At 34.6% G+C, this 129,498-nt stretch overlaps 1 long non-coding RNA gene and 1 pseudogene across 1 annotated transcript; both read right to left on the bottom strand.

The window, feature by feature from the left end:
- Window positions 1-23,150: 23,150 nt before the first annotated feature.
- LOC114209822 (DDB1- and CUL4-associated factor 13 pseudogene) lies at window positions 23,151-24,484 on the bottom strand (annotated as a pseudogene).
- A 25,787-nt stretch (window positions 24,485-50,271) lies between these two features.
- LOC114209823 (uncharacterized) lies at window positions 50,272-109,051 on the bottom strand. Its single transcript, XR_003609422.1, has 3 exons — window positions 108,668-109,051; window positions 84,972-85,265; window positions 50,272-50,421 (listed from the first exon to the last, which is right to left on the bottom strand). It is a non-coding gene; the product is annotated as an uncharacterized LOC114209823 (long non-coding RNA).
- Window positions 109,052-129,498: the final 20,447 nt, after the last annotated feature.

The raw sequence follows: 129,498 nt of genomic DNA, 5'->3' as shown, positions 1-129,498 counted from the left end.
GAATTTTCAATATGGTGAGAAGGCAGGCAATAAACAAATGAAATGCATATGTGATATATAAGATAATAAAAATACATCAGTGTAAGGTACAGAGAATGTTAATATTAAAGAATATTTTTTTAAAAAACTTTAAGATATAATTCACATACCATATGATTCACACATTTAAAGAGCACAATTCAATTTTTTTGGTATATTTAGAGTGTTGTACAATCATTGGCATAGTCTAATTTTGGAATATTTTCATCCCCTCTAAGAGAAAGCTTATGCCATTAGCTGTCACTTTCCCATTGCCTCTCAGCTTCTAAACTTTAAGCAATCAATAGTATTCTTTCTTTTTCTGTCCTAGACACTTTTCCTATTCTGGAAACTTCGTGTAAATGGAATCATACTATATGTGATCTTTTGTACTGAGTTCTTTCATTTTAGTATAGTGTTTTCAGTATCAACCATGTTGTTGTACATAGTAGTATTTTTTAAATTGGCAAATAAAATTCCTATGTTTGGATATATCATACACATAAGGATTCATCAGCAGATAGACATTTTGATTGTTTCAACTTTTTGGCTATAATAAATAAAACTGCTAGGAACATCCATATATAAGCTTTTTTGTAGTTGCATCTTTCTATTTCTCCTGGATATCTAGGTTAAAAACAAATTGCACCATGTTGGGGTTCAACAGGCAAGGGAGACTGTTGCAAGACTACTGCACAAGAGGAGATAGATTCAACTCAGTTCTGCTGAAACAAAAGACAAGAGGATTTTTACATGTTGGAGTGAGCTAATGGAGGTTGGTCGATGTTGTTAGGCCTTCGGTGCTTGATAATTGTCTTTTATGAAAGTAAGATTCCTACGCTCTCCCAAGGATTGGGACATAGGAACACTATCTCCTTAGATGGTTACATTTCAAAGGAATGGCTCCCAGGTCCTTGAGAAAGATACTGCTGGGTTCTAAAACTGCAAGAAGCTGGTAGAAGATTTATATCTCAAAGGGGCAGAGAAAAAAATTTTTCAGGTCCAAATTTTCTAAAGCAAAGGCTCTAAGAAATGGGAGGTTAATGTCTCATAGTAAGGAAGAAATCTGTCTAAAGCTAAGGGGAACTTTAAGACTGTCTAGGTTATAAACCTAGGAGTGGCATTGCTGTGTCATATGATAACTCTAGGTTTTACTTTTTGATGAAGGGCCAAACTGTTTTCTTAAGCAGCTGCACCATTTTACATTCCAACCAAAAGTGAGGAAGAGATACACTTTCTTCACATCTTCACAAATAGTTGTCATTTCCTGTCCTATGATGATGATGATGGTGATGATGATGATGAAGTCATCCTGTTGGCGTAAATTGGTATCTTATTGTGGTTTTGTTTTGTATTTCCCTAAAGACTGATAATGCTTAGTTTTCATATGCTTATTGGCCATTTGTAAATCTTCTTTCAAGAAATATAATTCAGATCCTTTGCATATTTCTAAATTGCGTTATTTCAAAAATTTCACTCTCTTTTTCAAAACATTTTTCCTTTTTATTATTGATTTGTATGTATTCACATTATTTAATCCTATTAGCTTACATATTCTGGAGAATGCAGGTGACAGGTGAAAATAATAAATCCTCTCAGATCTCCTTTTCGTTTTGTCCCATGTTAATACTGGAAAAGGTGAAATAGAATTGCAAAGAATTATGCTTTCCATATCAAAATAGGGTACAAAATTCCTTACTATAATTACATCAGATGAATTGAAAGCAATTATATTTTACTAAAATGTAAAACTTATTTTTAAATGAAAAATCCTTGATGAAAGTATTTGAAGTCCTATCTTGGGACTCAGGATTCTTTTTTTCTTCACCTTTACCCCAACTCTCTTTAGTTATCACTAGTTGTTAACATTACACTGGTCCTAGAGCCCAGTCCTACCTAGCCCTTTGGAACTGATGTATATTGGCCCAGGTGCCTATAGTTTCAGCTTTGCATTGGTCACTGACTCTCAGATTGCTCCAGTCTCTACAAACAAAACTAGGTGCAGTCCTCACTCTGCCTGCACGGGCTCCTTGGGACCAGTATCCTGACCTCCTTCTCGGCCAGGCTGGTGGAGACGAAATTGAACACAAAGCAAATGTGTGTTAGATGGAAGCACTGAGGGAAAAAAGAGCACATAATTGCAGAATGGTCTGTAGTATTAAAATATAAACTTGTTTGTTTTTAACTTGGTTTCTTTTACATGTGGGCATTTTCATTATCAACTTTCAAGATCTTAGTAGCCCATAGACATCATCAGAAAACAACATGCATTGCCTAAGTAGTGTCCACATTTGGAATTAATAAAAATGTAAGTGCTTCTTGTTTTTAATAGCTTTTTTCCTACCTCCCATGTGGATTTACAATTTCCTCTGGTTAAGCGCTGTGAAAAATAAGAATTTAACTTCAGGTAAGTTTCCACAGCCTCACTAATTCTTGGAGAACTGTTAGAGAGACAATCTGCAGGATCTTTTTGCTTCCATGCTGGAAATATTGGGGGGAGATTTATTGAATAATGTCCCAGCCAAGAAATCCCACTCAGGGAAAGTTACAGAGATAAGTAAGCACAAGGAAATGCTTCATAGATGATTTATAAGATAAAATGAAGCTGTCTAATGGAATCTTTTACATAGTAGGGCCCAAAAAGAAAAGAAGGTATTTGCTCTAAAATACAAGATAAAATAATACAGTAACCTCTTTTTATGATAACAAATAATCACAAAAATCTACTCCTAGTTAGTGTTTAAGATTTAAAAAAAAGCAAGAAAAAAAGAGCAAAAATTGAGCTATTTATAGGACTGGTTAGCTCAGTTTGTTAAGATGTGGTATTAAGCAGGCCTAGACCATATAATTTAACCTTTATAAATAACTTTTAAAATTATTAATTCAAACCATTTCATTATAAAAATGAGAAAAGTGAGGTTTATAAAGGTCAAGTAAATTTTCCAAGAAGGGACTTAAGATTAGTACCCTCCTTTATATAAATTCTGTATTATTTTCTCTATTTCACATTGTTCCTACATGAGATTTTTTTTCCTATCCTTTTCTGCAGCACATAGATTTCCATGGCTCATATTTTTTGTATCATCCACATGATAGACCCTATATTTCATGCAATGCATCCATTGTTTAAAACAGTAAATATTTCAAAATAAGTATTTGCATTTCATCCCCATTTTATAGTCAAAGAAACTGAGTTTCAGAGGAATTATGCAGATTCTGTAAGATCCCAAAGTTGGTAAGTGACATGGCTAGGCTTCAAGTCCAACAGGATTGTATCAAACAAGTCCCTAGTCATTTTAGCAGACAGTGATGATTCTCTAGCTTTACTTCTGCTAAAGAACAAAGAGAGGGTGAAAAAATCCTACTCTCTTCAGACAATATTGATGGCATTGCTCAACAATAGGTATATTTATTGTATTATGTAGATAGGCAGAAACAAAGGATCAAACCAAGAAAAATCAGAAACCCAATCAAGGCAAAACAAAAACACAATCAGACACAGAAAGAATATGGGAGATAGAGAAATTGAGAGAAGGAGAAAGCATTTGAAATCTGAAGAATGATTCCCTTAAGTCCTTTTTTTTTTTTAAGATTTTATTTTATTTATTTGAGAGCGTGAGAGAGCACAAGTGGTGGGGAGAGGCAGAAGGAGGGGGAGAAGCAGATCCCCCCCCACCCCCAGCTGGGAGCTCCATGTGAATCTGGATCCCAGGACCCCAGGATCATGATCCACCCAAGCTGAAGGCAGATGCTTAACCGACTGAGCCACCCAGGCACCACCCCCACACTTAAGTCTTAAACTGACTCTTTTTTTTAATTTAATTTTATTATGTTATGTTAATAACCATACATTACATCATTAGTTTTTGATGTAGTGTTCCATGATTCATTGTTTGCATATAACACCCAGTGCTCCATTCAGTATGTGCCCTCTTTAATACCCATCACCAGGCTAACCATCCCCCCCACCCCTCCCCTCTAGAACCCTCAGTTTGTTTCTCAGAGTCCATAGTCTCTTATGGTTCATCTCCCCCTCTGATTCCCTCCCTTCATTTTTCCCTTCCTACTATCTTATTCTTTTCTTTTTTAACATATAATGTATTATTTGTTTCAGACGTACAGGTCTGTGATTCAACAGTCTTACACAATTCACAGCGCTCATCATAGCACATACCCTCCCCAATGTCTATCACCCAGCCACTCCATCCCTCCCACCCCCACCACTCCAGCCACCCTCAGTTTGTTTCCTAAGATTAAGAATTCCTTATATAGGGGCACCTGGGTGGCTCAGTCATTAGGCATCTGTCTTCGGCTCAGGTCATGATCCCAGGGTCCTGGGATCGAGCCCCGCATTGGACTCCCTGCTCCGCGGGAGGCCTGCTTCTCCCTCTCCCCCTGCTTGGGTTCCCTCTCCCACTGTATCTCTCTCTGTCAAATAAATAAATAAAATCTTTAAAAAAAAGAATTCCTCATGTCAGTGGGATCATATGATACATGTCTTTCTCTGATTGACTTATTTCGCTCAGCATAATACCCTCCAGTTCCATCCACGTCATTGCAAATGGCAAGATTTCATTCCTTTTGATGGCTGCATAATATTCCATTTTGTGTGTGTGTGTGTGTGTGTGTGTGTGTGTGTGTGTGTGTGTGTACATATATATATGTATATATACCACATCTTCTTTATCCATGACTCTTGATTATGCATAACTAAGAAGTGACTTACCAAGTCTGGAAGAAAAAAAAAGAAACCATCAGAAAGGAATAGGCCAAATAATTCCTTGAGTTCATACAGAGATGGGCATAATTTGTATTCCCTCCAGCTAGAGTTGAAGGATCATGTAATACACAGGGCATCTGATAGAGTTCTCAAGATATCACCTTAGATAGGGAGGTAAATTAACACTAGACTCAAGAGTGCTCTGGGTTCACCTTAAACAAGTAGAAAAACAAGTCTAGAAAGGATCTAACTCATTCCAAATAACTCAACTGCATACCAAAACAAAGAGCAATACTATTTAAAGGATTACAGTATAACACAGAAATCAACAATTTAATGTGCAAAATATAGAGCATACAATAAAAAATTATCAGGCTTGCAAAGAAATAAGAAAATATGATCAATAATCAAGATAAAAATCAACAAATATAAACATTCAGAAATAAATATTATTTGATAACCTACTGCATACTGAGTAATCTTTAGAACAGTGTGAAGCAATGAGAAAAGAGTGAACACGTTAATTAATTACCTCATAACATGGTTAAGTTTAATTCCACTGTGAAAGAATATATTTTATAATGATTATATCCAAAAAATAAATGAATCCTTATTTTCTAAAGCAGCAGCAACTAAAAAATATAGGTGAAAAACTAAATTATAGGAAACTGAAATAGTGTACAAAATAGGAAAAGTTCTAAAATATTATAATTTCTTCCATTATTAGAAGTATAAAGATATGTGCATGTGGATAAGCTGCTGGTAGACGTGAACAATAATACTTTATTTCAAGAAAATATTATGAGCGCAGTTGTTCTCAAGGTAGTGACAAGATTCAACTAACTTGTATATCTTATTATTCATTCTCCAACTTTCATAACAAAAATTTTTATCATCTATCTGTCTAGTTTATGTTGATAACATTAAAATGGTTAAAATGCAACCTGCCTTGGCAGTAGAGAATACAGAAGAAGATTAAGAGGTGCCATTGTGTAGGGGACAGTTTACTAGACTGCAGACTTGACTCAGTAGCTAACTTTTCTTCTATACATGGCCAGATAAGAAATAGTTTAGATTTTGTGTGCCATGTAGTCTCTGTTATAACTACTAAATTTGGCTGCTATAATATGAAAGCAGTAATAGATAAGGCATAAATAAATAGCCATGACTGTATGTTGCAATAAAATTTTATAAAAACAAATAGTGGTCTGGATTTGGCCCCTGGGCTACAGCTCTTTGATATCTGCTCTAAGCTATAACATTTGTAATATCTCTCAGTGTAATACATGAGAGAAAATCTTAAGAAATTGGCATTACATGTTTTCAGGAAAATTCTTAGGATGGGTGTAAACTTCTATTAGGATTAGTGTAACAGGTGAATAAAACAGATAGTTGTAGGAACCAAGGCCTGAATTAGACCAAAGCAGATCAAGAATTGAAAGCAAAAAGCAGGTAGACACACAAAAAGAAGAAAGGATAGTTTCCATGACTGGATGCAGGTGGGACCTGTGTGTGCCATATGGAGGTTAAGAGCCAAGGCTCTGGGGGTGCCTTGGTAGCTCAGTCAGTAAAGCATCTGACTTGATTTTTGGCTCAGGTCATGATCTCAGGGTCCTGGAATCTAGCCCCAAATGGGCTTGCGCTCAGTGGGGAGTCCACTTGAGATTCTCTCCCTCCCCTTCTGCTCCTCCCCCTGAATAGTGCGCTCTCTTGCTCTGTCTCCCTCTAAAATAAATAAATAAATCTTTAAAAAAAAGAACTAGGGCTTTGAAGCCGGTCAGTTGAGTGTAAATCCTGACTTTGTTCTTTAGTAACCAATGAAAAAAGAGGAGCAATAATCTTATGAAGGTTTCTCATCCTCCTTCAGCCTTTATTCACATAGTAAGATGGAAGAATACACTACTTAAAGGATTGTTGAGATAATTACATGAAATACATGCATTGCATTTAGCACTCTCCCTGAGATAGCCGGCATTTAAAAAATGTTGGCTGCTATTATAGGGTAAATTTTGCTATGAGAGATTAATTTTCGATTGTTATTTTTTTATGGACACTTTGGTGTGCTGTAGTTCAGATGGCATTTTAGGGGCGCCTGGGTGGCTCAGTTGCTTAGGCAACTGCCTTCACCTCGGGTCATGATCCCGGGGTCCTGGGATCGAGCTCTGCATCAGTGGGAAGTCTGCTTCTTCCTCTTCCTCTGCCTGCCGCTCTCCCTGCTTGTGCTCTCTCTCTCTCTCTCTCTCTCTCTGTCAAATAAATAAAAATAAAATCTTTTTTAAAAAAGATGGTATTTTAAAGTCTTAAACTGTGAGAAAACAAAATAGAGAAGTAGCAACTTGCCGTTAATCATGAGAACTGACAGTATTCCAAGACAGTGGCTACTGAGTCTAGTCTGGTCTAGTAACTGTCCCCAACTTGTTTGTTTTTATCAGTGAGGATTTAAGTACAGAAACTGAGGGTAAAATTTTGGAAAATTGTACTATGATTTGACAGATTAATAGCATGTCTTTGAATTTAATAACCAAAAAATAGGGCTTTTTTGTACTTTTTAAAAAAGTTTTATTTTACTGGTAATATATTTATTGCACATTATGGAACTATCAGGTTGAAGTGAAGGAAAAGAAAAAAAAAAAACCTCATTTATCACACAATGTGGGAAGCACTAGAGTTTTTCCTTGGCTATAGACCTGGACTTTCCAATGAAGTAAATGTTCCTTTATATTTTTTTTCTTGAGGATTTTATCTAATTCATTCCCAGTTTAGTTCATTTTATCAAAAACAGACTCTAATAAAATAAGAAGAATTTGGCTGTAGCCACGAGGAAATATGCTTATTTTTATCATCATTAGCTTTTATAAAACTGAATAAGAAAATATCATACTAAATGTTTTTATGTGCTATTAGTTGTTTGTGAATGTCTCCTCTGTCTAGCTGTAGCTAATCAAAAAAGTTAAATCTCGTCATTTAATAGGTAGCCTAAGTTACACAGGGCGACATTTAGCTTTAATGATTTCAATTTTCTTCCATCATTCCTTCTACTAAATTGTTCTAACTGTAATATTGTACTTTACGTGAGGAGCAAAATTATAGCATTCTATATAAGAAGTGTTTGTTCTGCTTTATCTTCTATGGATTTTTCAAAAGGAATACAATGTATTAACACATAGTCAAATAAATTCAACTTGCAAATGCTTTCTTTTCAGGATTCTAAGAATATTCTAGCTTCTAACATGGCGCCCTTCCTACTGAAATTTACAATCCAGCCTGAGGGGTTTAGTAGAAAGTTGTTTAACACTTGCTTCTGAGTGAGAGGAGTATCATGGCCCAATTTACAGGAAACAGCCAAAGCTAGTATTTATATCTTTTTTTCTTATTTTATTGTTTATGAAGTGCTTCGTGTATGGTCCCATTTGATTACCTGATCTTAAATTCCATTTCACAAAGGGAGGCAAAGGCAGTGATTGACTGGTGCAGGATCTCACAACTAGTAAAGGATTTGGAACTTGAATCTGTGTTTTCTAAACTCAGTCTCCTGTTTCTCTGTCGTTCAGCTTTACTCTGCCATCTAATTGCCTATGCCTTTGCCATAGAATTTCTTTGCCTGGCTGTGTTTACAGCCTGTTGATTTAAGGAAACTGTATCAAATCCCCCAGATATCAGCATGGAAAAAATCCAAACCCTTTCGAATGTTCACTGTTATTGAATATTCATTAATTGGAAACCACTACCAAAATATGCTGAGTTGTGTTAGGTTCTGAAATATAAAGAGGAGACAGAATTCAGATTCATGAGGGAAACCAAACTTCTGAAAATGTTGCAAGTAATTGGCATCCCTTAGACAGTGCCACCTTCCAGGTTTATCTGCATATAACCCCACAATCCCAGCATAATTGCATTCTCATAAAATGAAGCATCCTAAAATTATAGAAAAAAATTTCTGGCATTGGTGGGTAGGTTATAACTCTGTAGAAAATGCAATTGCCCTAGAGAAAACTTTTGATATGGAAAATAGCTCAGATTTATCCCAATGCCTCTTACAATTAGCTCTTTTACTAAATGGGCCTATTAATCTCAATATTTCCAGGATAATTGTTTGTGGCTCAGTGATAAATATCAAGGCACCATCTGCACATAAAATCTTTTTATATTCCTTTCCTCTTGTTAGTGTATCTTGATGGTAATGCTATTCACAAGGCTATGTATTTACTGGTAAAGAAATAGTACATGTTCCTTATTGAGCTCTCGGTGACTTTATATACACCAAACACATTTTCTAATTTTACCTTTTGTGGGGAACTGTTCTGCTCTGAAAATTAGTGAAAAGTAAGGATCTATGTAACCAGTGGACTTAAAGTAGCAACCCTGGTTCAGCTTGTCCTGGAGTTGTACTCATAGGGTAGATGGTACAGTTCAAGGAATTGTGTGGCAGAATACTAAAGATGTTCTCACCAGGAACTTGTTTATAAATGGTAAATCATATAGTATGTTTAAGTAATTGTGAAATGTGTGACACTGACAGAAGAAAAGAAAACTCACATAGGTAATGACTTCTTTTTGCTATGCCATTTATAAACAAACGGGAAATGTAACCATTGTGAAATTTCATCAAAATAACCCCAGTGTGGGACGCCTGGTGGCTCAGTTGGTTAAGCATCTGCCTTCGGCTCAGGTTGTGATCCCAGGGTGCTGGGATTGAGCCCCACATCGGGATCCCTGCTCAGCGGGGAGTCTTCTTCCCCCTCTCCCTTTGCCCCTCTCCCTGATCATGCTCTCTCTCTCTCTCAAATAAATAAAATCTTAAAAAAATACATCCAGCACATTTGTAACCATAATGTGCTTAATTCTTATTATAAAAGAAGAAAAATATATTTGTCAACAGTTTTTCTTAACTCTGAGCTCAAATGTGCAACCAACCTAATTCATATCCTTTTGTGGAGCAATGACTTTCAACATAGGGTTGAGGATGGCATATATCATAATAAATCATGTACACATTTGGTGAAGTGTCTTAATTTCCATTTCACAGAAAATGCGCAGATGCATTGATTGACTTGTTAAAGGTTATTTTTGAAATCTGTATTGACTTTTCTCTCTTACTTAAAAATTATTCCACAGATTTATAAAATGGGAGATAACATTTTTCACTATTCACATCTCCATTTCTTCATTCCTTTGTGTGGGTATTTACTAAGTGGGAACAGCTGGGCATTATCTTCATAAACTATTTCTTGTCATGTACTCCTAGGTTTCAGAATCATACAAGCATTAATTCATTCATTTATTTTTATTTTTATTTTTTTCTTTTTTTAAAGATTTTATTTATTTATTTGAGAAGAGAGAATGAGATAGAGAGAGAGCATGAGAGGGGAGAGGGTCAGAGGGAGAAGCAGACTCCCCGCTGAGCAGGGAGCCCGATGCGGGACTCGATCCCGGGACTCCAGGATCATGACCTGAGCCGAAGGCAGTCGCTTAACCAACTGAGCCACCCAGGCGCCCTCATTCATTTATTTTTAAAAAATATCCTGAGTGTATTCTGTACTATGTATCTTGATAAGCAGATTTACTTCTCTGTAAAATTCTCCCAAGACTGCGTGCTATAGATACAATAACTTCTCTTTCACAGATGAGAAAGAAGGACCAAAATTCTTAAGCCAATAGCCCAAAGACATGTATCCAGTAAATGAGAAAGAAGGAACTGGGAAAATAAACTTCTAAATTAAGATGAGGGTTCTTTCAGTTCTTTCCAGTTGAAAAGGGCAGAGATGGGTTAGAAGTGAATGCTTATGGTCTGAGACTATGGAGAAGAGTAGAAAAGAGAAATAACACTTATTGAATACTTTTATTTTTAGGTACTTTATATTTTTCTCTTTCTAAATTTTATCTATAAAGAACACTATAGATTATATACACTGAACAATATAGTCAGAGAGAGCAAATAATCCATCCAAGATCACACAGTTTATAAGGAGAGAGCAGCAAATCCATATTTCTGTTTTTAAGCTAAGGTTGTTATTCAGTATTTGGTGTTTCTCAAAAGTTAGTAGGCTGCTGTAACAACTACAGACCAGTTAAAGCACAGATTCCAGAGCAGTGACATCAGCATAATGGTGGAGCAGATTACTCCAAAGTCTTGTACTCACACAGAAACATCAGAAGAAAAAAAAAAAGAGAAAAAAACAGAAAATGTCAGAACCAACTTTGATGGAACCCTGGAAAACAGTTAAAAGTTTGTCACAACCAAGTGAATGCTGGATCAAAAAAAAGGCAACTTGAAAACATAAGGAAAGTTTTCTGGTGTTTTAATTTGCCCTTGCCTCACTCCTTCCCTGAAGCATCCCAGTCCTAAATCAGAGGCAGCCCTGTTCTCAGTGTGGGATGCTAAGTTTCAGGTACCAGAGTGAGGAGTGCAAATCTCATTTGCAGATTATTGAGTTTGCCTGTTCTGTGCTGTCTGGGGGTACCAGAAGGACTGTGCAAGTGTTCATATCTATTTTGCCTACATCAGAACTCAAGCCATAGAAGTGGTAAGTGTGGCTGGAAAACCCTGCAAGGTGAACTAACAAAACTGCAGATGCCTGGGGCAAGAGATTATGTATAAGACACACAATTGACCATCAAAAGCATAGGAGGAAAAGCTGGGTGAGATTACGTCAGAAGTTAGGACATTCAAAAACACTTGTGTATACAGGGTGTTTAGAAAGCCACGTACAGCAAACAAGAGAACACCAAAATATATAACACAAAAAATGACAGAATTGTAGGGGGAAATAGACCTACAATAATAGAGACTTCAGTATACCACTTTTAATAATAGAACATTTATATAAAAGATCAATAAGGAAATAGGGTGTAATATAATAATAATTTATAATATAATATAATATAATATAATATAATATAATATAATATAATCAGTAAGGAAATACTATAAACACACTAGACCTAACAATGTACAGAATGCTTCCCACAACAAGAGCGGAACTCCTTCTCAAGTGCACGTGAAACATTTCCAAGATAAATCATATGTCATACCACACACAAGCCTCAGTGAATTTATAAAGAAGGAAATCATACAAAGTATCCTCTCCAACAATAAAGGAATGGAGCTGGAAATCAAGAACAGAAGGAAAACTAGAGAATTCACAAATATGGGGAAATTAAACTACATTCTCTTAAACAACCAGTAGGTCAAAGAAGAAATCACAAGGGAAATTAGAAGATAGAGACAAATTAAAATGAAAACACAACATACCAAAACTAATGGGATGTAGTAAAGGCAGTGCTGAAGAGAAACTGGTAGCTATAAATGCCTGCATTAAAAAGAATCGCAAATCAATAACTAACTTTACATCTTTGGGAAATAGAAAAGATGGGGACACCTGGGTGGCTCAGTCGTTAAGCATCTGCCTTTGGCTCAGGTCATGGTCCCAGAGTCCTGCGATCGAGCCCCGCATCAGGCTCCCTGCGCAGTGGGAAGTCTGCTTCTCCTCTCCCTCTGCTGCTCCCCCTGTTTGTGTTCCCTCTCTCATTGTCTCTCTCTCTGTCAAATAAATAAGTAAAATCTTTAAAAAAAAAGGAAATAGAAATGTTGAACAAACTAAAACCAAACAGTAGCAGAAGAAAAGAAATAATATAGCCTAGAGAAGAATTAAAAAAAAAATAGGGAATAGAAAAACAATACCAAAAAACAATAAAACCAAAGTTGGTTTTTAAAAAAATCAACACAGAGAGAGAAAGGAAGAAAGGAAAAATTAATTTGCAAGTATTAAATAATCAGAAGCATGAAACAGGCTTCTGCAGGACTAAGTTTGATAAAATGTGTGTAGTTTATATAATGTGGGACCTGTATGCTTTCACACTTATATCCTTGGTGAATATCTTAGAAAAGATCACCATGAGCATCAGTGGAGGAGATGGACTATCTTAAATTGCAGAACCTTGGAAATTTAAGACCAAACTAACATTTCATTGTTTATCTTTGATCCATAAAATTATTTGGAGCAAGTAAAACAGTATCTTAGCATGGGTTGGATAGGGCATAATATTTTCTCTACTGAGTTCCCAGTGCCTTAATTTCAAACTTCTGAAGACATATGTTATGACCTTTAGAAGAGGATGTGAATTCCTTATGAAACTAGTAAAACTGAAGGGAAAATTGTTTAAATCTTTATCTTTATAGAACCTTTCCTCAATTACATGTGCAATATAAAATATATGTCTTCTAGGGTGCCTGGGTGGCCACAATCAGTTAAGTGTCTGCCTTCGGCTCAGGTCATGGTCCCAGGGTCCTGGGATCGAGCCCCTCATCGGGCTCCCTGCTCAGCGGGAAGCCTGCTTCTCCCTCTCCCACTCCCCCTGCTTGTGTTCCCTCTCTCGCTGTGTCTCTCTCTGTCAAATAAATAAATAAAATATTTTATTAAAAAAATAAATAAATAAAATAAAATATATGTCTTCTTAACCCATCCAGGCTCTCTAAAGTAACCTGTCTTTGTTTATCTATGATATTATTTATCTCTTTAAAATGTTTCTGTTAAAATCTTCATGATACCTCCTGAATCTGAAATTATTTATTTGTGTATCAACTGTGTATCTGATATATGTTTTCTCATTAAATGTAAACTGCTTGAGGATTTGGGCCTCTTCTACATCACCAGCTCCTGTAACAGGGTTTATAACATAGCAAGAGCTCAAGAAATATTTTTTAAATGAGTGCTAAAGGAAATTGTTATTATCCTCATCACCCTGAATACGGAGACTTTTCTTACCACAAACCTATTCCCTCATCCACACTTACTGACTTTTCTCTTTGTCCTCTTTCTGTTCTGCCTGTTCCAGGCTTTTTAGACACTTCCCATCTGATTTTTGTCACTAATCTTTTACCTCTTCTAGGTAGATGCTAGATATCCCAGTGACTACACTTTAAGCACCTACATGACCATACCACTGCTATGCTCATAATTATACCAATAGAGTATTCAAGGACTCCACTCTTCAACTCTATCCTCAGTTTCTGAACACACCAATTTCCTATCAACTCTGGCTCGCATGCACCAAAGTTCTCACTCTTTCTTAACTCCAGCAATAACGACAGCTCTAGTCCATAGTTCCTTGCACACCAGGAACTACGTTAAGCACTAAAATTCATTATCTCATATAATCTTCACAACACTCCTGTAATTTAGATGCCACTGTTACATTCACTATTATTTGCACGAGACAGGAACTTTGTCACAGGGTGCAGAGGGTCAGAGCTGGGATTCTAGTTGCTATTGCTCTGGCAGTAGATCCTGCCCTCCCTGCCACTGTTCTTCATGCTGCCCCTGTTTCCTGCTCAGAGAGGTGTTTGTATGCTTGCTCCCCAGGTATTTACAATGGATCTCTCAGCTTCAAGGCCCAATTCAAATGCCACATCCAACATGATGCTCTGAGTTATAATTAAATCCTTGTTTTTCTACATTTTCTTATCCTTTTTATACTTATATAGCAACCTTTGCATTTTTTGCTGTGCTATAGTCAGGCATATGGAAGCCTGCTTTTATAATCCCAAACATATTTTTATACTCATTCATGCCTGGCCTCCAAATGCATTCATTAAAAAATTTCTGAAATGTTTTTCTTAAGAATCTGAACAAGAAATGTAAACAACAACAAAACTCCCAAATATTTCCATTATATTTTTCTTGGTTGCATTTGTTAAAACAAAACAAAACAAAAAAATCAAAGATGCATATAATGAAATGTCAGAACTTAAGGAGAATAGCAAGAGGGAATTGTTCAACTCTACTTCTAATAGACTTAGCTGAATCCCAGGAAGGCAAAAAGGCAATTTGCAAGTTAAATCGCTAATAAACCCAAACCCAATTTTGTAATCAATTTTCCTGAGCTGATAAGCCACAGGTTCATGAGGGAACACTGACTATTTCCTAGAAGGCACCAGAGAACACCCGAGCTCCTGTCACTTCCTCCTCCAATTTATCTCCTCCTGCTTAAATAAGCTAGAATCAGTGAAACAGGTTTATCTTTTCCAAAAAGGAAAGAAGGGAGAGAGGGAGGGAGGGAGGAAGGAGAAAAAAGGGAAGGCTATTTGGAATATAAGGATCAACATCAGAAAAATGAGGGAAGAATTAACTTACATTTTAAAAATATTTCTTCTTTCTTAGCATAGTTCTTTTTTGAATATGTTAAATTCCAATAAATCACACAGCATGTTATAAACTTACAGCGGTTATCAAAATACATTAAACTTGGTCTCTACATGTGTGAACAGGTCTAAACAAGTATTTTCTAAAATGTGTTGTGTGGACTATCACTAATCCCAAGTGATAGTCACTGAAAAAAGATATCTCCAAGAAGAATCCATAATGGCATTTTATAATGTACACATGTTCTTGATGAAGGACATTAAGTATTTTAATAATTCTAGCAGTAAAGTACTTGTTTAATTCTGGCTGACCATGAATTTCTCAAATTAATTTGAGCAAGTTACCCCTCCCCTTAACATCTTTTTACATTTGAAAAGCACTTATGTAAAAGACTCTCTTTGCACCCCAGGTTATTGCTGCATGACCCATGGAGAAAAGCCTGTCACAGAGTATTTTAAATGAGTTTTATTAATGTTTGGGAAAAAGTCTGAGTATTAAAAATGTCATAGGACACCTCAAATAAAATTGTTATAAAATCCATACCTTGATTTTGCCCTACCTATTTAGGGTTATACTACTGGACAATAAACTTAAACATAGAATCTCTCATTTCAATGTTCAGATAAATTATTTGGCCTTCTATTAGTTGTAAAGAATGCCATCCTGGAGAAAAAAGACTATTTAATGATTTTTAAGTGTCATTTACCCCACCGGTGCCCAGAAAATATTGCATTGTCATGGTCCATATAATTGAGTTAAAGATTGCCTGTTAACTAGCTAATTCTTACCTGTGTAATCAGTGAGTACAGGGTTGGACCATTGCCCAAGAATTATTTGCACTATTTTCCTAGAAAGGGAGAGAGAGCATAAAAAGAGGTAGGGGTCTTTTTTGGTATATCTTAGGGTCACTCTCCTGTGAGTTTTGACACTGGGATATGAGAGTATAATCAGTTACATGCTGATGTTACCTAAGGAAAGAAATCCATCCCCATTTTGAGGGGAAAATGTCTGTATTAACATAATGTCATTCTTTTCTTAATGATAGATTATTTGCAGTACAGTAAAGATGTAGCTGTCTTTCTAGTTTGCTTAAACATTATCAGTATTAGGTGTTGAGCTTTATTCAAGGCCTTATCGGCATTTGATTTTCTGATATAGTATTTGATATATTGAATGCCCCTTCATTCCTGAGATAAATCTATTTAATCATGTTATTATGTTGCAATTATTTTGTGGAATTCAAATCAGTAGTATTTCATGAAGGATTTATATATCCGTACCAATAAATAAGATTTTTTGTGACTTTATACTCCTGTTCCACATTAAGTATATGCTTGTTGTACAATTAACATAGAAATGATTTTCCTTTCTTTTGATATCTGAAGGAGTTCCTCAGTTTAGATAATTTGCTGATAAAAATATCTACACCCAGATTCAATTTGGGAGATAATATTATAATATTTTATACACCTCTCAATTGGATATTGATAAATTTTACTATTCTTGGTCTTCTCTGATTAATTTTGGTTGCTTATATTTTTTTTAATAAGCTACTGCACAGAGATTTTTCAAAATAAGCAGAGTTGTGCAATACTCAGTCTTTGTTAGTATTCTTTATTTTTATCTCTTCTTGTTTTGGTTCAACTTTCCAAATTTGTATGTATATTTATTGCCATTTTGAAAAGAAATACATCTTGGGGCGCCTGGGTGGCTCAGTCATTAAGCATCTGCCTTCGGCTCAGGTCATGATCCCAGGGTCTCGGGTTCGAGCCCCACATCGGGCTCCCTGCTCAGCAGGAAGCCTGCTTCTCTCTCTCTCACTCCCCCTGCTTGTGTTCCCTCTCTTGCTGTGTCTCTCTCTGTCAAATAAATAAATAAAATCTTAAAAAGAAAAAAGAAATACATCTAGTATTTATTAAGTCTAGCTTTTTTTCTCATTTCCAGTTCATTCATATTGACCTTTTTCTTTATTATAACTCTTTGTGAAGATCTTCTTAAAATGAATGTATGGCTTTTTTTTTATTCATATAGTACTCCATGAATATGATGTTATGTGTTTGCTAACAAATGTATCTAGAATATACACTGTAGATTTTCATTACATGATTATCATCTTATTAGTTAATAAAGAATTGGCAACTTGAGTGTATATTTCTTCTTTAACCCAAGAATTATATAAACTATTATTTCTCAAATTAAAAAGTAATTTTGTCTTGCTTATTAAAACTTGCACATATTATCAATATCAATAAGCCTTTTAGAATTCTTATGTTGACATGTTAATTTGTCATTCTACTTCTTGTTTTTTTATGAATATATATGTATATATATATATACAAAAATATACATTATATTAAATGATTAGTATAATGTATGCCTGATGACTATAAAATATAAAATTATATGGATATTAACTTTATTTCAAACCTTAAATTTTTCCCATTTTACTGGTGGTTTTAGCCCATTTACAATTTTAGGATATGAAAACATTTTTGAAATTTAAATCACATTTCATTTTTTATATCTTTGTTCATTATAATTCATTATTATCCCTTTGTGCTTACTCAATTTTTAAAATTTCCCTAGAAATAAGGTATTTGTATAGTAGGCATTTTTAATAGGTTGTTTTACTTAGAAATTTTTGACAAATTATTATTATTATTTTTTAAAAGATTTTATTTATTTATTCATGAGAGACAGAGAGAGAGAGAGAGAGAGGCAGAGGAAGAAGCAGGCTCCCAAGGAGCAGGGAGCCCGATGTGGGACTCGATCCCAGGACCCTGGGATCATGACCTGAGCCTAAGGTGGATGCTTAACCATCTGAGCCACACAGGCACCCCAACAAATTATTTTGAAAAATGCTTCCTCATTATTTCTGTTAAAAAAGTACATATTGTTTTGTTCACAACATAAAATGAAAAATGTATATTTATTTTTCTCTACATCTTATATCACAGTTCTGTTTTCTGTAGTCTAAAATTTAAGATTAAAATTTTAGAAATACAATCAAACTTTGTAAATAGGTATAGTCATGAACAATGTGGTCTTAAAAATTAAATATTTATAATATATTTATATAAGGTTTATAATGTTAATAATCATAGGTATGTGTTTACATACCTGTGTGTGTTTCTGTATGTATGTGTGTTTCTAATACTACTGCTTATGGATTATTGACCTATCTTAATTTTTAAATTATAAATATGACTGATGTATAGTCTAAATTAGTTAATTGTGGTCAAATATAAATTAATGAATATAATGTTTTATATGTTTATATTTCAATAGTAATTAATTATAATTATGACTTAAACATAATCTTAATAGGTTATTTTAGTTTTTAAAATAGTTACATTTATAGAAAAAATCTGCAGTTTTCCCATCACAACATCACAAGAGTATTTTGCATGTCCATATGTCTAGTTAATTATTTTAGTTGCTATGAAGTATATTTCCTCTGTGGAATCGATGTAGCATTTTTATTTTAGTTAAGCCCTGGAAGTAGGTATAAAGGGTTTTAATGTACAATTTTAAAAATAATGTGAAATGGATATTCTTACATAGTCTTCCTGCATATGTGCAACTATTCTTTTTTTTTAAAGATTTTATTTATTTATTTATTTGAGAGAGAGAATGAGAGATAGCACAAGAGGGAAGAGGGTCAGAGAGAGAAGCAGACTCCCCGCTGAGCAGGGAGCCCGATGCGGGACTCGATCCTGGGACTCCAGGATCATGACCCAAGCCAAAGGCAGTCACTTAACCAACTGAGCCACCCAGGCGCCCCTGTGCAACTATTCTTGAGGCTAGAATAGAACTAATAGATTGCAGGGTGTGTGCATTTTTAATTTTCATAAAGTTACTAAATGGACCTTTGATTAGCTTTGCCCTTTTATATACCTGTCAGCAATATGAGAATACCCATATCTTCACATTCTAGCTAACTTAATAACATAAATCTTTTTTAAAACATTTTTAATCTAATAAAATATAAATTCAGAAAAAGACATGGTTGTAAATTGTTACTAATTAGGAGGAATTTTTAAACTCTTTTTACCATTTATCAAACTCCCAGCTCACTAGCCATTTCCAATACAGATAGACACTAACCTAATTCTAAAAGCATAAATTAGTATTCCCTATATTTTTACTTTATATAAATGGAATTACATAATATTAACCCCTCTGCTTGCTTCTTTTGCTCAATCTTATGTTTTTGAAATAATTTCCACTGTCTGGGAAGTTGTAGTTTATTTACTCTCACTACTTTGTAGTGTACCCACTGTGTTATGATGCCTCAGTATATTTACCTATTGCACCATTGATTGGCATTTGAGTAGTTTCCAGGTTAGGGTTGTTGTGAATAGTGCTGCAATGACCATTCTAGTTGCACACTATTTACACACACACACACATATACATATATATTTATATTTTTATCTTATACATTTATTTATGTTGAAAATATATCTAGTAATTAACTTGCTATGTCATAGGTATGAGTATATTTAACTGTAGTAGATACTGTCAAACACTTTTTCCAAAGTGGTTTTACAAATTTACTATTCATACACTAGGTAGAATAAATGTAGACTAGAGAAAGCAGAAGAACAGATCAGCAACCTGGAGGACAGAGTAATAGAAAGCAATCAAGCGAAACAGAAGAAAGAAAAAAACATAATAATGATAAATGAAAATAGACTAAGAGAACTCAATAACACCATCAAGGAGAATAACACTTCCATTATAGGGATCCCATAAGGAAAAGAGAGAGAAAGAGGGGCAAAACATTTACTTGAAGAAATGATAGCTAAAAACTTATTAAATCTGGGGAAGGAAACAGAAATCCATATCTAACAGGCACAGAGAGCCCCCAATAAAACTGACCCAAGGAAGTCCATACCAAGACACATAGAAATTAAAATGGCAAAAAGTAGGGAGAAAATGTAAAGCCACAAGAAAAAAGAAAAGAGTTACATACAAGAGAAACCCCATAAGGCTATCAGCTCATTTTTCAGCAGAAACTTTGCAGGGAGTGACATGATATTTTCAGAAAACTGAAATAAAAAAACAAAAACAAACAAACAAAAAACCTGTAACCAAGAATACTCTATCCAGCAAAGCTATTATTCAGAATAGAAGGAGAGATAAAATTTCCCAAACAAAACTTAAAAGAATTCATCACCACTAAACCAGCCCTACAAAAAAAAATGTTAGGGTGCTCTTTGAGTGGAAAGGAAAGACCATAATTAGGAATAAGAAAAGAAAGAGGAGCAAAAACAGTAAAATCAAGTATATCTATAAAAATGAGACAAGGGATTTACAAAATAAAAGGATGCAAAGTATGATACCACATACATAAAAGGTGGGGAGGAGATGAATAAAACTTTACTACTTTTAGAATGGGTTCAAATTTAAGTGACCATCAACTTAATATAAGCTGCTATATGTAGAAGGTTTTATATATAAACCTAATGGTAACCACAAATCAAAAAACCAGTAATAGATATGCAAAAAATACAAAAGAAAAGAATCTGAGTGTATCACTAAAGAAAGTCAGCAAACCATGAGAGAAGAGAGCAAGAGAAGAAAGGAACAAAGAACTACAAAACCAGCCATAAATTAAGTAACAAAATGTCAATAAGTACCTGCCTACTGAGAATTACCTTGAATGTAAATGGACTAACACTCTAATCAAAAGACATAGGGTGATGGAATGGATAAAAAAGCAAGACCCATCTATATGCTGCCTAGAAGTGATTCATTTTAGACCTAAAGACACGTGCAGATTGAAAGTAAAGGACTGGGAAAGCATTTATCATGTAAATGAAAGTGAAAAGAATGTCAGATAGCAGTACTTATATGAGACAAAACAGACTTTAAAACAAAGATGGGAATAATAGACAAAGGAAGGACACTATGGAATCATAAAGGGAACAATCCAACAAGAAGATATTACAGTTGTAAATGTTGTAAATATTTATGCACCCAACATGGGAGCATCCAAATATATAAAGTAACTAATAACAAACATAAAGGAAGTAATTGATAGTAATATAATGATAGTGGCGGACTATAACACCTCATTTAAAAAAATTACCATTCAATCGATTTCTTCACATCTTTGCCAACACTTGGTATTTTCTGTCTTTTAATTTGAGTATTATTGTGGGTGTGTAGTGACATCAAATAGTTTTGATATGCTTTTCCCTGATGACTACTAACATTCATCTTTACTTATGTTTAGTGGCCATTAGGAAAACTTTTGCCCATTTTTCTACTGAACTGTCTGATTTGTTCTTGTTTGTTTGCAGTTTTAAGAAAGAGTCCTTAGTAGGATGTAAGTAGAGCAAATAATTTCTCCTACTCCCCTGATTTTATTATATGTTTAAATGATAGCTTTCTTTCTCAATGGCTATACTAATTTGCATTTTAATTTGCATTTTCTTAGTTACTTCTTAGGAGAAATATTTTTACATTTATTGGCCATGTTATATTCTCTACAGTGAAATGTCTTGTAATGTCAGAGTGATTATCTTGAGTCATTGTCTTTTCCTTATTTATTTTCAGTAGTTTAAAAATTGTCCCTGGATATTAGGTTTCTTTTATATTTTTTCAGTTGCAAGCATTTTCCAGGTTATGCTTGTTATTTAACTTAGTTTAATTTGCATATAGCAAAGGTATAAATTCTTATTTTCCCACCTTTATTGAGATATATTTGACATATAACATTAAGGTATGCATTGTGATGATTTGACACATGAATATATTGCAAAAGGTTAGTTAAAATCTTTATCACCTCACATAATTACCTTTTTTAATGTGGTGACAACATCTAAAATCTAGTATCTTATTATATTCAAGTATAATAATACAGTATTGTTAGCTATAGTCACCCTACTATACATTAGATTCCCCAAACATTCATTTCATAACAGGAAATTGGTATCCTTCAACCAACATCATTCCATAATCCCTTACCACCAACACTTGGAAACCACCATTCAACTCTCGGTATCTATGAGTTTGACTTTTTTACATTCCACATATAAGTGAGATCATACAGTACTTGACTTTCTGTCTGACTTATTTCACCTGGTGTAATATGCCTTCAAGTTTCATCTATATTGTCACAAATGGCAGGATATCCTTCTTTTTTATGCCTGAATATTATGTCAATATATATGTGTGTATATATGTACATAATAATATATATAGTGCATATATAATATATGCAATATACATATATACACATATAATGTATATATAATTTTATATATACATGTATTACATATATATGTGTGTGTGTGTGTGTGTGTGTGTGTGTTTATATAATCACATTTTCTTCATTCATTCATCCATTGATGGGTACTTAGAATATTTCCATGTCTTGGCTATTATGATTAATGCTGTCATGAATATGGTGGTGTAGATAACCCATTAAGATAACAATTTTATTTCCTTTGGATATAGACAAAGAAGAGGATTACTGGATCATATAGTAACTCTATTTTTATTTTTTTTAGTAATGTTCATAATATTTCCCTTAGTGTCTGTAAAAATTTACATTCCCACCAATAATGTACAGGATTAGTTTTACTCTACATCTTCACCAACATTTCTTATCCATTCTTTTTGATAATAGTCATTTTTTTCACACAGAAGTATTTATGATTTACTGAGATTGAGAAATTAGCAGAAATGGATCAAAGTTACAATGTTGAGAAAAGGAGGTTTTATCATCTTAACTTGACTATAAATTATAATTTTTATAAAAGTTATATAAATGCAAGCTGATCATCTTTAAAGTCTCAAACAGCCAAATACAAATAAAGCACAGAAAATTAATTGAATAAAAAAGTTCTGACATAATTCTTCCACATTATATGTAATCATGGGAAAAATCATTGCAATAATTACCCAAAGTAATATTAAAGGTAACAAAAGAGATGTTTGGTCTTACATGTAAATTCAAATGTATAGTATATCTATAATAATAATCAAAGCAAAAGTGTATCTGCAACTTCTAACAGCAATAAACATGTTAGCTTGCAAATACTGTATTCTTCAATGAAATAAGAAAGCAGATCAAGGATAAAATGTTGGATAATCTTATCAACCAGATCACCTTTCAGGACAGTTTTTCAGGGTAGTGTTCTACACATGTAACTGAACTGTTTGTTATTATTCTAAAGCCTGTACTTTATTTGCAGAGTCTGCGCATCCAAATGTAACAAATAATTATTCATCAGGATTGGTAGGAATACCAAGTATTATTTCACAACTGCGACTATGTGTTTCTTCTTTGACACAATTGATACAGATCCAGGCTCGCTATGTTTGACACGATTCACCTCCTTTTGTCGGCGAGCTTCCTTCATGATGCGCTGTTCCTGGATCTGGCTGTAGATAGATTTTGGTAGATGCTGGTGACGAGCAATGCGTTTTATATGAGGATGATGTTGAAATTTCTCCTTCAACTTCTGGTTGTAATCTTTGGCTGCTTTTTCTCATGATGTAAGCCCACCCAATTTTTCAGAAGCATTAGCTTTCCATAGACAAATGTTCATTTCGTCAGATCCACACATAATATATTTGCTGTCAGAAGTCCATTTTACACAGATAATATGTTGCATTCTCTTTGTGTGATAGACTTCCCTGCTTCTACTTTGTCCACAGGAAAGATATGAATAGATTTATCAAAACTAGCAGACACAAACTCTTTCCCAGTGGGAGAATAATCTACATTAAGCACCGCAGATACATGATCCATATGTACCATTACAGGAGTGTCCAGTGCATGCATATCAAAAGTATACAAGTTGTAATCTTCATTTGCTGCAGTAAAAATGAAAGTTTCCATAGGGTTCCAACAAATTGTATTTGTTCTCATATCTAAGATGACCTTTTTCAGGGGAGTAGCTTGCCTCATATCATATAGTACTATATTCCTGTCAGAAGCACAACTTCCCAAGAGAAATGTCTCAATTGGGTTAAATTTAACACTACTTATACTGTCGAATCCCCAGGTCATTGAACATACAGGACTTGTCCTTTGTTCATCCCAAATGTCCACTTGCTGTCCACATGTGGCAAAAACAGCTTATTTCCAGTAATGATCAATTCCCATATACACTGTCTGTCCTAATATTGTATGCAGTGGTTCCTCCTCTTCTCCATAGCCTGGTCCATCCATTTTCCACTGCTTCACAGGTTTGTCATCACCAACAGTAAAAAAAGAAGTCCCACAAAAACAAGTACATATTCCTCGTACAAAACCTTCATGTGCTTGTATTGTATGGATACATTTTTGTTTAGTCAAGTTCCAAATTCTAACCTCTCCATCACATGCCCCAGATAGGACAGTAGCCAGGCTCTTTGGATGCTTTGCCAAGCAATTGACTCCATCTTGGTGACCATCCAGAGAAGCAAGGAATGGTTTTGCAAATACCCGTTCCAGTTTGGTAGCATTTGAAGCTCTTATGTATTCTCGTGGGACCTCAAAATGATGTAAGGTAGGATCATAGGTTCTTGGAACTCTTTGTAAGTCCAGCTTGGTTTCACCGACATAGTTGTCTGGGTTCCGGCTCACCATCTTCACCTTCATTTTGGTGGCTAGTTGTCCCAGACCCCCCAAGCCTTTCCTCAGAGTTTGGGTTACCCCCGCCTCCTTGATAATAGTCATTTTAACAGCTGTGAGGTAATACTTCATTTGGTTTGATTTGCTGTTTCCTGAAGATTAGTGATGTTGAGCATCTTTTCGTTTACCTGTGGGTCATTTTTATGACTTCTTTGAAAAAAAATCTATTCAGGTCCTCTGCTCATTTTCCAATTAGATTGTTTTTTGATATTGAATTGTATGAGTTATTTTATATTTTGGATATTTTCCCCTTGTCTGATGTATGATTTACAGATATTTTCTCCCATTCCATAGGTTGCCTTTTCATTTTGTTGTTTTCTTCTTTCTGCTAACCCTGGAGATGGTTTTTTCTTCTTTCTCTATCTCCTTGAGGTATAAAGTTAGGTTGTTTATTTGAGACCTTTTTTTTTTCTTCTTAATGACATTTATCACTATCAACTTTTCTCTTCCAGCTGCTTTTGCTGTATTCTGTAAGCTTGGTATGTTGTGTTTCCATTTTCATTTGCTTCAAGATGTTTTTTATTTCCCTTTTGAATTTTTCTTTGGACACATTGGTTATTCAGGAGCGTGTTGTTTAACTTTCATATATTTTTGAAATTTTCAGGCTTCCTCCTATTATTGATTTCTAGTTTCATACCATTATGGTCAGAAAAGATACTTGGTATGAATTCACTCATCTAAAATTTGATAAGGCTTGTTTATGACTTAAAATATGATATATTCTGAAGAATGCTCTGTGTGTACCTGAAAAGAATGTGTGTTCTGTTGCTGTTCAAAAGCATGCTCTGTGTATGTCTATTGGAACCATTTGGTCCAAAGTATAGTTTAAGTGCAATGTTATTGATGATTTCCTCATTTAATCTATCCATTATAGAAAGTGGAATGTTGAAGTCCCTGCTAGTATTATATTGTCTATTTCTTCCTTCAGATCACTTAATATTTGCTTGTATATTTTGGTGCTCCAGTATTGGGTATGTATGTATGTATGTATGTGTGTATATATATATATATATGTATATATATATATATATATTTATAATTGTATTGACATAAAGCCCACCCAAATATTTCATTATTTGTTTCAGTTATGGTATTTTAAATACAATGATTTTTGTAATGTAAAATGCCCTTTTAAAATATGGAGCTTAAGAAACCTTGACCTATAATTTAACCTCTTTGATATTATTTGAGTGCATCTTCTCCTCTCAATCATAAATGTCACTGCCTTTGTTCAAACTCTAGTAATATCCTTCCTGAATTATTGAAAATGACCATAATATAAAAGTTTCAGCCTTTTTGTTTGTTTGTTTAGATACAATTCAAATCCAGCTATACAGCTTCTTTGTTTAAATTTTTATTTCCCTTCTCACTGGATTTGGGATAAAATAGAAATTCCTTAGCAGAGCAGAAAGATTTTGGGATCTAACTTCGTTGTCTCTCCACTTTTTGTGTGTTAGCCTTCTCCCAGTCTACGCTTCCACATAACAGACTATCTTCAGTATCTCAAAGATACCATGCATTTTCATGTTATGTATGACTTAAACTTGAAAAAGTTCTGACATTTCCCCTCCCCCCACACACTTTTTTTCTTTATCTAGGTAATTGTGTTTTGTTTTTCTTTTTTCCCAAAACTTGTTTAGCCATAGCACTTACAATCCAAACTGCGGAGTTTGACATTAACAATTAAGTAAGGACAAAAGCATAAACCAGGACTTTCCCAAGAAAACCAGGTATATGGTGGCATTATTTCTATAAAGACTTACACCTTCTTTATGTTTACCCCTCATATAGTATCTTTTCCTTTGCCTTGTTTTGTGTAATTTGTTGTTCATATCCTCTAACAAGCGTCAGTCTCAACCAGAGTAAAATCTTACATGTGCACTGCTTAATCCAGATATTAACACATAATTAGTATTTGTCACGTTTTTAATATTAGATGGCTCTGGAAAATTCTTGGCATATGCTACCTTTATGTGAACTTCAAGCTTATTTTCTTATTCTTTGATTGATGCTACTTCTGTTCTACTTACCTGTTTATATCTTAGTTTATTAATCTTAAACTCTGTCACAGATGAATTTACAACACAGAAAGCCTACCAGGTTCTGTAGAGATATTTTTAAGAAACATAATATCTTCAGTTTGAAGTAAAAATATCTAAAATGGAAAATATTTTCCAAAATCCTGTGATAGAACCATTTTTAATTTATCTCAAAGAAATTTGGAACTGCCCTTGCTGGTATGAAATGTAAAATCCTTGGCTATGACCAGGGCATTTCACTATATTTGAGCATACATTAGGGTTTCAAATTCTCTAGTGATCAAAATGAAGAATAAGCAAAGACTGAAAGCAAAGCCTCTTTAATGAGGGAGATTTGAACTTAAATGTGTAGTTCTATTAAGATCTGTGTGCCTAGGAAAGATTAAGAAGGGTGCTTACCACTAAAAAGAGAAAATGTATATTCCCTGTCATTCAAGAAAATACCTTCACTAGACAATTAAGAAATGAATGATAGTGCCTGCCTTGTTCTCAATCAGTAAATTGCATTTTGGGTGTGAAAAGCACCTAATTGAACTAAATGTCCTATTTTAACCTCTTTTCTAACCAGATTTAGTAGAAATGCTCTAATAAGTTCAACTCCACTTGTCAACCTCACAGATTTCTGAGCACGTTTGTTCTTATTTTATAGAGTTGCATTGTTCTGAATTTGATGTCATTTGCTAACAGTACAAAAAAGACACACAGACTTGGAGGACATTTAGCAATCCATCAATTCCTTATAAATCATAGGAATAAAGCAGATAGAGCACAGTTATGAATGAATTCCAAACTTGGTAAAATTCCAAAAGCCTTATCTCCAAGTGAAGCAGTTAATATGTGAGGAATGGATTTGATCTCAGTTATGATTTACCTGGAAAATAACCTAGCCGTTTTAAAAGTTACATTATCACTTACCTGAATTTTTGTGCAGTCAGCAGTTATATGTGAGGTGGAGATGGTCAATTTTATTTTTTATTTATTTATTTATTTATTTATTTATTTATTTAATTTTTTTAGTTTTTTCTGGAGATGGTCAATTTTATACATATGAACTAAGACTTTACAGGGAGATAACATAGGCTGGAGCAACCTTTGTTGGTAGAGTAAGATTTCTCTAATTTGAAAAGAAATAATATATCAAGTCAAATAATGCGGATTTATTCATCTACAGGGAATATAATTTATGCTTAAGATCTAAGAAATATTTTCTCTAATATTCTGAAATTAAATAATACAAATCCTTATTTCATGATTGTTATATTTATAATGGCAGTAACCATTCAAATAAAGTATTAATTTCTAAGCCATTAAATCTCAAAGCCTATAAAAAGAAAGATAATTAGAAGAATAAATTTATTGTTTTCTTCCCATATTTCCTTTCATGACAATCATAATTCTTTCAAATTGGGCAATTCCAGGATATATGGAGTGGAGAGGTGAAAGAACTATCAGGCAGGAAACCTACCTATTTTGTGACTTCCATTTTCCAGCTTAAATCTTTGAACTTTAGCTTTCTCATATGTAATATGGGCTGCATGGCTCTAACATTTATTCTAGCTCAGGCATTCTGTGATTACAGGGCATTCTTGTTGCAATTTGCTTGGGCTATATTCCACTAATTCCAGAGTTTCTACGCCACCAACACATTATATTTTCCTGACGCTTTCTTCTCACAGGTTAATGTCTTTTTAGAATATAGGCTTAAAGATTCTTAGATCTCATTTTTATTTTTAATAGAGCTGATATAAGAAGTCCAGGGATGCTTAGAAGAAGTTACACTGAAAGAAATAGTTTCAATATATACAATCTCCTGAAACATACTGATAACTTAGTCTTGATACCACTTTGAGCACAAGCAGTCGAATTGTTTCCATGGAGTGGTTCATTACAACAGCAAATCAAAATGGCAAAATGGCAATAATCAAAATACAAGGATTTCTTTTGATCATCCAGATAAGATTTTGTGCAATATTATCATTAATAAATACTTACAGCACACTAGTTGTATTATGAAACCTAACATCTATAACCTTGGTATATGGGAGTATATATTAGAGCAGTGGTTAATAGATACAGAGTCCTTTCATCCCAAACGGGTCAGAATAATGTTCTTCACTCAGGAATTATCTCCTCAATTTCCATAACACCTTTGCAGGTTGGGAGAAAAATTTTTAATAAAATTGTGAAGAAAACTGTGTATATTCATGCATGGGAAAATAAATCCAGAGAATTAAATGATTTCCCAAAGATCTTATAGAAACTAAAAATGAATAACTGATATATATTGAGGGTTTTCTGTTTGTCAGAACCTCATTTAAGCCATTCACACACAGTATTTCACTTGCTACTGAAGACAGCCCTCATGTCAGATACTATTGTGTACATTATAAAAATGAGAAAATTGAGTCACAGACCATTTGTATAACTTGTGTAACTTAGATTGCACTGCAGGCAAGACTTCATCTTAGTGTTGTTTTAGTTTACCAAGTATTCTGCCATCCTAATGATAAGAAGTATTATCGTTTATCACTTTATATAACATTCTACTACAATATGATGTTTAATTTCTTAACTTCATATAATGTTTTCCTTATTCTTCCATCTATATTACTTCTCCTAATTTCCACATATCTTCCACCAACACTGGAGGCCTATATATTTATATCTTAACATGTTTCTGACTTGTAAGAATAGCAATTTTTCTTACAAGACCTAACACCCTAGATTTCTATGTAGCAGAAGGATTCCAAAATTTAAGTATTATAATCAGAGAGAACAAACAAAGCAATGACCAGGACTAGAAATTAAATATTAGCTGAACAGGGTGCCTGGGTGGCTCAGTCAGTTAAGTGTCTGCCTTTGGCTCAGGTCATGATCCCAGGGTCCTGGGATCAAGTCCCTCATCAGGCTGCCTTCTTGGCAGGGAGTCTGCTTCTCTCTCTGCCTCTCACCCTGCTCATGCTCTCTCTTTCACCCTCTTTCTCCCTCTCTTTCTCAAACAAATAAAATCTTTAAAAAAGAATATTAGCTAAACAACAGGTATCTAAACCTGAATAAAGGAGATAATGATGCTCTTTCCTGATGATCTTTCTCCAAATTCACCTCCTACCTCAAATATTTTTTCACATTACTATATGTTAATGTATATAACTTTATAATTATAAATCAAGATAAAAGGAGGCCAAGGAGAGAATGATGTGCAATTCTCTTTGTTTGTCAAATGGCCGTCTGTATTCTTACTAAGACAACAAATATTTATGTAAGACTGACATCCACAGCACAGGTCATACTATAGCTATCACTGAACTACCACTAAGCAGGAGTTTGATTAGAGAATAAATTATTCATGCTAAGGATCACTTTAATTCTTAGGTGGAGTGATAGATGTGTGTACACATTTTATTAATAGAATGTAAGATTACATATATGTTACATATATACCCTTGCATATATCAGATACTATATTTAGAAAAATATATTTATAAAAATGAATAATCCATGGGGCGCCTGGGTGGCTCAGTTGGTTAAGCGACTGCCTTCAGCTCAGGTCATGATCCTGGAGTCCCGGGATCGAGTCCCGCATCGGGCTCCCTGCTCAGCGAGGAGTCTGCTTCTCCCTCTGACCCTCTTCCCTCTCGTACTCTCTCTGTGTCTCATTCTTTCTCTCAAATAAATAAATAAAATCTTAAAAAAAAATGAATAATCCATTAAAGGCTGAGGCCAGACTATCATTTTATAAGTCACAATGGAGAAACCAAAACTGTCAAGTATCTGTAGATCCTTTAGATTGAAACCTAAGCATTTCTTACTAAGATACTCAGAAGAGTCAGAATGATTTGAATAAAGGGATTTCTTCTTTTTCCCTAACTTCCACTCATGAGTTGGCAACAATCCAATCCATGATGATCTCTCTTCACATCAGCTCTCTGTGACTAGAACGGGGAGGAACACTTGAAATACTGCTTGTCTTGAAAGAGCTCTCTTCTATGGAAAGAGACTACATGATTTTCCTCCATTTAAGACACTAAGCTCTACTTTCTCACCCTGTTGTCCTGGTCACAATCCATTAAACTCAAATCTGCAACTGACACAAAGATATTTACAGACCTGATATAAGGAAGTTCAGCAGGCTATGAGTTTTGTGTAAAGACTGTGCTCAGAACATTTCATGTTAAATAGTGACTCAAGTAGATCTTTACTCATGAAGAAATTTAAAATAAACAGTTTATGGGTAGTGGAAACAGAGAGAGGGTACCTATAGAAATGTCAGGGATCATATCAGAAAAATAAGTCAACAGCGAAGACTATATATACAGACAGGTACAAACAAAGAGAGGATAGGCCGTGAGTGGTCTATCATTGGAAAAGAGAAGTGGAAGCCCACTTTGTAGTGAACACTAAGAATATTGACTTGAGAGCTGCCGTAAAATCTTTAAAAATAAAATAAAATAAAAAATAAAATAAAATAACCCTTGATAGGGGTTCATGGATGGCTCAGTCAGTTAAGTGTCTGACTTCGGCTCAGGTCATGATCACAGGGTCCTGGGATTTAGGCCCAAGGCCCCCGTGAGGCCCCCATTGTTGGGCTTTCTGCTCAGTAGGGAGTCTGCTTTCCCTCTCCCTCCAACTCTCCCCCTCTACCCCTATGCCCCCCACTTGTGTGCATGCGCCCTCTCTCTCTCTCTCTCTCTATCTCTCTCTCTCAAATAAATAAATAAAATCTTAAAAAAATAAAATAAAATGACCCTTGATAAATTTCATATCATTAGATTTGGTTTATTTTTCTGCCTGACACGTTCATTTTGGATGCTAATATCCATTTGCTCCTTAATCAGGTGTGGGACATAGCTTTGTTTTGTTATTTTTTTATATTTTTATGTAATTCCTCCTGTATCTTATAGCTGTAACTAGATTATAAACTTCTTCCACTATGGCTCCTCATACAGTATTGTGTATCTGGCATATTTTTAAGATGCACTTACCAGTTAATAACATTGAATATATGACTTGCTTTTCTAAATTTTAAATACAGCTTGATATTTTAGGTAAAACTCAGGTGAAGTTTTATTTTATCATCTATTTATCATTTTACCAAAAGAAAGCCCAACCATGGTGCATTTGGATATGAGTTTGCACGTTAATAATAACATGCAATAATTTGTCAGATTGGTTAAAATGCATATCCAATTGGAAGATGGCCAGTTTTCATGTAGTCTCTAATTGATGTTGAGCCTTATCATAAACCAATTTCCTGATTAGACAAAATGACAGGTTTCTGACCAAAACTATATCTACAGTGCCACAAGATAACTTTGTTCAACTTTACCTCTTACCTCATTACTCCTGCCATCTGATCAGCATTAAGATGTCAATAATGCCAGAACTAATTGTTTCCATTTCCAAGGCTTCATGGACCCCACCTTCATCCTATGTTCAATTACTATTTGTCTGATCACTAAAAATATATAATTTGACATTCAAATTATTTCAAATCCATGGTAATGGAGAGAATATAGACTTGGCATAGCATATCTTTTTCTGATTTAAATAAAACTAAATTACTATTTAAATAGTTTTTAATATTTACAAACATGATTATTACATTCTATTGAAAACATTTTTATGATTTTTTAAAATTTATTTATTTGACAGAGAGACACAGCGAGAGAGGGAACACAAGCGGGAGGAGTGGGAGAGGGAGAAACAGGCTTCCTGCTGAGCAGGGAGCCTGATGCGTGGCTTGATCTCAGGGCCCTGGGATCATGACCTGAGCCAAAGGCAGATGCTTAATGACTGAGCCACCCAGGCACCCCTATTAAAAACATTATTGTTAAATTATTCAGTCATGTCTTCCATAATAACCTGTACTGACAGATAAACTACACTCAACTGCATTAAGGTCTTGGTCAGTCTAAACCTAGAATTCCCTGTAATTTCATCTTTGTCCCTCAGAGACAGTCCTGGGAACTCACAGAAATAGAGCGTTGAAGTATAGGATGGAAAGATTGTTAATACGATGTAATTTTATATAAAAGGATCTGGTTTACAGAGGTACATAACACTAAGTATGCCATTCTATTTAACATAAGACCTTGTCAAAATGCTATCATTTCTTCAGTTATAATATTTTAAAGGAAAAATACAAGTAAATCCTATATACTTATCAGGTTGTTTGTTGTTGTTACTGTTTGTATAAAATAAACTACTCTTAAGAAATTTTTATAATCAGGAATTTGCAACACTAAAGCCAGAAACACTATTTCACTGTATTAACAAAAACTTCAAAGGTATGGCCACCATCTTACTTCTGCCTTTCACATTTCATGGAGTGCTTCTAACTGGATATGTAAGTCTGGAAAGTGGATGTTCTGCTTCCAGACTCTACCCAGAAGAAAGATATCCAAATGTTTGCTAACTTCCAATCCACTAAAACCATCATATTTTCTTGAAAAGCCCTTAGTATAGGGTATAGTATATAGAAGGAAACCAATAATAACTTTTATCATTACAATGTAATAAAATGTAAAATGCCTAAAAAAATGAAGGGACAGAATTATACAGAAATGGAAATATTTTTACAATATGTGATGAACTGAGAAAAATTTGGAAAATACCATTGGTGAAACAAAACTTAATTTGAAAAAAAATGATACATGTATATGTTGTAGAAGTGTCAGACATTCAAACACTAAATTAACACTGATTATCTCTGGTAAATGAGGAGTGATAATAGATATCTTTAGTATTAGCTCATACATTACAAAAATACAAAATCCAACACAATATGTTAAATAAATATATACTTTTGTAGAGCCATCTTGAACAATTTGGTACACTATCCCCTGTGATACTACAGAATAAGAATCAGTTTGATTCTTTTCTTCTTCTTCCTTTTTTTTATTTCTTGGTGAGAATTTTTTAAATTAAGAAGGATTTAAGATGAAAACAGGAATGAAAAACTAAAAACAATTAGATACTGGACATCCCAGAAGACTGCTTTTAAAGTTCTTCCCCAAGATAATTTAGGCTTCGATTTAGAATCACAAATTTGATAGTGGTGATTTTTGACAATTGCTAAATTTAGAGTCCTACTTATATAGATCAAATTTATTCAAAAAAGGAAACTTATTATAATTTTGTCAATCTTCTCTGTAACTCAGATTGCTTTGTATACACAATTTATGCAATTTAGTATCTTGATGGTAGTTGTTGCAACAGCTTAGAGAGAAGTATGTTGATCAGGGAAAGATGTAATACAACCATTTTTCACCCATGCTAATTTTACTTTTTTCCCTTATACTTAATTTCCTCAGCTATCCAAAGAACAGAGGCTATGAAACTGTCATGTGTTCTTACATACATTGAACTTAAAAAATAATGTAAATTTGATAAATGGAATCCATATTTGGCTACCCTCAATATGACATGCTCATTGTATGATTCATTTAAAATGCTGCAATACTATTCACATTAGAGACATTTGCATTCATTTTGAAGTTATAATGGCTAATTTATTAGGTAATGCCATCCAGATATTTTAGAAAAACCTTTGTTAACTATGTTTTCATAAGACTTCCACTTTTATTTTTCCTTCTCAAAAGTTGACTTTTACTTGCCTTATTTTACAGTCTGGCTAAGCTTAAGTATGCCATTAAAATGTGATATATGGAACCTACATTACTAATGATAATGATGGTATCTTTCCTCATAGCTGTACTTGACTTTTTGTTGTTGTTTACCCACAATTTTAGTTCTTCTTACCCTTTATCATTGTTGGTATTACATGTTCTGAGTATCAAATAATGGGAAATTAAAAGTGAGGAAAAAGGAGGGGGGGAGCAGCCAGAGTCACTGGAGCCCTAAAAATTTCACTGAAAAGTAACAGACTCTTGAATTTTTGTGGGTTTTAATTTCTATCCTTTTGCCCCCAATTGTCCTCCCAATATGTCTTGAGTAATTGCAAATTCCTACTCAATAGGTCCAATCAGTGTAATATATTCGATGATATAGATTGGCATTATGTCCTGTTGAGGGGAAAGGCAAAGTCCCTGCTATCCAGATGTGACATAGGACTGAAAAGAGGATATTTTTCAAGATAGACTATGAACATATATTGCAGGCCTGGTCACTTGAAAGCAAATTGCTCCTGATAGTCTTTACTATCAATTATATGAGAAAATGAAAACATCTCCTAGATCAATGGCTGTATACCATTTACTAGGGGATTTCTTGATTTTTATTCAATAAAAAAGTTGTAATTCAAACAGTTGTAATTGGAGTCTGTAAATGAATTTTATGATAATCCATTGTCATTCTCCTAGATCCATTTATCTTTTGCCATGGTCAAAATATGAGTTGAAAGGGATGTGATAGGAATCACCACCCCTGCATATTCCAAGTGATTGATGGTGGCAGTAATCTGCAATTCTCTTAGTATGCAAGATTGTTTTTGGTCTACTATTTTCATAGGTAGAGGCAGTACTACTGGTTTCCATTTATCCTCTCCTAACATAGTAGTCCTCACTTCATGGGTCAGGGAAGTAATGTGAGGATTCTGCTAGTTGTTGGGTATGTCTATTTAAATTGTGCATTTTGGAGTTGGGGAAATAACCATAGGGTGATTTTACAGAATTGTGTGCTCACTGTGAGATATACCTCAGCTGAAACTCCACTGATCATCTGACCTCAAAACCTCCTACTCAAACTAGTGGACTACAGTGAAGTTTTGGGTCCCCATATATTTGAGTCCATTGAAAGACAATGTTTAGTTACCTTCTAAAATTATTTTTATTTTCCACAATCATATTGAGTAAGATTAGCAGTATACATATTTGGCAGTGTAGCTCTTCTTTTCTGAAGATGACTCAGCTTCATCCAAAAAAGTCAAGATCTGTTAACTGACTAAATTCTTGGACTTTGTAGATGGTCACCAACTCTATTTTAGTGGTTCAAGTCAGATTTCTATTCTCCAGACCTAGGGCTTTTCTTCTTATACAGATCGAATAAGACAACAATAAGATTTCCATCTATTTTAGTTGTAGAGACACTATGATCAACTAACCAATGGTAAAAATATCTTTTTAAATGATCTTTTGGCCCCACTCTCCATTATAGTAAATACTCCATTAGAGAAACCACACCCACTTTTTTTTTTTTCAATTAAGTGCTACCATTTGAGCCTTAATGGCTCAAGATTCCCATCATTTCCCTTGAGTTTATAGATCCCAGGTTGATAGCATTAATCTCCACTGTGATTCTGACCTATATAGAGAATAGGTCAAGAAAGTAAAAAGAAAAAAGAAAAGGAAGAAAACAAGCAAACAAGAAAGAAAGCAAGAAAGCTCTTGAAAAACTATGGAGTTCTGGGGTGCCTGAGTGGCTCAGTAGGGTAAGCATCTGACTCCAGCTCAGGTCATGATCACAGGGCCTTGAGATCAAGCCCCTTGTTGTGCTCTGTGCTCAGTGGGGAGTCTGCTTCTCCCTCTCCCTCCCCGCCCTGCTCTCTCTCTCAAATAAATAAAATCTTTAAAAAATATATAGAATTCCGCTTGAAATTTATTTGTCAAAGTTGTGGTTAAAAGAGTCTTCTTGATGGGGTGCCTGGGTGGCTCAGTCGTTAAGCGTCTGTCTTCAGCTCAGGTCATGATCCCAGGGTCCTGGGATCGAGCCCCGCATCTGGCTCCCTGCTCCACGGGAAGCCTACTTCTCCCTTTCCCACTCCCCCTGCTTGTGTTCCTTCTCTTCGCTGTCTCTCTGTCAAATAAATAAATAAAGTCTTTAAAAAAAAGAGTCTTCCTGAACCTACTGGAGTGTGTAAACATGTCTTACATGCTAAATCCACTCTATCATTTCAATCTCCAACACACCATGGAAATTCTGACACTTAAGATATATTTAGTATAAGTCACTATTGAATGCATGTTCCAATTAACCAGGAAGAAAACTATTAGGACCATCCTTAACCATGATCTGAAACATTGAATCTTGAATCTCTGCTTAGTGAACTCACATCAATAAGTTTGGTGTGATCCCATTCGAAATTCTTTTCCACATGGTCTCTTGATTGTTAAGATCTATTTCTACAATATTTTTTGGTTTCTGTCAATATAAATGGACAAAATAAAGTAATTATTTTAGTGTACATTACCTCTCCTCATGGGCAACACTTTGTGCACTACCCTGGGACATGAGTCTGGTTATAAGTCTAGAAGCAAGATTGTGGAGTAGGTCCTAAGGTGGATCAGACAGTACCATGCAAGACAGCTATTTCAGGGGAGCCCATTATAAGTTCTTCATGGAGGAAAAGATAACCTCTTAGGCAGGAGTAGAACTGTTTCATTTGGCAAAGATGGCTGGGTGGGAAAATAGAAATTCAGAGCCTCCAGCTTCATAAGAATCTGCTATATTCACAGGATCTAGGTAACTCCCAGAGAGTAAGTTATGCCCCCTTGGAAGCTGTATTAACAATTTCAGGCATCATAAATTTTATTTTCCGGAGAGTTATTAACAAGAAAAATACTGTTTTATTGACTTGGCAAGTTACTCATCAAAACTGCCTGAATTCAATCAAACTATTAGGTATTTCCCAAAAGTACTTGGACTCTGGATTTATATACTTATATAGTGGGTAAAATTAGTGAAAATTATTTTTTTTTGCTGTTACCGAGTCTATAACAAATGAAACTATCACTATATTTACTATAAGATGTCAGAACTAAGTCTTAAAGGAATAATAATTTAGTCAACAGTTTTTAAGGATAAAATGGATAATATAGAATAATAGACAAATTTCAAATTTTAAATATGCTTATCTTGAAAATATTGGAATAGGAAGTTTTAATTACATTGAAATTATGAGATGGTCCTCACCCATTTAATAGCTCCCTATCCCCCATGGATACACATGCTTCCTACCCTAAATAATTTCCCAAGAAGCCAATGTTTGTGTCTATCTATGGCAAAATTCTAGCCTATCACGGTCATCTCAGAAGTACAGAGGGGAAAACAATCAATAGAAAAGCCTCATAATAAATTCAAGAAAATATAATGCAAAATAACATTGAATTGCACATACTAAAATTTCCAATTTATATACTTAAACAAGTTCTATGATTTCATCTTTGTTGTCACTTCATGAAAAATGCTTTCTTCTTAATGTGACATCGAATTAGCCTCAATCACATAATCAAGACATTATCATGTCTTGCCGATGGTAGTTAAGGCACCATAAGGCTGTTCAGCAGCAGAGATTCAAGGTCATGGACCATAGCAATATCCCAGCAAATTTCATAATTCTCTTAAGTATCAGGGAGATTTCTTTTATAGTAAATCTTTCAGAACTTAAAAATTTATATTTCAGTTACTCTAAAAAGGTATATAATAGTATTCTTAGAGTTAATAAGCTTAGCCAAGAGACTTATTAAATAAACACTTTGAAAGTCTTTACTCCTTTTCCAAAGGAGCATATGAAAAAAGCTCTGTTGTTAAAGTTACACTTTAGACATTGTTCGTGAAGGAAGTTTTTTAAGAAACAAATGGCTGAGTAACTGTCCCTTAGCACTTCAATTGTGTTTTATTGTATTATATTTGATTGATTGATTGATTTAAAGATTTTATTGAGGGAGAGGGAGAGAGAGCTCAAGCGGGGGGAGGGACAGAGGGAGTAGAAGAGGGATAAGCAGACTCCTTGCTGAGTCGGGAGGCTGGCATGGGGCTCAATACCACAACACTGAGATCATGACCTGAGCCAAAATCAAGAGGCGGTTGCTTAATCAACTGAGCCACCCAGTGCCCTTTATTGTATTTTAAATCTTTCAATGTCAATTTTAATAAATAGGAAGAATTATCCCATTAAATAAGGTAAAATATTTTCAAGAGTGAATATAGTAAGGAAATGCATTTTTTTTTTTTTTAGAGTGAGGGAGAGAGGGATGGGGGAGGGGCAGAGAGAGTCCTAAACAGGCTGCATACCCGGCACCAAACACCGACCTGGATCTCACAACCATGAGATCATGACCTGAGCTGAAATCAAGAGTTGGATGCTTAACCAACTGAAACACCCAGGTGCCCCAGAAAATGCAATATTTAAGGCAATCTTGGGAGTCATTAGTAAGACATCAATTGTCTCTTTCTGAATTGGCAGAACGTGAGAATAGAGTCTTATTTCAAGAATTTAAAAATTAAATGGGCTGTTATTTGATTCAACCTCATCAATATTTTAGATGTAATGAACCATCTACTATTTCTCTTCTTTTTCTCTGTCCCACCAACTCTCTAGACCAGGGTTTGGCAAACTTTAGCCCACAGCCCAGCCACTTGCATTTCTAAGGAAAGTTTTATTGAAACATATTCACACCCATTTACTTATTTTCTATCTGCTTTAGTGCTGAAAGGGCAGAGTTAAGTGGTTCAACAGAGATCATATGATTTGTAAAGCCTAAAACATTTATTATCTGACCCTTTAAGAAAGTGTTGGATGATCTATGCTCTACATTCAAGATATACTGGGCTTTTATATTTGGACTATTGATCAATTACTAGAGTTTGTGACTACTGACTTCACGAGTCTTCCAAACCAAATGATCAACTGATAGTACATTCATTCAAAAACTATCTGGTCAGAGACATCTCAGCAATGCATCACAGCAAAGGATCCGTAGTCTCATCAATGAAATCATATGTGAGTTAAATGTGCTATATCTTTGACTTCATGAAAAATTTAAATATCTACACTAATTAGTTGCTAAGTTTTATTTATTGGTCACCTCATCACAAACTAAATAGTCTAGATTTTTCTTGAAAGTTTGAGAAGCTCAGGGCCCCTGGGTGGCTCAGATGGTTAAACATCTGCCTTCGGCTCACGTCATGATCCCAGGGTCCTGGGATCAAACCCCAGGTCTAGCTCTCCACTCAGTGGGGAGTCTGCTTGGGATTCTCTCTCTCTCCCTCTCTCCCTGCCTCTCCCATTGCTTGTGCTCTCTCTCTCAAATGAATAAATAAAATCTTTAAAAAAAGGAAGTTTAAGAAGCTTAATTATTTCCTATGTGGTCATATGCATGATTAATATTTATTGAGAAATCTCTTTTTATCCCATATAATTCAAAGCAACCAATGCACTGCCTTTAGATTTAGAAATTGGGTTTGCTTGATTTCTATTAATGAATATTTCTTATAATATTCACCGTGTCATTTTTCTTTCAAGGATCTTAGAATGTTTATATATTCATGTAGGTCTTTGTCATAATCTCACACTTTCTCTGTGTTGGTCAAGTTCTTCTGTTTTAACATATCATCAAGGATGCAGAAGTTTAAAGTTAAGATTAAGGTCAAATAATATGCAGTAGAGCTTAGGGCAGGACAAATTCAATTTTCCAAGATGGTAACATCTGTTTTGTCAATACAACTCTTATTCTTCCAAATGTGCATGTCAAGGTAAAATTTAGCATTTTAGAGAATAATTGAAATTGCCAAGAATATAGCATCATTTCTAAAATTTTACCAGCAGCTCATCATTTACTGTATGTTAAAATGTTTTGCAATCTTTATTTCCTGGAATTCAGTCACTGCTCATACACTAGTTTAAGGCAGATAGAATTTATGATATCACTTGCCTAAACACAAGTGGCAATTAATCACTAAACCAGCAGCCACTAACCTCCAGTCAGAAAATAAACTAAAAAAAGTAAAATAGGGACTGGGTGGCTGAGTTGGTTAAGCATCTTCCTTGGTCTTGGGTCATGATCCCAGGGTCCTGGAATAGAGCCCTCATCAGGTTCCTTGTTCAGCAGGGGGTCTGTTTCTCCCTCTCCCTCTGCCCCTCCTCCCTGCTTGTGTTCTCTCTTTCTCTCTCTCAAATACATACATACATACATACATACATACATACATCTTTTTTTAAAAAAAGTAAAATAATTCCAAGGTAGACTATTGAGTAACAGCATCAAAATAAATTTGCCTGATTCTAATTTTCTTAAGATGCGCATATCACTTACAGGTGGACATTTTCTTTCCCAGGACACAAACATGGAATAGTGCACGTATTGCATCCTTTTAAAGTTTGTTAAAATTCTAATTATGTTTAATAAAAGTATTTCATTGGATTAAGTCAAGATACAGCTTTTCTAATATGTCCTTACCAGGGTGTGGGATAGGAAAGTTGATATTTAGGATCCTGATTGTAAAAAATCAGCAGCAGCAATAATAGCATAATCTAAAAAGTTACTGTAAACTCTTTTCAATTTAGTGGAATTTTCAGTCAGACCAGGTCCTGTGAATATAAGTTCCATATGTTTACTACCTACTGTGCAAAATAAGTGGTTACTCTATAGAGTTACAAAACCTCTACTTTCAATTCCAGGAGGTCCTTTCTAATATTATGGACTTAATGAAAAATAGAAGTTTACTGTAACCCTTCATTTATATTTCACATTTCAGAGCTAAAAGTACATTGAGAAAACACAAAATTAAATTCTCTTATTTTTCAGGAGAAATTTAGTCTCATAAAATACTTTGTCTAAGTATCAGAGAATAGTGATATATGTATCCTCTAATAAAATATCCTTATAAGTCTCTATCCTACCCATTCTTATCTTATTTTGCTTCTCAATGATTTCCTTACCTCACCAGGTATTCAGAAACAAATATTTGTAAATATTTGCTGAAAATATAGTAGTTGCCCTTTTAAAGTTTACATTAGTCGGGAAGAAGAAATAAACAACAAACTATAAAAACAATAAATACATAAATTATGTAGTATGTAAAGATATGATAAATTCTACAGAAAAATTATAGGGTTAGAATGATGTGGTGTGGAATTTTAATAAAATAGTGATAGCTTCATTAACAAAATGACTTTTGAATACAGATTTGAAGGAGTTGAGAGAATTAACAGTGCAGATATCTATGCCACAATGCAGATGGCAGAGGGAGTCAGGGGAGGAATTTAGCTACTTGAGCATCAACAGGAGACCAGTATGGTTGGAGTAAACTAAAGAAAAAATCCAGAGAAGTTATGAAAATTCAGATAATGTGGAGTCCAGTAGGCCATTGTAAGAAGTTTGGCTATTATGCTGTAGGAATGGAAAACCATTGCATGAGTTTGAGCAGAGGAGTAAAATATCTGACTAATATATTCAAAGGCTCACTCTGGCTATGATATTGGGAATAGACTATAGACCACAGAAAGCAAATTATAAAGCAGGAAGACCTTTTAGGAGGTTATTGCAGTAGTGTAGGTAAGAGATGATGGTGACCAGGGCTGTAGAAATATTTAAAAGACTTTTAAAAAGATATATTGTTTAAGAGCAGATAGGGTCAAGAACAATTTATTCACTCATTCAGGTGATACCTCAGTCTTTATGGCCATAGGTTATTGGTCATGATGGTTAAGATTTGAATTCAAGAATCAGACATGCCTGAATTCACTGCCACTTAATGATTGCTAACTTTGGACAAGTTAATTGACTTCTCTAGATCTTAATTTCCCCATTCCTGAAATTGACATGCTACTAGATAAAAATTTATGAATTTATCTTTTCAATTCTGATCTCTCCTTCAAGTTCTATTTCTATATTTCTAAATGTCTTATTAACCTCTCAACTGATTATACCATGAAAGTTGAAGTTTGATGTGAATTTAAAAAAATCATATATTATAAAAACTAGAGTAAAAGATGGACAAGATATCTTAAGGGGGGGAAAATGGAAACATAAACAAATAATTGTTTAGTCCACAAGAAGGCAAGAAAGTATTATGATAAAAGACAAAATCCTACTTTCTTTGGCAATACAAGAGCTACAGATACAGATGGATAGTAGGATGATTATATTACCAGGGAAATAAAAGGATAGTGACAGGAAAGCTTGAAACACACTTTTCTCACTGTACAGTCGATGGCAAAACAATACTTGGTGAGGGAGGTAGTAAAGTGATCAAAGAAATGGAAGAAGAAACAAGATACTCGTATGATTGAGAACAAGGAAGAGATATGTCAAAAAAATGAGTAACTAAATGTATTGAGTGAGTCAGAAACATTAGTGAATAGAAAAAAAATCTTGTATTTAATGATTTTTCTAGACAATATTTTCTATTAAAAAAGTGGGAAAGAAGCCAACTGCATGAAAATATGTTAGGGGAGATGGGTTTATGTGTGTTCTGGGAGGGTGTTGTTTTAAGTTTTAGGATATAAATAGAAAATGGTGATTCCATTTTGAATTTTCATAGTGCCTTTTCAAAGCATTATCCCACCAGCTATATTTTTCTTCACAATAATCCCAAGAGGCCAGTAAAGCAAAGAGAGAAAAAATAAAAAACAGTGAGAAAAAAAGTACATATCTAGTAATACAGGGTTGATTAGTAGAAGAGTTGAACTAAATCTAAATGTCTGGAACCTTAGTCGAAAGTATTTATTACTAGATCCTACAGTTAATGGCCTTAAAGGGGGACAATATGTTACTCCAAAACATTTATCATTGCTTTAATAAGAATATAGAGATAAATATTTTCAGTGGCAAAATGAGCCCCATTCTAAATAATTTTCAGCCTTGGATTGGGACCACAGTGACTATATCTGACAAAATCCTGAGACAATAAAAACAACCTTCAGGATGGGTCTATTCAGGCTCCCCAAGGATTTATAACACATGTCAGAGAGCTGGGAAGTTCAAAGGGTCCCAAAGAAAGAAGTAAATGGACTAATGATGTAAAATACAGTGGCTAACTGAACATAAAAAAAAAAAAAAAGTAAACGAAGGAAACTGAAAACTACAAGGACAAACCAACCACCAGCATGGTTCTCAGTGGGGATTGTGGTAGTCAGGGTGTTCTCCAGAGAGGGGAAGATAGATGTTTACATAACACATTACGTTAACTCCACTCAAAGAAACCAAGTGTGCATGATGGGTTTAGGTGGGGAACAGTTTTTTTTTTTAGGAGGTCTCTAAACATTATCTCCATATAGAAGCTTATTTGCATAATAATGTAGGTAACACTTCCCCATGGGCAGAAGGACCTGTGCATTAAGTGAATAAACTTTTTTTAGATGTCAATTTATAATGTATTCTGAGTATTGTTTGCTGCCAGGAGTGGTGTAGGTGAATGTGTACAGGTTACCCAATCATTGCTTACCAGAATACTGATAAAGGGTATATAAAGATGGCAAGTTTATTACTCATCCTAGCATGAACAATTTACTAGTACCTGGAGGTAAAGTGTCAAAGTCTACCGAAACTATCTTGCCAAAATTGAAGTGGTAGAGCATTCCCTTGAAATCCTGCTAAACTCACTCATATTATTTATTTAATTTCAAGTAGGGGACAAAAGGAGAGAAATCCTAAGGCTAAACCAATTTCTGTGCAGAGTGAGGCTTCCACAAGTACAAATATGGTGAAAATTGCTATTAAAAGGGACTGGCACAGAATGGCTAAAATTAACAAGTCAGGAAACGACAGATGCTGGCAGGCATGCGGAGAAAGGGGAACTCTCTACACTGTTGGTGGGAATGCAAGCTGGTGCAACCACTCTGGAAAACATGGAGGTTCCTCAAACAGTTGAAATTAGAGCTACCATATGATCCAGCAATTGCACTACTGGGTATTTACCACAAAGATACAAATGTAGGGATCTGAAGGGGTACGTGCACCCCAATGTTTATAGCAGCAATGTCCACAATAGCCAAACTGTGGAAAGAGCCAAGATGTCCATCGACAGATGAATGGATAAAGATGATGTGGTATATATACACAATGGAATATTATGCAGCCATCAAAAGGAATGAGATCTTGCCATTTGCAATGACGTGGATGGAACTGGAGGGTGTTATGCTGAGTGAAATAAGTCAATCAGAGAAAGACATGTATTGTATGACCTCACTGATATGAGGAATTCTTAATCTCAGAAAACAAACTGAGGGTTGCTGGAGTGGTGGCGGGTGGGAGGGAGGGGGTGGCTGGGTGATAGACATGGGGGAGGGTATGTGCTATGGTGAACGCTGTGAATTGTGCAAGACTGTTGAATCACAGACCTGTACTTCTGAAACAAATAATGCAATATATGTTAAGAAAAAAAAAAGAAGATAGCAGGAGGGGAGGAATGAAGGGGAGTAAATCGGAGGGGGAGAAGAACCATGAGAGACGATGGACTCTGAAAAACAAACTGAGGGTTCTAGAGGGGAGGGGGGTAGGGGGATGGGTTAGCCTGGTGATGGGTATTAAAGAGGGCACGTTCTGCGTGGAGCACTGGGTGTTATGCACAAACAGTGAATCATGGAACACTACATCAAAAACTAATGATGTAATATATGGTGATTAACATAACAATAAAAAAATTTTAAAAAGGGACTGGCAAATGAAACTATCTTGCTAAAAATTAATAATAAACTTTAAGATGAAGAAATAAGATTAAAGTTTTGGAAATGCCAATTAGGCAAGCTTTGAAAGGAGTCCTCCCCTGCTTTTTTTTTTTTTTAAACTTAGAGATACCACATTCAGCTTCCAGTTTTATGCTTCCAGAGACTGCCTTTGGCTTAAAGGTATCATGGGAAACAAAGTCTGGTCAATTCAGGGAAGACTGGCCTACACTGTGCGAGCCTGGTGCTGCGTCAGTTTCCCTACCTTCATGATGTATTAGGGAGAACAACAATGCCAGGCAGGGACCAGTAAAGAAGTAACAAATGCCGAACAAAGCAGACCTGACTGTGTATTCTCATGGAGAATGTTGTAGTGAAACCTCTGTCAAATAAAAGACTCGGAGTGGTTATGTCATAACCATGTTTCTTGCATGGTGAGGGGTGATGGAACTTAAGTCTACTAACATTTATTAAGTGACCCCTATGGGTATGCCATTATTAAGGAGGTGAGATTGAATTCTAGCACCAAAGCAAGTAAACCAACAACCAAGTACAACCTACTTATCAAAATCTCAGTTTGGGTACTTCTTTCCACCAAACTGGATTTTCCTCAGAACTCCCCATCTCAATAAATATTTATGGCCCCTAGACAAAATCCAGGTGTCATTCTTGACATCCTGACAATGACATTAAACAATATTTACAGTTTGTAAAAATGGGTGGTTGCAATGAAATTCCCACCAAGTTACCTTAAAAAACTACTTAATGGAAAATTCCCAATAAGGTTCTTAAAAGGGTTGTGCTGTCCTATATCACTAAAAATTTTGCTATTATATATGTTGTATTCATAAAGATAATAAAATAGATGAAATTGTTCATTAAGGGGCTCTACTTTAATTGGAACAGATCTGAGATATCCAGAATGTCTTAAAGAAGACACAAAGCCCAGTCTTCTGGAGTTGAAGTCAGACTACCCTATTTCCTCAACTACATTTTTTTTGCATTGTTTCAAATACACATCTTCAAAATGGTAAGGGTGGGTTCATGACTTTGGTGAATGGCTATGTGAAACAGTCTAAATTCTTAAAGGAAAAGATAATTGGAAATGGCAACTGATATTCTAGTATTGAGCTTGAAGCATCTGTAAGTCGTATTTTCCCATTCATGTAATCTACTAAATTGACTGCTGTATCAGTGAGTAAAATAAAATTTGGTGCTGATGGTACTCCACTCGCTGCACTGTAAATTCTGTCAGGTCAGAGATATTGTCAGTTATGTTTATAGCTGTTTCCTGCAATAGTTGTACCCAAAGCATAACTTCAAAAAGAATGAAAGAACTCCCATCTCCAAATCATCACCCAGTGTTGTTTATCTTATCTACTAAATAATTGTTAGTCTTGATAAATATATGTATTTATCTTGTCCTGAAAGCAAACACTAGGTTTTCAACTGAGAGGCGGAGTTAGTATTACTTACAGCAATAATCAGATTGGTTCCCCACACCCCATTCTCCCCTTTCAGGGTTGTGTGGTGACAGCGAGATGTCACCCTGCACATATAAAAGGGATTTTTTTTTCACTGAAGAAAGGAACCCTGAAATTATGACTCTGGGAGCTTATATGGGAGCTAGACGGCTGCCACTCCTCTCCCTCTGTGAGTGAGAGAGAGACAGAGAGAGAAATTTGGCTTTCTAACGTCTTACCATTCTTTGGAATGGAAATGGCTCATCTGGGTTTCATTGCCCTTTGAAATATAAACATATAGCTCTAGGGAGATGAATCTCTAAAATCTCTCAGGTGGTTTCTCATTCTCTCAGCCTTGCTATTCAGTTACCTTTAACTTCTAAGGATTCTCTTTTAACTGAGATTCTTTCCTCAGAAAACCCAACCATGAAGAAACATGAAAACACTCATATTGCTTACCAGAAGTCTACAGATTTCTACTCTTCTACCCTGTCTTCACTACCATGCTGTCTTATTTTCTCACCTGGACTGCTGCAATAGCCTTCTCCCCATCTTCCCTCAGCCCATATTGATTTTTCCCCTACCCAACATCTGGAAAGTAATTTTGCAAATGCAAAATGGATTATATCATACTTTAAATGGAATGTAGGTTATGAACTCTCTGATTCAGTTTTTTGGTCTCACTTGCCCCTTTAGCTTGGTTCACCTACCTTGCTTCCCTGCTAGAATAATCACCACTTTCCCAAGGTCCTGATGCCATCATTGCTCATCTCAGCACCACTGTTGGTCTCAGCACCCCCTTGGGGTGAACACCAGTGTTCTGCATGGCCACCATCCTGGCCCTTGTTGAGAGGCACTGCACTACCAGCTCCCAGTCCTCCTATCAGATCCAGGGAAGCTTTGTCTTCTCTGAAGGCTGCATGGGGCAAGGTGGGGGGTTGGGGGGAGGCAGGTAGAGAGTCACTGACATGTGCAACAGATGTTAAATAAGATTCAGGATATCACATGAATCTGCAGATAAATTGATTATTTCTTATTCGAGAGAGAAGAGAATACTCCTCGACTCAGTGACTCCATACAGCCTCTTGGGAAAGGTCTTGTGTGACCAAGAAATTGGAGGTGTTTTCTTTCAAACCTGGGGCCAAATCACTTACATACGTCTTGTATTGACTTTTGTGGTTTTCTTCCCTTACTTATCATTTTTCTTTCCCCTTCTTTCGGATTGAAACCCAAAGGAGATATTGGCAGATAAACTTGTTTCAGACTCTAGGAAATTCAGACTATGACACACTGCTCATTAAAATATCTCATTATTTATCATTTTAATAAGAGAAAACACTGGGATCTTTCACATGGCCTTTATGGTCATGCAAGGCCTGGTGCTTGCTTCTCTTGAGACATTCTTTTCCTTGCTTTCGAAACTCTGTTTTGTTGTTGTTGTTATTGTTTTGTTTTTTTTGTTTTGTTTTGTTTTGTTTTTCACTTCATTCACTGTATTAAGATCTTTAAAACTCCAGGCTTCATATGCACCTGCCCTTTCCCCCCACTCTTACTCTTCCCCTTTGCACTGTAATTTATATTTATCTATCAGGTCTCAGATAAAATATTACTTCTTCATGGTTTCCCTTTTCTTACCAGATCTAGATGAAGTTTCTTTGATGTATGATTATATTTCCCTCTAAATATTTTTCAAAAATTTCCGCTCAATGTTAAATAATCTGTGATGCAAATATTTGTCGTTTAATATTTGACACCCAGTTCACTCCTCCCACTGTAAATTCTATGAAGGCAGAAATTATGTCTTTTTTTAAAATTTTTCCATTGTAAACGCAATGCTACACAGAGTCTGGCAAGTAGTATGCAATTCAATTAATATTTATTGAATAGGTGAACAAATAATTGGATAACTCAAAAAAGCCAAAAACACTTTCCTCACATTTTGAAAAGTGACATGGTTTGACCAGTTGTTTAATTACAAGAGTGCCTGATATACTGTAAAATAAAAAAGCACAAAGATTGACTTATTTCACTCAGCATAACACCCTCCAGTTCCATCCACGTCGTTGCAAATGGCAAGATCTCATTCCTTTTGATGGCTGCATAATATCCCATTGTGTATATATACCACCTCTTCTTTATCCATTCATCTGTCGATGGATAAAGTTCTTGGCTCTTTCCACAGTTTGGCTATTGTGGACATTGCTGCTATAAACATCAGGGTGCACGTACCCCTTTGGATCCCTACATTTGCATCTTTGTGGTAAATACCCAGTAGTGCAATTGCTGGATTGTATGGTAGTTCTATTTTCAACTTTTTGAGGAACCTCCATACTGTTTTCCAGAGTGGTTGCACCAGCTTGCATTCCCACCAACAGTGTAGGAGGGTTTCCCTTTCTCCGCATCCCCGCCAACATCTGTCATTTCCTGACTTGTTAATATTAGCCATTCTGACGGGTGTGAGGTGGTATCTCATTGAGGTTTTGATTTGGATTTCCCTGATGCCGAGTGATGTTGAGCACTTTTTCATGTGTCTGTTAGCCATTTGGATGTCTTCGGAAAAATGTCTGTTCATGTCTTCTGCCCATTTCTTTTTTTTTTAAGATTTTATTTATTTATTCATGAAAGACAGAGGGAGGGAGAGAGAGAGAGAAAGAGAGAAGCAGAGGGAGAAGCAGGCTCCCAAGGAGCAGGGAGCCCGATGTGGGACTCGATCCCAGGACCCTGGGATCATGACCTGAGCCGAAGGCAGACGCTTAACCATCTGAGCCACTCAGGCGCCCGTCTTCTGCCCATTTCTTGATTGGATTGTTTGTTCTTTGGGTGTTGAGTTTGATAAGTTCTTTATAGATTTTGGATACTAGCCCTTTATCTGATATGTCATTTGCAAATATTTTCTCCCATTCTGTCGGTTGTCTTTTGGTTTTGTGGACTGTTTCCCTTGCTGTGCAAAAGCTTTTTATCTTGATGAAATCCCAATAGTTCATTTTTGCCCTTGCTTACACGTATCATATGACCTCACTGATATGAGGAATTCTTAATCTCAGGAAACAAACAGGGTTGCTGGAGTGGTGGGGGATGGGAGGGATGGGGTGGCTGGGTGATAGACATTGGGGAGGGTATGTGCTATGGTGAGCGCTGTGAATTGTGCAAGGTCACAGATCTGTACCTCTGAAACAAATAATGCAATATATGTTAAGAAAAAAAAAAGAAGAAGAGAGCAGGAGGGGAAGAATAAAGGGGGGTAAATCGGAGGGGGAGATGAACCATGAGAGACGATGGACTCTGAAAAACAAACTGAGGGTTGTAGAGGGGAGGGGTGTGGGGGGATGGGTTAGCCTGGTGATGGGTATTAAAGAGGGCACGTTCTGCGTAGAGCACTGGGTGTTTTGCACAAACAATGAATCATGGAACACTACATCAAAAACTAATGGTGTAATGTATGGTGATTAACATAACAAAAAATTTTTAAAAAAGCACAAAGAAAGTAGAGCTTTGTAAGAATTGTGGTATAAATTGGAGAAAATGTCTGCTTAAAGGTCTGTTAATGCTTTAATAATAGAGCTTAATGGGGTAGTAGTCTATTTGTTTCACCATTTCTTAATTAGAAGATAAAGTTTTTTTTTCCAAACGCATTAAAGCAAGAATACATTTATGTATCTGAGCTGAACTTGTGAAAGAAACACACATATATATACATTTAAAATGTGTCTTGACTTTTTTTTCATATGCCAAATCCCAAATTTTTATTCATTCAATTATTGTGAAAAACATAGTGAGTATGCAACAGTTAGGAGTTAGGAAATAATTTTTTCAGGTTAGCAACAAATTTTGTTTGGATTTCAGTTGATTATCAAAAAGAAGAAAGAAAGACAAAATAAGCAACATTAGTGATTAGAGGTTTGGGAAATTGAACATTTAAGAAAAAAAGGTGATTACTTATACTCCAGATTTTGGCTTCTGTTTTCAACTTTGATTTTATTTTGATAGGCAAGTTTCTATCTTGTCTCAGACTCAGCATTTGGATGAGAATGCAGGCATTACTTGGCAGGGCAAATGTTGCTGTAGACAGGAAAATAAATAATTATCATAAAAGTATGTGATTCAATATACAATAGAAAAATAGTTTGGTAGGCAGACTATTAAGATTATCCCCCACGGCATTCACCTTTTTGTAAGCCTGTCTCTTGAATGTACACAAAAACTTAGAGTATGCTATCACCACCACGATTAGATGGGAAGGGGATTTTTCAGATGTAATTAATGTAGCAGATCATCGGACTTTGAGGAAAGAAAAAGGGGATGAGGATGTATCATGAATAGTAGATTGGGCCGGATTTAATCAGTCTTTTAAAAGCAGAGATTTTGTTTGTTTCTTTGTTTCTTCTCTTCCCATTTAGTCTAGAGGAAGAAAACAGTCATACTGCAGACTATATAGCGATGTGGCAACTAGAAGCTGAGAGAAGTCTCCAGTAAGTTAACAAGAAAGCAAAGATCTCAGTTATATAATCATAAGGAACTAAACTTGGCAGGTGCCTGGTTGGCTAAGTGGGTAGAGTGCATGACTCTTGATCTTGGAGGTGTGAGTTTGAGCCCCATGTTGGGTATGGAGATCACTAAAAGAATAAATAAACTTAAAAAAAAAAACACAAGAAGGAACTGAATTTAGCTAACAACTTTAAATGAATTTGTAAAATGACCTCAGCCCTGAGATGAAAACTGTGACCCCAGCTAACTTCTTGATTACAGCCTTGTGAGATCTGAAGGAAGAACCCAGCTAAGCAAACTCTAGACTCCTGACTATAGAAATTATGAGATAATAATTTAATGTTGTTTTAAGTTCCTAAGTTTATGGTAATTGTTACACATCAATTGAAAACTAATATAAGGAACACAATCCGTTTTATTTATTTTTTTAAATCTTTTTTCCCCACAAGCAAACAGAATATGTCAATTTTAAGAAATAGTGGCTGCTACCCTCAAGGAACTTATAGTTTAATTTAAAAAAAGTTTTTTTTTTAATTAATCAGGATTACACAAAGCCTTGCAGATTAACTTGATGAAGTCCTCCTTAACCACCTACATGATTAAACTGAATTGAACATTGAAAAGTTTAAGTATTTTATAGGAGAAGACAGTCCTCTGATATTATAGACAAATACAGAAATAAGAAATTAGTCCATCATTCTATCTTTCACTCCTTCTTCCCAAATGTCACACATTCTCAAAACCTGAATTCAGGATAAGTATGACTGGTGATGAATATGATGTTAACTATTCATCTTGGTCTATGACTAGGCTGCTGAGTATTGAGTTTTGAAACTTTGGATTATTCTTAAGGGGGGTGTGGGGGTTAGGGGTATAGCCGTACCTTAAAATATCACATGAGGACTCCCAGAAGGCCCACCCACAAGAAAAGGCCAACTTTTTCACTACTACTCAGCAAAAGGAAACCCACTTTCAACTCATTCATTCTCCTGCAAGCTGTTACATTAACTAGAGAATTATCTGTCAAAGAGTTGGTTCCCCCAGTATATGCCATTAATAGTAGTAGGAGTTTAATCATTGCTTCGTCATGTTAATTAGTACTGTTGAACATTCTTGAGGCCGTATTTTGCTGTCCCATCAGGCTATCTCAGATTTATTGCACATTTAATACAAAACATGGGACATACCATATACAGGCAGATCTTTTTTTTTTTTTTCATCTATTCATAATGTCTGACAGAAGTGGTTAAAGAAGTAAAAGGAAGGGGAGCATGGGTGGCCCAATTGGTTAAGCATCTGACTTCAGCTCAAGTTGTGATCTTAGGGTCCTAGGATGGAGCCCTGAGTTGGGCTCCCCACTCAGCAGGGAGTCTACTTGTCCCTCTCCCTCTTCCTCTGCCCCTGCCCCTGCTCATGCTCTCTCCGTCTTTCAAAATAAATAAATAAATAGATACTTTTTAAAAAGTAAAAGGAAAATTATATGGGGTTGTCATGTCCATAAGGGCCCTAATTTGAGTGAAACAGCACTCCCCCTCCCCTTTGTAATGAACTTTAAAGTAGATGGTTCACCTATGGAAAAGAGCAATACACAATTTTCTTATCAGATTCCATTTACCAGGGCTCAAGACTTGGCTAGTGAAAAGAATGTGGTCTGGATTTCAGGACACATGAGCTAGTCTCATTGGGAGCCCTGGAGAGAAAGAACACCAGGGGCACATCACAGAGGAGGTGATATTTGAATTTATTCCTGAAAGCTAAATAGAAATATGGATGAGAGAGATGGGGAAATCTGTGTATGTCTAGATAAAGAAAAAATATCCAAGCTTTAGGAGATTTGAAAGAGTTAATCACACTCCTGAACGTGGGGAAATGCAAGTAGTTGACTATGGCTAGAACAAAATTTTTTTTTTCGCCCTGGGATAATAGTAAGGTATGATGCAAAAGACATGTAGGAAAGGTATAGTTTGTGCAAATCTGTCATTTGTGATTTATATGTATCAGTGACCATCAGATGTTCTAGATAGTAATTCAGTAGGAGCTGATTTGTATGTAAAAGCAGAATCTCTCCTTGTGGGGAGGTGAAGGAACAGTAAGGAAAGAGAATTCTAAGTATTGGTTCCAACAATCAAAGTGGAAAGATACTTTTTAATGGAATGTAGTAATAGCCACACTAATTGTTCACACCTGAAATTATGATACAGAACATGAAAAAAGATGAACTATCCATGTATGGTATTAGTAGACTCAGTACCAGTGGCACTGGTAGAATAGAATATCATAATCTATATTAACAGCCATTAGAAAAATTATCACAACATAGAGGAAGAGAAACGTGCTTATTAAATTACAGATTTCTGCTTCACAAATCAGCCTTAGTGAATTAGAATTTGGGGGAATAATTTCAGGAAATCTTATTTTTCACTGTCACCTCAAATGATTTTTTATAATTGCAAACCATAGCTCTATACTGCACATTTTATGAAAGATGGAGAGTGTCATGTCTAACAGGTTTACTAGTATTTCCCCAAAGACTAACACATGTTATCTATTCAAACATATTTATTGAGGAAATTGGTGAAATCTGTATCTTCTTATCTAGATTATTTTCAAATTTGCAAAGTTAAGACTGGTAAGAGAAAATAATTTTTTTAAATTTTTTTTAAGATTTTATTTATTTATTTGAGAGAGAGAATGAGATAGAGAGAGAGCATGAGAGGGGGGAGGGTCCGAGGGAGAAGCAGACTCCCTGCTGAACAGGGAGTCCGATGCGGGACTCGATCCCGGGACTCCAGGATCATGACCTGAGCCAAAGGCAGTCGCTTAACCAACTGAGCCACTCAGGCACCCAAGAAAATAATTTTTTAATGATAGGAGTGTTTGATAAGTTTCTGAGAAAATCATTCTTTCATAGGTAGCCATTTCAAAGACCAATCTGGAGATATTAATAAAAAGTGAAAAATGGATATCCTTTGAATTACTCAATCCACTTACAAGAATGAAACCTAAATGAATAAGTATGAAAATATATAAACATAAGGGTGTCCATTGCATTACTGCCTATAATAGAAAAAAAATCAGTAATAACTTAGATTCCCACTAAGTGTATATTTGGGAAATGAATTATGAAGCATTTATACTTTTGAAACTTAGCAGCTCTTATGAGAGAAATAAATGTAGTCTGATGTAGATAGATAATAACAATATCTATTTTGTGAAAATATTAATTAACGCTGTATATATAACATAATACCATGTATAAAGTGCATTTTTAAAATGTATCTGATCTTTATACTCATAGAAAATACCTGGAAGCTTGCAAATAAAGTTGTCAGTAACAATGAGATAGGAAAAAACCTCAGTTTCCCATCCTGTGTTTGTTTGTTTTTTTTTTACTCTCACATTACTACCACATTCACAACACTTATGACACCAGATGTGTGGAGTTTTTCTCCCACCAAGTAATTCTCTGACAGTGGCTGAGTGTCCTGTAATTTAACTCAATCTAACACCATCTACCTGAAGATGGTGTCAGATTCCACAGGTTAAGGGATCAGTCCCATGAAATGACCTACTTCAGATGCCAATCACAAGTACTGTGTCCCAGGTTGCCCTTGCCTCCAACTTCTGTTCAACTTGACTACAAATTGGAGGTTCCCATAATTCCTTCCTCAGGTTCAATTATTTGCTAGAGTGGCTCACAAAACTTAGGGAAACACTTATGTATACCAGTTTATTAAAAGCTTTGTAAAGGATATAGATGAACATCCAAATGAATAAATACATAAGAAGAAGTCTGAGAGATTCCTGAGTGCAGGAGCTTCTGTGTCTGTGGAGTTGGGGTGCATCACCTTCCTAGTGTGATGCATTTACCAACCTGGAAGCTCTCCAAATATTATACACTTGGGATTTTATGGAGGTTTCCTCACTTAACCATAATCAATTATTTACTCCATTTCTAATGCCTCTCCCCTCTGTAGGGAAGTGGGAGGTGGGGCTGAAAATTCCAAGTTTCTAACAATGGCTTGGTCTTTCTGGTGACCAGCTCCCATCCAGAAGCCATCCAGGAGCCCACTCGGAGTTACTTCATTTGAACAAAAGACACTCCTATCACCCAGCAGATTCCAAGGAATTTAGGAGCTCTGTGTCAGGAACCAGGGTCAAACACCAGATATTAAAACATAAGATACACTTGGCACTCTCTTACCACTTAGGAAATTACAAAGGTTTCAAGGGATCTGTGCTAGAAACTGGGGGCAGAGACCAAGAAATGTATTTTCTATAATCTCAGTTATTTCTGTAAATGTGATTGGTAGGGGGCAAGTAAAGTATATACCTCTTACTCTTTAGAATTATTTAATTTTCCTATTTTCAACCACATACTGCTTGTATAATATCAAATTAATACAGATTTTTAGATGATCTAGACCCACATGTACAGGAATTCTAACATTTTATCCTTGATATCTTCTCAGACATGGACAGATAGTTATGATAAAAACAATTCAATAACTTAGAGAAAAAAGTTAGGTAAAAAACAGCATTTTCCCCATATGTGAATACATGTTGTAGTATAGAAATAAATGGATAAATATACAAAATATTAATTTTGGGTAATGGGATGTTGGTAATTTTCATTTATGTATATTTTGTTATATGTCGGAATCTATGGAAACAAATTAGGAAAAAGATATTTTCATTTTGTTTTAAATAATTGATTTATGTATGTTTTTAGAATACTCTTGTAAGTCAATCTAACCTGTTTTCATATAAAAAAAGTTCAGCTGCTGATCTATTTTATTTTTTTATTATGTTGTTAATCACCATGCATTACATCATTAGTTTTTGATGTAGTGTTCCATGATTCATTGTTTGCATATAACACCCCGTGCTCCATTCAATACGTGCCCTCTTTAATACCCATCACCAGGCTAACCCATTCCCCCACCGCCCTCCCCTCTAGAACCCTCAGTTTGTTTCTCAGAGTCCATAGTCTCTTATGGTTCGTCTCCCCCTCCAATTTCCGCCCCCTTCATTTTTCCCTTCCTACTATCTTCTTTTTTTTAACATATAATGTATTATTTGTTTCAGAGGTACAGGTCTGTGATTCAACAGTCTTGCACAATTCACAGCGCTCACCATAGCACATACCCTCCCCAATGTCTATCACCCAGCCATCCCATCCCTCCCACCGCCCACCACTCCAGCAACCCTCAGTTTGTTTCCTGAGATTAAGAATTCCTCATATCAGTGAAATCATATGATACATGCTGATCTATTTTAAAACTCTAGTTATAGTTAGATGAATATTAAATTTACATCAATTAACACTTAAGCTATTAATTGAAATCCACTTAAATTTACTTCAGTTATTTTTTAGAAATTGAATACAGTTCATATAATTTCTATCCTAAATTTAATGTGTTAACGAAAATGCATAGCATCTTCTATTACTCCTTTGATATTAGGTTAATTATTTGTCAATTAGATTTATTCATGTCATAATCATTAAAAGTTAATGTACTTCAATATTCTAAAAGGATTTTGTTTCAAGTCAATGCTAAAACACACAATTGATTCTCTCTGGTTTTTCCATCTTCCAGTGAGTCAAATAGCCAACTAGAGTGGAATCACCCTTAACTGCTATCATCTATCAGTAGTTAACCCACCCAAATTTTCCAAAACTATTGTTAGATTTCTGAATTAAAAGAGAACATCAGTGGCTAATCACTTATTGGTCAAACAGTCTTCTAATATTTTAGGAGAGGAAGAATCATAAAATATAGGAAACAAAATTAAAAAAATCATGTGTTATTGCCCATGTGACATAATTTTCATAGTGCTAACCCTTAGAATATTAAGTACACCATTAGCAATAGAGAGTAAGTATAGCTCATATTAATTCCAATAAATAAGCATTATTAGACTTATGTATATAGTTATTATATTTCTCTGTCAAAAATACCTATTCACAGACATAGTAAATGTTTTGTCATTTGAATATTTTACAGTAAAGGAAAATATCAGGTCAGTGTTTTAAATCTTCCAAATTATGAGGCTGTCTCCCTGCTTTAAAATCATATCACGAGGGGCGCCTGGGTGGCTCAGTCGTTAAGTGTCTGCCTTCAGCTCAGGTCATGATCCCAGGGTCCTGGGATTGAGCCCTGCCTCAGGCTCCCTGCTCCATGGGAAGCCTGCTTCTCCCTCTCCCACTCCCTTTGCTTGTGTTCCCTCTCTCACTGTGTCTCTCTCTGTCAAATAAATAAAATCTTAAAAAAAAAAGAAACCATATTACGTATCATTTAAATACAGAGATATGCAATTTTCAAGAACAAAGAGAAGACCAATGAAAGATTTTATCCTTTTTTTTTTTGTCTTTCAAGACATCATTTTAACAACCTAAAATTCTTTAATGAAGAATTGTTACTGCGCCACCCAGGCACCCCGCAACCTAAGATTCTTTAAAAGCCACTATACTCACCTCTGCAAAGAGGCAGAGGCTGGGATCCCACAGTCAAATTCTCAAAGCATGTTTGAGTAAATGCTTCAAAGGGTGGGGCATTCTGGCCTTATTCTGACTACCCCACTGGATATTCACTCATAGTTCTCTTACATCATACAAAGTATATGCAAGAATGACAACTCTCTAACCTCATTTGGTTACCAAGAAATAGATGAATATGTTCTCTCATGGAATCATTAAATATGAGGTCAAGACAATTTTTGGATAAATATAATTTTACAAGCAAAATTTGAAAACATATTTTTTCTTCCCTTTACACAATAGACATAATTTCTCTTTGTGGAAGACAGACATATTTTAGAAAGGTCATTAGGAAAGGAAAAATGGGGGCACCTGGGTGGCTCAGTTGGTTAAGCGACTGCCCTCAGCTCGGGTCATGATCCTGGAGTCCCCGGATCGAGTCCCACATCGGGCTTCCTGCTCAGCGGGGAGTCTGCTTCTCCCTCTGACCCTCTTCCCTCTCGTGCTCTCTATCTCTCATTCTCTCTCTTCTCAAATAAATAAATAAAATCTTAAAAAAAAAGGAAAGGAAAAATGGTTTTACTACCATGAATATGTTAAAAAAAACAAACAACTATTCATAATATGGTATCAGGAGGATCTTTCAACACCATAGAGAGTTGACTAAGGATCATCTAATGCTGTTAGATATATAGCATATTTTCTTTATTGATAAAATAAAAAATACTAAATTAATTCACATTATCTGTAAATATTTCAAATATATTTTGACTGTGCACATGAGCAAAAGGGGACAGACTGAGGCTACAAAGAGGTGTAGCTTTTGCTATCTGCCCTTAGAATGTGATGATTAAGGACAGGACATAGACAATAGAGTCCTATTATATGAATTCAGTTCTCATTTATTATCTGTGTGACCTTGGACAATTTATTTAACCTCCCTATCCCTAAATATCCTTACCTAAAGGGCTATTGGATGATTGTGAAGATTCAGTGAATTAATATATATAGTATACTTCACATAATAACTGGTAGTTAAAAGTACATAGAATGCTTGCTATTCAATTAACCTGTTTAGAAGTCTGAAGAAATATATGAAACGATTAGCAATGAATAATGATAGAATATACTAAGCATCAGTCAAGGGGTATGGATAGGCATTTATATGTGTTCCCAGGGGAATGAAATGGAGCTTCTCATACTATACGTTTACTATGAATTGCAGAATGGGTGGAATTTCATATAATGCATTTGTTTTCTATTGCTGTGTAACAAATTACCACAATCTTTGTGACTTAAAATATACCCAGTCGTTAGTTTCAAAATTCTGTAGGTTGGAAGTCTCTAACCTTTGTTCCCTGTCAGGATATCACAAGACTAAAATCGATTGGCTGGGTTGAGTTCTTGTCTGGGGGCCTGGAGAAAATTTCATTTCCCAGTTTATTCATACTTTGGGGAAAATTCAGGTCCTTGTAGTTGTAGGATTGAGGACCTAAGTGTTATGGGAAAAAGCATGGCCCATGCCCTTGAGAAAACTAGAAGAATACTATAGACATGCATGAAATAATTAGGAACAGTATAGAGTAAAAGCACATGAGAAGCTAAATATGGGCTAATAGGATATAATAATTTATGAATGCTGCGAAGAAGGAGCTGAGCTGGTTAAGATTCACCAGTGAGGGTCCCCAGGGTCTTGGGACTTAAATTGGGATCTTAAAGATGAGTAAGAGATAGCTCAATGATCAAGAATAAGCCAAAAATCCATGTAGAAAGTAGAAAATTAGTGGCACAAAACTAACACGTTACAGGGATGCCCGGGGGGCTCAGTTGGTTAAGCATCTGACTCGATTTTGGCTCAGGTCATGATCTCAGGGTCCTGAGATTGAGCCCCACATCAGACTCTGTGCTGGGTGTGGAGCCTGCTTAAGACTTTCTCTCTCTCTGCGCCTCACCCTGCCACACATTCTCTCTCTCTTTCTCTCTCTCTAAAAATAGAAAAAAAATGGGGCACCTGGGTAGATCAGTCAGTTAAGCATCTGCCTTCGACTCAGGTCATGATCACAGGGTCCCAGGATCAAGCCCTGTGTCAGGCTCCTTGCTCATCTGGGGTCTGCTTCTCCCTCTCCCTCTGTTCTTTCTCTCAAGTAAATAAATAAAATCTTAAGAAAAAACAAACAAACAAAACAAAACAAAAAAACCGCCTAACACATTACAGAGGATAATATAGTCTGTCTTAATATTAAATGTTTAAGTAAGCATTTTTCATGACTGCCGGATCCAAAAAACAGTGATAAGGCAGTGCCAACCTCAATATTAAAATATAATTCACCTGGATGTTTTTGACAACATTAATTTGGTATGTAGTACATATTAATTCTGTTTCTAGAATACCATGAGAAGTCCTTTCAACAGTTGAATAAAAGAAAGACAAATTTCCAAAAACTATAAAATGAATGTAAGAGCTATAACCATTCTTAGAATTTTATTTTTAGTATTCTTGTGAGCTTTCACCCAGACTGCTAGTTTATGTCCTGTAAAATCATATCTTCATGAAAGAATTTATTTTCAGGAAAACAGTTGTGGAAATACAGGTGACATTGTTCTCTTTGTAAAAATGTAGTGAAATAAAATTTATTCTGGGAATATTTGGAGATTATAAGTGTTTATTTGTTTTGGGAAAAAATTCAACAACAAAAAAGTATATATAAGAGTAAAAATTCAAGCAGGCTTTAAATTTCACGTAGCATAAGAGACTCTTAATCTCAGGAAATAAACTGAGGGTCTTGCTGGAGTGGAGTGAGGTGGTAGGGATGGGGTGGCTGAGTGATAGACATTGGGGAGGGTATGTGCTATGATGAGCGCTGTGAAGTGTGCAAGACTGTTGAATCACAGATCTGTACCTCTGAAACAAATAATACATTATGTTCATAAAATAAAAAAAAATTTTGCATAGCAGCATTTCATGGTTAAAAAAATGGCATGTAAACATTATAAAGTCTTTCAGTGGAAAATGATCTAATAAATCTAATAACTGTACAACTGAGTTGTTAAAATTTTAGAAACAAAATTAAAAGTACATGAGTTTCAGGGAAAATATACTTAAAATTTTTTTTAAATTATTGGATGTCAAAATTCTACATACCAAAATATCACTAAAGAAGTCATAACAGTCATTGAATACTTTTATTTATAGATAAGGCTAAAAACTGTGAAGATTAGGAATATAGAAAAATATAAATGTTAAAAATCTTGATAATGTAGATATTTGAATAGTTGGGAGGGAGAAGGAAGAAATATGAGGGAAATGTAACGATTCTGGTTTCCTCATTACATATAATTGAGGTCTGAAGATATTTCTATGTTAAAAATCTAGCCTTAGTACTTTATACACATAAAGATTTAGAAGTAACCAGTAGTATAAATAGAATGTTCTATCTATCTACCTATCTATCCATCCATCCACCTATTCAACTATCTATCATCTATCTGTACAAAAATCTGAACAATGATAGGAAACTTTATTTTATCTATTTTAAACCATAAACAATCAAACAGGTAAAAAAGTTGAAGGTATGGATTGACTATAAGTAAATTAAATGATAATATATAATCATAATGTAGAGAATGTATCTTCTATTTAAATTTCATGAAATAGTTACAAGAATGCATGGAAAGAAAAAATAAATTAAAAATAAGCATTTTATAGACCATATTACTTGTTGACACGGAAATAAAATAAGAAATTAGCAACAATTACTAAAGGGTGACTTTTTATTAAATTATTTTAATAAAAAAACACACAAATCTGATTCTTTAAGTGATCAGTAGCATAAAAAGGTATAAAGATATAGTAAATCTAAGGAAAAAAGAAATAAAATTATAGCTACAGATGGCATACAATGCAATAGAATAATAGACACACACTTTTCAACAAGTAAACTTGAAAGTTTTGATGAAATTCATGATTTTTCTTAATAAATAGAAACATAAATTCCACAGAGAGTAATGGAAATTAAATTTTTACTTTCCTAAATGTACACCAATCTCAAATGATTTTGTGTGTGAATACTACCAGGTTTAAAAAAAATAATAATTCCTACAGTATTTAAATTATTCCAGAGCATAAAAAAAAAACAAAAGACTTCCAGTTAATCCATACCAAAATCACATGAAGAAAGGACTTATAATATATGTGTAATTTCTATGTATATGCAGCCATTCTTAATAGTTTCAAAATCTCACAATAAACATTAGCTTCTCCTTTTCTAACAACTTGAATTTAATCATCTACAAAATTCTATTGGAGTTCCCTGCAAAATATCTTTTGCTCTTTCCTCTTTGGTTTCCACTTTCTAAATCCAAGTCATACAACTCTGGCCTTACATGATGACCACAGTAATTTTAATAATTGGTGTCTGTGCTTCCAGTCTCTCATACCTCCAATCTTTCCTACACATTCCTTTCTTGAGATAATTTCTTTACCCCTTTCTTACCCTTGTTCAAAAATTTTCTTGTCTCTTCTCCAATTGGCACTTATGGTGTTCCTCCATTTGTTACAACTTGTCCCTACAGCTTTATTTCTCAGGTCCCATCCAGACAACTCTAAACAAATTGTTCTTTTTACCATTCTCTAAAATATTCTGAGCTCTATGGATTTGTTTAATTTTGTAGTAATACTTAGAGTACTTTATTTCTCCCATTCTGGCTTTCAAACCCTTCTACAGTTAAGATTTAACTTAAAATCCTGTAATCTATGAGAAAGTTCCCCTACCCCCTCAGTTGTATTGTTTATCTCTTCCATTTACACACAAACTTCTTTCTATATTACAGTATGTTTTTATTCCTCTTATATCAAAGTTGTTTTAACATGAAGCTCCTCCCTTACACTGGGAAGTCCTGAGAAGAAGTGATCATGTCTTAATTATTTCCACAGATTTCACAGCAAAATGATAGCACAGAAAAGTGATTAAGGAATGAAAGTATCTATGCTTACCCTAAATCAGTCTATAATATTTATCCTTAAAGCTGATAGTTTTAGCATTAGTAGAACTAATGCTAGTAAAAGATGGGTTGTTAAGAGGAAGGTAGAATGTAAGATGCCTCAGGGTTTTCTCTTAACATCCATGTTTATCTTGTTAACCCTAAATGTTTTCAAGTGTGTTTGAGGAATGTGATATTGTAATTTTTTAATTAGACAGTTTTACTTAAAGTTCACCTACCATTTTCTCCATAGTCAGTGTTAGCCAATTATTTCATTTTATTATATGGTGTTTTCTACATAATACTAGGATACATTCATGTATATTTATTTTATTGAGTTCACTATCAGTTTGTTTAGCCATTATGATCCATATGACTCATTTATTCAGCAAATATTTACAGGGCAACTACTAAATAGCAGAGACACTGTGTTCTATTATCCAGAATACTTGAAAAGGCATATTTGGTGCTGGGTGGAAAAATAAGGTTAGTTTACTACTTATCCAAGTAGGATGATATTTAGATGCCAAAAAACCAAAAGCCACAGTAATTTAAACAAGTTATTTATTTCCCTTTATGTGAATGAAGTCCAGAAGTAAATGGTTCAAGGCTGGCGTGGCCCTCTATGGTTTAAGGTTATCTTGTTGCTGTACCTTCTTTTTTTTTTTTAAGATTTTATTCATTTATTTGAGAGAGAGAGAGAGGGAAGCAGGAGCTAGGGGAGGGACAGAGGGAGAAGGAAAAGCAAGCTCCCCGTTGAGCAGGGAGCCCGATGCGGGGCTCAATCCCAGGACCCCAGGATCACGACCTGAGCCTAAGGCAGACACTTAACCAATTGAGCCACCCAGGTGCCCCATTGCTGTACCTTCTTTAGCACTTATATGTCAGACTAAGTCCAATCTGGAGAGAGAAATCACATAGGAAGCAAAACAGGGAAAGAAAGATACAATTATTAATTGTAAAAGGTTTGGAATTAAAACATGTGGGCTAGTAAGACATTAAGATGGCTCTAAAGAATATTGAATAGTAGATGTGAAATATGTTTAATAGCAGATATGATATGACATATAATATGGTATGATATGTTATAGCCACTGCTCTAGGGCTGAGATAAAGCATTAAAAGAAGAATTCCCCTCATCTACCTGCCCCCAATGAGGGATATAATCTGGATTTTGTTGGAGAGAGCAAAAACATAGCTCAGAATGGAGAGGAAGTTGCTGTGAGGCAACACTGGCAGAACATGTTGAAAATACGTTTTCTGTAAAAAAAAAGAAAGAAAAGAAAAGAAAAGAAAATACGTTTTCTGTAACTTGCCAGAAATCGACACTCTAGGTTTCTGGGGAGGTGTCTCATCAAAGGTTCTCAGCTACAAAACTCTGAAGGAGGTTCCCAGGTAATTGTATGGCCACTGGGTGGTGCAAGATGCTGGATACTATATCTGGAGAAGCTGCAAACACTGCAAGGAGACTGAGCCTGGAGTTGTTGCTCATATTGGAGGAACTCAGTGCTAAGCAAACCATGCTCTACAGGAACCTGCATGGGAGACCTCAAAAGGACTCCGGAACAAGATCAAACTCTTTCTTTCTGCAGTGTACTAACTTTCTTTCTCCAGCACTGTACTAACTAAGCTTAAGAAAAAAGGAAAAATATTTAAAAGGAACTGATCTAATTTTATAGAGCAGGCAAAAAGGGTGGATTTGGAGCTAAGAGGCATTAAACTGGAAACCAGCACACCCTGCGATCCAAAGTTGCAACTAGAGGAGGTATCACAATTCCAGATTTCAAGATATACTACAAAGTTGTAGTAATCAAAACAATATGGTACTGGTACAAAAATAGACACACAGATCAATAGAACAGGACAGAGAGCCCAGAAATGAACCCACATTTACGCGATCAATTAATCTATGACAAAGGAGGCAAGAATATACAATGGGGAAAATGCAGTCTCTTCAATAAGTGGTGCTGAGAAAATTGGGTGATACATGCAAAAGATTTAAACTGGACCATTTTCTAACACCATGCTCAAAAATAAACTCCAAATAGGTTAAAGACTTAAATGTGAAACCTGAAACCACAAAAATCCTAGAAGAGAACACAGGCAATTATTTCTCTAACATTGGCCATAGCAATATTTTTCTAGATATGACTTCTGAAGCAAAGGAAACAAAAACAAAACTAAACAACTGGCACTACATCAAAATATAAAGCGTTTGTGCAGTGAAGGAAACTATCAACAAAATGGAAAGGCAATTTACTGAATGGGAGAAGATATTTGCAATGATATATCTGATAAAGGATTAATATCCAAAATATGTAACAAACATGTACAGCTCAACACCAAAAAAATTAAAAAAGACAATCTGATTAAAAAATGTGCAGAGCATCTGAATAGACATTTTTCCAAAGAAGACTGATAAAGATGATAAATAAACACATGAAAAAAAATGCTCAACATCATTAATCATTATGGAAATGCAAATCAAAACCACACTGAAATATTACATTCTTCAGAATGGCTAAACTCAAAAAGACAAGAAATAACAAGTTCTGGTAAGGATGTGGAGAAAAAGAAACCCATGCACACTGTTGATGGAAATGCAAATTGGGTCAGTCAATGTGGACAACAATATAGAGGTTCCTCAAAAAATTAAAAATAGAAATACCAGATGATCCAGTAATTCCATTACTGGGTATTTACCTAAAGAAAATGAAAAGACTAATACAAAAATATATATGCACCTCTAACATTATTTGCAATAGCCAAGATATGGAAGCAATCCAATTGAACATTTATAAACAAATAGATAAGGAAGATATATATATACATGATGGAATATCATGCAGCTATTAAAAAGGAGGAGATCATGCCACTTGTGACAAAATGGATGGCCCTAGAAAATCGTTATGTTAAGTGGCTAACTGACATAAATCAGACAGAAAAATGAATACCATAAGGTTTTACCCATATGGGTTATAAAAAAAAAAATCCAAATGCAAAGCAGAATTGGACCTATAAATAAAGAGAACAAACTGATGGTTGCCAGAGTCGGGGGAGTGAGGGGATGGGCAAAATGGGTGAAGGACAGTGGTAGATAGGAGCTTGCAGTTATGGAATGAATAAATCATGAAAATAAAAGTACAGCATAAGCAATATAGTCAACAATATTTTAATAGCATTGTATGGTGACAGATGGTAGCTCTACGTGTAATGAGCATAGCATAATATATAGAATTGTCCAATCACTATGTTGTACACCTGAAACTAATGTAACATTGTGTGTCAACTATATTCAAATAAGCTATGAAGCTATGAAGAAGAAAAAAAATGAACTTAAAACTAGAAAGCCCAATGGGGAAGGGGGTTTCTATTTATTTAAGGAGATAAATATATATGATATATGTGCATAAATATAGGAAAGGAGTAAGCCATTCTTCCCGAAACATGGAAGAATATTTGCAAATGCTGTGAGGTGGGAGGCATCTTGCTATATTTAAGGACCATTTAGGAAATAAATGTTGGTGGAGAAATTAGGCGCAACACAGTAGAAGATGAGGTTTGGGAGACAACCAAGACCAGATCGTAGAGCCTTGTCAGCCATGGGAAGAAGGAATCTTTCTGATACACACAAAAAACATACAGTAACAGGAATGATTATCAGTTTTCCAGATCTTTGCTCATTATTTAAAATCCATCCTCTCTTAAGTGTCTGCCTTTCATATTCATGAACTCTGGTAAATATTTCAGAGAATAGGACTAGATTTACAAGGCAAGGCGGGTTGACCACCAAATAGGGAAAGAACTGTATCCTGCATCTCCAAGCTGCTGTCTGAAAGTATCTGACCCGACAAGTGGCACTCTTAGATATTTGACTGATAAGCTATACTAAATTTGGGTATTTAGGCAGAAGGATGATATTTCACTTGTAACTTTTAATCTGAAGAAACCATTAAACATGGTGTTCCTCTTTCTCCACAGGCCTTGCATAAAGTTTTTTTTTTTACATCTTTAAGGTTTTGAGATATACATTTTGTTGCATTTTAACCAGATAAAGTTAAAGATAGTGAAGTGATATATATTTAGTCTTACAGTTTATGAAGTACAGAAATTTGATTAAGAACTACAAGGGTAGATAATCTATGAGATAACACCAGACCAAGAAAGTGACGACCCATTATGAATGGAGATGTTGTAATTTAGCCTTCCTGAACCTTGTGAAGTTGTGCCTCAAATAAGAAAGAATTAAACCAAACAGAAAGAAGTTCATGCTATTTCTGTTTCATTTTGTTATTGTAATTTTGCTATATACACCTAAAAAATTTTTTTACCTGAAATAATACTCTTTTTCCTTCTGGTAGAATCAAATTAAAGTGTTGTTTGCTAATTCTCAGAATGCCATATTATCAACATTTAGGAGTCTAAAAATCCACAGGAGTGAATTTATGAGCCTAAAAACCTACAGAAGGAAAAACTAAGCTGCAAGAAAAAAAATGCCACCCAGCCTACTTCTGTTACCCCCACAGCTGTATTTGAAAAGAAATAACTATTCTCACAAACCACCAAAATGTGGGACTAGAATGCACTGCTTTGAATTATACTTTATGATGACAGTGCATTGTGGCTTGTTTATTATTGTGTTTAGAGAGCTCCATAATATAAATTTTTTTTAGTGGTTTTCTGCTTTACCTGGCAGCTCCAAGCCACTTTCAGAGATACTACTACAGAGGATAATCAAGGTAACTTTTGATACTTCAATTCTTTACTTCAGGGCCATATTTTTCTCCATTTTAGACTACGAACCATCACTTTTTAGCACTAAAGCATGTTTGTGTGGTGAAATATTTTTCACAGTTTTGATCTATTCTTAGGTACCAGGATCTACCTCTTTATTTGGTAGCTGAGTCCTTTGGGAATCCTCAGAAAAAAATATTACAAAGCCTAGGCACATGACAATGGATATATTTTCCTCATTTATCTCATCCAGTTCTCTCTAATCTCTTATATCCAAGATATATTTAAGATACCTTCTTCACCACTGTATCCCATTATCAAAAGTAGTTCCTGATACATAGTGGCAGTTCAGGAATATATTTTAGTTGCATTATTTTTTTTCATTATATTGTGTCCCAGTGGGAGTTTTTATTATTCTCAGGTAATTAAGAAATATAAAGTAAGCCTTCCTTCCCCCCAATACAGCATCATGATTTTCTTGCAATTTCAATAACTTCTCATAAACACTGACCATATCTTATTACCAGAAGGGAAGGGAAATGAGTCAAGGTGATAGTGAAGAGAATATTACTTGTAGAGGAACAAAGAATCACCTGCAACTTTGATCCTGTGGATGGGAAACAAGAAAAGAGCTGTGACAACTAATGCAGTTAGCTTTTGGCTGTAAGTGCTAAGAAGATCAGTCTTCATCACATAAGCAGTTGACTGCATCCTAAGGTAACACTTTTCTCTATTGGCTTCCACCATCACAATATATATCTTTGCGTTCTTAGAGATTCCAGTTTCTTTTTGTATGTGCATGGCTCCTCCTTTTCTGTCAATCTCATAATATTTGATTTCCCGAAGATACTTGTCTGAAGTTATTTCTTCTTCCCTCTCACTCTCCCTTTGTATGATATACGCTATGATCCTATTTGAGGATTGCTTTTAAACCTCTATTTCTGTGGGTAATTTTCTTCTATCCTTTGGGTCCATTTTTCCACCAGCTTCTATTTCTAAATGGATATTGTAGAGATTTTAAGGGCAATGTAGTAAAATTCAACTTATCTTCTCTATAATATTTTTCTCTTACTGACATCTCATGACTTCAGAATGGTAAATTATTCTATAGTAGGGAGTGCAATGAATTAAAAGTGTGTATTTTGGTTAAAACAGTGATGTCCTCTCCAGCTCTGGTTTCCTCTACTGTACTATTCCTCCCCACTGACCAGACTGTCAGAGTCCCCTCGTGCTTGAAATATCATCTAACATGATAAAATATTGCTTGTTGAATCTTGTGTTGCATATCTAGGGAGTAGGCAAAAAAAAAAATCACTAAATGCAGAAGGATTTCTACATTATGCACTAGAGTTTCTATCCTCCTACCCCACCCTCCCCCACAAAAAAAACCCAAACCAGGTTAAAATGAACAGAAAATTAAGCACATTTTATTTTTAAAATGGAGTCTTACCTAGAGGTCATGAGTAATTAAAGACATCATTTAAATCACAAATTTGAGGCACTGACCAGTACAAAGGACTGATTTAACTAATCAAGCAGCACTATTTAATTTACCGTAAAAAATTCCTCATTCTATTAAATGTTTCTGTTTAAGAGTTAACTGTGAACACATTTTGATTTGATATCAGCATCTGGAACAATTCTTAAGTGATTGAAAATTGAAGTCCAGCACATTGCTTATTAGCTATTCAATAGTTTCCTTCATTAATGGCTCAGTAGTCTCTAGGAATTGAAGAAAATGTTAGATTACTTAGCATTAAATGTTCTGAGATACTATCAATTTTTTCCACTGAAAATAAATGGTAAGCATCAAATGCATCCACATAATAATCACTCATGATATAAGTAAATTATTTTTAGTATACTATTAGAAACATATAATAAACAAATACAGAAGGTAAGTTAGATATCTAAGAAAAATTAGATAGATGCATCTATCATCCATTGTATTTGCTAGATTTACTTAGGTAACTGTTTATCCCAAGATGCTTTTATTAGCCAACAGCAACAATTCAAAAATCCAGTAGTATTGTCTATAGAAATTGCCCATGAATCACAGCATAGTTGCATCTTGTTTACCAGAGTGTCAAGCAGAGTCAAAACTGTGGTTTTAATTCAAGTGGGGTTAAGAAGCGTTCTTTTTCCCAAGCATGTATTTAAATGAGTTGTATAGGGACTTGGATTTTCTTGACTTACAAAAGGATGCACTGAACCTTGTAAGTGCCCTTTGCCTAGCTTCTGTGTTTTTTGCTTGCAACATATTTCACCTAGGGAGCATTACCCTGTGACTACTGGGGCCATTTTGTGCACATAATTAGAAGTTCCTTGGAATTTACATCATCTTGAGGCAGCTCTTAGCCAATAACTGACTGTTGCAGGAGTATAAAAACATTCATCCCTTGTTTTTAACCAGGACAAACAGTGAGGTGCAATTTATACCCTAGAGCTCCCCGGTGGAAAGAGCTTTAACTGAAATCACAGCTTTGCTTGGCTTCCTCCCCTTTCTTCTCTTGGTTCTCTTACACACTTAAAATTTTCTGTTTGGAATGCTTACTAATAAATCCATTGCATACTAACCTTCTTCTCATGACTTGCTTCTGACATTTATCCATTTATGTATTTATTTTATGGCAGAGACGACCAGGGATGCAGGAAAAGGGAGAGGAGCATAGTATGGCATGGCAGTTCTCCCTGTTGACTCTCTTTCACTGATTTGGAATGCCAAGAAACTTCTAGAAGAAAGAGCTATTTTATGAGCTACTTTTTTTTTTAAGATTTTATTTATTCATTCATGAGAGACAGAGGGAGAGAGAGAGAGAGAGAAGCAGAGGGAGAAGCAGGCTCCCAAGGAGCAGGGAGCCTGATGTGGGACTCGATCCCAGGACCCTGGGATCATGACCTGAGCCGAAGGCAGACGCTTAACCATCTGAGCCACCCAGGCGCCCTTATGAGCTACTTTTTGAGATTCTGAAGTATCCATGATGATTTAAGACTAAGATGATAAATTATGGGAGCAAAGTTAGGGAGAGGGGCATTCTCCAAATTCTTGTGGCAGGCTCAGTATGTTTGAATACCTCAAGGACTGTTGGCTTAAAGCAAGAGGAGAGAATAATTTCATTGGCACTTGCAATGGAAGATTTTAGCAGTAAAGACAATGGTCGGGTACCATTAAGAGCAGTTCACAAAGAATATCTTCAGACTTGTAACTGAGCAAATGAGACACCATCTATGAAGAACAGTCAGAGCTTATGGAGAACCAGAGAGTAAAACTGTTATACCATTGGGAAGGCATCCTTTTGTATTCTACTAAGAGCTTGGTCAATCTACTTCTATAGTGTCTTAGGAAGATCTCATTAGGTATAACCTTACTTATTAAATAAGGATATCTTCTAAGAAACTTCTATTACATAATGTTAATTCTCATTAAGAACAAAAATAAAGAGATGCTAACTTTTTGTGGAATAAAAAGGATTTTTCCTATTACCCTAATTATAGAACTATGTGAAACTAAATTATTTTTTAAATTCCTCCAGTAAATCTGGTAGGAATATTAAACGTAAGTTAGCCTTCCCAATGTAACTCTCTTAGGCCCTTTTTGGAGCAGAAAAGAATAAAGAATTTCAACTCTCTGATGACAGCCATGTACAAAAGGGTCCTGGCTTTAGATCTAAGAATAGGAAGAAGTCATAAGGTCTCAAGACACTTGCCTGAAGGTTAATTAATCAGTATTAGTATTCATCTTCACAACTATATTTTTACTTGCTACCAATTGGCTGAGCAGATGGTAAAGGCTAGAAATCTGGCACATCTTAAAAAATAATCAGATCTCATCAAGTCAATTAGTTTTGGAAACTACATTAGAAATTCTTTGCTGACTTAAGGAGAAACAGTTTCCTAATAATGTTTGTTCTGGGACAAGATTTGTGCTGAAAACAATTCTTCTCTATTAATCACCTCCCCGTCCCCCCCACTACACACACACACACACACACAAACACACACACTTGTTGATGGAAACAAACAGAAGGAGCCTCACCCCCCCAAAAAAAATAATAAAGGACATTTTATAAGCTAACTTAGTCTCTGGCTAGGAGAAGGCACCAGAATTTGATTCCTTCCACTTTGGCTTGCACCAATGGCCTAAAACAATTTCTTCTACCTTTAAAGGAACATATACACATACACAATAAAGAAAAAAGGAGAGAGAGATCTCAAAGCAGCAGAGAAGAATAAGAAAGAAACATAAGACATGTTCTATAAGGGAGTCAAACAGTCAGTCTCCTGCCAGCAAACCTGAGATGATTAATTGCCAGCTCCACAGAAGGTGGAAAATTTTAAAACAAGAGAAAAGAAGAAATGACCTGAGGAAACATTTAAAACATTAAACAGTTTAGCTTTCTCCAGAACTATTTGATAACCAAGTAAGAAAAGAGTATGACAGAATTGAATTCTATAATGTTCCTTTGGTAACAGGTTACAGATACTGATTATTTGAATTATCTCTTAGATGCCTATGAACTGACTGATGTACAAAGGTGCAAAAATACCAAAGAAGGTGATGGTGGATATAATTGATTTGGAGGTGATGGTGGCAACTATGGTGGTGGTCCTGGTTATAGTAGTAGAGGAGACTATGGTGGTGGTGGACCAGGATATGAAAACCAAGGAGGTGGATATGAAGGTGATGGTGGAGGATATGAAGGTTACAATGAAGGAGGAAATTTTGGAGGTGGTAACTATGGTGGTGGTGGGAACTATAATGATTTTTAAAATTATAGTGGACAACAGCAATCAAATTATGGACCCATGAAGGGGGGCAGTTTTGGTGGAAGAAGCTCGGGTAATCCCTATGGTGGTGGTTATGGATCTCGTGGTGGAAGTAGTGGATATGGTAACAGAGGGTTCTAAAAAAAAATTCAGAAGAAAAGGGCTACAGTTCTTAGCAGGAGAGAGAGCGAGGAGTTGTCAGGAAAGCTACAGGTTACTTTGAGACAGTCATCCCAAATGCATTAGAGGAACTGTAAAAATCTGCCACAGAAGGAACAAGGATCCATAGTCAGAAAAGTTACTGCAGCTTAAACAGGAAAACCTTCTTGTTCAGGACTGTCATAGCCACAGTTTGCAAAAAGTGTAGCTATTGATTAATGCACTGTAGTGTCAATTAGATGTACATTCCTGAGGTCTTTTATCTGTTGTAGTTTTGTCTTTTTCTTTTCCTTTTCATTACATCAGGTATATTGCCCTGTAAATTGTGGTAGTGGTACCCGGAATAAAAAATTAAGGAATTTTTAGCTTTTCAAAAAAAAATACCAAAGAGCATTCAGATAATACCAAAAAATGTAAAGATATATAAAATAATATGGAGACTTATGATATATATTGGCCTCAATTTATTATTGTTGTTTGTTTTAGAGAGTAGTCATTCATATATTCACATATACACACATATACACAATATGTTAGGCAGTGTTATTGGAGTTGTGGAAAAAAAACAGTGAACAAAAACAGACTAAAATCTCAACTTTTATAGGGTTTACTTTCTATTAAGATAACAGATATTAAACACTAAATTCAACATATAGTATATTATAATGTGATGACTGCCTTGGAGAAAAATAAAGCAGTGATGATGAATAAGGAGTGTTTGGAAGGGTAGTCTTAACTGTATATAGGTTGGTCAAAGGAGCCCTTATAGAAAAGATGACCTTTGAGGCAAGATCTGAAGGACATAAAGGTGAAAACTATCTGGGGAAGAGGAAAGAGTAGTTGGGAGAGCTAAGGCAGCTTGTGCCTGCCATTGCTTGAGTTTTAAGAGAGAGATACTACCATAATGTGAGCAAGGGGACAGTAGGAGGAGATGAAGAGAAAGAAATAAAGGAGACCAGATGATGCAATATTATCTAGATAATAGGCAGTGAGGTGGAGGACCTTGGAGAATTTTGAGCAAATAAATGACATGCTGTGAGTTATATTTTAATGAGAGTATTTCAGGCCTCTTCCTCTGAGAGTAGATTAATAGGGGCAAAAGCTGAAGCATGAAGGCTGTTGGAAAAGTCTAGGCTCGATATATAAATTGTGGCATCAAAAGAAACATATGCATTGATAACACCTGACAATATTTGATTATTAGGTGGGCATCCAGGTAATATATTTTTTAAATCATCATGAACAATGAGGCACACATTCTGATAACTCTTAGAATCTTAAAAATAAGTGAAAATCTCTAAGTCTGTGTTGGAAGTGTGGAGAATATGGATCTGTTGCATGAATTGCAATTATATATTTTTTGTTACCTTTAAAACAAAAACTTGAAAATGTTCAATAAGTAATCCCATCTTAAGCATAACCATCACCTGGGACCTTGTTAGGAATGTAGATTCTGGTGCACTGTTCAAGACCTGCTGACTTGTATGCATATTAAAGTTTGAGCAGCACTGATCTATTTTATACAATTAAATTTATAGATGAAAAAATAAAGACCACAGATGGCAAGAGAGCACAGATGGCAAGAGAGCACAGACTCCCTGGATCCTTTACATTCATTTGTGTCTTTGGTTGTTTCAAAGATGTTTTCTTCCTAACAACATAATAACCACTCTGAGGCAAGTTTCTCATTACTGTAAAATCAATGGCGATAGGGATTTTTGCTTTGCTCAACACTGTGCCCACAGCACCTAGAATGGTGCCTCAACTTGAGTAGGTGCTTACAAACTTTGAATGAATTAATTATACACTGATTGTTATGCATAGTCCTCAAGCTTACTGAAAACTCAAACCAACCACACACAAGAATGGACAGGAAAATATAAGACCAAAGTATAATTAATTAAACAGATGTTGGCAAACAATATCTATCCTGCTTGCTCCAGAAACAGACACACACTTTCTCAAGTCCCTTTTATGGGACATTTGCTAACAGTTGGCCAAAGCAATTTAGATGGCCAAACTCAAAAATAAGATACAGGAACATAGATTTCACCTCCTGATTGCAGTAAGTGAAGTGTAAGTAAATAAGTAATGTAGGTAGAATATGAGATAAGAAATTTATTAGTTCGATTTGATGTATGGCTTTTATGTGCTAAACTTATACTTGGCTCATACAAAGCTGATTCACACCCATCTCAACCTATAAAGCTCCCCCCAATCATTTCATGCTCTGCTCAAATAGCCTCTTCATGTAAACTTCCCTGATATCTCTAGTGACAATTTTTCTCTGTTCTGTATGTGTACATGTTACTTTCTCCAAATCTGTAATTTAGCACTCCTTCTTGTACATTATTCTACTTACTTTGGGCTTCTTCTTTTTGACTATCATTCCAACCAACCAATACTGAAAAAAACTGTTAAGTTGCCAAAATATAAGAAAACTCTAACTCAAAGGGCTTCTAGGAGAAGGGAATTCTCTGTATTGTTAAAGGAAGGGGAGGGGGGATATGCTTATAGTTTCTATCCTTCCCCTTCAATTTTAGAGGTCCTTATGGAAATTCTGTTTTCACAAATTTACTTTGGAAACAGCCTCTTGAATCAAGGGTTATTACAAATCCATGATGCTCACACAGAGTCTGTATAGTTTCTAATTTTGTCTCACCTTGATTTCCCAGGATGCTACTGTTTGACAGAGTTTGCATTTATCTTCTCCTCCTCTATCAGTTTCCTCGTTTCCCAAGCATACTTAGTATTGGGATGAACTAAAAGTCATTTTCTTGTAATTAAATGCACTTGAAATAAAGTTCACCAAGCATAAAAACTCCTCTCATCTTCTGTCAACAAAGCCCAATAATGAAATCTATCAGAAGAAATTCTTAAGTTTAAGCTCCAGAGGTCAAATAAGTGGACTTTAAAATAATTTTTAAAATCACTGAAGTGAGAGGGGTAATTTACCTACTATTAAGACATAGGAATATTATTTATGAAAATGAAATTGTATAAAATTTCGACTGATGGAAACAAGCCATCATGAATGGCAATAGATAAGCATTGAGCACTTATCCCAAGGCTTGGTACTGAGGTATAGAATAGAAAGCCGAATATGAGCAGGCATTCAATTAGCCACTTATGCTACTTATGCTCTACATGGTGATGAGAAATGGAAGCCAGCTTTCTGTTATCACAAAGGTGACTGTGAACATTTATTTGTGTATCTATAACATCCCTCCACTTGTCAAAGTCACTTAAGCCTCTTCTATGCCCAGGTATCTTTCTTTTTTGCTGAGGAGAAGCCAAAAGGGATTGATAACAATCTGACTTCATAAAGTAGCTCCTTCTTGAATGATTGGTGTTATTAAGGGTGTTCATGAATTAGACCCAAATGGGACAGACCATTGAATTATACCATTTGGATAGAACTAAAACAAGTTAATCTGTTTCTGAAATCAACCCTTGCTATTGGTGTGTATCCTGAGATTTAGTTTAGGATTTGAATTTTTTTCTTTTTTAACTAAAGAGATTACCATTTTTTTTCTTTTCTTTTTTTTTTAAGGTTTATTTATTTTTTGAGAGAGAGTTAGAGAGAGCACCCGACTCAGGCTGCACTAGGGGCTCCACTGGGTTCAATCTTAAGACCCAGAGATCATGACCTGAGCTGAAATTCACAGTAATCCCTTAAGGGACTCAGCCACTCGGGCATCCCACCATTGTTTTTCAAAGAGACACTCTTTATGTTAATATTCATAAGGAACATACACATAAGTGGTTGGATAACATGGTAGTGGGTTATCCCCAAATTAAAGATGAGCAGAGGACAATGGTTTATGTGACATGCCTAAGGTCATGATGGCAGACTTGGGAAGAAAGCTCAGCTTTTCTGACTTTATGTTTAATATGCTTTCCATTAAAAACAACTATAGTTACCTTTATCAATGCACAGTACTTGAAAATCTAGTTATGCATTAAAGGCCTCAGGTAGATGGGTAAGTGCTTTTTTCTCATATATTGAAATTAACCTATCTCTCTGAATTTTATGGCAAAATATTAGTATGAAACACTGATAATGTGTATATAATGCATGTATTTTGTTTGCTTGTGGTTATCTTTGTCCCAATATCTTCACTGAAGATTTGTTTCCACGACTTAGTCATTTTCACAAATAAATTAGTTGATCCATGGACTGGAAGAAAATAATTTGATGTAGAATAACCAAAACTTATGTCAGGCCAAAAAAGGAAAAGAATGCTTCTAGTTTAATTATGATGATAAGTTTTAAGATAATGATTTTCTAAGATTAAGGGTAAGGGATGTGGAAATTTTTCAACTTAGGGCAGCTTCTTAATAGCTGTGTATCTTTGGCTAAGTTATTAAACCTACTTTACATATTAATGTACTGCTCTACAAAATGAGGACAAAAATAATACCTACCTCATAAGCTTGTAGTGGGTTGAATGCACTAATATGTGTAAAGCACTTAGAACCATGTCAGGTACATAAATATGTACTCAATAACATACTTTTATTATGGTCTTAGTTAAAAAGCCTAGGGGAATTAAATATAGCGATTTTATTTAACTGAGGCTGAGATGTTCTTTTTCCGTATACTTTTTACTAGCTGTCATAAATCTTTTCATCAATATGTTTTTTTTTACTCTTGGAATTTATAAAAATAAAAAAATGTCTGCAAAAATTATATAGTTCTTTATTTTCATGAAATTTTGCTGTGAATAAAAATTTTCCAGACAGATAACTACTATTTAATATAACTGTAAAACCTTCAAAAATATAATAAACCCAAAACTAGAGCAAGTGGTGTGAGTTGTGATAACATTATTATTCAATGTGGGACCAAATGTGTTTAAAGATAAAGAGCAGTTGCAGAGCTGTGGAAGTGGTTGATGGATTAATTAGATGTTTATGATAAGTGTTAATAGATAACTCAAAGAAATAGAGGGATTAATATAAGTGTTTACTAATGGTTCATAATACCCAATCCTTGATTTATCTTCGGTCGTCCTTTCCAAAGGACTTTCTCATTTCTTTCCCTTTCCTTTATATGTAGGCATCTCAGCCTCCCTTCCTTTGAGTTTCTCTTCCACTTTTATTCCCCATTTTGAATTTCATTCTTTTATATTTTTAGCTCCTTCTACATTCTTGTTTTATCCACTAATACACTGAAGAAAAACAAAAAGTGGACATTGTTATTTTTAAACAAGTTCATTTCTTGTTCATAATTCTGTAATTTGGATACTATTGTGTATATATCCCATTACAAATGAGTCCCTATGTTTCTGTATGACTTTTCATCATTTCAAAAGGGCCTATGAGTCTATGTCATATATAACTTCCCAAAAAAGGTAAAGTCTAAATTCCCATTTAGATGAAGGTAATCTTGATTTTACTAGTTTTCTCAGTTTTCTTAATTACTATTCTTACACTCACTTCTAGATTAAAGAACTGCTGTGGTGTTCATTTGGCATTTGCTCTTCCCTGGAGAGCCTGGGAGGTAACACTTATAAAGTAAATGATAATTTCCTGTATCTCTACTCTTTTTTGATCCTATTCCTTGGGGGTCAATAAAACACATGGTTAAATTGATTTTCTGAGGCCCCTAAACCTGAAGTCTTTGTTTTTCAAAGAATCCTTTGATGCTATTGTGGTTTATGAATGCTAAATGGCATTCTTGATCTATGCCAATATTCATGCCTGGTCAGATTGTCATTAACTTTCACCTTTATTGCAAACTTTCATAGGAAGCCACATGGAGGTGATACATCAATTTGAAAATAGTTAATTAGTGGCCTGCTACTCTTTGCAGTTCTCTCCAACAAGGGCATACACATCAACAGATTAATATTCCCATGGCACTAAGTCACCATTAAATTTAGTATGACAATTGTATTTCAATATGGGCATTGGTCTTTTCCTTAATGTGTTCAAAATGAAAAATGTGTGTGAGGCATCAAATATTCAGCACATTAAGTGAATAATTAGGAACATGATTTAGATATTGTGGGGATTATACTAAGAAACACTTTTACTCCTCCTGCAACTAAAGTACAAATTTGGGGAAACATTAATATTCTTATAAAAATGGTAAAACAAAAAAAGTTAAAATATCTTATGTAATGTATATATAAACACATATGTAATATGCTTCCAAAACTGGGTATGGCATGCTATTAAACCTATAAATTATGGTATTTTAAACATAAAAATGTGTACTTGGCCAGGAGAGAGATCTACTTCATGGGAAACTCTAGTATGCATTTAGCATGTAAGAGTGTATGAAATCCACATAATTCATATAGACAATAACCAGTAATGTTCTATGTCACCACATATACAACTGTTATTGAAAATGATGACCAAATTGAGAGTGATGCATATATTCTCAAGTGTCTGATGAATTCGTTTTGTTACATAGGAAACATTTTATTCTTTAAAAGTTAAAATTATTCTTTAATTAGTTAAAAACATCTTACAAGCTTCTCAGATTTTGGTTAGTCTTTTATTGTGGGCTTTTTTGGGGTGTTTTTGGCACAAAAGGTGGGAGCATGAAGTAAATTCATGAACACACCTGTAGAGGAAATTACACGAAGATGACAGGATGATGGGCACAAATAGCAATAATATGGGGATTATTGCTAAAATCACTCTTTGTGCTGAGACATTATCATTTTAACAATAAGTTGCTGATGCCAGTTGGAGGTTGGATACAAAAGGAAAATTAAGTATTTGTCCTTATCTTCAATATTCTCGGTATTTTGTTCAAATAAAAATATACAAGTGAGATCATTTGGTGCTTAATAACTTCTAAATTATATAGTAGTTATTAGAGACAAAATTGGATTACAGAGGAGTAGAGGTTTGGTTGGGCCCAGGTAAATTGAATGATTAGTGTGATTGGTGAAACTCTCTAAACAATTGTAATATATGGATGCTTGTTTTCAGTGGAGAAATGGAATGATTTTATATGACTGAAAAGTAATTATAGGAGCAATAAGGAACTGAGAATGAATGCTTTATGTCCTGGATGTATTATAAGAAGTACCAGTTTCATCCAAGGGAAACTTGGATATATAGAAGAAAAAACGTGGAATTTGGAATAAAACATTGTTTGAAATTTTTGTTCTGCTACTTAGCAGCTGTATAATATGGACAAGTTAGTTGACATCTTTCGGTCTTAACTTTCTCATGGGCAAATTAGAGTAAGTGATAAATAATTTAGAAGTATTTTTTGAGGATTGCATGAAGGAACAAATGAAAAAGGCCAGTACAATATCATAGGAATTGCATGAACATTTCCTAAAGATCCCTAAAGTGGTGAAAAAAAAGTTCAAAAAGAGAGGTCATATTATGTTCATAGATTGGAAAAACATAATAAAAATGTCAGCTGTCCTCAAATGAATATTCAAGTTTAATGTAAGAGAGAGAGAGAGATTTTTTTTCTAGATACAGTTTATTCTAAAATGTATATGAAAAAGCAAGGAACTAGCTCAACCAGTACATTCTAAAATGTATATAGGGGCGCACTTGGGTGTACTCGGTGGGTTAAGCATCCAACTCTTGATTTCGGCTCAGATCATGATCTCAGCGTCCTAAGATCAAACCCTGTGTGGGGTGCTGCACTGGGCATGGAACCTGCTTATGATTCTCTCTCTCCCTCTGCCCCTCCCCCTCCCACGAACTTTTTCTCTCTCTAAAAATAAATGAATAAATACATAATAAAAATAAAATGTGCATGAAAAGGCAAAGAAGTAGCTCAAAAGAGTAGCTCAACGAATTTGAAAAAGAACGAAGTGACAGAATCAGTCTAATCTATTCCAAGCCTTACTATATACCTTAGTAGTAAAGGTTATGGTATTGATGAAGGGATAAACACATAGATCAGTGGAATAGTATAGAGATTATGGAAACTGACCCACGAAAATATGCCCAACCAATTTTTCAGTTTTGACAAAGATGGAAAATTGATTCAATGGAAGAAAGAGCATTTTTAACAAATGGTGCTGGAGCAGTTGGCCATTCATAGACAAAAAGTGAACCTTAAGTGTTATGCCTTATACAAAAGTGAACTCAAATGGATAAATGTAAAATGTAAAACTGTGAAAATTTCCGAAAAAAATAAGAGAAAATCTGCAGGATTATACTAGGAAGAAAGTTAGACTTTATACCCAAAGCATAATTTATATAAGGAAGCATTCATAAATTGGACTTTATGAAAATTTAGAATTTTTGCTCTCCAAAAACCCTATGAAGAGGATAAGAAGACATGCCAGAGGCTGGGACAGTGTAGTTGCAAGCCACATATCCAGCAAAAGACTTTATCTAGAATACAGAAAGAATTTTCAAACTCAACAGTAAAAAAAAAAAATCAAATAATTCAGTAAGAAAATAGGCAAAAGATCTGCACAGACATCTCACAGAAATAGATATACAGATAAATATAGAGGGAAATAACACATGAAAAAATATTAAACATCATTAGCCATTAAGAAAATTTAAACTAAAATCACAAGGAGATTATTGCACACGTATCAGAAAGGGTAAAATAAAAAAATAATAGTGACAGGGCGCCTGGGTGGCTCAGTTGGTTAAGCGACTGCCTTCGGCTCAGGTCATGATCCCGGAGTCCTGGGATCGAGTCCCGCATCAGGCTCCCTGCTTGGTGAGGAACCTGCTTCTCCCTCTGACCCTCTCCCCTCTCATGTACTCTGTCTCTCTCATTCTTGCTCTCTCAAATAAATAAATCTATAAAAATAAAAATAAAAATAATAGTGACAACATCAACTTCTGGCAAAGATGTAAAGAAATTGGATCACTCATAAATTGTTGATGGGAATATAAAGTAGTATAACTATTATAACTACTAGTATAACTACTCTGAAAAACAGTGTTTCAGTTTATTAGAGAACTGAACATGGAACTAACCTACAACTCAACAATTGCACTAATGGACATTTATTCAGAGAAAAAAAGTTATAGTCACACAAAAGTATTTACATAGATGTTCATAAAAGTTTAACTCATTATATGACAAACAAACAAAAAAGTATTTTCTAAAAGTGCTATTAGTCACATGGCCATATTCTTTTTAAGTGTTCATAGTAGAAGAGAAGCTTCAAAATTGTGGCAGAAATAAAGAAAATGCTGAAATTACATGCTATCAATGTAAGGATAAGGTCATAGTTGGACAATAAAAAATAAAGAAGTGAGTGAATGAGAAATGACAATTTTTTTTTAAAAATAAAGTTTGTATTAATAATGGTGAGTAATTTGGGAAATAATTTATTGATTTTTATTCTAACAGCCAACAAATAACATATTGTGCTGTGTATCTACTTGCCAGAAAAAGCTTTTCAGTCATTGACAAGGAATATATATTAGACAACAGGTGAAGTCAGGCTTTTACACAGCTAAGCTAAAACACTCAAGTCAAACTTAATATAAAAATGAAATTGGCAGAATATATGAAATCCTTTCCCTTTCTATCAGAGGTGCTGCTGACTGTATTAGATGAAAATGCTAAAGGAAGTAGATACCGTCAAATATTATAGGCATAAGGGTACAAGAACATAAATGCTAGAAACAATATTGCAGCTCAGTTTTTTTTTAATAGAATATAAGTGGAAAATTATTACCAGGTTATTCTTCAATAGAAGGCAACAAAAATCAAATGTATGTAAGACTTTTCAATCAGTCAGAATAAATGTCATTTTAAAGGTTGTGACATTTAATTTTCTTAAGAAAAGAGAGAAGATTTTTTTTAAATTTTAGTGAATGGAACAATTTTAAAAATGAATAACAGAGGGTAAATAAAAATGTTTTTGCTTTCTGCCTGCAGCTACTATGCAATACTCAAAAGAGTTTAAAATATCTGAGGCAGAATGAGAAATATTCTCTGAGCATCTGAAAAAAAATACATATACACACACATACACCCACTATAAACACACAAATAAAATGCTCTGTCATGTTATTTACTTGCCAGAAATAGTTTCAATAGCTGAAGAGAAATAGATGTGTGAGGTCTTTCCTTAGTTTAGAGTTTAGACTAAGTTGTTGTTACAATCATCATAAAAGTGGGAGAAACAGGTATTATTATACTGAATAAGTAACTTCATTACAGTGAGAAATACAAGTATAGATGCAATGATATTATTTATTTAAATAAGCAAAATCAGTACATTTAAGTAGAAAAATCTAGTAATAAAATTGTTATAGAATCCCATTTCTTAAAAAAGGAATTTCAGAGATAATTATATTAATATTATATTAATAATATATTAATATTAATTTTAAGCACAGAAAAATATTTTAGAAAATCAGTTCTTAAAATGTTATGAAATATCACAAACTCAAAGGGATCAAAGGTTGATACAGTGCAGTACTCTCTCAAATGTGTTATAGTTGTGAAAACTAATTATAGACTACAATTTAGCTTTAGAATTCAGTCAAATTCACGATATGTTAACTAAAGATGATATAGTATTATATACCTAGTCTTGAATCCGTTACTATCATTTTTTGAAAAATAATAAAAAAAAGATGAATTGATCAAATGCAAATGAGAATTCACATTTATGAAGGGCTTTTAAAGGGCAATAAATTCATATCTACAATGTTATAACAACAGAGTGCTAATATTTAATAAATTCCCATATTCCAAAATAAATCTTAATAGAAATGTTAAATAGGAAGAGTTTTGCATAGCTTAGGAGAAATTCTGTTCAACACCAAATATGTTGGGTATCTGCCAGAGTCAACCTTCATGTTTCTTCTTAAATAATATTGTAGAAAATAAGACCAGATGAGAAAAAAAAAAAGAAGACCAGATGTATGAAATAAGTTGTTGTTTTTTGTTCATTCTTCATTTTTATGTGAAAAATTATCAAATACTTGCTGAGCAAGCATGTGCAGCTTTGTACTAAATGCTACAAATTAAAAATGACTGAAATTTATTTCCAGCCCTCAATTAGTTTATGTATAATAAAAGGCATGAAGATAACCCAAATGAAACAAAAATTATAAGGAAAAGCAAGCATCTCTCTGTTGAAGTCAGAGGCCACATCTTTTTCATCTTTGTTTTTTTGACACATGATATGAGTTATTTATACAATCTGTGGTTGTTGAATGAACTAATAAAAATGTCATCTGGAGATTAAACCTTTGATTTCTCAATTATTGAGGGGAAGTAGCTATGTGGAGTATTTGGAATTTTCCATAAAGTACTCTTGTCACTTCTCTTCAGTGTATGTATTTATTCATTTGTTTATATAATTATGAACTTGTGTGTATTTATTTAATGCATTGGGTTATAATTGGCTCATATATTATTTATTTTGTTGTTCAGATTTTCCAGCTTTAACAAGTGGGAGTTCTTCCAGTTTGATTTTTGTGTCCCTGTAACATACTCCATTTTTCAGTTTTAAAGCACTCCTTTTTTTGCGTCAGGCTCATCTTACATTTTCCTTTTTGTAACTATGGAATAGGTCATCTCTCCAAACAGTCCCTGATTCCTTTAAAAATTCAATAATAAGACCCTTTCCCTACTGAAAAAAAAAAAAAAATCACATAGGCAGAATTTTGATCAGATACTTCTCAAAAAAAAATTCACTAGTTATCAGACAAATGCAAATTGAAACCACCATTTAATACCACTGCATACATATGAGAATAGCTAACATGTAAAAAAGACAGACTATGGTTTGTTTAGGATGGGGAACAACTCCAAATCTAGATACATTGCTTGGAGTCAAACACAAAAGACTACATATTGCATGATTTCCCTTATATGAGTGAAAAATTGAACAGCTACTTTGGAACAGTATGACAGTGTCTAATGAGATATAATATACACTTACCATACTACTCACAAATCCCATATTTAGGTATTTAACCATGAGAAGTGAAAACAAATATCTACACAAAAATATTTTCTCCAGCTTTATTGAGATATAAATGACATAAAATACTGTCTGAGTTTAAGGTGTGAAATGTATTGGTTGGATACATTTTCTACTGGGAAATGATTATCACCATGACATTAACTAGCACCTCCCTCTCATCTCATAGGAACATGCATATATCTGTATATGTATCTTGTTTCCCATTTGAAGTGATCACCTAAGGCATGGCCATAGTAGGTCCCTCAGTAGAGATCTGTTCAATAGAAAGCTTTAATTAAGTTAAGAAAAAGTATATTTGCTCCTAGACAATCATATAAATCATATATATACACAAATTATATAAATTATATATATACAAATTATATAAAATATATATATAAATAAAATATATAAAAATATTTTATATATGCATATGTATATATCTTATATAGAGAGTATATTATATATATATATATATATACTGCATAGTAACTATTAAGAGTGTTAGAAACATTTTTTTCTAAATATAATAGCAGTTGTGGATATTATGACATGAATTTATTTTTCTAAAAGAAAACTTAATTTTCTCTTCCAACTTTTATGGATCTAATACCTGATTTTTATATTGTATTTGAAGGATTCATGTAAAATCTCCAATATTCTTTGTGAGTGAAGATGAGGAAAATATAAGTAAGAAGGAAGGGAAGGATGATAAGAAGGAGGAAAAAGGGGAGAAGGAAATGAAAGAAAGCAGAAGGAATGACATAAAAAAAGGATGCTAGTTAATTACAGTGTGTCAAAAAGTGAACATTCTTAAAATTAGAAGAATAAAAACTGATCATCCTAAATACAGGTTCTCTGGTGTTAAGTGAATTTGCTCAACATTTTCCCAAAGTAACCAAAAGAAAACTTGAAAGTAATACAAAATTTTCAAAAAGAATGATTCTATTTTAGGAAAGGGCAAAGAGAAAAAACTGCTAATGTCGCCATAGTGTTGAGATTCCTTGACAATGTACCATTTTTTTTTTCTTTTAGAAAGCATAACAGGAAAAGTTACTCACATGCATATAATTCTCCAAAATTCACATGAAATGTCTGAAAATAGCACCTACCTTAGAAAAATGTACTTTTTTTCCAGACCAATGGATATGTGATTGAAGCCACCATTATACAAGCTATAATCACATTTCCTTTGCAGCTGATGTGAATTATCCTTAAAGGTTGTTGGCAACACATTCATTTGGAATAGGAATATATTCAGATTTTGAAATGTAGATTTTTCTCTTGGGCATTCAGTTTAGTTCTCCATCATTTGTCTTCCATTCTTTCTTGTATATAGATCAGAAGAGACTCCCAAATCCTTTTTATTTTTTCATATATATGTAAGAATCCTTGTCTGCAAGTGTCTGGAGACAACCCAGAAATGCTATTTTTAGAATGGCATTTGTTTGCCTTAGAAGCAAAAAATAATTTTTGACATGTTTTTCAGATAATAATTAGGAAATAGTGTTACGGGGCTCTTTGCAAATATTAGCCAGAATACATTTTATGAAAGATTACTCATTTTCTTAGATTTACTGGGGTATAAAATTAGTCCTGTGTTGAAGCACTATTACATTTTCCTCACAAATAATTTGAGAATTCATTGAAAATGCTGTTAAATAGTAGTAACCAAGGGGTGCCTGGGTGGCTCAGTTGGTTAAGTGTCTGCCTTCAGCTCAGGGGTCCTGGGATCAAGCCCGCTTTGGCTCCCTGCTCAGTGAGAAGCCTGTTTCTCCCTCTCCCTGCACTGCCCCCACACCCATCATGCTCTGTCTCTTGCTATCTCTCTCTCAAATAAATAAATAAAATCTTTAAAAAAATAGTAGCAACCAGTGTTCACTTGATAATATTTCACTTTTTTAGTATTATCGAAGAATACTGGATTCCACTGAAATTAATTTTTCAAGCAATTAAGGTTTAGCTTTTTAATTATCAAATTTTCATTGGGAATAACATCTTATTTGGAGGTCAATTGTAATTTTTTTTATTTTTTGTAATGCTCTTAAATACTGAATTATATCTAATTTATTGGAAATGTGTTTCTATACCAGTATTCCGGCTAGTTTCTGTCAGTCAGTTTTTTTATTCATGTAGTAATGGAGATTTAAAGAATTCAAAACTACCCTAGTGTTTATATAAATATGCTTTCTAGACTGCTACTATTACATGTAGCTAAGATACCTGTTAAAAATGTTGATACTTATGCCTATCTCTCATAGATTTTGATTCAGTAGTCTAGGTTATGACCTAAGAATTTATAAAATTAACAAATAACTCAACATGACTTTTATGCATTAAAATTAGAAAATTACCTAGCTATATTTTGTAAGAGGTGATATTAATGGAAATGAGTGAAGAATGCACTCTCACCATCTCAGAGAACAAATTTGATATGCAATTTTATGTTACAAGTGGTAAATAAAAGGTGTTTTAATTTTCTTTTTTTTTATTATGTTACGTTAGTCACCATACAGTACATCATTAGTTTTTGATATGGTGATCCACAATCCATTGTTTTCATATAATACCCAGTGCTCCATGTAGTATGTGCCCTCCTTAATACCCATCACCGGGCTAACAACTCCTCCCCCCCCAAAACCCTCAGATTGTTTCCCTGAGTCCATAGTCTCTCATGGTTCATCTCCCCCTCTGATTTTCCACCCTTCATTTTTCCTTTCCTTCTCCTAATGTCCTCCATGCTGTTCCTTATGTTCCACAAATAAGTGAAACCATATGATAATTGTCTTTCTCTGCTTGACTTATTTCACTTAGCATAATCTCCTCCAGTTCCATCCATGTTGATGCAAATGTTGGGTATTCATCCTTTCTGATGGCTGAGTAATATTCCATTATATATATGAACCACATCTTCTTTATCCATTTGTTTGTTGAAGGGTATCTCGGCTCCTTCCATGGTTTGGCTATCGTGGACATTGCTGCTATGAACATTGGGGTGCATGTGGCCCTTCTTTTCACTACATCTGTATCTTTGGGGTAAATACCCAGTAGTACAATTGCTGTGTTATAGGATAGCTGTATTTTTAACTTTTTGAGGAACCTCCATACTGTTTTCCAAAGTGGCTGTACCAACTTGCATTCCCACCAACAGTGTAAGAAGCTTCCCCTTTCTTCGTACCCTCTCCAACATTTGTTGTTTCTTGCCTTGTCAATTTTTGCGATTCTAACTGGTGTAAGGAGGTATCTCAATGTGGTTTTGATTTGAATTTCCCTGATGGCTAATGATGTCGAACATTTTTTCATCTGTCTGTTAGCCATTTGTATATCTTCTTTGGAGAAGTATCTGTTCATGTCTTCTGCCCATTTTTTTGACTTGATTATTTGTTTTTTGGTGTTGGTTTGAAAATTTCTTTATAGATCTTGGATACCAACCCTTTATCTGTAGTGTCATTTGCAAATATCTTCTCCCATTCTGTGGGTTGCACTTTATTTTGTTGACTGTTTCTTTTGCTGTGCAGAAGGTTTTTATCTTGATGAAATCCCAGAAGTTCATTTTCACTTTTGTTTCCCTTGCCTTTGGAGATGTGTCTTGAAAGAAGTTGCTGTGGCCAATATCGAAGAGGTTACTGCCTATGTTCTCCTCCAGGATTTTGATGGATTCCTGTCTCACACTGAGGTCTTTCATCCATAACTTTGTGTATGGTGCGAGAGCATGGTGGAGTTTCATTCTTCTGTATATTGCTGTGCAGTTTTCCCAACACCATGTATTGAAGAGACTGTCTTTTTTCTATTGGATATTTTTTCCTGTTTTGTCGGAGATTAGTTGACCATAGAGTTGAGGGTCCATATCTGGGCTCTCTATTCTGTTCCATTGACCTATGTGTCTGTTTTTGTGCCAGTACCATGCTGTCTTGGTGATCACTGCTTTGTAATATAGCTTGAAATCAGGCAACGTGATGCCCCCAGCTTTGTTTTTCTTTTTCAACATTTCCTTGGTGATTCAGGGTCTTTTGTGTTTTAATTTTCTTAAGAAAATTTCCTTTGGAGATTATAGCACAACTCATTTAAATGAAAAATGGATGCTGTTAATTCCAAATGGGTCTTATCTAGTCATCAAAGCTGGCCTGGCAGAATCTCTACATACAAAATACTTGACAGCACATAATTGAACTGAGTGCCTAAGGAATATAAAATGGTATTTATTTACAACTCAAATTCCTCCAAATAAATAAATAAGTTCTAGTTAGTGAGGTGGTAAAATATGAGATACCCCCCCAATATTTTCCCTTTATCTAGAGATTCCAAGGCAACAAATTTTACTTGTAATATATAAAACATATCATATCAATTTTCATATAATGCCTCTATGTACTTCAATTATGCTTCCTCAACATATATCTAAATGTCTTATACATTTTCCATGGTAGAAATTCAATTTAAAATTATATTTAATGCATATAAATAAGTTATTCCTGTGGTTTACTAAAAATAATTGAAAAAGCAAACAGTAGTTATTTTTGAACAATTGTTATATAATATTTTTTTCTGACTTGTTTCCTATAAATAGAAAAAAAATGGGAGGAGAGACCTCAAAACTTCAAAATTGGAGTGAATGTATAAAAAATATTTGGTATAACTATTTTGAAAGCTCTATGTAATTTATTATTGCATTCACATACACAAAATACTCATTACCTGCTGAAATACTGAATTTCTGTGGGAACATTTTAAGAAGTCAGGAAAGAAAGAATGATAGAATAAATTCTTGGGTACATTCAAAGCCTTGTGAATTTCTTGTGATTAGATGTTTCTATACATTTGTGGTAGGTTCAGTAAAAATTTAGTATGGGAAATAAAAAATACATTAGACTTTTCAACAGAAGAAATTTAAGATAAGGAATCCATCATATTTCATTGTGAAATGTGCTTTGGATTTCCATGGTTGGGGCTGTATACATAGCAGCTCTATAGCTGCTGCTGGTAACTAGGTGGTGGTCCTGGGTGTAGTCCAAGGATTATTGAAGAGACTTGTAATAGAAATTATAAAAATGGCAGGAGTCTACAGTCAAGTGCCAACGCCGAGTGAAGTCTAGTTTCTTCTAGTGGGGCTAATTCCTCTTGCTGGTGCCATGTTGACAAGAAAGTGAAGATTCTTCTTCCTTCATGCCTTTGAGTCCTTTTTAAATTCCCTCCAGGCAAAAGCTAACAGGAAATCAGATGGCAAATGTATCTGGGAAATGTAGTTTGCAGAGTTCTAAGCACAGCTTCATAGCTCACAGAAGAGAATAGTGAATTTAAAGGTACAAGACAAGGAACCTTTATTGTCCTTACAAATGTTCAAAAGGACACTATATATATATATTTATAATAACCTTTGTGTAAGAGCCCTGATATGAAAAGAAAGGCTATTTGTGATAGTTTCAGATGCTGGAGGGGCATGTAGAGGATTGTCTGTTTACTGTAAAGGATTAAGAATATATCATTATTAGACTACTTGTTGCATTTTTCTTAGCTGGTTACCTGACTGGTTTTCCATTAAAACATGATATTTCTATGGGATCTTAATATTTGTTGTGCATAGCATTTTGGGATATGGTGAGTGCTCAGAAATTTTGAATGAATCCATGAGGACATGGATTGACTCAGAATGTTACCTGAGATTTGGAGATAATAACATCATATCAGTTTCATAATGCTGAGGAAATAGAACTTTCTTCTGTTACTTCACAACTTCTGTGTTTGATTGAAATAAGAAGTGTCTCCTAATTAGATATTAAGAGAATTCAAAGGAATCATAAGCAATATTTAATCAAAATGAGAAGACTATGGGTAAAAGAATGTAGTTTTATTTTCTACACATTATCCTTGATTATACAACATTGAAAACCAAATGACTATTTTAAATTTAGTAGCAGGATTCTTTTATTTGTATATGTCTGCCTATACATGAAACTTGGTAAATGTTTATTGTGACAAAAAATTAGTGCTTTGCTTCAAAGCAGTCAACAGTTTCCTTTTTTTCCTCCTTTTATTGTCTCCTTAAATGACTTTACAAAGGAAATTTCATGCCAACTCCCACATATTCCACATTTAAGTTATCTTCACTGCCACACATTTTCCTTTATTTTTCCTACTGGAACTTGACCCTGTCTAAGCATGAAATCATCAGTCTGAGTTTGAAATCAGGTTCCTTATCTTGAATATCAGGGCCATATGCTCCAACTAGGTGTCACAGTGATAACTGGGAATTGTGTTTGTACTATTTTAAACTAAAATTGACATGTATGGAGAAAATAATAATGAAATAATTTGTTTCATTCTCCCCTGTCTTTCTTGCCCTAGTGCTTTGCCTTTCTGATGATGTGGTCAACCACAAGCATGGTTATGTGAAGACATAGATGTATTGTTTGTAAATACCTTACATATGAGACCATTACCGATAATTGCTCACATAAGGCATTTGAAGTAACACTAAACTCTTTCATTTAATGTATGTGTAATTACTCTAGAACTTAGTAGCATACAATAAAGATTCCTTAGGTTCATAGATACCACCTTTTAATAGAGAAGTGTCAACCTCATATTTAAAGAGGACATGTAGCAATCAGATAAAGACATGTATCATATGACCTCACTGATATGAGGAATTCTTAATCTCAGGAAACAAACTGAGTGTTGCTGGAGTGGTGGGGGGTGAGAGGGATGGGGTGGCTGGGTGATAGACATTGGGGAGGGTATGTGCTATGGTGAGCGCTGTGAATTGTGCAAGACTGTTGAATCACAGATCTGTACCTCTGAAACAAATAATGCAAGATATGTTAAGAAAAAAGAAAAAGAAGAAGATAGCAGGAGGGGAAGAATGAAGGGGAGTAAGTCGGACGGGGAGACGAACCCTGAGAGACGATGGACTCTGAAAAACAAACTGAGGGTTCTAGAGGGGAGGGGGATGGGGGATGGGTTAGCTTGGTGATGGGTATTAAGGAGGGCACGTTCTGCGTGGAGCACTGGGTGTTATGCACAAACAATGAATCAGGGAACACTACATCAAGAACTAATGATGTAATGTATGGTGATTAACATAACAATAAAAAAATAAAAAAAAAGAATAAGTTGGGTAGTGGTTACCCAGGACTGGGGATAGAAATGAACAGTAACCATAAATGGCCATGAGGTTACTACAATTATAATTGCAGTGACAGTTGTCAACCTTGTAAATGTAATAAAATTCACTGAACACTTAAAAAAAAAAATAAAGAGGACATGTAGGATGGAGTATTTATTGGTGTGGCTATCTTTTAAAAATATAGTCTGCCACAGGGACTAATATTTTCTGCTTAGATGAGCCAGATACTACACTAGGCCTTAAGATACATAGTATACTAAATAATTCTCTAAGGAAGTTATTAATAACTTTTTATAAATTGGAAAAGCAATGATTTAGAGATGTTAGGAAATCTTCCAGTTATCAATTTATTTATAATGTATTTATTAAGGCATTAATTTAGTTTATTTAGATTACTTGAAAGCCTCTATTTGCCATGTACTTCACAAGGAAAAGAATAAAATAGAGTCCTACTCAACAAGGAACTTAAAATCTGGTTGGAAAGATAAACCCTGGAAGATTGTTGTTATGAAATGTAATGCATCTACCATTGAAGAAACAGACAAGGCATTTCAACAGGTTGAATTTCAAAGGTTGAATAGAAGTTAGCCAGTTAGAGTAAGGAAAAGGTAAATGTGAAAAAGGAAGGAAAAAGGTAAGTAATTCTGAATAGATTGGACTAAACCAAAAAGACATAGTGGAAGGAAATATAAAGTGTGTAGCATTTCAGTAATTCTAGAGAGTAATATGCAATGCAAGAATGAACAGGAAGGGAGCAGGAAAGGAAAGCAAAATTCAGTTCATCAATAGGCACATGAATAAATGGACTTTATCTCTAAGAGTGTGATGAGTTCAGATGTGTAGTTCACACAGATCTCTGTCATATCTATGTGGATAATAAATGTGTTTAAAGAAGAAGGTAATAGAGGCAGAGGGATCACTGACAACGCAGGAGGAGCATGTGGGATCAGAGTGTGTGCATTTGAGGGGTGTGTGTGTGTGTGTGTGTGTGTGTGTGTGTGTGTGTGTCTGTATAAAATGGGAAAATAAATGATAATTACATAAAACATAGGGGAAGCATTGATGATTCAGGAGGAGAGAAACAATTCTAGAAATACATTCCTAGCTATTCAGTAGTAAGGAAAGTATTGCCCGAGCCAGGAAAAAGTGGACTCATCAGGAATGTCGAAGGACACTTAGTGTAATGGAAGTCCTTCAAATTCTGTTCTGGGGCTTGGAGAAGCCAAGCTTCAGTAGACTGAGTGAGTAGGAAATGAGAAGGAAATTTTGTGACACCTCTTTGTTGAATTTTGAATAAAAGGCAGTGTTCTAGTTCTGTGGGTCTGAAAGAACATGCCCCAGAATCATGCCCCCGGGAGGCCAGATATCTGCTTTAGCAGTCCACCAACTCCCCTCCCTCAGTGGGTGAGCATTTTCCCAGGGTGTTAATTCTCTGGGAGTTTCTGATCTGCCCTATAGAGAAGCAGGTCACACTCCGATTGCCCAGTTGCCTTGAGGCAGGGGGTCTCCTGGAAATTATTTTCTTTCTCTGATTATAAAGATGGCACACATTAATAGACAAGTCAAACAATTTAAAACAGTGGTATAGTTTAACTTGTTCCTCTAGGAGTTACATCTAAAGTTAGATTTATGTTCAATTTTGCAGCCAAGGATAATTTAATAGGGATGCTGCATACTTCCTGTTGCATTGTATTATGAGACATATAATGCTTTAGAAAGGAAATGATTTGGATTTTATCTTGTCCATATGTTTGTCATGTTATATTTTGTATAATCTGAGAAATACTACAACACTTTCCCTCAGAGTTTAAATAACTCCCCATTGGGATTCTGAGTTATACTGGGAGAACCAGTATTTATTCTGTGTTGAATTTTCCTATCAAAACTCTTACTTTAACACATGTTTTCAATAGGAAATAACTTAAATGTAATCGAACAACAGATCATCTGTTGAAATGGACCTTTTCCTTTTATTTCTTGATATATGTTCTAACAAAAGACTTCCTAAAATGGAGCCATCAGAAATGATAATAATTTGAAAGTAATGCATTATGGTTTTGATTTTAAGAATATGTTCTGCTGTTATTTTAATTAAGATACACATTTCATTTATTTTTATTTCCTTATTTCATACAATGATGTCTTGTAAAAATATTCAGAATTGTTTCTTTATTTGCCATAATATACTTTCAATACTAAAGGAATTATCTTCTTATTTGGAGATTTGATATAATTTTCTGTGAAATTTATCAATCTGGAATTTCTTTAAGAAGTAGGTTTTTGACAAACACATTACTGCTTTGTTTTCTCAAGGTTATGCATCTACTTATTTTTTTCTCTCTTCTTCACCCATGTGGTACCATGGGAACTATAGGGATGCTGTATATCTAGGAAGAATACAGCTGTCATTTACATCACATATTTAGATAAAGGCAAGGGGAAATTTCATAGAAAGACATGGTGGGGCTAGTGCATTTTTTCAAAAAGATTTAGAAGTTTTGTGAGAAAACAAAGCAAAACTTATTTTTTTCTCAAAGTTTTAAGCAAGAATAATCAGGCATATGAATGAATCAACATAGAAACTAGAAATAGAACAAGATATGTGTGGTTATGTCATTTCCACAAGAAATAGTTGAAAGTTCCAAATCATCCTGCCCTCCCCCGCTACCCCATATCTCCCATGCTGTGGTATTTCCCGAATATTGACCCCTGTTTTGAAATGCCAGCTCTGAATTTCTTTCATATGGTTCTGGCAGCATTGCATTGCTCTGCCAAGCAGACAATTATAGATAGTTCTTTGCCTGATCATTCTATCTGACAAAATGTTTGCGTCCATTTTAGTTGATTTCTGAAAGGGGAGGTGGGCAGCTAGACATTTATGCCAGCTTTTAGACAGTTAGAGGGGAATCTTTCTACATAGCTTGCAACCCTTGGTTGGAGAGGGAGGAAGATCTCAAGTAGGCTCAAGAAGTATTGACTGTATAGTGAAAGTAAGGGCATGGACAGAGACCAGCTCTCAGAAGCATCCAGATGGGTTAGAGTCAAGGGCTAAATGGAGAAGCAGGGAGTAGCCAAGGGTTGGAATGCAGGATACTCTGAAACTAAATTTTAAAAGGTAAGTGTTACCTGTAATATACCATTTTTTCTTCAAATTAAAAAAAAAAATTCTATTTGCTTTTAGGTATCCTCTTTTATATGGGGTCGGAAGTTACCAGAACAAATCCCTACAGGCTGATTTTATATGTTTAACTGTTAGGATATAGTCTAATAGATAGAACTCTAGCTCAATCATAAATCTGTTGCCTGTAATGATGGGGCAATATATTTGATCACTATTCATGTTCTCAGTTTTCCACAAAACTGTCAGAAATTTATGTATTTAGAGTGAATGAAGACAGATTGGATATATAGTTACGATGTCCAGAAATTAGTCAGGAGAGCTGGAAAGAAAGCAATGACCAAGAATAGTTTAAAAAATTGTCAGGAAGAACTAAAAGCTCCCCTGAATTTGGAGACATTTAATGGGTAACAGTTCCAGTCTACTGTTTTGTTTGAATGTTTGTTTGGTATTTTTGGTATTGGTTCAGTGAGCTAATGTTGATAGAAAAAAATGACAATAGTTTTGAAGAAGTGGGTTTGCAACATCAGAAAGAACCACAGATAATTTTTGGTATCCTTGAAAAGAGGAGGTCTTAGGAAAAAGCCTTCACCACTGCCATCATTGCTGTCATTATTGTTGTTGTTATTACATTTGTCATCTTGCTTTGTTTTGTTTCTGATAAATAAGAATTATATTAAACATAGTTCAGTATTTCACAATTGCATCATGTTTTTAACTGTTTAAAAAGCACAACTGAATTAGTCTGTTATCCACGTGGTTATCTGGTTCTATAAATTTAAGTTACCTGGCTAAGGTCACAGTAATAGAAAGCCCCAGATCCAGGACTAGAACTCTATAGCTTTTGTCTACTACACAAGGACATCTGTCCACTTATTGTCAAAGAGTCCTAGCCATTTAGAGGTTACTCAGAGGCTTGTACAAGCATTTCCAAAAAACAAGTGAAATAATTTCATAAATTAGGACATTCTAATCTGTCTATGAGTTGTAATGAGTAAGCTGATGTAATAGTTCTTCATTGTTATTATTTAATGATCTTGTTATTATGAAAGTTATATATATATAAATGCAAACATATTTTGTTCACACAAAGAGATTAATAAACATTTTTCTCACTTAGTAATATGTGAAATTCTTTCTATATCAGCATATATTGATTTGTTCCAGCTATTTTAAGGGCAGTGTAGGAACATACCATATGGAAATACAATGACTAATTTATCACAATTGATTATAGCCTCCTTCTGAAACAATCTCTTCTCCAGGCTTTTGTCATTCTTCTGAATCTACCCTACTGTCTGCAACTCCCCTGCTAATTAATATGGAAACAATCCTGGGACAGGTCCTCCTTTTTCTCTACTTTATCTATACCCTCTTCTAAATGATGGCCAGGAACGCAATGCTTCTAGATATTGTTTATGTTCCAATGACTCCCAAAACTATATCAAGACCATATATCAGTATTTCATAGGAATCTCAAAAATTTCACAGACAAAACAGAATTCCATACTGCAAACCCCCATCCCACACTGTACGGTTCCTCTGCTTCCTCATGTTACTATTATCATACCATTGTGCATCCTGTTCCACAAATCAAAACCTAGGAATCCAGTTTTAATTCTTGTCATTGCCTCACCTCTTACTTTCGGTACATCTGTAAGTTTCATTAGCTGTCCTCAAGATATATTCTACATCTTTCTACTCGTGATTTTCTCCATAAAGTCACTGTCATCTCTCTCCTATATATAGCTATAGACTATTTTCCTTTCTTCTTCCCTTCCTTACAATCCAATCTATACATTGCATCTAAAGAAGTACTTCAAAATATAAACCAGATTACAGTTCCCCCCAGCCCCATTTTCAATTCCAGTGTCTTTCTATTGCATGTAGCATAAAATCCAAACTCCTTGCCCCAAATAGCCCTGCGTCGGCCCTTACTTACCTTCTCAGCCTCATCTTATAAAATTTTCTCCCAAAACTGAACTGGCTTGTCCAACTGCAATTCATTCCTTCCTCTAAAGATGAGAGAGCTAACAACTACTTTCCCTGGGCTTCCCTCCAGCCTTATTTCTGGATGAATATCAGGATTGCTGATTAGATGCTCTTGTGCAAGCATTTGGAAGATAGAAGTGAGACAGTGGGCACCTTTCTGCCCAACTGGCCTTTTCCTTCTGCCAAATGAATTTGAGGATCCAAGGCTTCTCATAGCAATATTCAAGCGTCCATCCTCCAGTTTCCTGGTTGTTGAGAAGCAGGTGTGGTGGAGGCAGTGGCCAGATTTTTCTTTCTAGTATCTAGTGTCCAGCTTTGTGGGTGTGGAATATCAACAGCTGTGTAATTTATCTTGGCTCACTACATAAGAGCTTTTGGCAGCATGTGTGGAACTAAGCAGATCCAGTAGTAGTCTCAAGAGACAGATTCCCTTGCAGGTTGGTTCCCTGGTATGCTGATGGCCATTCCTGGAAACCCAGCTCATTCTTCCAACAATTACAAAGGCCCTAATTCTTAGAAAGTCTGTTCTGGTGGGGTGCCTGGGTAGCTCAGTTGGTTAAGAGTCTGACTGTTGATTTCAGCTCAGGTCATGATCTCGGGCTCTGCACTCACTGGGGAGTCTACTTGGGATTCTCTCTCTCCCTTTCCCTCTGCCCCTACCACCCCACTCTAAAAATAAACAAATGAATTTTAGAAAAAAAAAATGTCTGTTCTGTTTAAATGACCTGCTGTTGCCTTTTACTAGTACAGAAAATTTACTGAAACATGTACCAAACTAGTCTTGATTATCTTTGTCTTTGAACTGGCTCTTACCTTGAACGTGCTACCCTCAAAGTTTGCAGAGCAGCCTTCAAAGTATTCTTAAGCTTTCAGCTGAATTATCTCTTCAGAATGGTTTTCCCTGAACATCCTATCAAAACTATTCCCTCAAAAAAAAAAAAAAACTATTCCCTCAATATGTAGCTTTCACATTGCTCTATTTTTTGTCTCCACAATTATCAACAAAAAAGATGATTTTGGGGGGTTTACTTTGTATTGTTTGTCTCTCTCCATCTCCCTCTATGCCCTTAGAATGTAAATTCCATGAGAGCAGTGTCTTTGTCTTCTTTACTATTGATTCTCAGCCCTAGAAGAGAACCTATAATATCAAAAATAAACATTTGTTCATTAAGCAAGTGAATGAATGAACAAATGAATGAGAACGGCTTGTTCATAGCTTGATGAACAATAAACTTATGAGTTTTTATGGTAATATAAAGAATTTGTGAGTGAGCACTTTGCAGAGACCATCTTTGTATAGTTAGTTATGCAAGCATATCTACAGGGTAACATTCTAGAAGTAGGGATTTTGGGGTAAAAGAGCACATTTTAATATGTATTGCCAAATTCACATGCGCATGTAATTTTAACATGTATTGCCAAATTCCTTTCAAAGATGTTACACCAATTTCCACTCCTATTAATGATATTCAAGTGTCCATTTAACAACATGAGCCACAGCTTAAGTATTGCCAAAATTTTAAACCATTGAAGAATGAAACTGGTTTTCATTATGATATAATTTATATTTCTCAATTATAAGTGAGGTTGAGTTTATATTAACGTTTTGCAGTTATCTTTATAAATTCATGTGTTTGTCCATTTTCTATTTTTTGTATGAATTATTTGTTTATTAAGACATTTGTCATGTGTTGCAGATTTTTTTAATTATATCTTTTATTTTATTTTTGATGATATTCTCAATGCAGGTGCATTTTATTTCTTTTGTAGTTTTTGGTTCAGTTCTCATTCTTCACACCAGTGTTCTGCAGGATTTTATCTCTGTATCAGATTTTTTTGTTTATTTTGTTTTGTTTTTTTATTGTGGAAATTTCAGACTTATGGCAGGCTTGCAGAAAGTTATAGCCATGTGCTCTCAGGGATAATATTTTTGATTGCTTATGATAAAGGAAGCTATTGAAGCATAAGCTCCAGATCGACTTTAAATGATTTCCTATTTTCTCTAACTTAATTTTTCCTTTTATTTTCCCTTTCACTTTATAATGTGCATATGACTATTGATTTATATCATTTTGTCATATTCAGCTTTGAGAAATAAAGAATCAAAATAACAGTGGTGTAAACAAAATAAAAATCTATAAGCAGTCTAAGGCTAGTATAGCCTCTACTCTGTGAAGTCTTTGGGGAACCCAATTCTTTCTAATTTATTTTTTTCATATATTCTTAGGGTGATCTTTGGATTGTTCACATGGACCAAGTTGTAGACAGATCAATGTTTCTGAAACTAGAATAGAGCAAGGAATGATTGAGGAGGGACAGAGTTTATACATCAGCACTCTCTCTTAAGGAATGTTCTGAAAACTGCTGCAGAACATTTTTGCTTTAGATGGCATTAGACAGAATTTAATCATGTGTTCACACATAATAACGCTAGCAATTGTCCATCTTGGTGGCCATTTTACACGATATAAATAGAAAGTTTTATTATGGAAATAAAGGATAATACTATTTAGGAATATCTAGCAGGGTATTTCTGCTTTAGATGGCATTAGACAGAATTTAGTCATGTGTCCACATCTAGTAGTGCTAGGAACTGTCTGTTCTTGGCCATTTTACTTGCTACAAATGGAGAAAAGGAAAACAACTACTTTTGTCTGACAAAATTAACCTTATTCATTTCTTTTTCTTTCTACCTAGCTCTTCTAGGTCTTTTGATTTTTTTTTCCCCAAGAACACAAGAAGTTTAGAGAATAATGTATTTTTAAAAAATTTACATGGGTATATTCATCAGATTTAAAGGTAGTCAACACGGGTGAAAGGGTTGCAATTCAACAATAGGAGAAGTTTTCATTTTACATTTCAGTAAAAATGTCTGTTTTCCAAGACAATTCCTAAATATAATTAGTATGACACCTAATAATTAAAACAGATTAATAAATTCTATAGAAGAAATTATGCTAGATTATGACCCAATTCAGTATTATAACAAACTGGAATTATATCTTTCATGTGACTTGCTTAATTTCTATTTTGTTGATAGCATTTTTTATTATGTTAATCACCATACATTACATCATTAGTTTTTGATGTAGTGTTCCATGATTCATCGTTTGCATATAACACCCAGTGCTCCACGCAGTACTTGCGCTCTTTAATACCCATCACCAGGCTGACCCATCCCCTCAACCCCTTCCCCTCTAGAACCCTGTTTGTTTCTCAGAGTCCATAGTCTCTCATGCTTCATCTCCCCCTCCAATTTCCCCCCCTTCATTTTTCCCTTCCCTTCCTATAACATTTTAATATGGTTATAATTTGCTTTATTACATTCATTTAAAAATGATGAAATAAAAGCTAGTTATTTTTCTCAAATTTATACATAAATTTTTAAATGAGTTTGAATTAGAACTATCAGTGTGTGTTTCTTTTTTTTTTTAAAGATTTTATTTATTTATTTGAGAGAGAGAGAATGAGAGATAGAGAGCACGAGAGGGAAGAGGGTCAGAGGGAGAAGCAGACTCCCCGCCGAGCAGGGAGCCCGATGTGGGACTCAATCCCAGGACTCCAGGATCATGACCTGAGCTGAAGGCAGTCGCTTAACCAACTGAGCCACCCAGGCGCCCTCAGTGTGTGTTTCTATGATTGGAAATTACATAAACTATCTCAGCCCCAGTTGCTTCACTGATATAATGAGAACATTTTACTTTAAATCCTTGAATGTTTGCTTTTTAACCAGCTTATATTTCATGTAAATAAAACTTTTATTTCTGTGGTTTATGAATTCCATTTTGGTATAATTTTCTACAAACATTTTTGCTAATACTATAAAAAGACTGCATGATTTATTATAACTCATATTTTCATTTTTCTCAACTGAATGATGCAAATATTTACAAATATGTTTATTTTGTTTTCTACTACTGTGCTAAATATTCACCTGTAACATTCTAATTAGAAGATATTATTTCAGGAATGAATACTACCACTCTAAAAATAATCACCACTGTTCTCATTTCTTGTTTGTTTGACTTACAAATCATTCAGAGATATTTGATCAAATAAAATGACATTCTGCAAAATTTGTGCTTCTCAGAAACTCAGCTGGAGACAAAGGAAAATGTCATCTGTAGGATGGGTGTTGTTTCAGTTTTTTTGTTTTTGTTTTTTTTTTTTTTTGGTTAACAATTCAGTCAGTGTTAATATGAAGATTAATTCAGGGCGTTAAAAGGAGAAGAAATCTATTTGTATCATCTTAATTTTCCTCGTCTGTGTTAAACATCTCTTGGGTGTGGAATGATCAGACTGCCGCTTGCTCATAGGGCTGCCAAGGAAACAAACAGTTTCTTCCCAGGATCTGTTAACATTTCATCCTTTATCAGAGTCTGGGGCCTCTTTATTAACGGGGTGTCTGGGGAAAATTACAGGAAGATCCAGATGCCTGGATGTGACTTCCTTGTCATCACTTAGTACCCATTCTGAGGATTTTAGATTGATTGTCACTATCTTTTCACATACAAGCTAATTTAGCATGCCTCAGGTATGAACAGTTGTCAGTTATATGTTAGCAGTGAATAAAATATCTGACAGACTTAGATTTGCTATCCCAGTGTAGAGAAAATATGATTCAAGATTATAGATATTTATATTTGTAAAATGCTTTGTAAAGCTACAAGTTATAATGTAAACTTTGATTTAAAGCTGAAACTAATTAGAATTAACAATTGTTATATGTCAGAAAGAGTCATATACATCAAAATTTCAAACGTAATTCCTTATCTTACCTAATTAACTTTGACATATAATCTTTTAAAAATAAACTTGATCGAGGCACCTGGGTGACCCAGTTGGGTAAGTTCTGTCTGCCTTTGGGCCAGGTCATGGTCCCAGGGTCCTGTGATTGAGCCCTGTGTCGGGCTCCCTGCTCAACAGGAAGTATGCTTCACCCTCTCCCTCTGCCCACCCCTCACTTATACTTGCTCTCTCTCTCTCTCATGCTCTCTCTCTGTCTCAAATAAATAAAAATAAAATCTTAAAACAAAAACAACAACAAAAAACTTGATCTGAGTCCTACTCATGCCCAGATTGTCACTATACTACCAAAATTTGTCATTTACTCATTGTAAGCTATCCTTAATAAAAATAAATGCTTGGGGCACTTGGGTGGCTTAATGGGTTAGGAATCTGACTTCGGCTCAAGTCATGATCCCACTTGTGCTCTCTCTCTTTTTCTCTCCCTCTCAAATAAATAAATAAAATAAATAAAATCTTTAAAAATAAACAAAAACAAATAAAAATAAATAAATGCTTTTATTTAAGTGAGGCAGCAAGTTATGGTGGAAACAGCATTGAGTTTACAGCCCAATTGGTTTTAATCTTAACTCTTTTTTAAAAAAAATTTTATCTATTTATTTGAGAGAGAGAAAAAGCACACAGAGGGAGAGGGAGAAGCAGACACCCTGCTGAGCAGGGAGCCCGATATAGATAGATAGATAGATAGATAGATAGATAGATAGATAGATAGATAGATACATGATACTCAGCTCCATCCCAGGACCTGAAGATCATGACCTGAGCCCGAGGCAGATGCTTAACCAACTAAGCCACCCAGGCTTCCCTCTTAATTCTTTCTTTAACAGACTCAATGTCATATTGAGTCTGTTACGTTAATATTCCTGGGACCATTTTTTTCCATCTGTCAATGGGGACAGTGTTATCTGCTTTAAAACGTTATTTTAAGGATTAAATAGATGAAAATATATAAAATATATTAACAGAAATTCAATCCTTGCCACATAACAGGCAAATCATCTCCTAAAATTTCATCCTCATTCTCTTAATCCAAATACATAAAATTAATTTCACATTATATTCTCTCTCAACTCAAACCATTTCTTTTTCCTAGAGATATCTTCACTATCACAGGTATTTCATTTGTGGCATTATTTCTTCATAGTTCCGTCAAACTAACCAATGAAGCTGTACTGAAAGTTGATAGAATCCCTTAAATGGGGGCGCCTGGGTGGCTCAGTCGTTAAGTGTCTGCTTTTGGCTCGGGTCGTGATCCCAGGGTCCTGGGATGGAGCCCCGCATCGAGCCCCGCATCGAGCCCCGCATCGAGCCCCGCATCGAGCCCCGCATCGAGCCCCGCATCGAGCCCCGCATGGGGCTCCCTGCTCCGCAGGAAGCCTGCTTCTTCCTCTCCCGCTCTCCCTGTTTGTGTTCCCTCTCTTGCTGTGTCTCTCTCTGTCAAATAAATAAATAAAATCTTAAAAAAAAAAGAATCCCTTAAATGCTCACCTTTTTTTTTTCTTTAGAAGAGGAAATATAATACACAAACTAATAATCAATGTTAATTAAGAAGTTAATTAAAATATCTTCTTACTTTAGAGATATGGTAGTTAAAATTTGAGTATAAGGTAATAAATGAAAACTGATTATAATTACATAAAATATAAAAGAGAAAATTGAAATGCTGAACTCAAAAATAGTAGAAATGTGAAATCATTGTAAGAGGTATTATTTTTCACTTTCTTTTACTTCATCCCCTGTATGCAGTTTGTTATTAAGTCCTTCTGGTCAGAAAAGATAGGATAGTCTCCTAGGATAGTTAGACTCATTTTATTTGTGAAGCCTTCACAAGTATAAAGTCAAATTTTTAACAATGTTCTTATTTTTATTAAGCTATAAGCACCAGGATATGGTGAAGAAGAGTACAACTTCCTTAAAGTATGAAGTATGGTATAAGGCCAAGCACAAACCAGGACATACTTCCATGAATATATAAGGAAGTTGAGGACAAACTATATTTTATTCAAAGGTGATATAGCACTGAAAGTGACCAAGTGAAAAATGCATGGAATGTCTTTTTCTATCCCTGCACTCTGAGACTGTATATCTTTACAGCTGAGGTGTGTCTTTTAGCCAGCATATGCTTGGGTCTTGTTTTCCATCCATCCAGCCAATCTATGTCTTTAGACTGGAGAAATCCACCCGTTTTTATTTAGAGTAATTATTAATAGGTAAGGGTAATAGGTAAGCTTATTTATGCAATCTTATTCATTGTTTTCTGACTTTTATAATTCCCCTTTTCCTTTCTTTCTTGCTGCCTTTCTTTGTGAATTAATTTTCTAAAGTAGTATGCTTTAATTCCTTTCTCTTTATCTTTGTAAATCTACTGTAGGTTTTGCTTTTTGGTTACAAGGAGGTTTACATAAAACATTATATATATAGAATGGTCTATTTTAAACTGATAACAACTTTGCATACATACCCTTTATTCCCCTCTTTTTTATATTTTTGATGTCATAATTTAGCTATTTTTATATTGTGAATTCCTTAGCAAATTATTGTATCAATAGTTATTTTTAATACTTTAACCTTTATAGGTTAAATGGTTAATACCTTGCTATACTATAGCATTAGAGTATTCTGAATTTGACTATATGCTTACCTTTACTAGCATGTTGTGTTTTTTCATATATTTTCTTGTTACTAATTAGCATCTGTTCACTTCAGCTTCAAGAACTCCTTTCAGCATTTCTTGTAAGGCAGGTCTCATAGTTATGAACTGTGTCAGCTGTTTGGGGAAGTCTTCATCTCTCCTTCATTTCTGAAGTACAGCTTTGCTGGGTAAAGTTTTCTTTGTTGGTAGTTTTTGTTTTGTTTTGTGTTCTTTGCTTTCAGCACTTTGAATACATCATCCCACTCTTTCATGGCCTATAGGGCTTCTGCTAAGAAATCTGCTGATAGCCTTAAGGGGGTTTTCTTGTAAGTCACTAGCATTTTTCTCTTACTGTTTCTAAGATTCTCTTTTTGTCTTTGACTTTTGACACTTTATTATAATATGTCCTGCAGAGGATCTCTTCAAGTTGACTCTGTTTGGTTTCCTATGACCTTGATGGTCTTCAATATCCACGTGTCCCCAGATTTGCAGAAGTTCTCATTCATTATTTCTTTAAATAAGCTTTCACTCCTTCTTTTATTCTCCTCCAGGGATGTCACGTCACCTTGATTTTTATGTTCCTTGAGGTTTTAGGTTGCAGTCTTTGCATTTGATGCAGTATTCACCTCCTCCAGTTTTTACTAACTGCCTTTGGGAGAGAAATACCTTCCATTTACCCTGCTAGAGATACTGAGGCTATCTCAGACTTTCTATGGGTACACTTGCTCCATGCATCTTCCTCCTTCTTGTGGCAGAATTCCTAAGTGTATATGCCTTCTGGGGATCCTGCAAAGCACCAGGCCAAGTGCTGACAGACTCTCTTTTGTTTTCCGAAAGTTAATACTAAAGCACAGTTTTGTGGTCACTCCCTGGCCCACAGATTTAGGCCAGCATTTTGCAAATGCTCATTAGCCACATGCCAAAGCTAGCTCTTACTCCTGCTGTCAGGAGCACATACAGGGATCCAGCCACAGGGTGAGGGTGTGCGGGGTTGAGACACAGGGAGGGCTTGGGATGCCCCTGGGCCACTGGGGGATCTGTGGGTGAAGTGTTCCCAGTGGTTCATGGATGGGCTTTTTGACGGAGTCTACAATGTGCTTAGTAGAAGCTGTGTCATTTTCATACCCTCCAAGTATTCTGTTTACCACTTCTCTGGTTTCTTCACACTCCCCAGTCATATACCTTAAGATTCAGTTCCCTGGATAAGATGAGAGAGAAATGAGCTCCTTCGGTTGGGGCTCATAAAGTTGGGGAAGCTTAGTGCTTATTCACATGCTCTCCCTTTCCCTGACAGGGGAAATCACAGGTCAAGAAAATATCTCTTGGCCCTGAACTATGCTGGCTTGGTAGAGGAGTGAACAGGTAAAATCAAACTGTTCCTCTTACCCACTTCAGGGCATTCAGACACTTATTCTTTTGCTTAACCATTGTGCTGGAAATTTGCTTTGGAAACTACGACTTCCACAAAGGCTCTCATCCATGGGTGATTGTCTAAGACAGTGTTTCCTAGAGACCCCCAGACTATTCCAAGAGAGGCTAGAGCTGGATCACAGGCCACTGCAGGATCCCACAGCCAGGACCAGGGTCTGTCTGCCTATTATTTCGTGTAGAAGTAAACAATACCTTTTCCCAGCCCTTTGACATATGAGGCTAGATCTCACAGTTCCCTCAAAGGCACTTTTGTTCATGAGTGGATGCCAAATTTTTGCTGTTGAAGGAGGATTCAAAAACAAGAGCAAGGGACATCCTATGCTACCATGTCACTTATGCTGATCTCTCTCTCTCTCTGTCTCTCTCTCTCTCTCTCTCTATATATATATATATATTTAAGTATGGTCACTGGATAAAAGTGCAGGACACCATTTTTATTTGGTATCAGATAAATTTAACAAATAACTTTTTAGTATAATTATATTCCAAATATGGTTGGAGACATATTTATACTAAAAGCTGTTATCTGAAATTCAAACTTAACTGGGTATCTTCCATTTTTGTATGCCACCTCTGTCAAACCTGCATTTAGGTACTTATTCCCCATCTGTGTGTGTGTGTGTGTGTGTGTGTGTGTAAGAGTTTCACTTTCACTTTTATTTCGTATTATTTTTTATGCTTTGTCATCAGTTTTCTATCCTCACTTATGTGCCATGCTAAATTTGAAGTATATATTAATTCCTTATTATACTTTTTTTAAGAGTACAAAGATAGGTTGTCTAGGCTGGTAAGGAGGCATTATCATCTTCAATTCTTGTCTTCATATTTGTGGCCAAACAGCTATTCCAACTCTTTCATAAAGACTACATATAGCATGGCAGGAAAGAAGAAAAGAAAGAGGAGTAAGACCACCTTAATTTAAAGGACATACACTGGAAGTGAAACATATAATTTCTATTGACATCCTGCTGTCCAAAATTTAAATATATGGTCACATCTGGATAGAGAGAAGACTTTAGAGCATTTAGCTGGACAACCACTCCTTATTCAACTCTATCATATGGAAGAAGGGGAAAATGAGAAAGCTAGTAATGTCTGTCACAATATTCTTTATGCAATATCTTCTGAGACACAGGGAACAACTGTAAAACCATATTTCAGTTTGAAATCTATTAGCTAGAATTCAGGAAATACACTTCATTTCACCATACCATACCTTTTAACCTTTAGACTAGTCGTTTTATAAACATTTTACATCTGAAGTTAATTGAGGTCAGAAGAAGTACCCCTTTTCTGGTCCTTGAAACCATACGAGCATGTTTCTCCCTAGTATTTTACCTAATACATTTTTTAAATAATGTTTCCAGATCAGACACACTCCAATGCCAACTGATAATTAGATTTCTAAATACTTTCATTCCATCTCTTGCTGAGCTCTATCAGTCTATCTTAACAATGTAAATTATTTGCAAAGCTTGTATACCTAATCTCATTAAATAAAAAGCTTCTTTATTATTGAAGCAACAGAAAAGTTAGATGTCTATAAAAGCTCTCTCATAGGGTTTCAAACAAATACAACTCAGAGGTAACCTACTTTAATGTATTCATCCTATTGCCAAAATCATTCCCTGTAATCAGAGGTTTTCCCTCTGTGGTTGAATTTATCAACCAGTAGGGACTTAAAGAGCACACTAGAATGATTTTTTTTTTCCCCAACACATTAATCTGAGGCTTACATGCTGAAAATGAACTAATTTTTTAAAAAAGATTTTTTTTTATTTATTTATTTGAGAGACACACAGAGAGAGAGAGAGAGAGAGAGCACAAGCCGGGGTGGGGCAGAGGGAGAAGGAGAAGCAGAGTCCCCCCTGAGCAGGGACCACCCCCCCAAAGGCAGGGCTCAATCCCAGGACCCTGAGATTATGACCTGAGCAGAAGGCAGACACTTAACTGACTGAGCCACCCAGGTGCCCCTCAAAATGAATATATTTTAATCAGCTATCATTTATGTGTTTCGTATTTACTAAAAATATGATACTGTACTAGACACTGTGTAGAATACAGAAGTTGACTTTACATGGTGCCAAACATCTATATTATTGATGGGAAATAAACAGGTTTCAGAAGGCAAACTATTATAGAAAGGTACTAATTACAATATAGGGACAGTGGAGGAAGAGGCATCTGTCTAGAGGCATCTGTGAAGGTACAGTCATGGAAGAAATGTGACTTGAAGAGGGCATTGAATAATCAACTGATGCCCAGGGTGTGATATAAAAGATGTTTATAACCTTCTAAACAGAATTTTATAAAATCTCTTCCTTGCCTTACTAATTCAATAATCAGATAATCCCTAGACTAGTTTATCCAAATGAGTTACAGAAATCTTCACCAACCAACCATCATATCATGTGATTAATTTCATTTTAAGGTTGGAAAAATATTTTATATAGATTTTTAGTATTTAGGCAAGGTCTAATGAAATTAGTGTCAAAATGCGTGAGAAAATCAAATATCAAATGGTTCACTTATTTGAATAAGTTTACTAATTTATTTCATAATTACTGACAATATAATGATATTTAAAGGATGCATTTCTAGAGAAGATGGATCCAGGATGCAAAGAGGCTGAATTCCCAACTATATCAATAAATTTCATGACCATGTTTTTCCTAGGAAATGCTCAGGAATAGACATTTCATTTTTCCTTCAAAACCAGGCAAGTTTTTTTTCTGGTCATTTTTATTCTACTAACCAAATAATGTAAAGGCAAAGTCTAAAGGATGGCTTGTATGACAAAAAGCACAGGTAAAAAGCAGCTTTATAATGCAGAAATAAATCTTGAGTAAAAAAATTAAAATATCAGAGGGGGGGCAAAATAGAACAATTAAGAGTATAAATTTGACCTTAAACCTCTACAAAACAGTTATTGTCTCTACATCTTCTTCTACAAAACTACCTTTAGTAAAATATCACTACAATGAACTGCCCTGTAAGAGAATTTTGATGCTAAGCCAAGGAAAAGAGAAAAGAAAAAGAAAGAAAGAAAGAAAGAAAGAAAGAAAGAAAGAAAGAAAGAAAGAAAGAAAGAAAGAAAGAAAGAAGAAAGAAAGAAGAAAGAAAGAAAGAAAGAAAGAAAGAAAGAAAGAAAGAAAGAAAGAAAGAAAGAAAGAAAAAAAGAAAGAAAGAGGAAGGAAGGAAGGAAGGAAGGGAATTAGAGTGTTTAGGATCTCTGTGCCAGGAACTAGGGTGGGTAGAGACCAAAATATATTTTCTATTATCTCATATATCCCTAGGTTTTTGATGCATGGGTCAATGAAGCTTCTATCTTTCTGAGCCACAGTAATAGAACTTTACTTTTTTTTTTATTTGAACCAGCTATAGTCCTAACAAGCAACTAGCACTCTATAATGTGCTACAATTAGTTCCATTAGGCTGGTATTAACTTTCTATGTGAGCATATTTTTCCCCTTAATGAGCGTAAGAACCTTGAACACAGGAGGTTTTTATAAAATAGGTATTTAATACATATCCACAGCTTTAAATACTACTTACATTTCAACAGTTCCAAAATTACTATTTCTAAACTAAAATTATCTTCTCAGATCAAGCCTTATATAACCAACAGATTTTGTTATAGCTCCCCTTGGATGTCTGACACAAATTTTCAAATTTAACACATCCAAAACTGAATGCTTAATCTTACCTGCCAAATCTTTCTCTTCCTCCAGACTTCAGAATCTCCACCTATTTTGTTACTCAAACAGCATGTTGGGTCACTTCCTCTTCACACCCATCATTATCAAAATGCAATATGCCACCAATGTCTCTGAAGTATATCTCCAAAATGTTGCTTTCCCGTTCTCTCCACCTCTATTTTAACACCATAGAACATGTCATCATCTCCTACTACTGGCTCTGCAATTCTCTTCTTAAATTAAATGCCCAATTTCCCTTCCACTTCCCTCCAATTGATTTTCTATACGAGAATGATCTTTTAAAAATATAAGTTGAATGTTACTACCTCTCTTAAATACTTTCAAAGTCTGTCTGTCTTACTATAAAAATGTGGATATAAAAACACCCTATATGCCCAGCTCCTTCCAACTTCTTCATCTTAATCTTATCATTTCCCTGCTTGTTCATTATGTTCAGGAAATCATGTGGTTTTTCAGTTCCTGAAACACTCCAAGTTCTTTTCTACCCAGGAGACTGTATGTTGCCTCCTTCACTAAATTTCTCCCTAGATAACTATTACTTTTCGTGTAGGTCTCAGTTTTTAACATTACGTCCTTTTGTAGAGAGTCCCTCACTGATACTCAATCTGAGTTAATAGTTTCTCCTCATTTCTCACCACTTATGTAATTAGTCCCTTTGACCGCTCACAGCACCATTACCTTTTCCTTTATAGCACTTTATTAAAAAGGCAGAGGCCATCTCCATTTGTTGCAACACCTTAAGTATACACTGTTTCTCAGATAGCGTATGGCACATAGTAGGTGTACAATAAAAGTACGGGCAATAATAGATGCATGTGTGACAGAATGAGTTTACTGAAATGCATTGCCAATGGTTGCATGAGGGATTACATAACTGAGAGGGCACAGCAAATACCACCAGGACATTATTCATATTTCTGGAGTATTTTGATACCATAGAATCTGAAGCTTTAAAACTCAATGGAACAGCAGGGTTCAACACTTGATTCTTGCTGCTTTTCTTTTTCTTTCTTAGAAACAAACACTTAAGGGGCACACTAGCAGTTTGGAAATCACCCTGGATACTGTGAACACTACATCCTATAATCATTTGCTATCAAGTTTATAGATAATGGTAACCACAGGAAATGGGGTTAAGGACATGATGAAATTGTTGGAGACATAGCCCTTGTCCTGAAATTTGCTTGCAAAATAACTTACATTAAACCTTCTAACAGACTTGTACAAAACAAAATCAAAATCATGTAGCCAGCATGAAGAGCACCCCATGCTCTCTAAATTCATGAATTGGCAAGGGTGATCCATCTATTAATGCAGAAGGTATAAAAAGAGACTAAAGGAACAGACTCCAATATTGGAGGCTATCACTTCAAATCTGTACATTTTGACAGACAGAATTTTATTATTCATTTGTCTTAATTTTTGAATGAAAAAAGATCTTTTGCTTAATTTTCACACACATATAGAAAACTATTGGTTCAAGTTATAGTTTATCTTTAATTTATTGAATGTTATTGATGAATATAAACCTTAATGTGATCTAGGTAAATGATTGGCTAGGTTGATTCATTTATGCATTTGGTGCTGTGTTTTAATCTTAACTATTTCACATTTTGTTGTGTTTTACCTTAACCAAATAATATAGGTTCAGTGTTTTGTTTTGTTTTTATTTTTTGTTTTCCTTTACAGGCAATATTTTCTTCATTTATATGCTTTACTTCTTTGGAATACAACTTCTAGGTATTATGTTTCCTTATACTACTAGTAAAATATATCCATATGTACTATGAAAAATAGTCTGCCAAAAGTTTAAATTTGAATTACTTTACTAAATAATCCAGTAGAGATATTTTCCTTTCTATATAGAGAATATTGAATATAATGACACTTTTGTAAAAGATGTGCACAATAAAATGAATAACTCAGAATAAATGGTAATAAGCTGTGTAAATATGAGGCTAAAATATTTTCGCTACCATATTTCTAAAGTGATTATTAAACCCTAATATGCATGAATTCACTTAGAATTAATGTCTTTCTATTTTTATTAGTAGTTTTCATTTTAAATAGTTACTCTTAAATGTTCAATTCTTATATTTTTTAGTTTACACAATCAATTCAGTCTTTTTATAAGGGACTTAAAATACACAGACATACAATGTGAACTGCACATTCTCCATAATGTTAGTCTCTTCAATTAGGCACAATTTAATGTATTCAAATTAATTTATTATAGAATGTCATAAAAATGTAATCCCTTCTTTATAGGTTGTCCAGAACAATTTAGATTTTTAAGAACCTGCAAAAACATAAATGCCATAAAAATGCATGTCAATATCTGAGTCTTACAGTAGAGTATGTAATATCCACTGGGTCTCTGCTAAAACTTGTTGAAATCAATCACAGCAGATTTTAATCCATAAGTCGCTTTTCTCCAGATTTCTTTCCAAACTCTTCATCATTCCAACAAAGTTTTATGGTTCCTAGAATAATTTTCAGCTTAGTCATCCCAAAGTGAATGTACTGCCTGGGAATTATTCACCAATTCTATTATAGACTGGATTACTTTATGAATTTTAGTTGCCAGGTTCCCCTATCCAGCACAAATTGTAAGGCTGTTCTGCTTTGTTTATTTAATGTTTGGGTGTTAGTTAGATCTTTATTTTGAATTCAGTCTCAAGTATTTTAATGGATATTATGGGGAAATTGTTTTCTATTCTGAAGGACAATTTACCATATGGAAGATGTTCATGAACAACAACCTGTTTTTAAGTCAATAAATAGGATTGATTTTTTTAAATTACTAAATGCTCACCAGTATAAAAGTATTAGAATATTATTGACTATAATCTGTATATTGTACTTTTAAAACCTGAATGTTGGTACTTCTTAATCCCCTTCACCCATTTCACCCATTTAACCACCTCCCTGCCCCTTAAGGAACCACTGTTTGCTTTTTATAATTATGAGTCTATTTCTCTTTTTGTTTTTGTTGTTTCTTTGTTCATTTGTTCTGCTTTTTATTTTTTTAGAGATTTATTTATTATTTATTTGAGGGGGGAGGGGCAGAGGGAGAGAATCTTCAAGCTGACTCCCAGCTGGGCAGGGAGCTCCAAGTGTGGCTCAGTCTCACAACCCATGAGATCACAGCCTGAACCAAACAAAACCAATAGTCAGACATTTAACTGACTGAGCCACCCAGGCACACCTGTTTTTTAGTTTTTACATGTAAGTGAATTTATATGTTTTTTATCTTTGTCTGGCTTATTTCATTTAGCATAATACCCTCTAGCTCTATCCATGATGTCATAAATGGCAAAATTTCATTCTCTTTTATGACTGAGTAATATTCCATTGTGTATATATACCACAGCTCTTTATTATTTCATCTGTCTATGGACATAGGTTGCTTCCGTATCTTGGCTATTGTAAATAATGCTACAATAAACATGGTAGTGTATATAGGTTTCAGAATTCATGTTTTTGTTTGCTTTGGGTAAACACCCAGAAGTGGAATTACTGTATCATGTGGTACTTCTATTTTTAGTTTTTTGAGGAAACTCCCTACTGTTTTCCATAGTGGCTGCTCCAATTTACTTTCCCAACAGTCCACAAGAGTTGCCTTCTCTTCCTATCATTGCTAATACTTGTTATTCCTTGTCTTTTGATAACAGCCATTCTGACTCAGATAGGATGATATCTCATTGCGGTTTTGACTTTCATTTCCCTAATGATTGGTGATGTTGAGCATCTTTTCATGTGCCTGTTAGCCATCTGTGTATCTTCTTAGAAAAAATGTCTATTCAGGTCCTCTGCTCATTTTTTAATTAGATTATTTGATTTTTGATGTTGACTTCTATGATTTTTTTTTATATTTTGGATATTAACCCCTTACAGATATATAATTTGCAAATATCTTCTCCCAACCAGTAGGCTGCCTTTTCATCTCATCGATGCTTTTTCACAGTGTACAAAAGCTTTTTAGTTTACTATAGACCCAATTGTTTATTTTTGCTTTTGCTTCCCTTACCTGAAGAGACAGAACCTGGAAAATATTGCTAAGGTTGATGTCCAAGAGATTACTGCCTTTTTTTTTTTTTAGGAATTTTATGTTTCAGATCTTACATTTAGACCTTTAATTCATTTTAAGTATATTTTTGTGTATGGTGTAAGAAAGTGGTCCACTTTCATTCTTTTGCATGTAGCTGTCCAGTTTTCCCAGGGCTGACAAATTTTGATGTTATGATAATTTTTATGTTATGATAATTTTTATTGCACATGTGCAAATTTTTTAAAGTTCCTCCAACTTCCTGATAGCAAGTATCTTGGATTTGATGCTCTCTATATAATTTTTTTGTTGTTATCATCTATCAACTTTTTAAGGAAACAAAATAAAATTATAGTACACATAATTTGAAGCATCTTTACACTTAACCATATAACGAAGAACTTTTTCATTGCTAGGCTCTATTTATCCCATTAGAATATAAAAATACAGAGCATTCTGAGTGGGTCCACCTTACTTTATTTAATCAATTCCCTATTAATGAAGATTTGTATAATTTTTCTTCCTCTCCTATAAAGCACAATTTTAATGTGAACATAACTGTATAAATAACTTTGCAAACTCAGGTAAGATGCATTCTAGCGTTTAGAAGTTTACAATAAAAAAAGCTAAAGTGAAATTAAGGTACACTATTACTAAAGAATTGTGATACACCTGGCATGGATTAATGCAAACAATACAGACTTGGTATCAGCATTCTTTTTTTTTATTTAATTTTATTATGTTATGTTAGTCATCATACATTACATCATTAGTCTTTGATGTAGTGTCTATGATTCATTGTTTGCGTATAACACCCAGTGCTCCATTCAAAAGTGCCCTCCTTAATACCCATCACCAGGCTAACCCATCTCCCACCCCCCTCCCCTCCAAAACCCTCAGTTTCTGAGTCCATGGTCTCTTATGGTTCGTCTCCCCCTCCGATCTCCCCCCTTCATTTTCCCCTTCCTACTATCTTCTTTTTTTTTACATACAATGTATTATTTCTTTCAGAGGTACAGGTGGTATCAGCATTCTTTAAGAAAGTCAGAAAACAAATTGCTTTTAACTTATTTTGATTAGTCTAGTGACAGAAATGTTAATAAGTTATGATCAGTACCTTTAGATGTTTTCAGTCTAGCTGTGGAGACACTCAAGTTTCCCCAATTGGTTATTACAATGATAGGATTTGCAAAGTATTCTGGTATTCTGGGGTACAGGAAAACATGCAAATAACTGTATAGAAAAATTGGGAATGTTTCACTGAAGAAATATTAGGTATATTTTTGCTTTTTTAAACAATATTATTGAGGTATAATTTATATATCATAAAACTCAATCATTTTAAATGTACAATTGAGTGATTTAAAAAAATAATATTTATATAATTGAATAGCCATTGCACAATTACAACCTTTTTTGGAAATTTTGTATCACCCTAAAAAGATCTCTGTCATTTGTAATATATATAAATACATAGAGTTTTGAGTGTTTCCTCCAGAAAAAATAAAGTGTGTCTTTATTTACCTCATTTTTAAGGATTATTTTGCTCTATATAGACTTCTTAGTTGACATTTATTTCTTTTAGCACTTTATTTGTATCCTTCACACCTTAATTAAAATGTTACATCTTCAAACTACTCTTTCTAAAAGTCACTCCGTTTCTGACATCAACGTTCTATCTCATTCCCCTGTTTAATTTCCTGAATGAATTTTGCATAATTTTTCTATTTAAAAGTAAACATATTTATCATGTATTTCTTTCATAGATATCCATGAAAGTAGAAACCTAAGCCTCTTGTTTCTAGCTATATCCCCAGGTCTGATAATATTGCTTGCGACATAAGAGGTAATTGATGTATATTTGAATTAATATAAATACTTTACTGTCATGTTTTAATGTTTACGTTGGGGAAATAACCTGGTTGAAAATGAGGTGTCAGTAGTCATTTATTTAATCACACCTTTATTCAAGAGACATTTAATAAACATTAGGTCCAAGCACTATTTAGTTTTTAAGAGCATAACAAATAAAAAAAAGACTTAGTCCCAGACCTCCTAGATTTTGTTTGTTAATAATTACAATACAGTGTGAGAAATATTCTCTTTTAGAAAGCCCAGAACAATATATTGGAGGGTCAGCTAAAAAGCATGCCTGAGAGTCTTCCCACTTTGGATGGTCACAGGGAGCCCCATTTTGAATATTAGGACAAGCACCTTCATTTTTTTTCTCTTCGGCTCTATTATGTTTCTCAATTAAGAGTATTTACTTTCTTATGTTTCAAAAGGAAATATATATATATATCCTTAGCATATGATGGCAATTGAGCCAAGGGAGTAGATGAGATCATTCAAGAGTGTTATAATTTAAAAAATGATTTTAAAATAACAATTATATTAGTTTTATTGCATGTGGACAGAGTCCCTAAAACAAAACCCGTCTGGGTAGTTTCCAAACCCACTGTCTTATGAGTAGAAAAGGAACATATATAGCTAGATCTGCTATAATAGGAGTGTGTAGCCTTTCTGAACCTCAGACTGAAGGAAAACAACACCACTGAAAAGAATTATTGTATTAAGTGAAAAAAACACTAGTTAACATGGAAACTAGAATGTTGTAAGCTCTCAAAGAATTATGTTTTAAAATTAATTTTCAACTAACACCCTCAAACCATTTTAAATGTGATTCCAGATCTTATAGTAAATATTTAGTAATGTTCCCGTGCCCATTAAGGTAAAAACAAAGCTCACATATAGACATTGAAATTTCTTTACAATACGGACAGAGATATCTTTTCCAATTTCTTAATTTTTAATATGTTTCCAATCTCTTTATGATTTTTGCTTGTGCCGGGCTTTTCTAAAGTACACCTTGCTATTTTTACCTGGAAAAAAAAAAAAAAACACCTGATTTTTTGCAGCATTCCTGAACTCTGTAATTACAGGATATGTCGCCATCCTCTAAATCTCTGTCCCTCATCTGTTATTTTAACTATTTCCTCGGTTATCGTCTGTTAGATTTCTCACTGAAATAGACTAAACAAATTGAAAGCAGGAAATTATTTCTAAAATCTGTTATTTATCTGCAGCACCTAGCAGAGTGCCTGTTACAGAGATGACTCTCTTCTTTCCATCCCCCCTCCACCACGTACACATACACACACAGACATGCATGCACACACAATGTTTAAAGATAACTTTTGTAGTTCAATTAGTGTCTCTAAATTATATTGCCCCATTGATTAACATCCATTCTATAGAATCATAGAAAGAGAAACGTTAGAGCTAGAAAGAACACCAAGGATTCATCTGCTCCAGAGGTGTTCAGAAATATCATTTGTGGAATTTGAATATGCACTTATCTGGTTCCAGCCACAGAGGCTCTAATTCAGTAGGTTTGTGGTGAAGGTCCAATACTTGCATTTGATTTAATTTCAAAAAGTGATGCTGATGTATGCTTCTTGTTGGGAAATATTGACCATCTCCTTCCCATCCTTCTTATAAATGCAACTGACAACTCTAAGAGGTAATCTTTCACAGGTCACAGAAGAATTTGATGACAGGGGTAAGAGTAGAAATCAACTGTCTTGTTACAGTGCAGTGATCTTTCTTTCCCCTCTACTGATACTGGCTTCAAGTAAGGGAAAAGAACAGCATTCTGATTTTTCCTCTTTTCTTCTTATTTTGCTACCATCTCTGTATTTTTCCACAAATACTATCTTAAAAAAAAAACACAAAAACAAAACCAGCAGCATTGACTTATGTAGCTGTCAACATCATCAGGGAAACACAATGCTCTGTGACAAAATTTTTTCTAAAGATGATGTTCCTAATCAAACCTAAGGAACACTCAGGTTTTTGTGTTTGTTTTTTTCATTGAGTTATGGGATTATACTGGCTTTTTCCTCAATCCTAACTCAGATGAGAAGATAGGTGACCTCATTTTTGCACAAATAGAACATACTATGTCTTCTTAAATAGGTACTCAACCCATGGGAAAAAGAAAACATTATATTAAAAGCCATAGTATAGCTGGAATGAGTCCAATCTCATTAGATATTGCCATCTTTGATAAATTTTCCTCATTTGCTAAAATTATTAAATATATAAATTATTCCATAAAGCCATTTTAACAGAATCAGGGTAATATCTGCTTAATTAATAATGATTATAATACATTTTAGAAATAGACTCTGTAATGTTCTTAAAAAATATTTGTGAAGTGTTTCTTTTATTTTGAAATGGCTAATCATAAGAAATAACTAATTCTACTGATGCCTTCTTCAAATCTCTGAAAGTGAGTATTGTCAATGTAGTTTTGGCAGAATCAGACATCTACATACCAGATCTGGGCACCTCTGGAGGTACCTTGAATATAGTGGTAGGGCACAATTTATTAGATACAACCTCAACATTTTCAAGGATATCACACTTCTCATATAAAGTTAACAATACCTGGAAGGAGAAAAATCCAAAATAGAAAAGTTGCAAGAAAATATTTATCAACCTTCATTTTAAAGTTTAAATTCACCATGAGTCTTTGAAAATTTTATACAAAAATAGAGGGGAGTATTAATTTCATTATTACTAAATTATTATTAAACATGGGGCAATCAATGATTTAAATCAAGCTGGGATAATTGAGAGTGAATTATCATTATCCACTGTGAGAATATTGCTCATAAATTACTTCTGAAGTCCAAAGGATTATTATGCATTTACTCTTATAAATTATGGCTCGATGGTAAACTGGATGAGATTTTAATATTTTAGCATTCATTAAGTTGTGAAGGCTTAGAGCCAGCATAGTGATCAACAAACCTGGTTTGTCCTCTAATGAGAATAATTCTGTTACAGTTAAGTACCATAATTATCATAAATTTATATAAATTCAGGTTAACCTATAGAATTAACATTAATATTTGTATTTTGCATATTTTACTTTGGAATTAAAGGATATAGGTTTAGTTTCTACTCTTAAACACTTAACATAAGGACGTTAACATATGCAATGTGGGTAATCATTTTATTTTACATGAAGCATGCAAAATATACAATTAAAAAGTAACTTCCATAAGCTTATAGAAGCTTATCTGAACTCTTCCTTAGTCTGTGTCATTACATGCTCATTCATGTTTTCATGCCTATAGCCAGTGATGGATTGTGCTGAGTTATTGAAGCATCTGGGAAGAGGGCAGCTTCTCTGGAAGTACACAGACTTCATAAGGATGGAAAAGAACTCTAAATAAAAACCAGGGTATTGCTGTCCAAAAATAAGAGAAAATGGATAACTGACATTCTAAAATACAAATATCTACCACAAAAATAGAGATAAAAAATCCAGAAAAAATAATAGAAGGGAAAGTCAAGTTGGGTCCAAAATAATCCTAGGTGAAGCCTCTCAGAGTATGAATCAAAATGAATCATGGAACACTACATCAAAAACTAATGATGTAATATATGGTGATTAACATAACAATAAAAAATTAAAAAAAAGAAAATGAATCAGACTCATTTTATATATTAATAAACTGCATATACCCCATTCCATGATATGAGTTGAGTTCTTCCCCAGTATTTTAGTTTTTTTTTTTTTTTTGCTTAGATAAATCTGTAGATTTGGGGAGGGCATTCAAATGCTGTTATCACTGGCCACTTTGCTGGCTTTATAATGTCAGTATGTAAGCATCTGTATATTAATATAGAGCTTGTTAATGTATTAAGGGACTTAATGATTCTTGATGAAATCGCTATGAGTAAATAGATTACTAAATTTATTAAATTCTGTAAACTTGAGGCCAAAAATAGAATACCCTTAAAAGCACACTTTTATTTTTTAACAAATACCAAGATTACTCTGAGAACTAAAAAGTTACACATCTAGTATAAACAACTTGACATGGAAAAGGCTTTCTTTAAGTAGATTGTAGCTATTCACTTCATTCTCATGAGGTACCTGAGAATAAGAAATGTAATAATAAATATTTTAGAAGATAAATCAGTCTAAAATATTTATAAACAATAAAAATTTGAGTACTTTTATTTTTTTATCTCAAATGTGTGTATTTTCCACTCTTACAATAAAACCAGCCCAATTGTTTCAAACACTGAAAATAGTTGTCTGCTTCTGCTTGATAGTAAAAAACTATTATTTGTGCTTCCATTAAGTGTTTAACTACATGACAGCTTTCTGTCAGAAAGTAATCCAGCAGGCCAGATATGGCAGAGATTTTTTTTAATGTTATGTTAATCACCATACATTACATCATTAGTTTTTGATGTAGTGTTTGTTCCATGATTCATTGTTTGCGTGTAACACCCAGTGCTCCATGCAGTATGTGCCCTCTTTAATACCCGTCACCAGGCTAACCCATCTCCCCACCCCCTCCCCTCTAGAACCCTCAGTTTGTTTCTCAGCATCCATAGTTTCTCATGGTTCGTCTCCCCCTCCGATATCCCCCCCTTCATTTCTCCCTTCCTGCTATCTTCTTCTTCTTCTTCTTGTTTTTTTTTTTTTTTTTTTACATATAATGTATTATTTGTTTCAGAGGTACAGGTCTGTGACTCAACAGTCTTACACAATTCACAGTGCTCACCATAGCACATACCCTCCCCAGTGTCCATCACCCAGCCACTCCATCCCTCCCACCCCACCCCACTCCAGCAACACTCAGTTTGTTTCCTGAGATTAAGAATTCCTCATATCAGTGAGGCCATATGATATATGTCTCTCTCTGATTGACTCATTTCGCTTCGCATAATATCCTCTAGTTCCATCTATGTTGTTGCAAATGGCAAGATTTTTTTTTGATGGCTGCGTAATATTCCATTGTGTGTGTCTGTGTGTGTGTGTGTGTGTGTGTGTGTGTGTGTGTGTGTGTGTGTACACCACTTCTTCTTTATCTATTCATCTGTCGAAGGACATCTTGGCTCTTTCCATAGTTTAGCTGTTGTGGACATTGCTGCTATAAACATCGGGGTGCACGTACCTCTTCAGATCCCTACATTTGTATCTTTGGGGTAAATACCCAGTAGTGCAATTTCTGGGTCATATGATAGCTCTTTTCAACTTTTTGAGGAACCTCCATACTGTTTTCCAGAGTGGCTGCACCAGCTTGCATTCCCACCAACAGTGTAGGAGGGTTCCCCTTTCTCTGCATCACCACCAACATCTGTCATTTTCTGACTTGTTAATTTTAGCCATTTTGCCTGGTGTGAGGTTTTGATGTGGATTTCCCTGATGCCCAGCGATGCTGGCATTTTTTCATGTGTCTGTTGGCCATTTGAATGTCTTCTTTGGAAAAATGTCTGTTCATGTCTTCTGGAACCGACAGAATGGGAGAAGATATTTGTAAATGACATATCAGATAAAGGGCTAGTATCCGAAATCTATAAAGAACTTATTAAACTCAACACTCCCAAAACAAATGATCCAATCAAGGCAGAGAGTTTTTTTAAAAAGAACATCTAGTCTATTTTTCCTAGTTTACATCTGTCTTCTATCTTTACTATACTAGATTTTGTCTCAAAATAATTATAAAATATATGATATAGACAATAGAAATTTCTACAATGAGAAAGTTGCCAAAAATCTCAAGTCAGATGATATTTGGATTCCAAAACTTTTTATATATGTTCTAATTCATTAACTAGCTCCCCATATCCTCATTAATATGATCTGGGATACTCAGATTTTGTTTTGTTTTGTTTTCTTATTGAAGCAAAGATAAAATGAAGAATTGTCTGTAATTTATTCCACAAGTCATTCATTTACTTACTTAACAAGTTATTAATCACCTACTACTTTGTAAGTATTACCAAACCAATGGATGAAGAAGATTGGCATTATTTTCAATACTCAGAGAAAGCCTAGTCTAGGAGGGATTATTTCTAATCAATTATTTTTTTACAACTATTTGTTTAAAAATGTATATTGTAAAATTTATATGTGCATTATATATAATATTATATATAATATACAGTATCATATAGAGAGAAGTAAATTTTAAGCTTTCAATTGTGGGATAGTGAATAGGCATTATCTATACGGAGAGAAATGGGGAGAGTATTTATCCCACACAGAGTGGCAATCATTAGACTGGAGGGATCTTATCACTTTTGAAGATCTGAATAATGGCCATTATGTCAGAGGAACAAAGAGAATGAAGAATATCCTGTGTGCAAAGGTGGCGATGGTTGGAGAGCATAGAATTTTGCTGATCATGTTAAGGATTTGACACATTATTCCAGTAGGAGAAAGTAATTAAAAAGTTATAACCAAAGTGGCACCATGAAAACAGTTTGCATTTTTATATGTAATTATTTTTAATACAGTACTATCAATTTCTTGGAAAGAGCCACAAGAGTAGGGACGAAAGAAAACTGAAGTAGATCACATGAGAGATGATGGTTGGCTAAGACTGTGGTAGACAGTGGAACTGAAGAGCGTGTTGGATGTTTTGGAATATGAATAGTATACAAAATGGATGGAATTTAGTGAACTTTTACTTAATTCTTACAAAAACCCAGTGTGACAATTATGAGAGCTTATGGAATTTGTCTCAATTCCTTCAGTATGTCTCAGAGTAAAAATTAAAACCTTGAGTTCAAACTCAAGGGGGTATGTATGTGTGTGCACACGCACCAAGTATGGTATAAGGATACATGACTTGAGAAATTTTAAATATATACTGGATTCAGTACCATGTAAGTTATTGGCCTTTGAGAATATATTGTTGTGTTTTGCCTATTGATGTGTATAGGTTAATATGTATACACAAGAGTCAGTCTTTTTGGGTTTGAATCCTAGCTTTGTCACCTAGCAGCTATTTGACCTAAAGGATATAATTTAACATTTTTGTGTCTTCATCTGTAAAATGGTATAATAATATTCCCTCAATCATTGGGAAGTTGGAATTATTAGTGAGTAATTCACTGTTTGGTTCAGTATGTATTGTTATGATAATTATAATTATGGTGATAATGATGAAGAATGACAAGCTATATTTTATAAGTTTGATGAGTGAAAGGCAGGTGAATAAGTGAAGATAATAAGTGTAGATAATTCTTTTGAAAAGTAAATTTTTAAAGTGAGGCATAAGATAGAGCTCCGTGCAGTAAAGAATTTTGACCTTCCCCAAAGAGAGATCTTATCTTTGTCCTCATCTTCTTAGAGGTAATCTTTATTTGCCTGGGAATCTTGCGGTAGCCCCACAGTAACAATGTGATTTAGGATGAGGGTTGACCCCACCTGATAGTCTTAGGGTGGGCCTGGCCAAGTCAGGAAAAACTAAGCATGTGATTTAGGGTGGGGACTTTAAGTCACATGTTATCAGTTGATCTGAAGTTCAGCCAAGTGAGCAATTAATTATGCATATGAAATAAAGCCTCAATAAAAACTCTGGACATTGATGCTTGTACGTGCCGTATGGTTGATAACATTTTATGCATACTGTCACACATTAATTCCAGGAAGTGGAAGATTTTAAACTGAGTGTGATTTTGGTCTTCTCCCCTCCCCCCACCAAGTTTGCATTTGTCAGAAGTGAGGGTGTTCTTCTGGGGACTCTTCATTTCAACCTTGTAATTGTACGTTAACCTCTTAAAGATTGTGTCTGAAGCCTTATGTGACTGTGCCTACAAACTATACAGTTTAGCTAACTTGAGATAGGTTCTAGCTAAAGGAAATTTTATGGTTTAGGAATGTGCTTTAATTATGTTAATGAAAGTACTCCATGACAGTTATTTAAAATGTAAAACACTAAAATACTACAGGAAAAAAAAAGAAAAAGAAAAAGAAACATGAACACCAAACTGAGTACTGAAGGGACAGCAGTAGTCATAATTTGTGGCATATCTGATTTCAGAAATCTATCAACGTCTCTCGCTTTATCAGTGTACTGATATAGCTAGAAAAATGAATGGGGAGAGATTGTTTATATTTAGATCATTCTGTATATGTAGTCTAAGGGTGTAATATATTAAGTAAATATTGTCTTGAATTTAAAGAAAGAAAAGTAAACTAAAAGAATTGGTGAATTGCAAATAATTTAATAGTAAATCATCTTTTTATTTCTCAAGAAAGAATTCACTAAATTTAGGAAAAATTATGACAATTAAGGATTGGAATATTTAATAAAGTTTTAATATACTCTACTTTGAACGACAAAGATTCCAAACATCCTGCCCTCACATCTTGATTATGTGTGCTTATGTTCTTTTCTTTATACAGGTATTCTATTGTGCAACCATAATTTTCTAAATTGCTGATCTCAGTTCCAAATCTAAATGATTTTGCCTCTTAAGATTATTCATTTACAATGGCTTTTTCATTTCTGAATTTCTTACTTTGTTTCACTTCTTGGTTGGGTGAATTTATCATTGATTTTTTTCTATAACATTTAATAAAGGCAACATTCTATGAGAGTATCTTTCTATCCATTTGATTCATGACTTGCCAATATAATCACCTCTGATCATAATTTATTTTTCCACAACTTTGGTGATAACATTTTTATCTATCCTTTATGTTGTTGTGTTAAGAGACCAGTCTTATTTTCTCCTCTTATGTAGAAAGTTGTTTTATAGACAAACAGGTATTTTTTAAAAAGAGGGAACTTACTCAAAGAGAACAATATTAGGTAATTTTCAGACTCTAAAAAAATGTAGTTGAACTCAATACTCCTAGTCCATCTCTAGCTATTGATTTTCAGAATTACAAATAGAATTAAAGTAAAACAAATCTACTAAAAGAAAATTAAAATTTATTTGCAATACAAATTAGAAATGACAGCTGCAGAGAGAACAAAGTTTTTCTATTTTTCCAACTACTCAGCTGTGTCAGCAGTCAAGTATAGAGTTGGGCAATTTTGAGTGTAAGGTGTGTGTCAGCCAGAGTATTGTCAGCTAACTAAAGGTCTCAAAGCCGAGGGAGAACTTGCATGGGAAAAGAGCAACCGAAAGTTCTAAAACATGAAATGCTTTTACTCTACTTTCTTTTCAAACAGTCTTATAATTTCGATGTAAGAAAGACGTTAGGGTTCAAAGCCGACGGCCAAGAAAGAATTCTTGAGATGTCTTTGGTGCAAAAGAATTGTTTTATTAAAGCACGGGGGACAGGACCCGTGGGCAGAAAGAGCTGCACCGGGGTCATGAGGAGTGGCCCATTATATAGTTTCAAGTTGGGAGGGGGTTAGGGACAGCACAAGTCTCTAAGGAATTTTGGAAGCAAGGTTTCCAGGACCTTGAGGGGGCTTAGCTATTGTTGGGAAAAAGTCATTTATTAACTATCTAATAAAACCTGAGTCATGAGACCCTTCAGATGTATATCGGTGGACCATATGCTTGGGAGTTAATCGCCAACACGTATCTTGGGGAGTTTAGAAATAAAGGAAGTTTCCAAAGGAAATTTATACGTTAAAGTAGACTTACAGGATCCTGGGGAAGGGAGGGACTCAGGCTAGGATTGCTTTTTGCCCTTAGCTAAGTGTTAACATGGAGGCAGTTGAGTCCCTAGAGGAATGTCCCTGCCTGTTTCAAGGACTTGTCAATGGGCTGTAGGTAGTAAGAAAATTTAATATTTTTTCTTCTGCCTTTGTTTCCCATATCAATTTCAGTTACTCCAAATAACCTCATAGTCATTACATCTCAGAAAAGAAACTTTAAAGGAATCACAGTTATGGCCAATAAAACAAAAACCAAACAAAGACATGAAGGCACTTCTTAACATTCCTTAATAAACCACAATCAAGAGTTAGATGTCTTACCTTTAATTTCCAGCTCTATTAGTAAATAGCCCTGCTAATTTAGGTCACTTAAATCTTTTCTCTGCTGCTCAGTTTCTTATTTACAACACAACAGATTCAATGTTTTTTGAATTGCATTCTACTTACAATTAAGTGTTTTGCTGACTCGGTCTGAGTGCTAGGGTAGGGAAAAGTGAGTAATTAGAAGCTGAATGAATAGGGATTCAATAAAACTCTCCGCTTTTATCTCTTTTGTAATCTGATTCCTGCTTATTATTTTATTTGAGGGGAAATAAGGTCTGATAATAAAAATGAAAGGTGAAATTCATTTTAGCTTTATAATTCAGTTATATAAGATTTTTCCTTGCAGTATATGATACAGTGTTGCTAGAGAAAAGGTACCGAATACTAGCTATTTATTTTCAAATGATCAGTCATCCATAATAAATTTTCTTTTACACTCTTCATGCTTTTCACTTTTACTGTCTCAAATCCATTATTCTTTAATAATATGATATTTTCAAGAGATGTCATGACTTCATCAACATCTTTTAATAGTGTAGTGGTCTCAGTGAGAAGGCCTCCAAGGTGAAGCATCACATCTGCTTCTTATGTTGTTAAATGCATGAACATAGTTGGTGAAAGTATTGAGGTCAGTCACTGAGTAAGAAGTAAGATGGAGAAAGGTCATGTACTCATGTCCCCTGGGTACACATGATAATATGATGCAAATAATAAGAATCAACAATACATTCCTAAAGTAAAACTTGAGCCGAGAATTATGTGAGTAAAAGACACAGTGTTGAAAAATATTGTACTGACTCCTTTGCTTCCCAATTATTACTTATTTCTATATTATTAGTAATAAGAACTATTTCTTTTATGTACTTAATGGACCAAGAGGATGAGAAATTAAACTTTATTAGTTCAAAACAAGAAGATTAATGTTACTTAGATTACCAAAATATTACCAGATGTACCAGAAGTGTTTCAATAGCTAAAAAGTTTAATAATTCATTTTTAAGCTTAAGATTACAGAAAAGCTCTTCTCAAGTTGTGAGTGATTGCAGTGATAGTCCCAATGTTTTATCTGTCCTGTATCCATCATTTTTACCATGTAACCTCATGCTCTCTTACCACTGAGATCAGAGTGACCTACTCCATCTATTGACACTGAGTTCAACCATGTGATTTGCTTTTTAGAATGGTATATTACCTTGTGCACTGAATTTTGCTCTCTTGAACCTCTGCCATCATCAGAAGAGCATGCCCAGACTAATCTGCTGAAAGATGAAAGACTCATGGAGCACAGCCAAATCACCAAAGTGCTCCCAGCCAAGACCAACCTAAATCAGCCAACATCTAGCTGTTGTCAGTGAACATACAACATAAGAGATCACAGTATGTGAGTGACCACAGCCAACACCAGAAACACTGACTAGCTGATCACAGCCTAAATTGTAAGCATTCAGACTAGTGGGATAAATAAATATTGAATATACTAAGCCACTGATTTTTGGGAATAGATAATTGGTACAGAAGCCCTAATGTTTAATTACAAATCTATGCATAGAATGAGATTTATTTATTTTCTAAAATCTTGCATCTGTATCTTAGGATGTGATTATATTATTTGCTGTAGAACTCAGAGAAAGATTATAATTTAAAGCATGAAATCAGTATTCCCTTGAAATAAAAGACACTCAAAATATATACTTAAGAGTATTTCTTGTACTGATACCAGAGGCAATTTATTTATTTATTTTTAACGAGTTTATTTATTTATTCGACACAAGAGAGAGACAGCGAGAGAGGGAGCACAAGCAGGGGGAGTGGGAGAGGGAGAAGCAGGCTTCTCACAGAGCAGGGAGCCTGATGTGGGGCTCGATCCCAGGACCCTGGGATCATGACCTGAGCCAAACGCAGTGGCTTAATGGACTGAGCCCCTCAGGTGCCCCCCAAAGGCAATTTAATTTTTTAAGGCCATCTTTTACATTATGATGAGAATGGAGTAAAAAGTCAGGAGTCTAGGAATCTAATAATCTTACTCAATTGTCATACTAATATATATATATATGACATAAACAAGATGGTGAACTAAGAAGTGCCAGGCCTTTGTTCCCCCACAGATATATCAAGTAAACAAGTATGGATAATTTTATAGGATCTCTGAAAACCAAAGATCTACAGCAATTAAACAAATGCTTAATCAAGAAAAAACCACATTCAAATGGTAGGAAATTTCATAACAGTTTTATCTACACTTTGCACCCTTTCCACAGTGTGACAGGGAGTGGTCTGATTGAAGTAGCTTAATTCCCAATTACCTCCCTCAAGAAGGAAGGAGCAGAATGGAACTTGTTTAAAATGTCTAGATGCCTGTGGAATTCCCTGGGGACTGTTTTATTGTTTGTTTCACTTGACTAGAGCTTAGACAGTGAATAAAAGTATAGTTTGGATTTCAAGCTGGGAACTGCAGAAGGTATTGGTGGGCACTGAGATATTTGAAAACTGCAGCAGGGCTGCAGAACCATGGACACATTGTGGGGGGTGGGCAAGAGATTATGGGAAGAAGAATACAATAGAACATTTACGTCCATGAGAAGAAGCTGGGGTGATACTCTTTAGGAAATTAAGACATTTAAAAGTAGCTGAGGAAATTTAAACTGAATGGGTAAGTACATATATAAAGCACACACTCAGGCCCAAACAAGAGCCAGACCCAGAAGACTGAGAAGACCTTAAGCCTTTACACCAGGCTGATCTCTAGGCTCAGGAGTTTGCTAATCAGTGAAGGTCTTCTATACCAGTCTTCACAGACTAGGAGAGGTGATCAGTTTTTCAAATGTCTGATTTTCAACAGAAGACCATAGGCACACAAAGAAAGTGGGAAACATGGTCCATCCAAAGCAACTAAATCTCCAGAAGCAGTCCCCGAAGAAACATATGTTTCATAGTTACTAGAAAAAGACTTAAAAATAACAATCTTATGGTATGGTCAAAGAGCTAAAAGCAACATGAAAACCTAAAGAAATTCCTGAAAACAGTACATGTACAAAATGAGAATATCAAGAAAGATATAATAATTACAAAAAATAAATTTCAGCAGAAATGCCAGAGCTGAAAAATACAGTAATTGAAAAATTTACTAGAGGGACTCAACAGAAGACATGTGCCATTATTAAAAAAAACAAAAACAAAAACAAAAACAAAAACAAAACACACACACACATAAAGGAATGCAGTAAGGGAGGAAATGGGGTATAAAAAGGTTTTAAGATGTACAGAAAACAAATAACAGAATGTCAAGGTATATACTTCTCTATTAGTAGTTACTCTAGATGTATATGGATTAAATTTCCCAAAGAAATGTTATAGATTGGCAGAATGGATAATAAAAAAAGGATTCAACTATGTAATATTTACAAGAAGTTCATTTTGTATCTATGGAGATGCATAGATTGAAAATGAAAGGATGAAAAGAAATATTTCATGCAGATAGTATCCAAAAGAGAGAAGTAGCTATACTGATAATGGAAAATAGGCTGTAATCCAAAAACTGTTACAAGACACTATATAAAGTTAAAAGAACCAATTCACCGAGAAGATATAAAAATTATAAATATATATACACCAACAAACATCAAAGCTCCAAAACCTATAAAGCAAATAATGACAAAATTGAGGGATAGATAATTCTACAATCCTAGTAGTACAATAGATAATTCTATAGTACTCCAATTTCAATAATGGCTAGAACAACCAGGAAAACTAATGAAATAAAGGACTTGAACAACACTACAGACCAGTTGGACCCAAAGGCATGTATCAAACATACTACCCAGTAACAATAGAATATGAATTTTTCTTAAGTGCTATATGGAACATCTCCAGGATAGACCACTTATTAGGCAACAAAACCAGTATTAATAAATTTCAAAAAACTTAAATCATACAAAATATCTTTTTAGGATTATAATGGAATGTGAGTGGAAATTGATGGCAAAAGGAAAGCTGGAAAATTCACAAATACTTGCAAATTAAACAGCACATTTCTGAATAACTAATGGATAAAAGAAGGCATCAGAAGGGAAATTAGAAAATACTTTGCAGCAATTGAAAATGAAAACACAAGATAACAGCTTAAAAAATTAGAGGAGGGAACACTTAAAAACATTCTCTGAGGCCAGCATTACTCTGTTACAAAAGCCAGAAACACTGGAAGAAAAAACTACTAATATCCCTGATTAACACTGATGAAAATTTTCAACAACTTACTAGCAAATCAAATTCAAAAGCATGTTAAAAGTATTATACATCATGACCAAGTGGGATTTACTCCTGAAATGCAAAGATGATTCAACCAAACATTGCTGAAAGAAATTAAAGAAGGTAATAATAAATGGAAGGACATCTGATAAACATTGATTGGAAGACATAATATTTGTTAAGATGCCAGACTATCCAAAGTGATCTACAGATTCAATAACATCTCTATCAAAATCCCTATGAAATCTTTTGCAGAAAAATAGAATTCCAAAATTCATATGGTATCTTGAGTGACCCAAATAGCCAAAACAATCTTGGAAATGAATAACAAAGGTGGAGGTATCATACTTCCTGGATAAATAGGCAGAGCATAGAATTTTTAGGACAGTGAAAATACACCACATTATCCTGTAATGATGGATACATCATTATATATTTGTCCAAACTCATAGAACGTACAACACCAAGAGTGAGCCCTCATGGAAACTATGTACTTCAGATAATATGATGTATCAGTGTAGGGTCATCATTGTAACAAATGTACACTCTGGTGTGGGGGGAGAAAATGGGGAAAGCTATGCATGTGTGGGGGCAGGTATATGGGAAATCTCTGTCCCTTCCTCTCAATTTTGCTGTGAAACTAAAACTGCTCTAAAAATAGTCTTCCTTTTAAAAAATTAAAATAAAAAAAATTAAAGGTTAAAAAAAAAAAAGCAACCAAAACAAAACAAAAAAGAAACACCTAGAGGGTTAGTGAAGT

This window comes from Eumetopias jubatus, unplaced genomic scaffold, assembly GCF_037043125.1.
Source record: "Eumetopias jubatus isolate StellerSeaLion01/CBP00866 unplaced genomic scaffold, mEumJub1_p1.0 scaffold_9, whole genome shotgun sequence".
NCBI lineage: Eukaryota > Metazoa > Chordata > Mammalia > Carnivora > Otariidae > Eumetopias > Eumetopias jubatus.
Note: the sequence above shows the minus strand (reverse complement) of the source record. Positions and strands in the feature narration are given on the sequence as shown.